At 46.2% G+C, this 143,835-nt stretch overlaps 1 protein-coding gene across 2 annotated transcripts; it reads left to right on the top strand.

Annotated features, from left to right (window-relative positions):
* The first annotated feature begins 28,671 nt into the window (after positions 1-28,671).
* On the top strand, positions 28,672-125,339 carry KLF7 (KLF transcription factor 7). 2 transcript variants are annotated; one of them, XM_014836409.3, is made up of 4 exons: positions 28,672-29,190; positions 69,518-70,148; positions 101,359-101,482; positions 108,347-111,125. In XM_014836409.3, exons 1-4 carry the CDS (start codon positions 29,089-29,091, stop codon positions 108,396-108,398), a joined length of 909 nt encoding a protein of 302 aa, XP_014691895.1. In that variant the 5' UTR covers positions 28,672-29,088; the 3' UTR covers positions 108,399-111,125. The 2 variants fall into 2 exon arrangements, with proteins under 2 accessions (XP_014691895.1, XP_044624262.1); XM_044768327.2 differs by lacking the exon at positions 108,347-111,125 and adding an exon at positions 124,235-125,339 and having other exon boundaries at positions 28,713-29,190.
* Positions 125,340-143,835: the final 18,496 nt, after the last annotated feature.

The raw sequence follows: 143,835 nt of genomic DNA, 5'->3' as shown, positions 1-143,835 counted from the left end.
CCTTTTCTAACTCAATCAGAAGCTCCTCGAGGGCAGAAGCTGATTATTCTCCCACGTCTACATCTACAACTATGAGCACAATTATCAAACATTCGTTGACTGATTGGCCAACTGACCCAAGGGCAGCAGGGCCTCTTTAGCTGTGGACAAGGCAGCTTTCAGACTGGTGAACAGGGCTTGATAAGAAATCAAGCTCAGATCTGACTGTCGGAGCTTAATTACACTTTATAAGCAAAGACGTCTACACCTACGTCATAGCAAATGGGAGGAAATCCTCCATCTGCAGCTATTCTTCATTTTCTCATTGGCTTTGCAGCAGCTCATTAGTGGAATGGAGATGCCTTGAGGCAAGCTTAGATAGCCTTAGAGCACAGGCAGACATCCATGAGCTCAGAAAGCACCTGCACAGGCCCTGAAAGCATGAGGGAAAGCTCAGGAGAAGGCAATTGAGAAACCTCCTGGCGAGACATTGTCTGCGGATCACTGGCCCGATATCACATAAAGGCCCCATCTGAGCCATTACAGCCTATTGTGTCAATGTGTTTTCTGGGAGGCTGTCGTCCATATATCACAGTCGGCAGTGAAGGCACTGCCTCCGTGGGCACCGTTACCGTTTCCCATCAGTGAATTCTATTAGAGGTCCGGGGGTTACTGCCACTGGAGTTCATATTAACTCGGTCAAAGGGGTGGTGATTGATTCTGTGGAATTTCATGAATACACACAAAATACATTTCATACTGTCACCTGGGTTGTGCATTGCGCTTCCATGCTACCTGCCACGTGGTCAATCCAGTGTCATTCACTCAAATTGCTACCAAGAAAAACACAAAATTTCCCACGCCCTTTGAGAGCTGAAATGCCTGTCCGTTTCCTTTCTTCTCTAGTCGCAGAAGATTTAGACCTAACTATAAACCATTCGCTTCTCTTCTGACTTAATAAGTTCATCTAATGGGAAGGGCATTTATGGAATGGCCACTTTGCACCAAGAAATAGTGGGAACTATAGGATGATACCAAAAACTTAGTACAGTAGGTTTGTGCCCCCAGGGAATTTACCACAATTAGACAGAAGCACTCATGAAAAGATTAAAGAATATAATTACAAAACAAATAACAGGAAGTGCCAAATTAATACACACTTGTGTCATGCATAGTGCAATAACTATAGTCTTGGAAAGACAGATGGGTCCTGAAGCTTGTGAAGCGCTGAAAGAAAATAGCTATTTATAGGAGTCCTTTATGGTAAATAGTGATTTCTATTATAGTCTAATTTATTGGTGTTAAAATTTCTAAAGTTTGTGAATCTTTCTGCTCCTTGAAGTACAGTGTATACTTTGGGTGCCTGGGCCAGGAAAAACATCAAGTTTAGGAGTAACCACAGAAAGTTTCCTAGATGAATTGAATTCTGGATGAGATGCTGGAAGTGAAGGACATGAATTGGGAGTGATTTTAGTGAGGACCAACCTTCCTACGTGCTCAGAGCAGAAAAAAATATCATCAGGTCTTCATTTCCTTCCTGAGTGGCTAGTGCTCAACACAGGCAGAGCCAGTGCTGAGACACTCAAGTGATTTGCAGTGGAGTTTTGCCATGTGTGAGCCCTTTAACATGCCTTCCTGAACTGCATTCTGACACGTTCTGCATTTAGCACGTCCACAGTGGGACACCGAGTGTGTACATAGAGACACTCGGTGGCCCTCAAACCCTGCGTCTGGACTACTGGAGGAGAAGCAGGTGCTCTCAGGGCATCCCCATCACTGTGGTCAATGGTACACCGAGAGGGAGGCCCAAGGGTCTCGTTCATTATGGAGATGGCTGTGTTCCCATGACTTCTCTCAGATGGTCTTTAAAAATGGCAAGAATGCTGGGAAGTTCGTTAGATGGAGGTCTCCATTATGCAGATGGAGTGATGAGCTGGATGGACAAAGTTCCTCCTAATTCCTCCCTCAGAACTTTTACAATGTCCCTTGAGTTTGTACCTACCTTTAATTCTCAAACTCCCCTAGTTGTTTGGGTTCTCTGAGATAGATAGATAGGTAGGTGATAGGTAGATAGATAAATAGAAGACAAGTAGGTGACAGGTAGATAGACAAATAGATAGGTAGGTGGTAGGTAGATAGGTTAGGTGATAGATAGATAGATAGATAGATAGATAGATAGATAGATAGATAGGATAGATGGATAGATAGATGGATGGATAGATGGATGGATGGATAGATAGATGGATAGATAGATAGATGGATGGATGGATGGATGGATAGATAGATGGATGGATGGATAGATGGATAGATGGATGGATGGATGGATGGATGGATGGATGGATGGATGGATAGATGGATGGATGGATGGATGGATGGATGGATGGATGGATAGATGATAGTTAACAACAGCCTCTTGGATGGTTATTCTAATTTTCCTCTCTCTTCAGTCTAATCCTTATAAATCCACCAGGTAACGCAATTGTCCTCAAGTATGGAGACATGATGTCACTCCTCAACCGAGAACTCCCTCCTGCTTGCATGGACAGGTCCAAATTCTGCGCTCTAACTCTAAGGCCCCTCACAAACTCCCTCTGACTGCAGCTAGACCCCCTCTCCACCCTCCTTAATCACCAGCATGTCTCCTTCCTCTGTACTCTCTACTCTCTCCTAAGTAAAACCTGTTCTTCCCTCTTCTGTGGTTTTCTGTGAGCTACCCCACTGCTCAAGAGCCCCATTCGCTTCTCCCTTCCAGGCTGCACCCTTCAAAGCATTGGTTTTTTAGATTATGAGTTGAATGTGGTTTAAACAACTAGTTCGGCACATAGACACCTTGTTTCCCTGGACAGTGGTTTCTATGCGTGGCTAGGAGGGCTAATGGAGGACTGGGGATGCTGGTGCAGGCGTCCCAGACTTGGTAGGAGTGGAGCCTAATATCCAACACCCCCTTTGCAGGGAGCCAGTGATGGCCAAAGGCAGACATCCATTCTGTAGAGCTGAGGAGGAATAGGGGATCCTGCCTCAGGCAAGACCGAAAGCCGAGAACCGTGAGCAGAGGAGAAATTCAACGTAGAAAGTTACAGGGAATGCTGAGGTTCCAGCCCCAGGAGGACCAAATCTCAACAAGAAATTCTGAGGTCAGAGGGCAAGGGTCACATAGCTGAGAGTTCAGAGTGAGGCGTGAGTAAGTCAGCAGCAAAGAGCCCTGGGAGCTTGTGGCTTCTTTCTGCAGTGGCAGTGGAGCCAGTGGGCAGGTGATGGAGACAAGACCAAAATACAAAAAGACTGGGGAAACCATGTAAACAATCACTGTTCTGAGACAGACCAGGTGAACGGGACAGTACCATGCCCCCAGGTGACTTGTCGTCTTGAGCTAGGCCGATGGACTTCATATCCAGCTGCCATCACTGGTGACACAACACGGTAATGTGCTGGCAGAGAACTCTGTGAACCGATGTTCTAGTAAGATGGTTCCCTTATTTACCAACCACAGATGAGCTATTTTACCCTCTGGAAGCATGTTTGAAGGCAGCACAGACTAGAGTTACACATTTTGAGTAAAGACGGCCTGGAGAATTATTCCTCTTGAATATCATGAGTTTTACATTGAAGAAGCTTCATGATGGCTCATGGAAGTCTTGTGAGGCCCATGCAGTATTTTAAACAGTTTCCAATAGGTGTGTCCAACACTTAAACATTCAGAGATTTTGTATAAAATTGTGGATTACTGCTCCCTATTCCCACGCGGCAATAATTCGGTGGCCTGGATAGGGGCTGCCTCCATTTAGAGAGTGGCTCCCTTGGTTTATGTTACCTGTATGGCCCTGTAGGTGCTGGCATTGGCAAGACTGGCTGTGCTTTCCTTCTCCAGGGCTCTGCTCACGTGTATGTGAATTCAGAAGGTGGATATTTGTAACTTAGGGAATGCCTGCATTTTATTTATATCCACAGTCCTTTTGTGGACTTCTCATTACCCCAAAATGCATGCTCTTTAATTTAAAAGTGACCCATATCCATACTAAACAGGTCACAGGTAAGTGAGATAAATGAATCCCAGAAATAGAAAAAGAAATAATGAGTTTTATGGGCAAATCAAACCTTACCCTCCTAATTATCACAGTTAGACGCTTACGGAAGATCTGTTGATCACCTTTGAGTGGTGAGTACTTCAGTGCATTCTTTTAAATTTAATTTGATTTGATTGCTGTGGTTCTGTGGAAAGACAAGTGAACATAATGTCAATGCAATTTTATTAGCTGCCTCCCACATCATTGCTTTAAAATAAGCTCATTCTTCATTGCTACACCTTGAGGTTCTGTTATTATTATTATAAACATAAACAGAACATAAAACCTTTAATTTTTGTGTGACAACTCTCTAATTATTCTTTCTACTGTTGTTCTTATTACTGGGGTGAAATCAATACACACTTCCACATTAGGTTTTTATTTTTCACAGAAGATGATGAACACTTCTGTATATTAATCTAGAAAATAAAACTGCTACGAGGCTACAACTCAATATAATTCTTAAGTCTAAAAAGTTTTGCTTTGGGGGCTGGCCCCGTGGCCGAGTGGTTAAGTTCACGCGCTCCACTGCAGGCAGCCCAGTGTTTCCTTGGTTCAAATCCTGGGCACGGACATGGCACCGCTCATCAAACCACGCTGAGGCAGCGTGCCACATGCCACAACTAGAAGGACCCACAACGAAGAATATACAACTATGTACCGGGGGGCTTTGGGGAGAAAAAGGAAAAAAAATAAAATCTTAAAAAAAAAAAGTTTTGCTTTGGAATTTGGCATTTCTGTACATCTGATTGCCATGGTGTGTGATCACCTCTCCGACCCTCAGTAGAATGAATGATGGAGGGTCCTGTTTCTGCGTCTGATCCCAGAAGTGTTCGTACGATGTTTAAGCCTCACTTGAGACAGTTTCTAGTCCTCGACTTGAATTTAATCGATGTATGTTCACTGCATCAAATTCGCCCTGTCCTATTCCAACAACCATTGACAGCCTTGACCTAAGACTGGTAAGTTAAAGGCGGATTGTTCAAAGGAGATGAGCAGTCTATAGAAGGTGTACAATCCACAACCTTAGTTATAGCTTTTCAATAGAGAGATCATAAAAGTATAAAATATTCACATAATAGGTTATTTTCTCCTTATGATTTTACTTGGTTAAGAGATCATCGACACCAGTCATGAGCAGTCACCTGGCATGAGATAATTGAGAGAATTATAACTGAACTTTCACAAGTCATTGTCAACTGAATATCCTACCAGGTCGGGAAGCTCAACTTACTGTTCCTTTGGATCTTACTGCTAATTAGTTGTGTTTTCAGGGTAAGAAATATTCAATACATTTTTTTCCCAATCCTTCGACCACTCAAGTGTTATGTATCAAAATATTTTTATGAATTTTAGTTGTTGATTCTCTAGTCAGTCAAAGGCTTGTGATTTCCACCTCCCTGTCTTTCTGACGTCCCGGTGTGCTTCCATGGAAAGCAAAGTGTTGTCAGAAACAGCAGATCAAGTGCATTTCCCAGGAAAGGCATCTCTCACCTTCTAAGCTCCATCACCCACGCCCACTGCAGCGTTGTCTCCAACTACGTTTACAGTATTTCCACACAGCCTTTATCTCTGAGTTCTGAAGGGTACAAAACTACTTTACACAAATTTCTCTTCCCCCACATAGATGCTTACTTTACATTTTTCAAAGCTCCAAATCGTCATGGTGTCTAACAAACTCTCCTGTTTGGTAATCTTACTCGTGATTATTAAATGTTATTGAATAGAAACTTGAATTGTCTCTATTTTTACCTGAAAAAACATTTAAAACCATCATTTTCAAGGAATTTCCAGTGAGGAAGGAAGTCTGTAAGTGTGCACAGGGTGCCACTCACTCCTGCAAGTCTTCATGGCCCCAGGGACACACAGACACTGTCAGCGACCGTGAAGTAGCCAGCCGTGAGCCAGGCTTCTGACCTTTTTGGAGAAAGCACCAGATCAGTGGCTCAGACAGCTGTCCTGACCTGCACAATATAAACGTTGAGTCCCCCCACAACCACAAATGGTTTGAGACTACTTACAACAACATCGCAATGATAACAAAGCAATCCATGGAAGTAATAAGCCAGGACAGACAAAATGAGAACCAAGAAATGTGCCAAGCCTCGAGTTACAGAGTGGCTGCTGTGGAGCTTGAGGTCAGAAGGACAGGGTGACAGTCCAGGGTCCATCCCTGACATACCGGTGACCTTGAACAAAATGCTGCCTCTCTCTGGGCTGTGACTTCCTCAGCTGGATAGTGCAGGGGTGCATTATTAGATGGTTTCTGAAATATCGTCCAGCTTTAAAATTCGAGTTTCTAAGATTTTGGGCTTTCATGAATCATTCAGCTGAATATAAAGAAAAAAACTGGTTTTAGGGCTGAGGGAGTATCTTGCAATCTAGCCAGTTATCTTGCAGGTGGGGGTACTGTTGATCATGATGTAGACAGTGCAAGAGAATGCAGAGATGTGCAGCCTGTCTCCACTGGCGTGTCGGGGTGGGCCTCCAGCTGACCCTGCCTGCGTTTCCAAGAATGTGCGGGTCATCCCGAGAGAACAGTACCTTCTGCTCTGCTCTCACCCACAGAGTCTCCCTTCAACTGTGGACACAATTTACTTCTCGGATTCGTTTATTCATTCACTTAGACATGAATTCAGACATTTCTTTCAAAGGAACATTACTTTATAGTTTTTTTACAATATATATTTTTATATTACAAAGATATTTTAAGCAATACGGAAGAGTAAAGGCAGAAAGTAGATACGAAACAAAACACATAGCAAAGAAACCCACACCAACGCCCCCCCCCCCCCCCGCAAGAAGTCAGAAGCCTCCACTGCTCAGGGAAGCTGCTTTAAGGGAGGGCAGGTGGATGGCGATGTTTTCATAACACTGGGTCATGTTTTACTTACAGTTTAAACAGTAGGAACTGATTTTAATTTAACTCAATTTTAATAGAAATAAAAATGAACTGAAGTGAAACAAAAGGAATTAGTGAGCTTCAAATCAATGCTTGCTCCTAAACACCTGCGGTGGGAGGAGATGGGGCCCCAGTTTATCCCACACGCTTATGGTCACTTACAAGGAGGAGTAGAGACCAAAGAATTCAGTGCTGAACTCATTCTCATCACAATTATCTGCTTCTACTGTGATGTTTAAGCTCAACATCTGTCCATAGCTCACAGTGCAATTCCAGTGAAACGTGAGTGTTTGGACCCATGGTCCCACGGGTGTTGGCACTGCCTAGCCAAAAGAAAAGAAAAATAGTTCATATGTTTGTGCTTACTGTGCGATCCTTGGGGAGTTTCTGGAGCAATGATATTGTGGCCTGAGTATAAGCAGTGCATGGGATGTGCTCCTTTGCATACAAAAAATTACTTACTTTTTAAAACTGGAGAGAGGCAGGATGATCAAATAGACGTGTTGAGGGAGCCCAGGATCTGCCCTCCGCTCCCACGTCGCACTCAATGATTCGGTGGTTTCCAAAGCAGAGAGAATGCAGATAATCCAAGAGAAGAAAATGAATTTTAAACTCTTCCTTACAAATTCTCTATCTTTGGTGTATGCTTTATAATGTAGGTAATGTATTAGTGCAGTAGTACAAGGACGTCATTTACGAATAAATGAATAAAAAGATAGACTTCGAGGGTGCAGGCTTAGAACTCTCCTAGAGGGAGGAGTGCCCCTTCGAGAAGTAGAGACCCTGCATTCAATTCAATGGTGTGTGCAGCCAGGCTTTCTAGGGCTCTTTGTCTCTCCATTTTTAAGTGGAAGCTCCTCTCCCCCTCCTTCCGCCCGCTCCCTTGCAGAGAAGCTGGGAGGTCCAGAGAGAACACTGTTGCCCGAAAGAGCAAAAATTCCATAAACATTCTGCATTAACTGGGGTAATTTAATTCAGATTAAAAAATTGTTTTCTTGCACTTATTTTAGTTCATATGTTAATGGTCTCCATTTCCTGTGTTTAATTCATATTTGTGGGCATTCTCCCAAATATGTATTCTGAATTAAATTAAGAAGCAAAAAAAACATCTAGGAGCGGCTTTCCACTGTACCTGACAGATTCACATTAAACCCCTGAGTCTTAATACATGACTGAAGGGGAGTAACATAAATGGACTCTGAATTTCTCCCATGTAGCTCATTTACAAGAGTGCCTCAGCTTGCTAAGAATTTGCCTCTTGTTGGCCATTAGACCACTTACTGGAATATTTATTAGTTATTAACACAGACAGTGTGCTTGCGTGTGTGTGCACAGGCTGAAAGAAAGAGCTCTGGCCGACTTATGTTGGGGCTGGTTTAGATCGTCATATGTTATACGTGAATTAAAAAATAACTAAACCCAGGAATGAATTGAAGTGAGACCCCGGAGTAGGGGGCTGATGGGCTGGTGAGGGCACAAGAGGAGAGGACCACCTGCCTAACGTACCTCATGTTTCTGTGACTCAGACGTGCCGTTACCCAGTGGACCCCGGCTGCACAGTTCTCTATGCCTGGTGCTGTGGCTGGATGAGTTTGCTACGGCCGCTGTACAAAGGACCACAGAGCTAGGGGCTTAAACAACAGAAATTAATTTTCTCACACTTCTGGTGCTGGAGGCCTGAGATCAAGGGGTCAGTAGGGTTTCTTTCTTCTGAGGCCTCTCTCCTTGGCTCATACATGGTTACCTTCTCCCTGTGTCTTCACAGAGTCTTCCCTCTGTGTGTGTCTGTCCTACTCTCCTTTTCTTATAAGAACATATTATAGTATAAGGACACACTAGTCATATGGGATTAGGGTCCACCCTAGTGACTTCATTTTAACTCGTTTTACCTATTTAAAGACCCTATCTCCACATGCAGTCATTCTGAGATACTGGGAGTTAGGACTCAACATATGAATTTGGGGAGGGGAGGATGGGACACAATTCAACCCATAAATACTGGAATTCCCCAAGCTGATGGCTGCACAGTCATGCCAACAGAAGACCAGATAAGCTACAGCTAGATTCACACTGGATAGTAGCTTTCTTTGGCCCGGACTACCTTTACACACGATTATGAAATGCTTTGTTGTGTAGCTGTTAATAAAGTTTGTTGCTTTCCATGCTGGAGGTGGCTATATTCCGGAAATGAATGAAATGTTTCCTGTGTCTTTTCTGTAATGAGAGAAGGAGAGAAAACAAAACCGGGGCATTAATACTAATTACTGTTATGAGGTATTTGGGAGTACAAGTTTTAATCCTATTTGTAGGGTTCATTTTCATGGAAAGAATTTGATTTATATATTAGCATAAATTTGGTTTATTTTCCTCCTGATTCAATGCCACTTGAAGGGACTTGAACTTGAGCTGTTCAGAATATAGAGAAGAGGGTCAAAATACAGTTGGTGTGCTAAGCTGTGACACAAGATTCTCCTGCTAACATTTGCAGCATTTTCCTTGGTTGACCAGGCACTTTTCTCCCTGGAAAGTAAGCGGCAAACAGCTATCTACGAAATGGGTCAGAGCAAATATATTTGGTCAGGTGCAGAATAAATCGTTCATAGATTGACTAAAATAGTCCTAAGCAAAATAAAACCAATCTCTAAGCCACACAGATCCAACCCAAAGGGTTTCAAAATCAAACATCTAACGCATTCATGGCTAGTTCGTATTTCTATTGAAGGCGTGTTTCCTAAAGCTTTATTCCCACAACTGTGGACCAAACGCCCTGAGCCTGACACAATTCCTACAAACTGCAATATCCGTGATGTCATAGACCACAGAGGTGGTCCAGAGATTCCGGACCCTCAAAATCAGAGAGAACGTAATGTAATGATTGCCGCCTGAAGAAACTGGAGGAGAATCCAAGAGGTTGACTACCAAGTCTGACATTCCAGACTATGAATGCTCTTTTAATAACCAGGAAAGAGTTTGAGGAAACATATGAACAGAACGTGGAGAAAAAGAAAATACTCAACTTGTAAAGCAAAACGAAGAAAATCCGTCACCTCTAGCACAAATGAAACAAAATAATTCTTTATTTTGTGTTTGCAGAGACAATGAGAGATTAACTAATCCGTTAGACATCAACTTCCAAAGACCTCTGGATATTTCCTGTTCTATTTCAAGTGCATCAGTCCCTCAGCAAACCCCCAGACCATTACAAGTGTCAACTGCTATTGCAGCATTTTAGAGTTCCCAACCTTGAAATTGCCTTGGTTTCAATGACATCACTCTATCTTGGTTTCCTTCCACCTCTCTAGTTGATTTTCTTGGTCTTCTGTGCAGCCCCTGCTTTCTCTGTCCATCCTCAGATATTGGCGGTTCAGTCCCTCACGTTCTTCTCACTCTTTCTGGGTGATCTTATTCACTCCCATGTCTTTAGCAGCCATCTCTGTGCTGATAACTCCCAGGGCACATCTCTTTTTTGAACCACAACCCATAAGTCCAGTTCTCTGCTGTCCATCCCCACCTTGATACTACATAAGTACTTTATACTCAAAGTTGAACATCTCAGATTGATGTTTCCATTGTCCCAACTTTGGTAGCCAGCTCCCAGAGTGAGTCCCTGTGGTCTCTTGTTCTTGGTTTTTATGGCGTTGTGTACCCCTTCCTACATTATATAGGGCTGAGCTGTGTAGCCAAAAGAACACTGTGGAAATGATGAAGCATGCCTTCTGAGGCTTGGTCATAAAAGACATCATGACCTCTTTCTTGTTCTCTCTTGGATCATTTGCTCTAGGGGAAGCCTGTTCTTATGTCATGAGGACACTCAACGGCCATATGGAGAGGACTATGTGGCATGGAAGACACCTCCCATCAACAGCCAGCACTAACTTGCCAGGTATGTGAGTGGGCCAAACTGGAAGCAGATCTCCAGCCCCAGTCAAGCCGTCAGATGACTGCAGCCCCAGCCGACATCTTGGCTGTAGCCTCACAAGAGACCCTGAATCAGAACCATCTAGCTAAGCCACTCTCGAACCTTGCACCACAGAAACTGTGTGAAACGTTTATTGTTGTTTGGGGCCACTAAGTTTGGGGGTCATGCAGCAAATACATGAGCAACATTCCAAGAAAACCTAAAGCCCCTCCAGTGTTTCCTTCCTCAGATGTGTACAACACAATCTAATTTCAATGATTCATGCAAGAAATGGTGAGGACCTTGCTGAAGGGAGTGGCAATAGATGTGGCAAGGAATGCATGGACTAAGTAGACATTAGCAAGCGTTTGACGGAACTTGGTGACAGGAGGTGGGGCTTAGCGAGTGGCAGGAGTTCAGGATGAAGGGCTTGTTCCCTTGGTTTTATGTTTTATGGAGCTCAGTTCCAAAAGGAATGAAAGAAAAATCCAGCCAAATAAAGTTTCACGAGCTAGGTCCTTCATAAATCACAGTTTGCGCAATTTCTTCACAGGAATCAGGTTTTAAATATCGTGATTCAAGAGAGAAAGTATCAAGTTACATTTACAGTAGAATAATGACGACAATTTTTCACATTTCTGTTTATACTCTTGAAATTTCCCTTATACGCATTATTTTATTTGCTGTTCATGACAATACTGTGTATCAGCTCAGCCAGTTTTTACGCAAATTTCAGCAGTGAGAAAAAAAATGAGATAGTGTACCAGTTAGTAAATTTTTTTCATTGAAATTGTGACAGAGGATCCAAGTCAAACTGGTTTAAGCTAAAAAGGAATTTTATTACTAGAAGTGTAGGCGTAGGAAGAGCTTCAGGTCAGCATCATTCAGTTCTGAACAAGGCTGCCGGGATCCATTTCTTGGTTCTGCTTCATTGTGTCCTCTGGGCTGGCTCCCTCTCAGGCTCCATGTGGTGTGGCTCAGCGGCTTTAGGCTCCTAAAATGACAGCACCCAACACTCAGATGGACAGAGCTAGAGCAAGTCTCTTCCGGTGGCTTCCAGGAAAGTCCTGAGATTCACCCCGATTGGCTGCCTAGCCCTGAATCATCCACACCATCCAGGGAAACATGAAACGCTGATGGGCCAGGCTTAGTTCGCGTGCTTCATCCCTGGAGCTGAGAAGGGACCGACTCCATCCTGAAGCTCACGGACCGTGACTGCAGGAGAGGCAGTTATCAGAGAAAACTCCGAGCAATGTTACCAAAGTGTTCAATTCAGGATGCTAGATGACCAGAAATCAATACATGTCAGATAGAAATATTATGTATAAAGCAGGTGCCTGATGCAGAGTCATCCCCAAGAAAAAAGGTGTTAGGACTAAATGTGGAAACTGAGGCAGGGAGAGTGCCTAAGCCAGAGTGAGAACCCAGCTAGCTGAGCATTAGACTGATTCATGCCACTTCTACGCCACTGCCGCAGCGGGAGGTCAGCTGTCTCCCAGGTTGCAGATGGTGCTTGGCTCTGCTCCCGTCTCCACCCCCATCTTCCTTCTCATTTCATGGCTGTGCTGCACCGTCCTGTATTCTAAACGCTGACAGCGGAGGTCATGGTCATGCCCATATGCACTGATGTCTCTGAGCCTCCTGTGAGGCAAAGATCCCTGAGGCTTGCAGAACAGAACAGAGATGCAGGTGGGGAGGGTGTTGGTGGCAGCGTGGGGAGAGGGGCCACCTGTCCCCAAGGCAGTGGGCTAGAACGGAGGTCTGAGCAACAGACGTGTTGTGCATTCTTCCTTAGGGCTGAGACCACGTCTAGCCTGGAGCTCTTCCTTCCCAGCCCACAGCAGGGAGCACTGGGTCAGGTGGGGACGCAGCAGCAGAGCCTCCACCGAGACTCCGAAGCACTGTGAGAAAGTCTGTTTCCAAGCAAGGGCCAAAGACATTCTTCACCAGCAAAGTGCTGGGAAAATGTGAGTAAGAGGTGGGCGAAGCAGGGAAGGCATGATCACTTAGTCATGGTGTTCTAAGAATTCCACTCGGAGTCCTTAAAAGGGTGTGCAGTAAATGCCCTGGCTCAGGTGGGTCAGCTCCAAAACTACCCCAAATACCCGGTCTTCTGTGCTGCCTCTGAAGGCATTCGGAAAGGACGGTTCCTGATCTGGAGACGCGCTCGAATGCCGAAGCTCCCTCTCGACTGAAAACTCTGTCCAAGTGTGACTATGCTCCATTTTCTGTCCTTAAAGAGAGCCAAAGAATTTGGATATAGGAAGTGAGTTGAAAGACCGATTTTTCCTGACTGTTTGATTTCACATTTTGTCATCTTGCTCTTCAGTGCCCTGATTTTTACATCTATAAATCAAAAACAAGAAGGAACCTCCTTTATAGGAACATAACGAAGATGAGAAGACACAATATAAAAAATATTGAGGCAGAAAGACAAAAAGTACAATTTAAACAAATTTATTGTTAGAATCTGCATTATCACTAGTGACAACGATTGTAGTTGTAGTAATTTATTAATGCGCAGAAAGAAAACAATAGAGTAATTTCTAGTTTGGGCAGAGATGTACACACAAATTAAGAAAAAAGTAGTAACACGGTTATCTCCTGATTTTGCATTTTTTATAAGGAAAGGATCAAGAATTTCTGTCTTCTGGAGTGTGTGTGTGTGAACCATACAAAGAGTAAGCAATATTTTTGCATTCGAGGCCCAAACTGAAAATCAGGGTGTCTTCCAGTTTTGTTCATTAATCTTCATACCTTTCTAGCAATAGCCCCCAGATATGTTAAAACCAATCTTTTACTGTCTAATTTGGGGGCATTTCTGGGTGGATGGCCATAAATCTCAAAAGGAATATTGCTCACTTCTTTTAAGAATTGGTGGTGACTCCTAGGTGGGAGCGGGTAGACCCCCAAGAGGAGTAGGTTCTCCTGGAGGAGACAGCCGCTGCTCAGGAGGCCGGCTGCCTGTGGTGGGCAGCACGCTCACGGTCACTGTCTGGAGCAGGATGGGCGCCTCATCAAATCCTTCTTTCCAGTGCACCCTTCTCTTCCTGGAGTTGTAATATTTTCCTAATACAGACAGGGAATATTTTTCTGAGAGTGCACAGTCATGGTAACATAGATACCCTGGAGAAATACTTTCAATTAAAATTCAGAAGGTTTAAAAATCCAGGCTAGAAAGGATTTCCCTGGCCTACAAAACCTAATAAGATTTCTCCCTCCCGTTTTCTCCCTCGTCTCCCGCTCCGCGTGTGCGCAGCTGTCCTGCTTTCTTACCTGGTGGCCCCATTTATCTCTGCCCTCTAGACACTTAAGTCAGAAAACGGCTTTAAAGCATGTTTCGAGAAAACTTGACATACTGATCTACTCTCAAACTCAGTGAATTTTTTTCAGCTGGAAAAGAGAGAGAAACCGCAAAAGCAAAGCAATAAAATCTTTTAGTCAAGTAGGAAAAATCTGAGCAGGAGATGGAGAGGTAGAATTTGTGGTGAATGAGCGAATTAAAATAAGAAAAGTGTAGAAAGCACGGATTTTGAGACCTGAGGAGAGGGCAGGATGCAGGCAGCCAGTGCAGACGTGGAGCAGGTGGACCTCTGCAGGGTGGCCCTGTCTTCTGTGGGCTCGGGGCCAGTCATCGAATCTCTCTTGGTCTCATCTACAAAGTGGGATGTGGACGCCTAGGTTGCAGAATCTCTTAGTGAGTGTTACACAGAGTGTGTGTAAAATACTTCTGCAGTGTGAGTACACAGTACTCACTTCTCTGGCGTTATCACTGTAAAAAGTTAAGTGCCTGGGTATGAGGGAAAGAAAGTTCTCTTTTTCTGTGAATGTGTTCTTATTAGGATTATGGTTAAAAGTATAGCCATTCAATTGAAATTAATAAAACATACAGGTTAGAACCAAGAAGCAGACACGCAGCAACTGAAATGAATTCAAGGGGTTATGGGTGTCCACCAGAGACCACTCTTACTGGAGGTGGAGCTGGGATGAGGGTGAGGCAGGAGAGGGCCAGGGTGGACACTCAGAGGCGCACACCCTGGGGGAGGGGGTCCTGCATGTGGACCCCACACCACAGGGCTGAGAGTGAGCACTTCCCTGATTCCTGCCTCACCGTGGCCCCTGTCCTGTTTGGAGGACATCCTGTCGGGCTCACGGCTGCTGGACCTGGCCCCTCCCCAGCCCTTTCCTTCACGCTCGCGGTATCTGGAGACACAACAGCAGCCTGTCGTCAGACTTCTTTGGCTTCTCAAAGAATTCCAAGAGGGATCGTTCTGGGAGGTGGCATGTGGAAGGGAACAGGGGTGCATTGAAGACTACAAATTTTAACTGCAGAGATGATCTCATGCTCACTCGGCAAAGTACACGGAGAGACTTGCTAAAATCTCCACTGTTGAGGGTAACAAGTCACGACCTCTTTCTCTCACCAATGGTCTTGGTGAAAATGCTAGGGACAGAAGCAGGACGGCCTTCACTGGCTTGTCAAGGACAACGTTGCGGGCTGGAAGACACCAGTCACTTTCAAGAACTAGCAACAAAGGGGAGCTTGATGGCAGCTGGTAGACAGCCTCCAACATACATATTTTTCTTAGACATTGTTTTCTAAATGTCTGTAAGATATAATACTTCCATTATTCAATTCATTCAACCCCCTACTCAATCTAAATCATTTGCAAGCATAGCCTAATACTAACTAACACTTGTACCGTGGATTAATTGGTATAGTTGGATAAAATCACATAAAGCTAGTTTTTTGAGAATGGTGATATATTAGAAATGTGTTTGGCAATAAGTAACAGAAAATCCAACTACAAGGACTTTCAGCATGGTGGTTAATTGTTCTCATGTAACAAGATACGAAGAGTCAGGCAGTCCTAATGTTGGCTCAATGCCCCTGGTTCTCCTGGTCTTTCCCTCATAATCCCCATAAGGCCAGACAGTGCTGCTACTGAGGCAGTATATAGGGCAGGAAGAAGGAGGGACAGTGGAAGGACGGCACTCCATGGCTGTCCCCTTTCATGAGGAAAGCAAAGTCTTCCCCAGAAACCCACATTCTCCCGTGTTATGTGTTGAATTGTGTCTCCCCCCCGCCCTGAAAAAAGATATGTTGGAGTACTAACCCCCAATACCTCAGAAGGTGACCTTATTTGGAGATAGGCTCCTTACAGAGGTAATCAAGTTAGGGGTCACTAGGGTGGGCTCTAACCTAATATCACTGGTGTCTTTATGAAAAGGGGAAATTCGGACACAGAGGCACACGTACAGGGAGAACACCATGTGAACAGGAAGACAGCCGTCTACAAGCCGGAGAGAGAGGCCTGGAACAGATCCTTGCCTCATAGCCCTCGGAAGGAACGAACTCTGCCAACACCTTGATTTCAGACTTTCAGCCTCCAGAGCTCTGAGACATCACATTTTTGTTGTCTAAGCCACCCCAGTCTGTGGTACTTTGTTATAGTGGCCCTTGCAAACTCATACATCCCACTAGACTTCCATTTGCATTCTCTTGGCCAGAACTGGGCCCCTGGTCCCCCCTAACCACAAGGGAGGCTGAGCAAGTATGTACATAGCTGAACATATTCCACCCAAAGAATTAGGACTACGGTAGCAAGTTTAAAAAAGAGACTGGACGTTGGGTGGATTACCAAGAGCATTTTCCACAGGGGAGAAAGTATTTCTTCTGGGTAAGCGGTGCGAGGATTGTAGCTTTCCCTCCAACACTGCTCAGAGATTGGGAATAATACCGTGGAGATAGTGTTGTGCAGCAGAAAGCACATGGGGGTCTGGATAATAGCACTGATGTTGCCGCTGCTTGCTATGTGGTTTTACACAAGTTGCTTTAACCTCTAGGCCTCAGCATTTTTATCTGACTAATGGCAATGATAATCTATGCTCTTAGCACTTTAACGCTAGCTACATCATAGACCTGTTGTGAGGACCAAGTGAAATAGCAGATACGAAAGTACCTTTGAACATATGATGGTCTATTGAGATGTAAAAGGATAATTAAGAGGAGATATTTCAGCTTTTATATTTTGAGAATGAAGGAAAGTTGGAACAAAATAGACTTATTTATCTTCAAAGTTAGAGGAGGTGAAAGGAGATAGCAGCTCCTCTAAATCTAATTCTTAACAACAAGAAGGCACCAGTTGGTGAAGTGGAAGTGATGCCACAGGACGAAAGCCCATTATCTCAAAGTAAATAGGAGTCAGGTAGGTGGGTGTGGCCAGCTGGAATTGGCTCTGGGCTTCGGGAAGCCATTAGTAACAAGCTCAGCAAAAGAGAGGTCTTGAGTTCTTGGCTATTTCAACGCTTCTCAAATATTATGTGCACACAAATCACCTGGGGACTTTACTAAAATGTATATTGCAGTTCAGGAGGTCCGGGGTGTGGCTTGCCATTCTGCATTTCTATCAAGCTCTCAGATGTTGTCGATACTACTGTATATGGTGCAATATAAGGTCTAAATGCATATATGCATGTTCCAGATGTAGCTGAAAATATGTTTCTACAGGCATTAAGTGCCGTATGCTGTATTTGACAATTAGGTAGACATCTTTTTGCTCAAATCTTGTATATCTTTATTGATTTTTATCTACTCTATCAGTTACCAAGAAAAATTAAACTCTATCAGTATGATTGTAGATTTTTCTTTTCTCCTTTAATTCCTCCTTTACATTTTGAGGTAGTATTAATAGGTGCACATGGATGTGGAAGTGTTAGATCTTTCTGTGGACTATTACATAGTAAAATATCCTCTTCATCTCTAGTTCATTTATTAACTGAAAGTCTAATTTGTCTAACATTCTTGGAGCTAAACCAACTTTGTTTTGGCTATATTTGCATGATTTATCTTTTTTCTTCCTTTTACTCTCAACTTTTCTTTTGCCTTGTGTTTAATAAGTAGCTCTTATAAGCAGCACACATTTCAGATTGAAGCATTTAAAATTGTCAACATTAGACCATTTCTGATCGATAAGAGTGGAAATTTCATTATACTTGAGTTTTGTTTTTTATTTAGTTTGAAACTGTCTTTTAATTGGACATTTTAGTCTGTTTGCAATTATTGAAATAATGGATATATTTGGGTTTATATCCACCATATTATTATCTGTTTTCCATATATTTGTGCTACTTATTCTATTTCTTTTTCTCTCCTTTCCTAGATTAGTAATTTATTCCTCCCCTTTATTAGCTTATTATTTAATATTCTTAAACTATTCTTTTAGTGGTTACCTTAGAAATTAAAACATTTGTCTTTGATTTGTTAGTCTAATACACATTAGTACTTTTTCCATGTCCTAGGACAATGCAAGGGCATTAGCATATTTTAAGTTCATGTACTTCCCTACTTTTGTGCTATTTTAATGTGTACTTTAATTCTCCATAATTTAAAACCTATAGACCTTATCATTGCTGTCTTATAGAATCAATATTTACAGTTCCTCCCACTTCCACACCTTCACCTGGTACCATTATCCTTCTGACTAAAGAACTCTCCTCAGGATCACTGTCCAGTGGATCTGCCCCCACCAATTTTTGAAGGAGATTTTCACTGGGTATAGAAATCTAGATTGGCAGTTATTTTCTTTCAGCACTTCGAATATGTCATTCCAATGTCTTCTCTTCCAATGTTTCTGTGAGAATGAAGAATTCAGTCTTTTCAGTCTTATTTTTATATTCTTCAAAGTAAAATCTCTCTTGCCTAAATGCTTTTCAGACTTTCTCTTTGGTAGTTAGCAATTTCTCTGTGAATTGCTTAGAAATAGTTTGCTTGTATTTATTCATCTTAGGGTCTATAGCATGCTATAGTCCATGGCTTTTGATGTCTTTTGTTCAGTTTTGGAACGTTCTCCATCAGTATCTCTTCAAATTGTGCCCTGTCTCTTTCTCTCTCTTCCCTTTCATGGAGTCTTGTGGCATGTGTAAGAGGACACTTCACTTCGTCCCATTCACCTTTTATGCTCTTTTCCCTTTTCCCCATCTTTTGCATCCCTGTGCTTTTGCCTGAATATTTTCTTCTAAACAACTTGCAATGCTCACTTCATCTGTGTCTAATCTATTGTTAAACTCTGTATTAGTCAGGGCTCTCTAGATAAACAGAACCAATGGGATAGATATGATATATATGAAGAGATATATTATAAGGAATTGGCTCATGCAGTTATGGAGGCTAAGGAGTCCCACACTCTGCAGTCTGCAAGCTGGAGACCCAGGAAAGCGAGTGGTGTAACTCAGTCCAAGTCTGAGGGCCTGAGAACGAGGAGCACCGAGGCCAGGAGAAGATGTATGTCCTCGCCCTGCAGTCAGGCAAGAACGACCAATTTCTTCCTTTCTCCCCATTTTTGTTCTGTTCATCTCAAGGGATTGGATGATGCCCGTCCACATTGGGGAGGGCCATCTGCTTTACTGCGTCCACTGGTTCAGCTGCTGGTTTCACCCTGAAACACCCTCACAGACACACTCAGAAACAACGTTTGACCAAATATCTGGGGACCGTGTGATCCAGTCAAGTTGACACATAGAATTAAACATCACAAACCCTTCCATTACATTTTTATTTTCAATTATTGTGATTTTTAGTTCCAGAGTTTTATTTTATTCCTTTTTTATAGTCCTCAGTTCTATGCTGAAATTCTCCACGTTGTCATTTAATTTCTTGATTCTATAAATGCTGATTATTTTAAAGCATACATCTGATAATGACAATATCTGGATTTCTTATGGGTGTGAGTCTATTACTTTTTTTAAATGTTGGTATTGGGGAAGTTTTACGTTTTTCTGCCTGTTCACTTTTAAATGAGTACTGGACATTAAGTATAAAAAATTATAGAGTTCGTTCAAGGTTCTGGATTCTCTTTCTGCAGAGAGGATTTACTCTTCTTCCAAAGACAGCCTGACTAGCAGCCTTACTCCAGCAGGTACTGAGAGATCTCAGAGTCAGGCTTCAGTCCTGGTAGGGGATGGTCTATGTCTGCCCTCCACACCTTCCTCTCTCAACTGCTTGACTGACTCTCAACTCCGATATTTAGACCCCCAGCCTTTTGAATTTGTGGAAAACTTTTCTCATCTTCCTTTTCAGGTATGTTTTCTGATTACCTTCATAGCCTCTCAGTTTTCTCTTAAGTAATTACTGCAGTGGGATAAAACCATTCTGATCTTTGAGCTTACCTCTTTGGGCTTCCTTTCTCTCCAGGATCTAGGTTTGGTGAGTTCTTGCTGCATTGTTACTTCTTGAATACCTTCATCGTGTAATTTTATATTTTGTCTATATTTTCTAGTTGTTTCTTTTTGGAGGGGGTGGTCATTTTCATCCAACATCAGCTGGTCTACCTTTGCTAGAAACACACCTCACTCAGTGGTATTTTTAAGCTCTTTCTAATACACAGCCAGTGCTGGGAATACGGAGTTTAAGAGTGCTTACTGCCAGGAGTGATGCTGAATCTCATTTTCACTTAGATTTTAGACCAATAACTCCTTATTATCTTGTCAGCTCATCAATGCTTATATCCTAGCATTTTGGTTGTTTTCCTACAGAGGGAGTCGGTCCCAATAATCTAGTCTGCTGTACTGCCCACATTACTTTTTATTTAAATCTCTCTTCATTTAACATGTCAGTTCCAGAAGGACAAGAATCATATCTCATTCATCCTTATAGCCCCAGCTCCCAGCCTAGTGCTTGACAGAATAAGTGCTCAGTAATTGTTGAGCAAATGACATTACATGGCTTTAAATGAGACTACCTGGGCACATCTTAGTGGGTCCACCAGAATTGAAAAATATGAAGTTCAGTTTTTCCAGTTTAAAAACAAAATGATTTGCAAAGGTGAGATTCCGTGCTCTAGGGGCATTGGTTCACATGAGGCAAATTTACAAGGAACTAATTTATAAATAGCAACATAGCTTGATCACTGTTTAACGGGAGACACAGCTGGAATGATCATGGATACCTGTTATGTTTCTTCTTCCCTTATCCTTTGGCATTCCTGTCTTTTATTTAGTGTTAATTGTTCTATATTATCATTCTTGTATTTTATTGTCTTGATTCATACTTCTTCCCTGGAAGTTGAAGAAATAATAAACAAGTATGTAAATAAATAAAAATTGATACTATGTGTTTACAAGTGGCAATCTCATTTAAGTAAGTCCACTCAGAAGATGAAACTACAGAACAGAAGTTTGCTACAGTAAAGACATCTCAGAAAGGGGAAATTCAAGGTTGCCAAATACTTACTTTCAAGCTACTAAAGTAGATCTCTTTCCATTCTGTCGAAGTGATATTTAAAGGTCACTTAGCATCAGGGCGTCCTTTACCACAGGACAACGCGAAAAAAGCTCAGATTTAACAAATTCTTGTTCTCCAGGCTTCTTTTTGCTGTTGCTGTTACTAGTTCCCAGAAAAGTCTGTTATTACATCACTTTGTGAAATGTTACAATAGTCAAGATTACAGCTCTCTTAAAATGTAGCAAATGTAACAGTGGCTGTTTCCCATAGACTGAGAAGCATCTTATTTAAAAAAATACATTAACCCTTAATTGCTTTGTAAAGTGGGTTGACAATGAGTCTCATATACTTTATGTAGATTTTGGTCATTTTAGTTAGAATTCTTTGCTAGGAGCCTTAGATCTTCCATTTTCTTTCAACCACATTTGCCGTCATTTGAGGTAACAGCATTTCCTCTTGTTTTGGCCAACCTCACAGAGCCAGCACAAACAATACCGTGTCCAAACAATACTGGAGAAATAGTAATATTATTTTTTAATTTTACTGAAAATATTTTGTGTGATCTTTTTAAAGTTGGTTTAAGAAAAAGTTGACGTGTACCATACATTCTCTGTAGGGTGATCAGACAAATGTTTCCTAGGAATTTATAATCTCAAAAGGGCAATGATGCACAAGAACATGTGGAAAGGACACAAACACTTGGGATGGGTTTAATGCAGACATCTCTCGAAGGTCCAGAATAGATACTGCAGGAAAGCGGAGGATAGGTTCGCGTGTGGCACAGAGAGAGCTGGGCAGAATTTCACACTCGGACAAACTGGGTGGAGGCAGTGCGTCTCTCTGAGTTCTCACCTTTTGACCTTCATCAAATGGGATTTCCCTAGCTTCCCAAATAATGACCAGCACTGAAGCAAAGCAAAAGAGCGTGTCATACGTGGGGCCCAGCTGGGAGAGGCTGAAATGAAATGACCGCGTAAAGCATGACCGCATTTGCTTAGAACAATCTTTGAGCATTGCAAAGCAGCAGGACAGATGAGAGCTGGGAGAAGGCCATGAAGCATGCTGCAGTGGACACTGAAGCCTTTCCCTCACTCAGGCTGCATAAATGGAAGGTTAGGGCATCTGCCTCGCTTACTCCCGAGAAGAGCAGTAACCAGTATCAAAAACTGACTCAAATGACTCTTCTAACCATTCAAATGAGCATCCTTCTGGTAAGGAAAATTCAGTGAAATTCAAATAAGCAACCAGTCAGCAAAAAACTGCTGCTGACATTATTACTCTTCCAAACTACCCAGATCCATCACACACATAAAAACTCATCCCTGGGCACTTGTGGAATAGGTGTTCCTCACTTAGAGGAATGGTCACTGTCAGCAAAGTTTGCAGCACGGACACTTTCGATCGAATCCATCTTATTCTCCCATTGATTTCCATTACAAAATCGGAGATGCTTTCTGCTGTTAAATCCCATTAACTGTGTACCAAACCCTTTGGAAATGGCGTGTTTAAAAGAAAAATGATAATATTCTGATAAAACATTGACAGCAATATTTAATATATTAATAGTAATGCTGCGCTGTATTCAATACGTCACAACAAAGCACGCTCAGGGTGAAACATAGCAGAATCCTATGACCTGCACCTCACACACCGCAAAGGGTAAGGATGTCTAAAACATTAGCAACTTGATTTCTCACCAGTTTCACCACTGTCTCTGCATTTCTATCATTTTACTGTCAGAGGAATTCTTTTTATTATTGAAAAAAACTTTTCTCATTCTCTACTGGCCTCTTTCCCAGAGTCTTTGTCCAGAACCCCCTGAATAGCTTGTGATGCTATCCTCAGAGGGGGAAATTAGCCAACCACTCAGCCATCGCGGTTTATCGCAGTGCCTGCTGGGACTTTCCCATCATTGGAGCAACCGGGTGTCTCCTGGGAGGAACGTTGCAGAGGGAAGCAGCGGATCTGTGAAGGTTGCACTAGACACTTGAAATGCCTTTTCTAACTTTTGGGATATAGTATTAGTAGTTGACATTGGTAATGTGTCTGTGTTTACCATTCTATTTTCAATCTATGCACTTTGCATAATGGATGTTGAATGACCGAATGTTTTGCATAATATATGCTGAATGACTGATTGAATTTAGATGATGATGCTCTTCTTCATTAGAGGATACTGACCATTCTAAGTACAGGTAGCTCAAGCTGGAAAAGTGACCACAGGCAATCTCCACAGAAATCATGCACAACAGGTCATAACACCATTAAATGTCCAACATTCTAAGGTCTGGGAAGGACATTCCTGACAGTGGACTTTTGCTGAATTCTTGAATTCCTCACTTTTATCATTATGGCATACCAATTTTTGTTAAACAATAGACTACCTGAGTGAGAGCAATGTGCCCATCACCAACAATGCACAAGCCCTCCCTGTAACCCTTTCGTACGACCCACTGCAATGCAAAATTCAACATTCAGGTTGGCTTCAAATTTTATTAAAAAATAAATGTTTTCATTAAACTATAACATAAGCACAGAACTCTGAAAAGTCAATGGCAAGACTGGGATGTTTTCTGGAGATTAGCAGGCTACCTGCCAAGAGATTTTGGTTAATTCACCAAGACCAAGATTTTTTTCAGCCCATCATGTCCAGAAACCTCAAAATGTCAGTCTCACAACTGAACACACCCAGGGAGTCAGACCCACGCTAACTAAACTCACAAGGAACACAAGTACAGCTGAAGTCTCCTTGCATTGACAGTAACAATGAGAACTGTCACAGCGACCACCAGGCCCTGTGGTTGCAACGAGCACATTGTTCCCCTGCAGGCAGAGCGGGTGGGAAGCCAAAGTATGGGCAGAAAGTGAGCACAGGGTGCAACAAGAGGAGAGCGGTACTCCTGAGGACACTCTATCCAGGACACAGAGGCCTGACGGAGCCGCCGTGCTTCCTTCCAGTCATGAAACGACTCCCCGGTTGTAAGCACGTATGTATGTCATGGTCTGTGTGGCCACGTACATGTTCTTCCAGATACAGACCACGTCTCTCACAGCCTTGTTTACCAAATTCCACCTCTCTGACGCTCTTGTTTTCTATGAGCTCTTGTTTTCTAAGTTCACACCTTCCTCCACATAGTAACATTGTGAAGGGAAGCAAAAGTGATTAGTATATGAAAGTATTTATTAATGATATGACCACTTATAAATTAGTCCCCCATTCAAATGTCTCTTTGAAACACCAACCCCCCCACCCCCCATGGTGGTAAACATTTACAGTACAATGCAAATACATTCGAATCTATTGCAAAGTGAAATTGTAAATCTTGCAAAAGGTCTAAGGTTTAATGATGTCAGTGAAAGTGAAGTTGGTAAAGCAACTGGCAAATGAGGATCCACAGAGTTAAACAAACGGAGGTAAAATCAACAGGGGTGATGACCACAGATGCTTCAGAAGAGAAGAATACTTTGAGTATCAAAGAATTAATTGAGGCCCTTGGGAAACCTGATGAAACCCTCAAACATTTAAAAAAATGACCCTCTTTCTGAGTATGGTATAAAAGTCAAATAGGAAATAAAGGATTTTGTAAGGTGCTTCACATTTTGTAGAAAAGATTAAGCTAATAATAATCTTCTTGATTTATTATTTATTCATTCTGTAATTAGCACATAATTGCACTTACAACATAAATTTTGTTCAATATAGGAGAGAATAAATGTATTTTAATAACATTGAGTTTTATTTTCAAATAAAGTCCCTAATAAGCCTTTTTTCGTGAATTGCTCTGAAATTTGGTCCCTGTTTTAAGTAGATCGACTTTAAGGAGGCTTTGCCGGTGGTGCTGGCCACACTGTGCTGATCGGACTCCTGTACTAATGAAGCCAAACTTTTCCAGCAGTGACAGACTGATGCCTTGATTGGGTTTATTTACGTATTCCATTTTCACTATTTTGTTCATAAAATATCCTCACTTCTTCGTTCTTGGAGGATAACATTATTTCCACTTAGGAGTTTCCTCTAAGATCACTTCCAAAGGGTGATACTATTAAAAGTAATATGAGTGTCTCCTAAGGCAATGCGCATAGAGGACACAGACTTTGGAGTCAGACCTGTATTTGAATCTGCTTCTGCCACTTAACAGACATACAGTAACGGGAAAATTATGTGCCCTCTCTGAACTTCGTATCTTCATCTGTGAAACCAGAGCAATAATACCTCCCTCACTAGATTGTGGTGAAGATCAGATGCAAACAGGTGTAAATGCCAGGTACAGAGAAGGCACTCAATATGCAATAGTTTGAGCAATGCTGTTTATTTTTGGTTTGACTGAAAACTTCCCTTGTGATCTTAATTTGTTGATTATTTCGTACATTGAGATTCTTTGCATGTGTTTTGCAATGTGAACCTAGGGTCTCTAGGCAATAAAAGTAGGCACATATGACTACTATTGAAAATGAACCTTCAGGAGTGCCTCATGGCATCAATCTCTAGAATGAATGCTAAAACAATGTATAAAGCTTTGAAAAAAGTCATAATGAGGTTTTCAGGGTTTACACTGTAAAATTTTGGTTGAGTTCTTCTGTAAGTTGGATGGCTGATATTTACATGGGGAAAACCTCTCCAGAAGCGGCCCTTCTCCACACACAAGCAATTTTTATAAACAAATCTTGACTTAAAACCAAGAAACCCAGTCTTCACCGCACAGAGAGCCACAAGCAGAGCAGTCTTGAAAGTCAGTCGCTCCTGGGTTTGAATCCCTGCTCGGCTGCTTCCAGTTGTGTGACCTTGACCAACAGAGTATTTCTAAGCCTGGGTATCTTCACCCATAAAGTTGGAGATAATAAAAATACCTACCTCAGGGTTGTCATGAGGATGAAAGGAGACATGGCCTATAAAATGTTTATGTGCCCCTACAGCCCAGCACAGTGAAAGTGCCAAATAAATAGTAGCTATTACTTGTAAAATCTTCAAACTCGCAAGTTAACAGTTATGTCATATTTTGTTCAAAAATGGTAACAGTGTAACACAAAAACAAAAATTGAGTCTCAAACATCCAGTTTTACGCTTTGGTCTTGCCTTGTCTTTGACTCCTCAGTGTCCTCCATCTGAGCCCCTTCCCTTCTTGTTACTCATGGCCTTGTCCTATCCCCACACACAACTGGAATAGCAAGGGCGGGGGTGCACCTTACTCTGTATTGGCGAGGGCTGCTACCTCCCCTCCTTCTCTGAGACTCTGGTGTGTCCACCCACGGGTCTGATTAGTTCAGATATTATTCAGTTGACTTAGCTAAAGCCAGGAGATAACCATGGCTAACATTTAGCATTCACCTAATAGCACCAGATATGCCAGTGGAGTTACATTATTTTGACTCTTCATAACAGCCAGGCAAGGGCGATGCCACTACAGCATTCCTATTTCTGAGATGGGTAGGCAGAGGGTCTGAGCCAGCAATTTGCTCAAAGTCACACGGCACCAATGACCATAAGGATCAAGAAGAGTTGATGCATTAATTGGGATGTGATGGCTTGAAGAGGTTTTCTACTTCTGGGAAAGGCCCACCCAGCCTTTCAAAGAGAGGCAGGGCAGTCTTCCCCTACTGACACGGATACATATGTGTGCTCTCCTGATGTCACCTTTTCCCTGTATTACTTTTAACCTTTTAACACCATGTATCCCCAGTATCACGCATGTATACACGCAATACTAAATGCACCAAGACGTTTGTGCATTCCGTGCACCTATGCTGCATAAATGCACCAATTATCCTCCTACAAGAGACGCTGCAGATTTGACCAACAGAATTTCAGACGTCAAAAAGTAACTAAACTAGACTTTCCTCAATCCCAGCAATTCCTGTTTAATTTCTCCTGGAAATATCGAATTCCAAATTCTGTTCATTCTATGGGGCAGAATCTTTCAAATATCGTGATGTGGAGTCCCACGTAGTCAGAAGGAGGGGCAGCTGAGAAGGGCAATTAAGGTGCCTGTGTTTCTTCCATTATGGTTATAGAATTAAGTTTCTCATCTCTCAATAAGTACTGAATTCTGCAATCATTCCAAAAGTGGAAGTTCAGCTCACAGTGCATTTTCGGGAAGCTTGAACCACACTGACCATTTAAGGTCAAGCAAACAACTGGTCAACCCTAACAATGTACATTGTGCAGGGTTTTTATCTAAGAGATAGCAGGATCTCTATCTATATATCTCTATACGACAGCTCCAGAACACAGTCCGGTTCCGCCTCTCACCACCGCAGCTCGGCAGATACCCTCTCCCGAAGCCCCATGGGGAGCCTCATATTTAAAGCCCCTGGGAAGCTCCGGTGGCGCCCCACGTCTGCCCGGCTCCCTCTATTCTCTTTAATACACACTCAAGCGAAATGCCCCTTTCAATCAACTCTAACTGGGAGTCTGACTCCGTGCCTGGTCTCTTGCTCTCGGTCAGAAGGAGAGGGCGGGCAGGTGGCGGTGTGGCGCGCAGCTGGACGCTTGCAGATCGGGGCGGGGTCTGTGCGCACCTGGGCGCTCGCGGAGCCAGGGACTGGGCCCTATGTACCTGGGCGCTTGCGGGGTCCGACAGAGGGGCCTGTGTGCACCTGGGCGGTTGCGGGGCTGGGGGCGGGACCTTGTGCATCCGAGCGTTCGCGGGGTCCGGGGACGGGTCCTGTGCGCACCTGGGCACTCGCGGGACTGGGGGCGGGGCCTGTGCGCACCTGGGCGCCTGCGGGACTGGGGGCGGGGCCTGTGCGCACCTGGGCGCTTGCGGGGCCCGGGGGCGGGGCCTGTGCGCCTGCGGGCCCGGGGGCGGGGCCTGTGCGCTCGCGGGACTGGGGGCGGGGCCTGTGCGCTCGCGGGACTGGGGGCGGGGCCTGTGCGCACCTGGGCGCCTGCGGGACTGGGGGCGGGGCCTGTGCGCACCTGGGCGCCTGCGGGACCGGGGGCGGGGCCTGTGCGCACCTGGGCGCCTGCGGGACTGGGGGCGGGGCCTGTGCGCACCTGGGCGCCTGCGGGGCGGGCCCGGCCGCTGTCCCCGCGCCGCTCGCCTTTGTTCCGCCCGTCGTGCGGCGCTTCCTCCTGTGGCGCTCCTGACCCGCGGCTGGGCAGGCTGTGGGCACTGGTGAAGGGGCTTTTCTTTTCGGTTTGCTCTTTAGGAAGGGAAGCCCCCTGGGCACTCGCGTCCGGGCGGGGGGCGGGGGCGGCGTCCCTCCCCCCGGAGGCATCTGACCGCGGCCGGACTCCCCTCCCCACCCGCGGCCGCCCTCCGAGGGGCGCCCGGTCTCCGCCGGCAGCGGCGAGGTCGGAGGCGCCGGCCCCGCGTCCCGGGAGCCGCGCCTGTGCGTCCGCGCCCGTGTGGCCGCGGCCGCCGGGCCCCGCGCGCGCGCCGCGCCCTTATATAGGCCTCTAAAAATAGCCGGCCGCGCGCCGCCCCGGGAGACCGCGGCCGGCCAATCGGCGCCCGCCGCCCCGCGCGGCCCCGCCCCCGGCCCCGCCCCGCGCCGCCCATTGGCCCTCAGTGACTTCACGAGCCCCTGTTTACCTTACATGGTCACGCGCGGGGACGGACGCGCCCCCCGGGTCCCCGCGGCGCCGCGAGCGCGCGGAGGGGGCGGGAGCGCGGGGGGGCGCGGGCCGGTGGGGGTGGGGAGCGCAGGGAAGGGGGAGCAGCGATCGCGAGAAAAAAATGCAGCCTCCCAAAATAAAGAGCAAGGACTGCGCGGGGAGCGCGCGGCGCTGCAGACGCGGATGGCAGCCCGGGGTCCGTGAGTTCGCGGCCCCCTCGTGATCGGAGCGCGCGTGGCTCCGCGGACCGGCCCTGCCCGCGGCCGCCGCACGGCCGCATGCCCCGGCCCCGTCCCCGCGCCCCTCCGGCGCTGACCGCCCCTCCTGGTAGTTGACCGCACACCGCACAACAAAGGCACTGGATGTCTGCGCTCCCGGGGGGCGAGCGCGGCAGACGGACACACGGACAGCCCCGGCCGCGCTCGGGGGAGGGCCTCTCCTCCGCTCCTGCCCGGCAGCAGCAGCATGGACGTGTTGGCTAGCTATAGCATATTCCAGGAGCTGCAACTCGTCCACGACACCGGCTACTTCTCGGCCCTGCCGTCCCTGGAGGAGACCTGGCAGCAGGTGAACCATTTAAATTACTCGTGCGAATCGTGCGGTGGCGGCGAGACGCAGGGCTGCGCCGAGCGGGCTTGGGGTTGAATGTTTTGTTTATTCCCCCCCCCCTTGGCTGTTTGTTGTCTAAAATGTTTTCGGAGACAGTCCTCCTCCCCCACCCTCAGCCCTGGGTGCGCCGAGCGAGCGGCGCTCCGGGCGGCCCCTCTAGGTGACCAGCACCCCTCCCGGCGCGCACGCTGCCGGGCTCGCTTCCCCGCGCGGACCTGCCCGACTTCTGGGGCTCGAGGGGCCGCGGGGAGGTGGTCTGGGCTTTCCAGCCCCCGCTGACAGGACGCGGCGCCCCTACCTGCACCAGCTCTACGTTTTGGTACCTCGAGTCAGGTTCATCTCGTTCAACTGGCGCTGACGACCGGCAGATGGGGGGGAGGCAGCGCAAAGCGGAGTGTTTGCCTAGTAATTAGCAAGTGTCCATAAAGAATAGGAACTTGATTTTGAGATCAGAGGGTGGGCGGCAGGGCGAGGAGCCCAGTGACAAAAGACACTCCAGGATTCCCAGGAGGAGGAGGTCGGGAAGACGTGGCTATCTCCCGCTGCCCGCCTGGTGGGCTCCCCAGTGCAATGCCCCCAGAAAGAACCAGCCCCCCCGAGGTGTGTCCTTGTCCCTCTTTTTGGTTTGGGGTCCCTCTCCAGCTAGACAGCACAGCCTCCGACAAAGGGTGGTGCGTGCTCCCGTGCCTCCCACTTTGTCTTGGAGGACTAGTTAGGCGACTCCCAGGATGCTGAAGGGCACCAGTGCCAAGTTGGCTAGGCGTCTCAGTGAGGGCGAAGCGGGGCTGGTGACAAGTTCACTGGGCTTTGTGAAGTGGAATAAAGAAAGTGCTGGTCAGTGGAAAGTGCTAGATCTGCTGCGGAAACGGTGGTTTTCTCAGCAAGGATTAGGAGCTGCTGAGGGGACGTTCTGCAGGAAAGACGGTGGGTGGGGGCGGGGGCACATGGGTATTCTGTAAAAATTCTACAGCGTGCACCACGGAAAGTCCAAGAAGACGGTCTGGATTTGCACACTGGAAGTGTGAACTTGCACAGTCTGTCCTGGAGAAACCGGCTTGCCCTTGGGGAGGGCTGCGAGAGGCTTGGTGTGTGGCTGCTCATGTAACTTCTCTGCTCCATGACAGCAGCTTGTTAAGGCTAATGAACGGCTGGATTTCCTCTGCCAGGGCCCAAAGCGGGATTTGCCAGCTCAAGGCTGGGATGTAACAGTTGCTGCTTTAGCAAGCGGGCTTGGCATTCTATGTGAGGAGCCGTGTGGCAAAGCTAGTCCTCTGACTGTGCACCATTGTTGCTAGTTGCCGGCTGTGCTCCCCTGGTTAGAGGCTGCAAGTTTTCCTCCAGGTATTGGCCTCTGGTGTCTGTGTGTCCACACGTGCACTCCTGTCTAAGAATGCTGGCAGACACGCTTGACTCTGTCTCCCTCTAAACACACACACAGTTTACGTGTTTTTAGCATAAGCCATTTCTTCAGTGCATGCTTTCCCCCATCCTTGATGAGACTGTCTCATGAAGGGTCTCTGTTAGATCTAGATTTTTTTCCTGCTTTTATTTTGCAAGCTAATTAAACCAAAATGTTGCCAGTGTTTCATTTTCTGAGATAGCCTTCATTTCACACTGTCAGCCCACTGGTGTCAGTCGGTTGCGTGTTAACTGTCTAGACAGGTTAGGGAAGGGAATCTGTTGACCTAGCCGGCCTGCCCGAGGCAGCCCTTGTTTGTGACAAACTGTTCAGCAGTGTTGGAGGGAAGAAAGTTGGCTTTATTTGTTACAGCGTTCCCTCCCGATGAATCACACAACTTTGTTTTGGTTCAAGCTTTCACAGTAGTAAAGCCTGCTTTTGGGGAAGGCCTCTCCAGAGGAAACCGGCTTTTCTGGGTCTGGTTAGACCATCCAGGAGAAAGTCTAGATCTGCGAAGCAACATCATTGGTTTGATAAGTGGGGGGTAGATTAGATCTGTTGTTTCCTCAGAAGCCTCCTCCGCTTCTCCTCCCCCCCCCCCCCCCCCCCCCCCGCTGTCTCACCCCCTTCAAGAAGCCTCCCCCTTAGCTTCTATCTGCAGGCAAGGAGATTTTTAACCTCCTGCACCTCCCTCCTTATTTCTTGCCTTAACCCTCTCCAACTGCTAACTACCCTCATTTTAAAACCCTTTGCCCAGCCATTTCAGAGGTGTGCTCGTGGTCCCTTCTGAAACAAACCTGGGGTGGGGGAAGCACTCCTAAATAAGACACCACTCCAAGAAGCTTTCTGCTCTGGACCCTGTAATCACAGCCGCTGTATAGAAGGGTGACTGTGACTTTGAGTTCATACTGGTGACCAAACCTCCCACCTCTGTCTCTTCCTTCCTCCCTCTGCTGTCCCTCCCATCCTCCGTGTGAGGGGGGGATGCTTCTCTGCAACTGTTGGTTCCAAATCAACCATCAGATGGTGAAATTTTGAGACTCCTTTGCTCAAAATGGCCTAAGAAGGTTGCTACAAAGAACCCTGGGAACGAGGGAGTTTCCTGATGCTCTGGGGTCATCAGATCTCAGAGGTCAAATGAGGAGCAGTCCTTAGATGTTCTTCTGAAAGCGAATGGTGTACCTGGCCTTCAAGAAATGAACGAGATACAGAGATTCCAAAAATCTAACTTGGTTTGTAGGGAAGGAGAGACTTGGATGATAAACCCAAGAACAGCTGTGCATTTGAAAATTGAGGATGGACAGTTTGGGGGACTTTGTGTTAAACGTGTTCTGGGATGATTGTCCTGCTTTATAGTCAGTGAGCCTGTGGTGGCCTTCCTGTCACGGGGGTCATCATTTTGACATTGGGTTTTCAGGCAATGATGTCTTAGCGACATACAGCTCCAACTCTGAAAATCATTGCCGGTGTAATGTGAAAATCCAGATGGACATCCTGCATTAACAGCTCTCCATTCCTGGGCTCTGACTGCATACTTAAGCACTTGGCCCAAGTAGCATCATCTCTGCCTGTCACATAACTGTAAATTACACTGTGCTTATGTGGTCTATTATTTTATGGAATTCAGCTGACGCACAACTCTTACGGCTACTAGCCTTAAGCTCTTTGGAAACTTGCGGGAAATTTTCCAAGAGCTGTCTGAGCAAAAGCAGGAAAAGGTCAAAGGTAGGACAGAAGCTGGAGTAGCTTATAGGGTGCCACGTGATGATGGATAAAGGGAGACCCATTCATGAGTTTTATTGCCAATAGAAATCATGATTTTTCTGGACCCACTACTGACTTGGAAAATGAAAAGGATTTGATACAATACTCTTGGGTTTTTTTTGTGGGGGAAGCTACAAAGACTTTTAGAATTCGGTATATTCTTTATACGTACGTAGTCTGCTATTTCATGAGTGCCAGGTCCCGTAATGATGTTCTAAATCTTATTTGCACTTAGCTTTGCCTCATGCCGTTGAGGAGCATGGCATATTTACTTGAAAACTCTTATGGAATTATGCTTGTTGTTAATGCTGATTCATAATTGGCAGATGGGGTCAGTTTCAGGCCTCCCTTTTGCTCAGAGAAAATTTTCCACTGCTACTGGAAACAAATAAATAAATCATAGAACATTCTTGCCTCCTCCCCCGTTCCCCCATTGTCTTAAACTAATGGCATACTTGGCTGCTGTAAGAATAAAGTGTCCCTGTAACGCTGCAATTTCGTCTTGGTTTCAGGCACCTTGAAACACTTTGCGTAAGGGCCTTTGGTATGAGGCATCTTTAGGGGACAACCTACAAAAACCGCTGCCTTCCAAGAACAGCCTCATGGTACGAGGCACGGGATTTGTTCTGTGAGCCACATCGCTTCCTCCTCTCTGTGACGAGCTCGCCTTGCACTGCCTTCTACAGGCCTGAGCAGCCAGGTGCTGTCTCAGCCAGAAAGACAAAGCAACCTGTAGGGTCCCTGCCTCTGCAGTTTGCCTCTCTCCCCAATTTGCAGAAAACCTTGTCATGAATTAGAATTTCTTGGCAACAGCACCACCCAGGGAAATTTGTAGACACAAAGGAGCCTCGCTAACCACACAGAAAGGATAAAAGAGCTGGCTTTTTTGTGTGTGTGATTTGTGTGCTCTTCAGCTACCATCCGTCTGTTTTTTTTTTTATTTGAAACAGTGACTTAGTGGACGAAAAAAATTAGAAGTGCCCTGTTATCCAGATTTTTTTTATAAGGATGCAGTCATTAAATAAATGCAGCTTTACAAATGGGAGCACGTGTGACTGCGATCAATCACGCACTTAGCCTTTCTGTAATAGATTTATTTCCGTGTTCTTTTCGATAGCTACATCTCCGTGTAGATTCAGGGGCTTTCAAACACTATCATTCAGTCTGTCTGTTTGCAGTTTGGTATTTTAAGGTGGGCGGATGTTGCAATGCAGATGTTTTTACTACATCTGTCTTTGGTGGGGGGATAAAGACAGTGATGACTTCTTTGTTCTCCATGAAACTCTCACCCCCACCTCTACCCTGAGGAGAACGTGATGTTGGGTCCAATCCATTTAAAGGGCAGAGCAGAAGATGTGCTGTGACAGCCTCACCCTGAAATGATTTATGGATGGGATGTCAGAGACCTTCAGCATCCAAATGGGGGCTCTTTCTCTCTCCCGGCCCATTCTAAATATAAATGCCAGTGGGGGCTAATTGGCTCTCCACTTAAACGGGAATAGTTTAGAGAGGGTCCGAGTGAGGCTCTTGTTAGCCATTCTCATATACATCTTCAGATTCTTCTCCCTTCAGAGAATTCCTGTATTTTAACTTTTTGACTGCAAGAAGGCTTTGCAGTCTTCTTTAATCTTTCTGAGCCTCGAGGGGGAAAGATGAGCACAGTTTATTCTGGCCAGTCCCAGCCGGCTCATGTTGATGGGATAGCTGACCAGACGGGGTGGTGCCTCTGCAGTTTGTAGCAGCGGGTATGTGGGTTTATCAATAAGCCTTTGCTGGACCCTACAATTGGCAAATGCAGAGAACACCTCTCGGATTCTGCTGCACTCAGTGCATCAGTTAGCATGTACGTTGGAATTAGGATTTGCTGAAAGTTTAGGACAGCTCCCCAATTTAACCTGAGTGGTGCCAGAAGGGTGAGGGGTGGAGATTTAGTTTCTCTACGAATAAATCCTTCTGTTTCCCTGAATCAGTCGAATGCTCGCCTAGCATAAACACGTGGAAACATTTTAACCCAAATTGCCAAATCTTACCAAGTACAGTGATTAAGAAGCTTTACAACTACTAACAGTGTTAAAGTAGGTGGAACAGGTTACAGCATCTAATCGTTAATGTTACGTGTGACATGGATAAGTTAAGAAACTCTCCTCCGCCCAGTTACATTGTGTGTCACCTTAGAATATTGGCGTCGGAAACTCCTTATTCCATTTAGTTTAAGAGTTCCTGAAATAAACAAAGTATTGCTGTTACCAGGACACGCTTCTACCTAAGATTAGTCATGGTCTTGCTCCTCACCCACTTTGCCTTCATTTCTGCTGCTAATTTGGAAAATTATTTCTCCTGCCTTGAATCCTTTTTGTTTTCCTCATGGGGTATTTTGGGGTGGCCCTGAGAACTTGGTCCTGCTCAGTGTATTGTGTCTGTCGCACTCTCCAATAGAACAGTTTCCAGCTGCCCTGTCCGCCGCATGCGCCATGTAGATGTGGTACAGCCTAGTAGCTGCCTTGGTGTCTGGGCCAGCCTCAGCCTGCTTCGATGTGGGGGACTTCTCATTTCACAGTGATACCGTTCCTGATGGAGCCGGGAGCACACCCAGTCATGCCTTCTGGGAATTTCTTTGTTTATATTAAAATATGGAAAGTATTTCACAGTAAACACTTCATTCCTTAATTCCAGTTCTGTGCAGAATAATGTTTGGGTGATGCAAAGTTGAATTGGATCTGGATTCTGCCCTCTCTGAGCTTGACTGCTGTAGGTGAGAGTAAGCATGTTCAATGTCAGGTAATGCAGAATTGGAACACAATTGCCAACAAAGGAGATTTTAAGTCCTGTGAGTTTTTGAACACTGACCTGTGCCTATCCATATCTACCCACTTCGTTACAGCCTTGTTTATACAACAGGCTTGAGATTTACTAAGTTCTGTGTGCTTTTAGCTGATGGCAGGTTGGGGGCTGGTGGCTCTTTGAGGGCAGATGAGTATACAGTATGATACACATGTCCGTAATGGCCAGGAAACAGCATCCTTGTCTGTGTCATTCGGAAATGATTAGAGGTAATTAAAATAATTAATGTAGAGCCATATGTGATATCTATTTCTGAATACGGATTTATTGACATTTCCTGAGTTTCATATTGAAAGTCAGGCCCCAGGCCTTGTACCAAAGCTAGGAGCACAGTCTTAGAGTTTCAAATCTTGAAAGGGTCTTGATTTCCTCAACTCTAAAGCACTAGAGTTGGACCAAGTGATTGTTAAAGCATCAAACTCTCCAGGGCCACACAGCTGTTAACACTGGTGGTGGTTCCTGGGCCCAGGATTCTTTCAGCTGCCCAAGTTCATTTGCTTGTTTTTCATTACACTGTTCTGAATATACTTTGAGTCACTTCTCATTCTTTCCTCCTCTCTCCCCCTCTCTCCCCTCAAAAGGAGGCAAGAAAAATCCCCTTTGTGCCTGGAACAGTACTAGTACATGGAATTTTGGAATTGTCTGAGCCCTAAACCAAGCTATTGACTATCTTGGAGAGGGCTTATGTGTATAATTTCTTCCCTTTTCCACTTTTAATAATGGGTGGTAACCTGGAAAATGAACACCGTCCTGAAAAAACAACAGCCCCCAATTACAATTCTAGTTTTATAAAGAAAAGTACTGTCATGTCAGTAACCACAGCGCAGTGCCCTGAGGTCCCTGAGGTGGGAGCTGGACGGACGTTAGGGCTGGGGCTGTGTAGGAGGCATGGAGGGTGAAAACGCTTTGTGTCTGACACCTTGTCAACAGAGGGCAGCGGGGGACTGAAACAGTAATCATGCGCCAACTCAGGAAGATCTTCTTGGAGGTGTTTTAAGTTCTTGGGAGGGTTGGGTGGGCAGTGAGGTGGTCATGCTCCACAAATTTAAACAAAAAGTACTGCATATTGTGAAAGCAGTTGGGAAAACGCTCAGCCTGTGTGAGGTTTTGAAGAAAGGCCTTTGGGGCTGGAGGTGAAGCCGGCCTCATCATCACAGAGTCCCCGGGGAGCGGGGGGCGTGGGGTGCTCTTCGCTCCTTTGCCCCATGACTCTCTGCCCTTCCTCACCCCTCCCAGTCTCTGGTGGCTGTGAGGTGGAGATTCTCTTTGGAACTCATCTCACAGATCTGTTGACCTCTAAGATCGTAGAAGCTGAAATCTCCTTCCCACATGGAGACTTCTTTACCTCCTCAAAGCTATAATCTACATCTTCAACTCCAGATATTTCCCCGAGTTGCATGTTTTTACAGTGGAAATGTGGGGCTGACAGCCAAGGCTTTGGGTTGTCCCGTGAGCACCTCAGCCGGGTGTGTCCCCAAACTTGAACCCATCTGCTTCTTTCCTCCTTTTCTGGGCTTCCTTATTTCTTTTCTTGACACGTTCTCCCTGTGATCTAGGTTTGAAGCTCCAGTCATCTTTGGCTCCTCCATTTCCCATTGATTTGGCTCCTGGGGCACTTCACCATGGTCCTTGCCATTCTGCCCCTCTGCCATTGCCATAGGGCAGCCCCTTCCCTCCCCTGGATGGGCTTCCTGCCTCCATCACTGTGTCTTCAGACTGCTCCCAATTACGTGCAGGATGAGCCTAACTTCTAAGAGTCAAGGTGTCCCAAGACTGGGTGTAGGTCATAGTCAAAAGTTGCCCCCTTTCAAGTGTGCTAATTGCCACACAAATTGATGACTGCTTTTCCTGCTTTTGCCTCTATGTCGTTTCCTTCAGCCCTTTCCTTCCTCCTCTCTCTTCCCCTCTGATGCTCTTTGTCCAAATTCTGCTCATCCTTATCGTTCAGATGGTTGCCACCTCTTCCAGGAAACTCCCTTTCTTTCTTATGACCAACAGTAATTGCTGCTATTTCTATGCTCTCACGAGGAACTTTTTCCTTCCTCATGATGCTTTTCAGTTTTGTCTTGTAGCATGGCTTTCCTTTTCCTTTTTTTCCTGTGTCTTGTTTTTCCAAGTAGGTTATATGATTTAGAGCAGAGTCAATGCCTTGGTTATAATTTTGATAAACTTTTGATATATAACCCTTCAAGTTCTTAGAGAGCCTTGCACACAGCAGGCATTCAGTAGATTTTTAGGGATCGTGATATGACTGTGACTTAAGATTTGACTATGTCTGTAGCACTGGTTCTCAACCTTGGCTGCAACCCAGACCAGTTAAATCAGTATCCCTTTAGATGGAACCCAAGCATCCATGTTTTTAAAGCTTGCAGGTGATTCCAATATGCAGCCAAAGCTTTGAGCCATTAATCTGTAGAGGGTTAATAGCAAGTATACCAGAGTTGCAGGTTGCCTACTCCCTCCGTGGAAATATTTCACTTCTTGTGTAACTTGGAATCTGAGTGGGACAGAAGTTTATAATGGAGGAGGACAGTGCGGGTGGATGTACTTTGTCCAGCTCATGGGTTAGAAGCGACTGCCTCAGTGTTGTTTCATCCTTCTTGTTCTGCTTTCCCTCACCCCAAAGTGTCAGTATGGGGCCATTTGGCTCACATTTCCTGTGACCCACTAGAGGTTTGCTTAACTTGGTTAAATTCCGTTTCTGGTGCCTTTGTGGTGTTGGGCATTAAACGCCAGCCGTGCTGTGTTTCAAGTAATTTATTCTCGGCAGGCCTTCGACCATGAGTTCCCCCTCACCTCAGCCTGTTCTGTGGTTTTAGAGGGATGGGTGCATGAACATCTGTTGGGTGATGCCACACCGGCATTTAGGTAGAAGCTCTCGATGTTTCTTACTGACCTCACTGTTTGGGAGTAGACTCTGTTTATAAAGAATTTCAAAGGACTCATGTTTCTAGTAAGAGAAGCAAAAATAAACTGTGGAAGAATTGTAGCTGAGGACATTCAGGCAAGGAGGCTGTCTCTCTGTCCGTAGAAGGCTTGGCTCTTGTGGTAATGACCGTGGGCATGTGGTGATCTTCACAAAGAAGTCTTAGAAATGCCTCATTTTCAAACTGTGATGTTTGCAAAAATGTATGTCCTGTAGCTACATCCTTTCATCTATAAACTGTCTTTGATGGGGGTATGGTTGGCAAGAGAGATCATCATGAGAGGAGCTCAGAGCTTAGGGTTGAAGGATGCCTTTTGGAAAGCTCAACCCAGCTGTGAAAACGGCAATTAGCTGTGGAGCTGTTGCTCTGCAAGGGAGGGTCTGCGTGCTCCCCAGCCCGCTCTTACACTGGCCTCCCAAGGCCGCGTTAGCGGGAATTCAGTGGAGTGGTCCTAGTGTTAGCTCTTATTTTTGGAAAGGCGGCACATTTGCTCGGCATACAAAGGGGTGGAAACAGATGCCCTACCCTCCCTTTTGAGCTTTTGGTCACTACAGGCCCTGTTCAGAGAGTACAGTTCCTGTCTTGGTGATGGAAGATGGCTGCTGTGAGGAGGCCTCTGTGTCGAGCCGATTCTCCTGTGAGCTACTTGAGATGCTGCCCAATGTCAAACTGAGTTGTTGGCTTCACTTCTGTGTCTGAGATGGTTCAGCCCCAACCTGTGCATTTGCCTCTCTATATCAGGGTTCTTGCTTTCTTTCATGTGGACCAAGAGATGATTTCCTCCATGATGGAGATTTTCATGTCTGCTTGTGAGAGACTAACACACATCTGTATTGAGCTTTTGTCTCAAGGCATCGAGTGCATTGCTCACAATCTCTTGTCATTGGCACATTCTTTCTGTAACTAAGGAGCAGGCAGATATTACAGAATTTCCCATTCTGAGGTGAGAAAATTGGGGCAGAGGAAGATTAAGCAAGTTCTGTTAATGTGGCTGCAAAGCAAATGACTTGCAAAACCAGTGGTGGGACGCACTTTCCTCTTCCCTCTTTCCACTTGGCTGTTCTTCCTATCATCATAATAAGCATCATAATAATGTCTAATATGAATCGGATGCTTCCTAGAGATGATCTCATTTGAGTACCTTATCTGCATCGTTTCATTTAGTCCTCACAACAACCCTGTGAGATATGTCTTCTGCTTGTCCCCGTTTTACAGATGGAGACATTGAGCTTTCAGTTATTAAATGTCTTGTTTGACATCACACAACTTGGAAGTGGTTGGGCCAGGAGCCAAACCGAGGCAGTCTGCTCAACACTCTGAATTTTTAAATTATACCGACTCCTCATTAGGCAGGAGACACCAGGGTAGAAACCAAGGTAATGGCTTGGCAGCCAATGGACCTGTGTGGATTTAAACAACTCTCTGGTCTGTCTTCTTCTGGGCCTTAGTTTCTCATCTGTAAAAGGACTCGACTGTGCTACGTCTCCTTAAGGTCACAGCGTTTTGTAGTAGTCAGGTTCCAGGAGGCTTTGAAATCGGGCAGAGCTGGAACCTTGAGAAAGTCAGCCAATGTCTGTGAGTTTCTTTTTGTCGTCTGTGGGATGGAGTTCATGCCTACATAAGGGCGGGCATTGGCTCTGTGGCCCAGTGTCTGTTACGTAGCATTCACTCAACGAATGCTCTTTCCTTCTGTGTTTTCCACCATCCTTCCTCCCTCAGGAGCAGTGCAAAGTGCCACGATGCTCTTTTTCTAAACAGCGTCCCTGGTCTAAGATCCCAGCAGCCCTGGAGTGTCTAGGAGAAGCTGAATGCTGGAAGGCAGGGCCAGGGAGAGTGCCAGGCATTAGACCTGGTGCCCCTGCATCCATCCCCAGGGGAAGCTCTCGCCAAGTCACTTGCACTTAGCACTGGGGGAAGACCAGCAGGGCCCACGGCCCCCAGAAGCTGGGCTTGGATGCATCCGGGGGTCTGCTTGGGTGCTGACGCAAAGTCCAGCTCAGTCCCCTTTCCTTCTCTCCAGTCGTACTTGTGACTGACTTCTCTTAAGTTTTGCCGGTATGCAGTTACGTTTTTTTTAAGAGCCAGAATTAGGCACATATAACATAATACAGTGCTGGTTACTACACCTGCCATTTCTGCCTTACCTGATGACGGAGCTTACAGCAGCTTATGAGAGTGAATCAAGTTTTATGAGATCTATAAATATCTTGGATAGGATTTTTATTTCATTTTCCCCCTTCAAATAAGACATAATGGAAGCACTCACATACACAAGGAATATTCTTTCTGTGATAAAGTAGGGCATTTTGAATTGCCCTCTGAAAAGCAATAATTCGACGTGGTTGTTTGTGTTGGGGCTTTTATGGGGGAGGGGGGAGAATCATCCGTATGCTGCTGTAAAGTCCAAAGATTGTTTCCTCATATTGAAGGTTTAGCCCAGGACCTACGGAGAGGTTTAATTCAGAGATGCCAGCCCTGTGTGCAGACTGCTGTCCTGCCTTCCAGGGAGCACGTTTGTGTTTTCCTAGATACACAGAAACCGGGGAGGGAGAGTCCCATTGGCTGGTGGCATGGGGCGGGGGAGGGCTCCTGGAGGAACGTTCCAGTTCTTTGTCTAGGCGGCTTGCAGCTGTCCTGGGAGAGGATGTTCTCATCCTTCTCCCCACTCCATGGATTTCCTGGGAAGATTTCATACAACTTAATATATCTCAATGAGATTTTTTTCCCCTGGAATTTCACTTTTTTAAAAAAACAGATTCTTAAGCTTATCCAATTTTTAAAAAAATATACATTAACCAATACCAGGAATGGAAAGCATTTTTCTTACTTTGTTCTTTGAGGAGTGGCTAGAAGGAACCTTGAATGGGTGACTTTAAAAAATGCATTTTAAAAGCACGCTGCGAGATTCGCAGCACCCCCTCTTCCTTCTGTGGAATGGAAGTCAGGGCCCTTGGCCTCCTCTCTCAGGGCCACTGTGGCAGATGTGATTGTGAATGTAGCAGTTGTTTTTGAAAAATCAAATATCTGACTCCCTGACTACTTAGGTTTTCTTTTCTTTTCTTTTTTTTTTTAGCACGACCTCTCCCTGCGTAATCTTCTCCCAGCTCTTAGTATCTTCGTGTTTCACTCGGTGATAATTTGTTCTCTGAAAGAATAAGCCACGTGAACCTAGAGCACTTGAACCAAAGCCGTGCTGAGGGTTTCTGCCTGAATGTCGTTTAATTGTTTCTATTTAACATCATCTCGGTGTGTGACACAATCCTGGCACTTTGGCTCTGCTACGTACACCTGCTGTTCTGTGCTTGTCATCAAATAATGAGCCTTCTCTGGTCCTTGGATTTCTCCTGCGCATACAGTGGGGTAGAGACACAAGCAGGAGGCTCCTAGGCTGACCTGGCTTGAAGAGGTGTTTTATTTGGCCAGCATACATATTTCAGTTTTCTTTTTAATTTGAAGGCTTTTAGACACATCATGCACTCCTCAATTGACCTTGTCCCCACTGTTTGCACCTCGCTTCATGTCTGGTCTCTGGCTTGGTGAGCATGCATTTGGGTTTGTGACCCCCAGACTGGCAGCTCTCTAAGGCACTTTCCACTCCAAAATGCTTTCATGTGGGGACGACCTTTATTTCTCCATCACAGTCTCAAGCTGGCTTGCTTTCTGCTCTCACCGGAATCCATTTTCATTTCTTTTTAGATTTCTCTGCCTTGTTGAATGTCTTTGTTTGGGATTCTACTTTATAAAGCGGCTTCCAGATTGCATCTCAGTTTCCCCTGGTCCTCCAGGTTCTGTTGGAGGTCATCGAAGTCGGGGCTGGAGAAGACCGTCTGGTTGGCCCCTCTCTCTGCCTGGGCTGCACCGTTCCTCCAGAGCGTGTTCATTCCTTCTTGGTATTTGCAACATTTTCCAGTCTGGAAGCTGACTCTGAGTTTCCTGAGCGTGCAGCCTCTTCTGGCTCGAAGTGGGAGTAAGTGGGACAATGCCAAACATAAAGCTTTATGGGTTAGACAGCCCTCGGTGACAAATGACTGCTATTGTCATGGTTTCTTTTGTCAGTCCTCTGTACCCAACTGGTCGGTGGTGGGGAAAACTCGTTTTGTAGAAGAAAAACATGTAACCAGCTCTGAGGTTTCTTAGTCTGACATAGAAGCGTGTTGTACAGAATCCCATTAACTGCTTTAACTGCTTATTTTTTGTGGTGGATTTGGATTTTATATGACTTGTTTCACTGAGGAAGTGGTACCTTTTCTGTGAAGAACTCCAGGGCATTATAGTAAACTGCTTTCCTGAGAATCAAGTAATTTGCTTTCTTCCTACCCTTGGCGCTCAGACACTGCCAGGAAGACACTTGACCTGCACTTTCCAGTGCTCTCAGGATGCTACTCTACATTAGGGGTGTTTAAAGAAGTTTATTCTTTTATATTGGCTCCCTTATATTACTAAGGACATCATTTAGGTTGACCAGATGGTGATTTTCAGGGTCATTCTTTTCCTGTAAAAAAAGCCCTTCCTTTGAATTCCTTGATGCTGAGTGTTCCTCCTGCTTGTTTCCAAATGCCAATTAGTTTTTCTTTTTAAAAACTTCTGAGTGCTAAGTGAAAGATCAGGGTCGTTATCTTGTTAACATATGTATTAGTTATTTTTTTAAACTAATAACTGTTTATTAGTTCATACAGTAGTAACTTGCTGTATGAATTAGCTACTATTAAAATATTTCTGGAAAAAACATTTCTAGAAAGAAAGAAAGGTAGACATTATGTAGACTTGAAATGTCCCTGCACAGTTTTCCTGTGAAAGAGAAGCAGAAAACAAACAGTTTGTCCTCCTACCCAAGATGGGCTGCCTGCTTTTTTCTCCTGCTTTTGCGTCCAGGATCTCTTCTTTGTGCTCCCTGTTCGCGGAGACGGGGAGTTCACGGGTGTTAGGAGTCGAGGAGCACAGCACATCTCGTTGAGATCTCTTCCCCCTGCCAGTGTGCAGTTAACCTGCCTGAGCTTCAGAGATCATTATTTAAGCCCCAGCCAGTGTTGGGCCTTCAAGAATTGTGAGCCCTTTTCAATATTTCAAATGCGTCCTCGTGTTCACAGCGCGCGTGGTGCAGCGTGGCTCAAAACAGTGCAGCTTGAAGGCTGGGCTGCCCTCCACGGCTTCAGGGGCACAGTCCAAGTGACCCCAGGATCACCCTGGGGGTGAGATCACTCCCTTTTCTGTCTTCTTTCTAATCCTGCTGACTGACTCAAGGAGAAAGAGTCCGCTTTGTGATACCATGTCTGTAGCACCTCTCTCAGGCTCCGTCATTGTCCTTCCTTCCTCCTCCTCCTCCGATTTCTTTTTCTTCTTTTTAAATAAGGAGAGAACAGATCTCAGACCTAGAAATTTTGACAGGCAAACATCCAGCTCAAAGTTAATAATATCATTTTGGTTTTGTCGTTTTTAATTTTATGATTATCTTTTACTGATGGACATTTCAGGAAAGGTATTTAAGATGTGTGCAGCCCTGGTACTGAGTGCCTTTAGTGACGCAGCTGAACAATGGAAGCCACAGGGACATGGCTGTGCTGCCAGAATGCCGATTTGGTAAAAATCCCTGAAGGTGGGATGAAAACGAAGTTTGAGGAATACTGGTATGGTAGGAAGTCCAAGAGATTTGGGGTCAGAAAACCAGGAATTTAGTTCTGACTTTGTAAGTATAAACCAGGGCAAATTGCTGAGCTGCATTCTTCCATCTGCAGAGTGGGGATTATAATCACAGGATTGTTATGATCCAGTGGTGTATGGATGTGAAAGTGCTGTGTAGACTGTCACATGCCGAATACAGTGTAATTGTTTTCCATTTTGTGGGAGGGGAGCCTTTGTCTCAGGCCTTAAACTAGTCCTTCCTGTTGGCTCTCTTCCTGCTTATGATTTCTGTTCAGTTTTCTGACCAGGGACGTCGTAGCTGCTTCTTTGTTCAAATGGGGCCATTACTTGTGCCTTCATTATGGCGCTTTGAAAAATTTTCCTACTGGTTGTCTAAAAGTAGGGACATAAAACTTTCTAATTTCTTCATGTGTTTGTGTGTGTGTTAGCTTTTAAATAAATTCTGAAAAAGCAAATTTACTTTATAGTATATAGTATACTACATAGTATAGTATATAGTATAGTATATCAAAATTTCTGGATAAAGATAATACCTTTGGCTTAATTAATTTCTTTAGATAAATTTTTAAAAATTCAAATATTTTGCCACAGTCATGAAACAATTGTGTGCATGTGTGTGTGCTGGTAGCCAGGGATGAAGGAAGTTTTGGTTTTGTGTAGAAATGAGAATCCTGGGGACAGTTTGCTTCTGAAAGTAGAAGTCTATGTGGGAAATATGACTCATTGGCAATGTCCTGTCACGAGTCGTTAGATGACAAGAAGAGCGGGGCTTACCTGGATAGGAAGTCCTGGACTTCCCGGGGCCCCTCAGCCTGACTTCCAGGGAAACCCACACCGGGATTGGAGTGACAGAGCCGCATGTATGCTCTCTGGGACATGGACTCCATCCCAGCCCGGGACAGCCTGGGTGGGAGGTAAGTGCACATGGGAAGGGCGGCTGATCTCCCTGATTGGGGGACCACGCTGACTATATTGGTCAAGCCCACGACCTCCTTGACTGAGGATGCTCAGATCTCCATGCTGCTTAAGACAGGTGCCATGTTGAGAAGGCTGTGGGAACCCAGGGTGTCAGGTCAAAGGTACTTCTCACACTGCCTCACCTGGGGCGCTGCCTGAAATGAGGGCACGTCTGGGGCTCTGTGCTGGAGAGGTTCCTGGATCTCCTCTGTCGCTGGTAACTGCAGGAAGGCTGTATCCACGGTGCATGGCGCCACCTCTGAGCTGCGTGTGAGCATGAGAGTTGGCCAGGATGATCGTCAGCTATTTCTTGGACCACTGACAGTGACTTTTCCAGTGGAGCAGATGTGGGCAAGCCTGGGGTATGGGCCCACAAGGCCCTTTCCTCTGCTAGTCTGGCCCCCCTGCTGAACCTCAGCAGTGATGAGTGCTAGAAAAACGTACAGCTCATCTGGAAGACAAAGCAGGGGCTCCCGGAGGGACAGCCGTGGGCTCTGAATGAGGGTGTTGCTTTTAACTTATTTTTAATTTTTTCTCCCCAGAAAGTTATTGAAGACCCGTCTCAGAAAGGAAAACACAGCAATTTCTGGCTCGCGACTAAGAAATGAACATAACTGGGTAGCACTGGGGAAAAGACATGTATTTATCAGTCCCTAAATGCTGGAGGGAAACTGCATGCTTCAGCCAGAACAAAGAGTTGGGTGTAAGAGCCGCTCCTTTGTTCTTGTGGTCTCGAACAAAAGGAAGGACATTAGAGGGCCAGGTGGTGACTGGGTGGTTTATATCATATGTTCAGAGCACCAAGAACTTATGGAGGGGGGGTTAGGGGAAAATAGGCGATCCCTCCTCCCAAAGCAGACATTGGCAAAGGAAAGTCAGAGAGCAGAGTCACCAAGATGGCAACTGGGAGCCAGCTGGTAATGTCACTGCGTGAGGGAGGCAGGAAAGTGTAGGACGGTAGAGAGTGGTGGGGACTACAGCAACATGGAGAGCATCGTCTCCAGCCAAACACTGCTCTGAAGATGCAAAACCTGTGGCCAGATCTTCTGGTTTTTCAAGAGAAGCTAGAAATCTGAATTTTTAAAAAAATTGGGCAAAATAAAAGTGTTGTATGTGTTGGCAGATGACTGTGGGCTGCATCTGGCCACTGGGCCCCCAGGGTTTTAGCCCATCTCAATTGGGTTGAGTAGCTAGCTCTGCTTTATACATCCGTTCGAAGCGCAAGTTTGCACCTGTGAGGGCCCCGGGGAGCAGCATTGCGGGGTCGTGATGGGGCCTCTCTTGCTCTGCTGTCTGGGTCCAAGCGCAGCCAGGGCTCTCCCCGATCCAGGCAGAGTGGGGTGGGGTCCCTGACACTCACAGCTTCTGGTTTGTCCCGACTCCAGACTTCCAAGGGGAAGAGGAGGGGGAGCGGGGAGCACTGCCAGCCTCTCGACCCACTTCTGTAGGGATTTGTTGGGATGTACGTTGGGCTCCACTTCCCCAATGAGAAATTTGACTCTGGGGTCAGGAATGTGGCAGGACTCTTGAGAATGCAGCTGGGTTTTCGCCATCAGTGTGATTTGCGGGGAAGTGTGGCCATAAAATGCTGAGATGAGTCGGACAGACTCCCCATCTGGAGAGCCTGCCGTACTCTGCAAATTAAATTTATCTGTCCTTTTAAGGCTGAGTTTTGATTTTGTTGAAGAGGATAGAAACTCACTCAACTATTTAAAAGAAAAACAACATAAAATGCTTCAGATCCAGTGGTAACTTTTCCAAGTTCACAACAAATAGCTTTATTGGGAAACATTGTTTTGTCCTTTAAAGAAAATCAAACCTGTCCCGAAACATTTTGAGAACCATCTGATGCTGCAGTCAGTCCTGGCCAGCAGACCCCGTAGAGGCGGCAGAGGCCAGGGCTGACAGGGGCTGGGAGCACGTCACGTTATCAGAGAGCTTTGTTGTCATCAGCGTATCCTTTTCCTTTCATTTTACGGTTCCCCCGCTGTGGCTTTCCCCATCAAGCGCTGACTGACTTCATTTTAAAAACTCTTTGTTTTGACATAATTATAGACTCATAGTAAGTTGCAAAAATAATGCGGAGTCCCATGCCCCCTCCACCCAGCTTCCCCCAGTGGTGACACCTGGTTGTTCAGCTACTGGTGACTCAGGTCGTTTTGGGGCACTTGCTCCGAGGGTGTTGCGGGGGTGTGCTAGGAGGAACACCTAGAAAGGGGGGTGAAGTCCTTACAGAGCAAAGGGGGCCGTGGGCGGGGGTGAAGGGGGGCGAGAAGAAATGCTGGCCTCCCCGCTCAGCCTCTACACCCAGGCCTCTCCGCTGTTAAAATGAAAAGCCACTTATCTTCTGTGTAAATGAGAGAAAAGAAGGGATAAAAATGTCTGTTATATATGCTGATACACATAACATTTCAAATAAAAGGGTGTGTGAGCACTTGGTGGTGTGGGGGAGAAGGTACTGGGGGTGAGGACATGGGAATTTTTGCTCTTTATACCTTTTCTGTTCCATTTAAATGTTTTGACCTTCATGTATGTTTATTTCTTTTAAATTTTTAAGAGCATTCCAGGTGATAGAATGATGGGCCACTTATGTTTTCCTCGTTATATGGGTTTTTTTTGTCTTATATGTTAGTTTAAAAAATACCAAGCTTCTTGAGAGGATCGACAATTGTCTGTGATTACTGTATGATTGCTGTCTTCCAGTGGGGCCGATAACTGAGCCCCGCTCCTCCCCTCCCTAACGTGCATGAGAAAACAGGTGCAGGAGGCAGAGAGAAGGAGCTCGAACATCAGGTTTGTCATGCTGAAGCTGGATTTGGGCCCAGTTGGGAAGCGCCATCATCCCAGCATTTTCCCTGTCCCTGTCCCCTGCTAGCTTACGGGCTGACCATCTGTGGCGAAGGGTCCACAGAAGAGCAGGTCGCCAGGATTCCCCACGGCCTGACCTGCCTGGCCCCATGTGCTCCCCCCGTGGCAGGGGGCAGGGTGAGGCCCTCCAGGCAGAGGGCAGAGTGGTGAGGGATGAGCAAGCACTCCACTGCTTTCTCGGTCCTTTCTGGTTTTTCTTCCAGTATCACTGATCACTTTCAGGGCCCAGGGTGCAGGAGGAAGATGGTGATGGGGGGACTCGGGGAAGGGCCCAGGGTGCAGGAGGAAGACAGTGATGCGGGGACTCGGGGAAGGGCCCAGGGTGCAGGAGGAAGACAGTGATGGGGGGACTCGGGGAAGGGCCCAGGGTGCAGGAGGAAGACGATGATGGGGGACTCGGGGAAGGGCCCAGGCTGCAGGAAGAAGATGGTGATGGGGGGGTCTCAGGGAAGGGGCCAAGAGTACATTGTCTTGGGCCCTGGTTCTTGAGGAACACTGGCCAGATAGGGCCTGGGAGCCGTCAGGGAGCAGGAGTCACCCAGGGGGTGTCTGGTTCTGGTGGGTCTTGAATTGCCCCAACCACACTCGCAAGTGAAAATGGAAAGAATTTGAGGACTGTAGACAGGTAGCCTTAATGGAAGAGGGTGCAGTGGAGAGATGACCATGGAAGAACCCTGTGCCTCCAAACACTCTGGCTGTGGGGTTGTCTGTTACCTGTCCACCTGTCCACTGGCCTCCTGTTGGCCACTTCACATCACAACAGAATGCACTGCTAGTCCCTGAAGTCAACTGGCCCTTGCTGGTCAGAGTATGTCATCCGTCAATAGGGAGCGAAGACTGGAATAATCACACTTGTCTGGAATGCACCATTGGCTTATTGAAAAGGAAGTAGAGAAGGCTTCATTTTGTAGCTGTGCTTCCTTTCCCTGGCTCACTTTCCTTAGGAATCTCTCAGTGGTGCCTTGTCTTTGAACTGTTAGCTGCTCTCTCAGGAGGGCGAGTGAAGTCAGGACTGACCCATGTCACCGTCTCGGGGACAGCAGTCTCCCGGTTCGTGCTTGAGTTGTTCACCTCCCTTCCCTTCCTCCCTCTCTTCCTTTTCTGAAGGCTTTCAACACGCCAAGCACTGAGCTGGGTGTGGAGGGTGCAGCCACGACCCAGACAGACACTGTCCCTGCCCTCGTGGAGCCTTGAGTCTGGAGGGGACCCAGAAGATAGACACATACCTGTGGAAGTAGGCCTTGTGATTGGGATGTGGGGAAAAGGACGGGGCTGGGAGAGAGTGTTGATGCGGGGACTCTGCCGGTCACTCCTGGAACAGTCCAGGAATTTTCCTGTTCATCTCATACCTCTTTTATCTACTTCCCCAAAGTGTTCTTCTCAAACCTTTTCCCTGGAAGTACAGTTAAACTTGCTCAGAAGGAATCTACAGTGGAACAGACAGGCGTTGGCCTGGTGGCGGAGTGGTTAAGTTCACACACTATGCTTTGGTGGCCTGGGATTCAGCGGTTCGGATCCCAGCTGCAGACCTACACATCGCTCATCAAGCCATGCTGTGGTGGCATCTCATATGCGAAATAGAGGAAGATTGGCACAGATGCTAGCTCAGTGACAATCTTCCTCAAGCAAAAAGAGGAAGACTGGCAACACATGTTAGCTCAGGGCCAATCTTCCTCACCAAAAAAATAAAGTAAAATGAACAGACATTTAGGGTTGAGAACACTTACAACCTTTAGACACTTGCATTTCATTTATTACTAGTCTCCTCTTGGGTTTATAACTTTCCTGCTGTGTATGTAGCCAGAGTTTTAATCTTGCTAAGTGAAGAAATTGTCACACTCCATATTCTATATGTAAGCATTGAAATGTATTATTCTTTAAAGGTTTTGTTTTTAACCTCAACTTTTTTTCTAATAGATTTATGTTATTCTTTCCATAGGAAAAAAAATGAGGGAAGTAAAGAAAAGGAAAAGTGATTGGGTCTTTCCATGTCACGTAGCAAATCATGGCGGTCAATAGATTTTGACTAAGCATGTCAGGGAAGGCCATAATGGTGTGTCACTGCACAGCGCCACCTGACAGAGTCCATACATGTAGAAGCAGGAGGCAGTTTACGGGCATCAGTGGTGGCCATTTAAAAAAGATAGATATGATGAGCCCCAGGACTAATTGGCAAATTGGCATTGTCCCCTGTTGAGTGATGTGAGTGATATCAATAAGTCTATCAGACTCTGTTTGTCTGATTCTGGCTTGGGATGCGGTTAAAGGAAAAACCCTTTCTGGGAAGAGGGATGCTCCTTTAGCAGCAAATGGATTGAATTGATGTGAGTATGATTTGCAGGCTGCTATCTAGAATCTGATGCCAGAATTGGAGAAGCTGAAGACAATGATGACTCCACAAAGATGAGACGTTTGCTGCATCTGCATGACGGGAGGAAGGATTTGGGGTTAAGATGTATCTGAAAACTTACTTTGTTTACCTTTAGCGTCTGCCAGTTTGCAGCCTTGCCATGACAGCTGCTGTCACTGTTGCGTGATGGTGGCAGGATAATAGACCAAGGCGTAGCTTCACCTGAAGGGAAAGAGGGAATGAGCCCCTGTTCGTTGGGGGTACATGAGATTGTTGGTGACACTGGGTGACAGAGGCAGTAGGATTGGGTCATGTGACGTCTGAGGGGGAAGCGGCGACCTAGCTGGCTGGGGGCGTCCTGGCAACTCAGAAGGGACGCAGGGACAGGCTGGTGGGTTCATTTCCATTACCTATAGCAATGCCTCTGTATTTTCTTCTGGTGAAATCATTTGAAAATGTTCATTTTGGTACTTGTAGGTGACCCAGGGAAACAGAGTGAAGAATGAGCCAAGTGGGGTGCTTTAGAATCTCTGCCCGCAGGTGCAAGGGTGACGCTCATGTATGATGAATTTAAGATGTTCGCCTTAAGTTAGCCCCTGGCATGACTTTCTGGACGCCTACAGCAAACATCAGCTCTGCCATCCAGACCTTGCTCTGTCTTGCTGCACTTTCTTCCACCATGACAATTCCTCCACCAAGGGCAAGGCTTTTATGGGAGGCTGTCAACGTGGGGTCCGGCTGCTGAGCTCACGCGGCAGTTGCCTCCCCAGAGTTAAGACTTTAATGAAGCATCCTTTTCCTGAAGCCAGCCTGCCTCTCCCCGTCCTCGCTCTCTTCCCAGGCAGAGAGCGAAGCCCTCTCTTATGAAACTGCAGTTAATAATGCTCCTCTATTGATTTTGTGAGCCTCTCAGTCACGGGGACGTGTGGAGGATGGGCCAGCACTCCCAGTGCGCTTTCTCCACCTCTTTCCAGCCCTGGAGCTTTTGTTTTGAGTTTCCGACCAGGGCTGGATTTCCAAAGGTCAGATTTGCCAGTGCTTTTTGTCCCTAATGTGTTGGCTCTGCCCTGGAGCCCTCAGGAACTCACTGGTGTTCAACCTGAGCGCTAGCAGCAGTAGCTTCATGACCGATCCACCCTGGGGAGAGCCTCAAGGAGCTGCTCAGGGGTACTGGCCAGGAGCGTGTGGTCATAAATGCATGTCTACAGGAATGGGTGAGGTTTCCTCTTTGCTTAGAAAGCCAGAAAAACATCAACAGAGCGAGGCTACAAAGGAGAAAAATATGCCCAGCCCTGAACCTTTGGTCCTCTCACCCACAAAACATTGGATGGTGGTTTTTAATGTAGGAATTTTACCTTTTTTTTAAAAAAAAGGGGAATTTTTTTTTTTTTAAGATTGGCACCTGGGCTAACAACTGTTGCCAATCTTCCTTTTTTTTTGTTTAAATATTGGCACCTGGGCTAACAATTGTTGCCATTCTTTTTTTTTTGCTTTATCTCCCCGAACTCCCCTGTACATAGTTGTATATCTTTGTTGCAGGTCCTTCTAGTTGTGGGATGTGGGACGCCACCTCAACGTGGCCTGACGAGTGGTGCCATGTCCGCGCCCAGGATCCGAACCCTGGGCCGCCACAGCAGACCACGCGAACTTAACTGCTCAGCCACAGAGCCGGCCCCAGAAATATTTTTTTTAATCATCTCGCTTCCTCCCTTTGTTCTTTCTTCTCTTCCATGTTTTCTCGTCCTCCTTCTCCTCCTCTTGCTCTAAATCCCAGGGGCGCAGATCAGCTGCTCTCTAAGGAACTGACGTTTCTTTTATTTGTTGATGAGAATTTCTTAACTCATTGTTGATCTTTTTGCCTCCACTACCAGGAAACTCAGGGCTGAATTTAATCTGTGCTTGATTCAGTAGCTTTCTTTTTAGCTAAGGGTTTTTTTTGTTTTTGTAATATTTATCTCTATCTTCTTTTGTTCTCATTTTGAGGTGTGTTGTATGTGTGCTTTAAATTGGGAGTGTAAATCTGAAAAGGAAAATGCCTCAGATGATTTTTGAAAATATTTAGGTTCAGGAATACTTGGCAGCATTAATGCGACCACTCGGGCTCACTACTATCTTTTGAGCCGTAATCTTGCCCTGAGTTACTTCTGAGCATCTAGAGAAACAGCCATTGCCACTTAGTACATGTGGTGATAAACATGAGGCCAGAGCAAACCAGCAAAAACAAACAAACAAACAAACAAGGCTCTGAGGCCAGATCATCGTCAGCCAAAGCTATCTGGCATTTCCTAGGCCCGGGGGATGCATTTCGTGCTGCCTCATAACACGTAGCCCATGCATCAGAACCCTAGACTGCTCATCCTTCTCCAGATACACAGTGGGGCTTTCGTGCGTGCACGCTGTTGCTCATGTTGGATGCTCTTTCTAGAAGGTCGTTGCTCCCTGTCTCTTCTTGACAAAAGCTCACTCATCTTTCAAGGTCTAGCTCAAGTGAGATTTCTTCATGTGGCCGTTACTGACTTCTCTGGGACGGTGAACGGGCTCCTTCTCTGTGTGGCAAAACCCCTCGTTCACTCCAGCTATTCCTTCCACAGACGCCCTGAGCCCTTCCAGTGTGTTATATTTCCACCCCTCTGTCCCTGTGTACCGTGGCACCTTGTCAGCAGATATGGAGCCCTAGGGTTCGCTGAGGTCTCTAGCAAAGTGTCTGATATAAAGTAGAAGCTCAGTAAGTAATTAAATTCGTTTAAAGGAAGTACAAGATGCAGTATCTGCCCCTGAAAGGCCAGTGGAATTAAACAGGTATAACCTGCTTATCCTAGCACAGTTCTTTCTCCCTGGGCCTTATCCTGTCAGACAAATCCACCTGGTCTGTTCACCCCAGAGAAGAGCAGGTAATGAGAAGTAATACTGGCTCTTAATCAAAATTTTTAAAAAATTCACTTAAGAAATGTTTATCGAGCAGCTACTGATTATGCCAAGCTCTGTGCTTAGCCCAAGGAAGTTTACAACTTGGTGCCAGAGCTGCAGGCTCTTGTGGGCTTGTCATACCTCTTCCTCCTCCTGCTTGACATTTCATGATGCCATCTCTGCAGATAGCCCATTCTTGTGTCAAGATTCTCCTTGAGAGCGAGGATTCAAGCTGAGTGGTGCTGGGCAAGAGTAGCTGAGCAGAAGGCTGATGAACGTGCTGCTCAGTCATGATTTCCCCGAGCTGGGTCTCTCCTTAAACGAGGAATTTCATAGGAAAACTCTGGGAAGTGTTTACCACAGTCCCCGCGAGTCCCTACTGTCACGTTCCTTGATCGTTCCACTAACATCTACTATCCTCCTGGCCCCTGTAGGTATTAGAGTCTGTGAATCCTAACCCAGATTTATCAGGAAGGGCCTTGCTCACTCCTGGAGTAAAGCACGCTCAGCACCAGCACCTGAGTACCCCGCACCCCAAGGACAACCATGTGGCTTTGCATCATAGGACCTCACCTAGGAGACCGGGCAGAAACTGCAGCCCGGAGTCTGAAATTGAGACACCTGGAGACATGGTGCTCCTGTAAGCAGAGGGATCAGAATAGTAAGTCCCGTCTTCCATATGCCTTGCTTCCCTTAGGCAAGCAAGATTTGGTCACCCTCATGACCTCATCTAACCCTGATTACCTCCCAAAGCCCTCACCTCATGAGAAACCAAGGGCCAAAGAGGAGGTGACTTGAGGGAGGCCACAGAGGTAGGAGAGGAGCTGCTGAAAGTGTCCTGACTTCAGTCTGTGTTCTCTGACACCACCTTGCGTATGACTTTGTACACCTGTAAGAAGTCCCAAAGTCGAAGGGTTTTGATATCCAGGATTGATTAGGCACCTCACCCCAGTAAGATGCTAAATCACCTGATTTTTAAGGAAGATGTTCTTCCACCACCACACATTTCTGAATCACGATAATCTTCTTCCCCCGCTGGCCATGATTCTCTTTAGTTTGTTACTACCAGATGGCTATAGACAAAACCACTTTCAATGAGGAGGTTCCGTACAGGGAGCAGCCAAGTGTCAGTTTTGCCTGTGAGCCGATCTGCTGCCCAAGGTCTCTGGGCCCCTTGGTTAGAGGTGTGTTGCTAGGGAGCTGTTGGCATCCGGGATTTTTACGCAGGAATTACAGACTTGCTGTTCGTCTGTTCTCCACTGGTGCTCTTTTCCTCTTCTTGCTGCTCCTGTTCCTTCCGTGTGCTTTTTCAAGCTGCATTTTCTATTTGAGTAGTGAATAAAGGAGAAGAGTGATTGATAACACTGGTGTTGACAATGGGCCAAGTGCCATTATTCGGAAGGGCACTGGGTAGGGGAGAACGTTGAGTCTGGTTTAGTCAAAATTGTATTTTTATGTTTGTTAAAATTAGGAAATGTGTTTTAAAAATGTTGGATAGCAGGTTCAGATCCTCCATTTAGAAAAGTATATCACATCTAGTTTTCATATATTTGGCATTAATCCAATAAACAGATAAAATTAGGTCTTCAGTAAACTGTAATTATAAGTTCCTCAGTTCAGATATTAAAAAATGAGGCTAGTTCCGTTTGTTTCTTCTCAACGATGACACTTGATGTGGACAGGTTGCAGTGACTGAAATCCTATTTTAACAATCCAACCGAGATATGGGACAGCCAGAGAAAACTCAGAAATCTCCTAATAAAGGGGTGTTGTCAAAACCAAGACTTGTTTCAGTCTCACCAGGAGACATTACAGAGATGTGCAGGTGAAAAGCTTATGAAATGAGGTTTGGGATTGTGTGTGGTGGTTCCAATTTGGGGAGATCCTGAAGCTTCTTCTTCAGGAATCCTGTTCCTTCAGGGTTACTGAGGGATGATATGTTGTTGAATTTTTAGAATGTTTAGAGATACTGGTAGAAGATTTAGAGTTAGGCCAGAAAAAGCCTAATTATCAGTAGCCAAGAAACTTTTGGTTCTGTTTCTGGTCTTATTGATAGTAGGGCTACAGAACTGTGGAAAACCCAATTTTCTTTACTAGGTTGGGCTCCCTATGAAGAGGGTGGATATTTTAATCCTTGCTGCCTAGTTGGTCTCACAGGGGACTCTGAGGTGACATGAGTAATATTGATAAGCATTTTCAGAAGCTTTTCACAAAAGAATTCTCTTTAGAAAAGTCTCTGTCATTTCATAGGGATTGGATGGGGAAAGTCCCAGCTTCACCTGGCTGCTGTATTCCTGACTTGGGTCCTGATTCTTTCAGCCTGTTTTCTAGAGAAAGTGGAAGGTTGCTATGGATGTCTGACTCTCTGAATTGTGGGTTGGGAGCTTAGAGCTGCTTTTAAGCACAGCACAGATAACGCATCCCGCCTGAGCAGAAGCCAGCCTTTCCTTCCCAGAGTTGTTTGCATATCCTGATAGCGTGATGTCATTTTCATTTTCTTTTTCTAAAAAGCACATTCAAGAACTCAAGTTATTGAAGATCAAGCCAAATATGACCAAATTTCACGGCAATTGCAGATATAGACACAACATAAAAATATCTCCTTAATTACGGCAGTGGCTCTGCAGGGGCCACATGCCAGGATCCTCAGCAGAGAAAACATGTTTTCTTTACAGGGGAGTTTTATTAGCAGCAATGTTCCGGTATGTGGTTCAGGTTAATTAACGAGGCAGTCACACTGGTGTCTTGTCACGAGCTTTATTCCAGTAAGTAGGGCACCAGGAAATCGAATTGGCATACCCTGTCCTGCCAGAAAGGAATCCTTAATTTGGACCATTAAATGCATCTCAGTGAGGGCTGTTGACAAGGTAGTTTAAGAATTCCTGATGTGGACGCTGCCTTAGACTGGGGATTCATTCACCACACAGTATTCAGCGGCTTGTGCACCAGTTTCAGTGAATATATGCTGTTCTCAAATATTTTCCTGGTCGTGAGGATTGAGACCTCAGAGACCTAGACCACCCACCAGCTCTGGTGGAGTCGACCTTCACTGTATAAGGAGATTTGTACTGAGAACCACCTCTCCCCGTGAGAGTTTTTATTAATTTTAAATCACGGCGGTGTTTTAAAACTTAATTTAGGTTGTGCAAGTGTACCACCCTTCCCGGAGGCTGGACAGCAAAGCGGCCAGATTGGAAATTAGATCTCCCCTTGTGCTGTGCCATGGCTCCTGCTCCACTGGGACTCCCGTTTGCACGGGCTGATGGTTGGTTTGAAACTGGAAATTGGTTCAGACAGGAACAAAGGGGAGAGGGGTGGCGACGATGATTCAAATTAGCGTCTCTTCTTCAGTGAGAGTCGGGTGCGCCTGAGAGGGCCTGCCGTGCGATATCAGCCGGGCCACCTGAGCTTAAGTGAGGTGCCAGAGCCACTGGCACCCACACCCGGGCCTCAGCCTTGATTCTTCCCCGTCAAGTTGGGTGAATTGTTACTCTGAAATCTGCAACATCCTATCGTGGTTCAGAAACAGGCCAAGCGCAATGTTACTTTTCTTAGCCGGTGGAAAACCTTCTCTTCCTTTCTCCCTCATCTTTTTCCAGCCAGCATGTGAGAGAATTCCTGCTGCCTAGCATAACACACAAGACAAGGAGCAGCTCTGCGACTCTGGCAACAAGGACAGGTTTAGAGAAAGGCATCCGAAACACGTTACAAAGAATCTACGTTTCATTGTCTGTGACACACGCAGGCGCACACACACGAACCCTGCACAGCTATGTTAAATATTTTCACCCTTAGCTCTCACCTAGTTCAAACACCAGACCCTCTTAATTGGATTTTGGCTCACTTCCAGGTTCAGTGTTTGAGGCCTCTGTATCTGTGAAATAATGATCCTGAAATAACAGCACCTCTCAGTAAACATATCTTTTTCTGTAAAATTCTTGAAGGGGATGGAGAGAAACGAAATGCTCCTGTGTTTAGGAATTTATGGGAAAGTCACCAGAATGGGGCTAAATAGGAATTTCCAAGGACCTCGCCTATGGAGTGAAGTGTGGGCCTGTTTAGCACGACAGGAAACACACGTCCTTGATGACCGCTACATTCGAATGAACTTTTTCACTTAAGGACTGATGAAAGCAGGGATGCTAGTGTTGGGGACCAAATTGATGTGGCCCTCAAGTACTTTGCGGACCAGTGGCCAGAGTCGCCTTTCCCGGGAAGGTCCTTCTAGGTAATAGCAATGGGAATAAACGGTGTCAAGTGGGTTGGACTCGACCTTTAATCTTTTCCCTCAGGACACCAGTTAATAAGCACCTGGTGCCGAGGCCAGGAGAGGGGTGGGTTTTGTTCATCCGAGTGACACTCAGAGCCCATGACGCAATATGGACCGCTGAGAAGAAATGCTGCCTTTGCATCTGTGTGGACTGGCCAGATATGAGGCCCCGAGGCTGATCTCTGTCTTCAGAAGAGGCTCATTTCACTTCTGTCTGATGACTGAATCAGTGAGTGCCTTCTCTGTGCTAAAGTTGAACTGAGGAGAAATGTCGATGGAGCCTTTTGACCTAATAAGGTGGACATTTTAGGATAGATTTCCTGTTGGCTGAAGTCTTCTCTGGAATTCCAGGATTGATGAATGCCTTTGTTGATTCATTGATTCATTCAGCTGGTACATTTTGGAAGCCTTTTCCAGGCCCTGTGCTGGGTTCTAGAGGTTGATTGGCCCAGACGACTAAGTCCCTCCTCTCCTGAACTTCCATTTTGGTGGGGAAAGATGGACAATAGACATGCAAACAAAGAATTTAGATCTTTCCAGGACTTGGTCAGTACTAAAAAGCAGATAAAACGAGGTCTATGATGGAGACTGAGTGGGGTGTTGGGCTAGTTTATCTAGGCAGATCAAAGAAGGCCGCTCTGAATAGGTGACGATTAAGCGGAAATGTAGTAGATTAAAGGAAGCAGGTATGCACTGACCTGAGGAGTCTACATTCTGGGGTGCGGGACAGTGGGCGCTATGGCCCTGAGAGAGGTGTAAGCTTGGTGTGTTTGTGTGGGTGCCAGAGGGCTGAAAGGTGAGGAGGGCAGGGCGGGTCATGTAGGATCCCACTTGCCGTGGCGAGGAAGTAGGCGTGATGGCAGCCCGTTGGCGGATTGCCGGCAGGAAGTTTGAGCCAGAGGGGGTCTTGGTGAGTGCGGTTCACTCATTTTCAGAGAAGTAAGGAACTCCCTCCTCAGGCCCAGTAGTTTGGTGGGGAGGGGAGAGGCTGTGTGGGGAAGGGGTGTTGAACCTGATTCCCAGGCCAGGCTCTTTTCATCAATAAAACATGAGAGTTGAAAATAGCATCTTGTCCACTTGTCGTTATTGCTTCTCTTCCTGGTGGTTTCTGGAGGTCAGAGGAGGAAAGAGGAAGTGGCCGAAGGGAGGGGGACACTTTCTGGGACGGGGAAATGGCTTTTAGTCCTGCACAGGTACATGGTTTCAGGGCTGCCCTATGGCCCATTGTGAACCCAAATGTGCCTCTCAGTTTGGAATACTGGATGTGTCCAGAGAGTCAGCATTTGAACACTTTTTTTTTTCAAATGAAACACATAGAAGAGACAAGTAAACCTTCCCTATATCTAGATCTTAAAATACTGATGTATCCTACGAGAAATGTTGATAATAAATGCATACACACTGCTTCTCATGTTCTTGCTTCTGAGAAGGAAGAATTGTTGGCTTTCATCATACTCTTGGACTCTTGCGTGCCCAGGATCATGATCACTGTTGACTTTTCGACAGGATTGTTTAGGAGTTGCTCCATCCGTCCATCCATCCATCCATCCATCCATCCATCCATTCATTCATTCATTCATTTAACACACGCTTGAGCCAGGCCATGAGTCAAGGACAGGTCCAAGTGTGTTTGAGGAGCCTGTATTCTAGTTTAGATGCTGATGAGGCTGCCATTCATGGTGAACCAGAGAACTGGTTTCACAGCATCCTCTAAACTTGGATTAGTGAGTGTCTTAGACTGTATGATCGAGGCTGTGAGGTCCCTGTGCAGATGGCTGTCCAAGGACCACCTTCTTCCACTCCTCCCACCTCCTTCCTCTCACCACCCAACTGGGAGCAGAGCCGTGTGTCAGTTCCTTTGAGCCTGTTCTGCATGAGCCATTCTGCAATTTCACGGCATCATAGAACTCCAGACTGGCAGGTGCCTTAGAAGTCTGACCTGTTCTGGTAGCTGAGAAAGCTGAGTCCAGTATGGTAAGTCCCTCAGCCAGGATGCCCTGTTTACTTAACCTTTTATACTCAACAGGTTTATTTTACTTTGGTAATTATTTGGTATTTTTGGTTTTCCCTGTCCATGCGCTTGATATATTTGTTTATATTTATTGTCTTCTTGGAAGTGTACTGAAAATAACACTTGGTTGTGTAATAGCTACAACATACATAGTGTGTGTTTCAGGTCGTTCTATGCACTTGATATGTATCAAGTGGTTGAACTCACACACTCCTGAGGGGTAGACAGATGAGGAAACTGAGGCACAGAGGGATTGAGTGACTTGACCAACAGAGATGCAAGCTTGTAAGTAGTGTAACCTGCCCCAGGAGTCCGGCCTCAGGGCCAATACTCTGGCCGCCCTGTCCTCTGCCCTCCATGTACACGGCGGTCTGTTTCTTTACCTGGGGTGAGTTGCACAGTGGCACCCCCGTGCGGCCACCCCATATATTTTGGGAAGCTGATTCCAGGTACCTCAAATTAAGTAAATATACAACCATCCATGTCAGGACAAGCGGCTTAGGGCTTGGTTTCATTTCGTTGTGCTTTGGCTGCCATTTTCCACAGCCTGAGCTGCAGAGCAAACATTCTTCTTATCGCCCCCACATTGTGTTTCACATTCCACGTGGAAGCTCCTGAAAACTCTCTCAGTTTTGAAAATATCCTCTGTGATCACCAGTCACTAGGTTGCATCTGTCGCCGAGGGCCCCAGTGGGATTTGAGCCTGTTGTTCTTGGGAAATTCAAGCTTTGAGAGTGTGTGCGCGCACGCGTGCGTATACTTGGGTGCATGTCGGTATGTTGTACACGTGTGCAACTGTGCTTAGGGGTAAAAGAAGCAATCATTTATGTATTTTTATGGGGGGTTACGGGGGTGTATTTAATTAATCCAACTGAGAAGGACATAACAGTGTTCCAGAAGGGGGTCAATGAAATGAGTTTGCTTTAAAAAAAAATCCCGGTAGCCTGAGTCAGCCTGTGCAAGTGATTTGGAGATGATGTAATGGGTTCAGTATGTTCCCATCTTGGCTGCTCAGTGCAAAGGGGCCCGGGGAGTTTGGGGAGGGTGTGTGCGGGTGTGCAAAGTTAACGGAGCGGGTGGGGGCTGAGGAAGAGCGGCTTGTAAAGCAGGAGTAATAACCCCTTGTCAGACCTTCCCTGTTAACTGTGTTTTTCAGTCATTTTGCTTTGAATGAAGGCTCTCTGGCCAATTAATGTGTATGTGTTTCCTTTGGCGAGACCCGCTGGGGGGAGGGGTGAGACAACATTTTTGTTTTTGTTTTTGCGTTTCGGAAGAAGAGGCCAGTAGTGTGAGTCTGGGTTCTCAGTGAAGGCTCTCCGTCTCTCCTCCCCCTTAAGAGGCAGGAGGCAAGACATGGCCAGCTGGTGCTTGGAACTGACACAGGTGCAGAGGCTGTGGGGGGTGGGGGCCAAGAATAATTACAGGGTTCTGGAGCATCAGGCCCTGCCTGACACAAGCGCTTGTCGCTAAAACTGCTCTTCATGGAAAATTAATGGTGAAGCTGGAAAACTGCCGCAGCCGTTGTCCCTGGGAAGCCACCACTTGCCAGAAGAGAGGCCTCCTCCGTGTCCCTGGGCTCCCACGAGCTGCTGGGATGGGGTGTCCTCCCTCCCGAGTGACCATGGGATGGGCTCTTCCATTGGGAGTGTCTCTTCCACATGCTTTTCCTTCTTAAACCTCCCTTCCCGCCCAGATCTAGGTCCTTGCTCTCCTGTAGGGTGATCTTTGATTGACTGTTAAAGCACACGTTTCGTTTGGTCCATGAGTGTGTAATGACTGAAGCGGGGACATCTAATGAAACTTATTTTCAAGCTATAAAGTCACAAACGGGGCTTCCTCCAGTGTGGGTCCGACTCAGCAGAGGCTGGTTTCATAGCAGACCCAAGCATCTTACCTGGTCCAGCTGTGCGTGAGCAGTAGTGTCTCCTGACCACTCAGAAGTATGAATTTGGTTATAGTCCAGCAGCCAAATCATTTGAGTGACCCTTCTGAAGTGGTGATGGAGGGTAGGCGCAGCAATTGTGGGCACAGGCCGGAGCGATAGACTTCGAATTGGTATGTTCTGACAAGTAACATCTGGAAAAACCACCCAGAACCACAACAGGAAGGCCCCCTGGTGCATGGTCCACCTCATCCCTAGTGGACACTGTGGATTTTGAGGATTGCAGACACTATGAAGGCGGAAAATGCTTTTCCAAGTTGTTGGAGGTGTGGGGGACCCCAGTGCCTTCATTCAAGAGCATAGGACTTGGGTCCCAGCTGACTTTAAAACTCTCCTTCACATTTAATTTGGATTCAAGTTGTTCTGGGGTTTCTTTTCTGCCCTGCAGCTGAGGAATCCCTGGCAGATGAAAGGGGTGACTGAGGCTGCTTCTTTTGAAGACCTCACCCTCTCCCCAGGCCTTGAATCTTGCGTCCTTCCTCCCCCACCTCCCAAAGGAAAAATACACAGACAAATATTTTCTTCATTTGTTGAAAATAGTTTGGGGAGGAGAAACACTGGAGAGGTTTCCATAGAAATTTCCGAACTTTCACATTTGTTTAGAATTCAATTAATTTTCACAGCATTGTCTCTCAGAATTTACAGATTACTAGAGGGAAATATTTAATTTGTTTTCAGCTCCAGCAGCCAGTTGACATAAGAAACAGTGGGCAGGAACGTGACCTTCCGCTGGTTGGGTATGGCGCTGTGGTGACTCTGTGGGGCCCCGCAGTTCTGGTGGGGGCGTGTAATACTGTGGTACCTCTGGGTGTGCCATTGATGTGGTTTTCTTTCTTTCTTTTTTTTTTTTAATCTAATAGCTAAGAAATACAGTAAGAGATTTTTGCTTACACCATACACTTGCCTGCTTGCATTTTCTAGACAAAATTCATTCTCTCTTTAACCTTCTACCCTAATGTTATCTGGCCAGGAGAGTCGAGCAAAAGTGAATGTTTGTTTAAAATCTTCATAGGAATCACTTTCTAGGTGTTAAAGCTTGGTTCTCGTTGCTGTTGTGTACATCCTCTCTGCCATGAATTAGGGTCAAGGTCAGAGTCTCCTCCTCACACCGGCTTTGAAGGGTTGGAACCCAGGAAGGTCGGCACAGACTTCCCATGCGTGGTGATGAGGTTCTCCCTTGGGCATACCGAGTTTATTAATCGTGGTGCTCCTTTCCCCTCCTCCAGCCCCTGAGATAAATGGTACCATGATTCCCACATCCTTCTCTTCTTTCAACTCTGACCCAATTTTGAAAGACTAGAAATGTGTCAGAACCATTACATCATATCATCCTTTGAAGGGAAAAAAAATCACAAAGTTCCCATAAATATCAATCTTTGCAGTCCTATAGAGTCTTTCAGATTGGTTTCACGAGTCAGAAGAATAAAGATTTTGCTAAAAAGTGTGAAGTAGGAGCATATGTAATGATAAGTTAGAAAGGAATGAGTATTTTAGAAGATCTCTTTAAAAAAGAAGCTCAAATTATACAACTATCAGTAGTTTGTTTTGTGTCACTTTGAATTTCCATTCTGGGGTGTGTGTGAAGATTTCAAAGCACAAAAACGTAATTAAGCTGTGGACATTCCCAGGAGAAAGGTAAGAGACTTGTCTCCCTGTTTCTGTACTGTAGACCCTGTGGGGACTGTGGCACCATGGTTAATAGCACGTGACAAAACCACACATAATAAATGTCAGAAAGGGGCTCCCAAGGGCAGCCCAGTGCAGTTCACCTGCGTGTGCGTTACCTGGGGATCATTCTTTCTGGGAATGAGGGTTCCCCTCCTCCTCACTGGGAGCATCCTCATCATCCTCATCCCCATCACCATCATCAGGTCAAGGTCTCATCTCAGGGGAAGCGTGACTTTGCAGGTTTCCGAAAAGTGCAAAGCTGTATCGCCCTGTGTTCTTCATCTTTGTTCTCTCCTCAGTTTGTTTTATCTCTTTGTACTTTTGACTCTTGGATCTTTTAGGTGAGTGCAATAGGTGGAATACTGGGATTAAGGGCACTTTACTAAAGGGACCACAAATGACTGATAATTGACTACAGACACAGGTAGCAGTAGGTGGCATTTTATTTCAATGACTCTATATTATTCCAGAAAAAAATCGTTACCAAAATGCAATTTCTTTTATTTATATATTTTTTGACTCACCAATTCAATTATACGCAGATCCAAAGACTCCAAATAATTTCTCATAGTGACACAGTTATTGAGTGGTGGCAAAAATATTGGACCAATGGCTTTGTCTTACGTTCAAATTAAAAAACGCAGGAATAAACACTAGAACTTTTTATGTTCTAAACACTTGGTTTTACGTGGATGCCATTGAGGAGCCTGGAATAGTGTCTGCCCCAGCTGAACATGGATGGAGTCATGGTGGTGGTGATGGATGGAGGTCGTGAGGTGATTCCAGCTCATTTTTCAGAAAGTTCTACCTTTTACAACTCTACTTCAAGCACTCAGACATCTCTGCCCTCTGAGAGAACAGAGGGAGAAGTTTAGCTCTAAGTGGGTATCGTTTGAGAATCCATGTGGTATGAACAATCTTGTCATTGCTGGTAAGGAAATAATAATCTTAATAAACCAGACATACCGCCAGTCTGTGGACTGGTAGACTCCTTGTGGAGTTAACTGTTTAATTATCCAGGACTGAGGAGGCGTGCCTTTCACCACTTGGCAGTCAGCATGTCTTCTGAACTCCATTTTTTCTAGACCAGGCTTCCTGAAAGAGATAGACTTTATGTTGAACTTTGAGAGAATGATTAGTGGGAAAGAAGATGGAAGACTCTGTCAAACATATGGGCATAAGGGAAAGTAAAGAGAGGAAAAATGGTGAAGGAAGCCCTTTGCACAGTGGGGGTTGTAGGGGAAATGTCAAAGTGCCTACAGATGTTTGCAATCCTGACTGGCAAGTTTCATGTAATTTGTAATGAGATAAGGACAGGTTGAACAAAAGCCATTTAGTAATCTTGGCATCATCATGCCCATATATGACCAAATTTCTCTTATATTTCTTGATGCCATAAAATTTGGTGAACTTCATTTGTGCTACAAGACTTGGGTTATCCTGTTCTCTGTCAGCTTCTGCCTTTGGAAGCTATCCTGGAAGGTAGTAGGCATGGCAGTAATAGGTTTGAACTTTTTTCTTTTTTTCAACTAGGTCTTGCTTGGATTATCACTTTGTTTTCTAATTTTTTTGGTGAGGAAGATTGGCCCTGAGCTAACATCTGTGCCAGTCTTCCTCTGTTTTTTGTATATGGGACACCACCACAGCATGGCTTGATAAGTGGTGTGTAGGTCTGCACCCGGGATCTGAACCCACAAACCCTGGGCCGCCAAAGCAGAGCACGCAAACTTAACCACTACACCACTGGGCCAGCCCCTGGATCATCACTTTTAATAAGCATGTTTCAGCAAGTAATAAGACTATGAACAGAATGGAGAGAATATTGCAAAAGATTTTGGGTCATCACTTCAAAACCAGTTTCAGGTGATGTTTGTTAGAAAACTAGGAGAAGCAGCCGCCATGCATTTCAAAGTTGCGATATCAGAGTGCTTCACAACACTCATCTGAGACTCATAAATAATAAGAAAACACTTTGCACTTGGGTGCATTTCCTTCCTGTGGGTGACTGCAGTGGCGTTTTGAGGGGCTAGAGCTTCATCCAATGCCTCAAGCCCAGTTGCATCATTGGGTCAGGCTGAGTGAAGCCTCGTTTCTCCAAGGCAAGGCCCCAGATGTCATTAAGCTGACCAGTGCTGGCTGGATTTGCCGTTTGCCAGCTAGAGTGTCACTGGGACACAGTATGTCTGTGGTTCCGGGGGACAGACCAATGTTTGAACTCTTCATCCAATTTTACAATCTTGGGACACTGCTAGTGCCGATGGGTGTTTCTTTTTTCTCTCTCTTTCTCTTTTTTATTGAAATTATTTTGATTTACAGAAAAGTTGTAAAAATAGTCCATAGAGGTCCCGTACACACTTTGCTCAGCTTCCCCTGATGTTACATAACCACAGCACAATGATAAGAGCCAGGAAGTTAACACTGATAGAATACCGTTAACTAATCTATACGCTTTATTTGAATTGCATTATTTTTCCCACCGATGTCCTTTTTCTCCTCCAGGATCCAGTGCACTTCGTTGTCGTATATCCTTGGTCTCGTCCAATCTGTGACAGCTTCTCACTCTTCTTTTGTTCTTTGTGACCTTGGTACCTTTAAAGAATCCTGACCAAGTAGCTAACTAGACTGTTGGGGGTGATCACTTCATAGTGTATACAGAATGATAATGTTGGACACCTGAAACATTGAATTATAATGTTGTATACCTGAAACTTATGTGTAAAAAAGCTACTAGGGCTTCATACTTCATAAAAAGAAAAAAAAAAACAGTGGCCAGTTGTTTTGTAGACTTGCCCTCGCTTGGATTGGTCTGATGTTTTCTCATTAGACTGAGGTTATGTAGTTTTGGCAGGAATGGCACAGAATGATGCTGTGCCCTTTCTACCTGTCATATCAGGGGTTCATGATACCAGTAAGTACTGGTGTTGCTGACTTTGATTGTGTGGTTAAGGTTTCTCCACTGTAAAATTATTATTTTTGTCTTTGTAATTAATAAGTATCTTGTTGGGATATTTTGAGACTAGGCGAATATCTTGTTTCTCATTATACTTTCATCTACTAATTTTAACATCTATTGCTGATTATTGCCTATAGTCATTATTAGTTTGTTGTTTGCCTGAAGATGATTTTCTCTTTCCATCATTGCTTTTATGTTTAGTAATTGTAATTTTACTGTAAGGAGGAGCTGGCTCTTCTTCTCTGTTTGTTTATTTGACCATTTATTTATATCACTAAGAATTCATAGATATTAATTTTATTCCATGGGTTAGAATCCATTATTATCATTATTCATTTTTGTTGCTCGCATTGTCCAGATTTGGCCATTGAGAGCCCCTTCACGTTTAAATACCTCTGTCACTTTATGAGCACTTCATGGGCACTTCCTTACCTTCTGGTACCACAAGATAGTCTAGGCTCCTCTTTTATTTTCTTTGCTCCAGCCTTTGAATCAACTATTACTCCAAGGAGCCCTGGTTGTCTTTATTGGATAATGATCTTTAGAAACCAAGGTCTCTGTGCCTGGTGTGCTCGCTGCCACTGGGAAGTCTTTGCCTGCAGACTCTTCCCGTAGACAGATTAGGAAATGTATGTGTATATACTCATATATGCATATACACATTTATTTCTATAGATACCTCTGTGTATGCGTACGTATTAAAATCTACGAGTAAATACAGGTACCTCAAATTCTGACTAGATATTATAAGCATTTCTTAGGGGAGTTCTCGTAATCACTTAAAAAAAACATTGGAGATAAACTTTCTCTGTGGCTTGGAAATAATCTAACATTAAAGTCCTCCTCATCCTTAACATTTTAATCTCCAACACTCCTGGTGAGTTTCTGATTGACAAAGTCTCTTCTGTCTAAGCTTCAACTCTAGCAGATATCATAAGAAGTAGATTTCTCAAGACAAAAAAATCACTCCCTAATGATTCCATAGGGCCATCCAGCACGTCCTGTTGGGGACTCTTCTTGTTTAATTCTCAGACGGAGTGAGAATGCCCTGTACTAGGGTTGCAAGTGATAGCCTCTCTTAAGTGGTCCAGATTTTCCCACATGTTAGTGATGGTAAGTATCTCCATCCTTAGATTGTTACTGTGACCCATGTGCTCCTGGGAATCAAACTAGGGCATACTGGGCTGGTTATTTTTTAATCTTCCCAGAAGAGTGTATAATTGTGTTTAGAATATCTCAGTTCCTCAGAACATGAAGAGATCTGAGCTCCCTAACAATTTCTTAATAACTTTCAACTCTTTGAGCTAGAATGTGTATACAAGGATGTGGCATACAAGGACTCTGTCCACAGAGAGAGTGACCAGGTCTGTGAGGTAGTCCTCTCATGTGGGGCGGGAACTGCCGCCAGGACTTCTTATAATCCGTGATTCCACTGAGTTTTACCTGGAACATATCTGCGTCTCAAAGGTCTGGTCCTGCTCGTTGGGCAACGCTAAAGAAGCGTTACAGTCGTGTTCCAGAAGACAGATATTAGTGGTCATTTCCAAGATTGCTGGCCTCAGCACGGTCCAAGATAAGGTGTCATCAGATGGCTTTTGTAGAGTGGAGTCGAGTTGAATGATCAAAGTAATGGTGTACGGTTGATGTTATCTTTGTTTGACAGACATTCTGTATCTGTGGGGTGCCAGGCCAGACCCTGTGTTCTGTAGGTGAACCTAAAGAGGGAAGGGGAGGTTTAAGGGAGGTTTCAGGAGCAGAATCTTATAATTTAACAGTGGATTGACTGGAGCTGAGACTGAGGGTTTCAATATTGGAGAGAAGTAGATGATAATTTCTAATAATGAGATGGACAAGGAAAGGAAATTTTTGAGATATGGAATTCAGAAAAGGGGCAAGTGAGGAGAATGCAAATTTCTAGACCTGAGAAGGCGGTTTCAAATATAAAATGGTGGGAAGCTGCTCAGCAAGAGCTGTAATCAAGAAGTAAATAGAATCAAAAAGTTACGTTTCAATAGCCTTTCCTTGATTAATACCTCCATATTATAGAATATAGCATTCATTGTCCACTCATCCTCTGAGTTACCAGCATACTTTATTATTGTGGTATTTGGTATCGCTTTGCTTTGTAAATTCATGTCATTTTTCGCTTATAATTGTTTATCCTGCATCTACATCATATGAATCCATTACTCTGTCTTCTCTTTCTAACACATAGAAAGCCTTGTACCTTGCTGTGAACACAGCAGTTGAATGAACACTGTGACATGAGAGTTGAATGAGGATTGGAACCATTCATTAGTTTATATTATGAAAATTCAACAGTGAGACCCAAAGGTGATTCATAGTTAAAAATCTGGTTTTCTTATTCAGTAATGCAGAGTTTTACCAGGAGGCTGATTAAAAACCAATCTTTTGAAATGTCACCAAAATAAAACCCTTGACAGATACAACACAACTAGGTGTATCATTAAAATATATTCTTAACAGAATAAAAGCCTAGAATCAGAGCATTGGTTGAAAACATAGAAGGTCTATGGAGGCAGTAAATTAGGAGCTAGTCCCATTTTAAATTTGCCATCAGTGTTTCTTTGTTGAAGCCTAGAAGTTAGAGCAAGTTGAGCTGATGGTGTAAGTTAGCACCATGATTTTATTATTTATTTATTTTTATTGCAGTAACATTGGTTTATAACATTATATAAATTTCAGGTGTATATTGTTATCTATTTCAATTTCTGTGTAGATTACGTGTTTACCACCCAAAGACTAGTTACGATCCATTACCACACAAGTAGCACCATGATTTTATGCAAGATTCTGGAAGAGTAGGATTTTTTGGTGAGGAGAGCTTTTAGACTACAAAATTAAATATCCACTTTTGCCATAAAAACTATTCCACCATCTTACAAAGACTTATGAGCACCGTGGATGAAGATTTGTTTATACTCCGAACTTTTTGCTTCTTTTTCTCTCATTCTTTACCAGGTGAACACTTTTGTTGAAATAGATTGGGTCCTATCTTTAACAAGTCAGTTAGCTTTGTTTGAACTGATTTTTATCACGTAGTCAGAGCTGTTAAATGATTATAATGGGACTCATGCTCCTTGCCGCAAAATATGTAGCAATTGTATTTTGAATAATTTTCTGTAAACAATGGGGGTTTTGTCGTGCATCAGAGGTTTTATAAGAGGCTTTCTTTAGAACAATATCCATTCCTGCTGGTGAGGGAATCCATGCCCAAGACCGGGCTTGCTGTAGCTTGATTGTGGCTGAGGTCATCTCTGAGTTTGGGTGGGCATGGTTTGTTCTTCAGAGCAAGTTGGAAAATTGACTTATTTTTGTAACTTGCTCAAGTCTATTTGAAAAATGAAGCTGGACCATGGGGAGTCTTGTCTTGGTGTGAAAACCTTGTCTGATTCCATTTGCCTACTTGGGAACTCCTAGGGGTGCCCCAAACATCTCACCTGCCGAATTGGATTGTGGGGCAAAAGATCATTTTAACATTGAATGTTCTCTGGGATCTTGATGGTGTGAGAGAACCCTTTTGGGCTTCTAGTTCCCCGTCAACTGTAGTCGTTGAACTCTTGTGATGTGACCCTTATGAATGCTTTGCCAGTATCCAGGGAATAAATAACAAGGTCAGAACTTTCAACAAGGGAATTTCAGATTCTGGCCACGAACCTGTTCTCTGTGTCTTGCTGTGTCTTCCTCCTCTGCCTGTCAACCTGTGGCCTCCTGGTGTTCTTTGCCTCTGATGGCTGTTTCTCTCCCTCCTTCCTTCCCCTCTGCAGACATGCCTTGAATTGGAACGCTACCTACAGACAGAGCCCAGGAGGATCTCCGAGACCTTCGGCGAGGACTTGGACTGTTTCCTCCACGCCTCTCCTCCCCCGTGCATCGAGGAAAGCTTCCGGCGCCTGGACCCCCTGCTGCTCCCCGTGGAAGCCACCATCTGCGAGAAGAGCTCAGCAGTGGACATTTTGCTCTCTCGGGACAAGTTGCTCTCTGAGACCTGCCTCAGCCTCCAGCCAACCAGCTCTTCTCTAGACAGCTACACAGCTGTCAACCAGGCCCAGCTCAACGCAGTGACCTCATTAACGCCCCCATCGTCCCCTGAGCTCAGCCGCCATCTGGTCAAAACCTCACAGACTCTCTCAGCCGTGGATGGCACGGTGACGTTGAAACTGGTGGCCAAGAAGGCTGCCCTCAGCTCGGTAAAGGTGGGAGGGGTGGCAACGGCGGCAGCAGCCGTGGCGGCAGCTGGGACAGTTAAGAGTGGACAGAGCGACAGTGAACAAGGAGGGGGAGGCGCTGAGACGTGCCCTGAAAACAAGAAGAGAGTCCACCGCTGTCAGTTTAACGGGTGCCGGAAGGTCTATACAAAGAGCTCCCACCTAAAGGCCCACCAGAGGACTCACACAGGTAGCGGGGCGAGTTGGCCGCACGTGGCTTCTCCTCCTTTTCCTCCCATAGCCTCGTGGTGGGAAGGGCTTCTCTCTGTCCTGAGAAGTGGCATCGACTCTGACTAGGAGGTGACAGAGAGGCAGGAGGGTCTGGGTGGGGACGCAGAGTGACTCACTTGTTGTTTTAAGATCTCCAGGTGTCCCGAGCACAGGACATGGGTTTGTCACTCACTGACTGTGAGATACCTTCAGAGCCAATGCCAACCCAGCGTAGATCAGACGGTTGTGAGGATGCCTGGATGGGCTCTGGTCGTGTGGCTCATGGCCGCACGGCTCACGGCCGCACGTGACGCAGGCACTGTCACTTTCCTGACGCTTTGCCTTGTTTTGTGAGCGTAGTTCTGCAGCGTTGGTCCGTGCTGGAGCCTGAGGAGGTGCATTTGAAAGAATTCACAGTTAACAGGTAGCCAGGGTGTCCCGCTCCACTCTTCCCAGCATCCCTGATTTTTCATCAAAGTCACCAACAGCAGGAGGGTTTCAGAGTTCATTAGATGTGATCATTCTATAATTAATTGGCATTGTTCTCTGGCACGTGCTTTATGGAGAGATGGCAGAATTGCTTTTTAATGAGCTTGTTACTGAGAAGTTGCTAAAGTGATTACATTGCTGTGTGTGTGGTAAGGGCGGATGGGGACCAACGGGGACTGTGTATTTTGCTCAGGACTTCTGCAGTGACTCCCAGGATCACGTTGATCTTTGGGGCAATGGGATGATTTGGAAGAGTGTAGTTCACAGAGAACAGAGTGAGATTGGCATTTTCCTTGAAACTGGTCTTTGTTCTCTGCCTGGAGGTAGAAGCTTCAGGCTGGAGTCTTTTCTTGGGGCTAGCATCCTAGGAGCAGTCGCTGCCAGTGGTGGTTGTTAAATGAGCCTCAGGTTACCTGCCTGGCTTTGCACACTGCTTGCACTATGCAAGCCCAGTGGGGACAGCTCCAAAGGTGTAAGCGGCAGAATGAGTGTTGTCGGAGAGAAATGGGTAATGAATCTGAGCAAGGAGAGTGGAGAGAGTAATTTTTGGGATCGCTGCTTGTCTTCCTGGTGCTCTGTGGTAGTTTGTGGACTGTGCCCCCAAGGAAATATGCCGTGCAAAGTTCACTGGCTGGAAAATGACAGGAGCCTGGGTCCCACCTCTAACTCTGCCACTAACTAGCTCTGTGACCTCGAGGGCGACCCTCTCCATCCCTGGGCCTCATTTTCCACATCTGTCAAACAGGCTGGCTCTTAAGGCCCCTTTCAGCTCTAATGTTCTGGGGGCCCATGAAATGCCTTTGTTCAGTACGGAAGAACTTTCCTAAAGCAGGATGTGTAATAAGTGACTGGAAGAACTCACCGTTGGAACCTCAGAGTTATTCTGGGGGGAGGTGGGGCCTGACCCTGCTCCAGCAGCATGGGACATAATCACATCGCCTTCCAGTTCTGAACTTCATGGCCCACTTGGCTCTTGCTTGCTTCGTGGGAAGGGCTCCTAATGTATACTTGAACCCTGGGCTCATGTGCAGAGTTCTGCTAGTGGTTTCCCATCAGAGTTTGGGTTCGAGTTCTCCACTCCACGTACATTAAGGTGAATGCTTCCTGCTGTTGTCGGCTCTTGCTCTCTCTGACATTGTCCTGAAGGTCATTTTTATTTCTATTTCTTTCTTTCTGAGGTCAGTGAGTAGAGTAATGACAAGACCTTGCTGTGTTCCCAGGCTTCAGTCGTGACTCATTGCCTGCCCTGCAGGAAGCCAGAGAAAGCAGGACGAGGCAGGAGCGTGGAGCTTTGTCGGTGTGGAATTATGACTGTGGACACATTTCTAAATTACTGACGCTGAGACCTGCCACGTCCTGCGTGGAGTCTGGACCACGCCGGGGGAGCGGAGGTTCTTTCTTGGGAGGGGCGTCCAGGGCCTTTCCTTCTTCTCCTTTCCCTCTTCCCAACGGATGTGTCAGGATAACTCTCAGGACTGGTGCCTTGTGTGGTGCTCTGCTTTTGGGGCATTGTCTACTCAGAATGACTCTCAAGGTGGAGCTCATTCTCTTCCCCAGCTCCTGCAGCTGCCAGCCTTGTGGTGGACTGAGGGGGAGGACCACTCCCCGAGGGGACGTACTCAAGGAGGCCCCGGGCGCTCTTGGAGAGGCAGTCCTGCTGGCGTCCGAGCGGGGCTCTGCAGCCAGGCGGTCTTGGGCTTGTCTGACTCCCCGATGTGTGACCTGGATGCTTACTTATCTTCCCCAGTCTCAGTTTCCTTGTTTGTAAAATATGGATGATGGTGTTTACCTCCTAGATTGTTTTGAAGATTAAATGAGTAAATGTGTGTGAAATACCTGGCAGATCATAAGCGCTCGTTAAAGGCAGTGGAGTTGGTTGTAGTTTCACTATCAGTGTTGATGTTGGTTAGTGATGGTGGCATAAAGAGCAGCTTTATGTAAATTAGGAATATGGCAGTTAGCCGAAGTTGAATCCCCCCAAAGCGAGAAGCTTTCCTTTCCTGACTCCACGCTTTCAGTTGACGATGCTGTGGACACCAGTTGGGGAGGGTGAAACTGGACACGCAGGCGTTGCCCGTTGAGGTCGGCAGCCCTGTAGGGCACGGCTTTCCTCGGACAGCACAGGGAGCAGCTGCCTGGCATCCTTCAGAAGCATTTTGCCTGTAAAACCTCCTCGGAGACAAGCACGGAGGGAAAGCAGGTCTGTAAGAACGAGAAACAGCTAAGAGGGGAGGTAGAGGTGGAGATGGAGGATGGGAGAGGGAATATGAATTAATTTGGATTAAATGGATGAGAACCAGAAGTATTTATTTGGAATTGGTGCAAATGGGGCACATGGGGAACTGAAGACAAAAGTGGTAATTTATGTGGCGTGGATGAGCTAAGAATAAGGAAAAAGACATGAAGGATGGAATCGCGTTAAGTGCAGCACATAAAGGAAATGGACTAGTGAATGCGGGAGGTAGATGGCACTGGGGACCTGTCTGGAGGGTCTGCTGGGGTGAGTGGTTGCAGGGGAGCTGAGGACCGAGTGTGGACAGGAAGGTTAACAAAGCGTGCTCTGGTGGGATTCGGGCAGCGATTTTAACATAGGGCTCACTCTAATTTGGTGAAAGCATTTCCTTATCTTTCAGCTGGGGGAGCATTTTGGGACGGAAAAAAAAAAAAGAGAAAGCTATCTACAGAAAGAGGGAAAATATTGGCATTTTGTTCTCTAGAGTTATGTGTATGCTGTATTTCTTCTATACGGTAGTCCGTTGAAAAGGAGACACAGTTGCAAAAGTGAAATAGCTTAAAATGTGTGGGTCTCCGTCTATACATAAGAAAGACAGCACGTTGTTGGTAACGTGGATTTGCTTGCATTGAAGAATGTTTAAAGTGTTCTTCATTTGATCTTTATATAGATGGAATTTACCGAGCTAGAAAAGATATACTCCCCTCCCCGCCCCCTCTTGTGCCTGTTTTTTGAGAATGCTGAGTCCTTCAAACTTTTCTCCCTGGAGGATGTTAGGCAATGAGATGGGTTTTTTTTTTTTTCCAGGTAGCAGATGTTCAAGTTGGTAGCTAGGGCTCAAATACTGGTTGCCCAAGGAAGTGAAGTCAAGGATGGGGGAACCAGGCTAGGGGTGGAGAAGATGCAGCAGGGACTGCAACAAAGGAAATATTGTGGAGGAGCAGGATCTTAGTGAAAGGAAGCAGATAAAAATGGACATATGGTTTATTCACTGGGGAGAGCACTTACTGCTGGCACGAGCGAGTGACTGTCCCTTAGCAGCCAAGCCATGACAGACCTTTCTCTCCCACTCTGTTTTCTTGTCTTTGTATAATATGTTTTTCTGTCTCAATAATTCAACCCTTATGATCATAGTTTTATTCATCTTCTTGGCTTCTTGGAGTCAGCTAAATAATCTTTATATTTTGATGCAGGGGAAACCACTTTCAAGTTTTTTAAAAAATCACTTTAATATGCTAATTTTCAACAAAAATCGGCTTGTTAAAATGTTAGTCATTTCTATGCAAAAAGAGAAAGAATTATTTTCCACATTTCTTCTCCATCCTACTTCTGAGAAGAAAAAGAAGCCTGTGATTGAAAGGGTCCTTTGTGTTAAGTGAGCAGACTTTTCTCACGTGGAAATTCACATAAAAGCACGTCCACATTTAACTGTTGCCAGTGAGCCGTGTTGGTGAAGAGGTCAAAGGCCAGCAAGGACATCTTCGGTTGTTGGTCCCAGAGGAGGCAGATGGCTCTGCGCTTGCTCACGAGCTTCCTGGATGCTTCTCTCCACAGATGGGTCTGCTTTAGCCTGATCCGTGGGTGGTGATAGAACATTCTAGATTTTGCACAAAGGACCTGAAGGGATGCTTTTCAGGTGGAAAGGCAATACAAGTATGCAAGTTACTTAGCATTTTCTGTCTGCTCTGGGGCCAGTCTTATTGACTGAAGACATGGCACACTCTCTAAGTTTAATTAGGATTTAGGAAAACGGTTTGTTTTCAAATGAAAAGGTGGCTAAAAATATTATAAACCAAAAGATAACTGCCTTGTTTAAGAGGCAAGCAAAAGTGCTTATTTTATACATATATTGAAAGTTCTCTGAAGTTTGAAATGTAGTTTGTTTTACTTATTCAACAAATACCTCTAAAGCCCTTGCTGTGTGCCAGGCATTGTTCGAAGTGTTATACAAATATTAACCCTGTTAATCCTCGTATTAATCTAATGACATAGGTGCTAGTCTTATTTCACAGATGAGGAAAATGAGCCCCAGAGAGGTCAAGTAACTTGCCTCATCACACAGCTCCTCAGTGGCTGGGCCAGGATCTGAACCAAACTGTATTGCTCCAGTCCAAGCTCTTAACTTCTATGCTGAGTAATGAGGGGAAAAGAAGTCAAATAGATATTTTTCTTAATAACCCATTGTTAAGAGGAAGTGAGAAACTTATGGTTTAAGTACAACTGACAATGGAAACTATTTGTGTCTTCTAAATAGATAAGAATTGGGAGGATCCTTTAACATATTGCCTCTTCAAGTGACCAAGAACCAGAACAAGGAAATGACGAGAGAATAGCCTTCTGTTTCCAGGCCCATTATTTTTACTGCTGTAGTTACTATTATTATGGTCATTACTATTAAACCAGTTTTTCACCTTAGGATTAAAGAGAAACTTTCTTATAAGAGTCCCACTTCACTCATTAAAATGACACATGTTACTGCTCTGTCCCTGGGAAATAAGAAAGGAGGCAGTATCACATGCAGGGAAACTGAGGACCAGAAGCGTGACAACGCTCAGCCTGGGTCACACAACCCTTCACTGGCCGAACTCCATCCTATTTGATAGATTGTCTTGCTTCTTCTTTACTTTGTTTGTTCATTTAGTCATTCCACAAACAGGTGTTAAGTGGCGCTAGATGTCAGGCGCTGTGCCTGAGTGAGCAGCCATTGGGAGAGGAAGGGCCATTGCGAGGATGGAGGTGCCGAAGGGGGGCAGAGCCTTGACTGAGAGGGGCGTCTGTGCGGTGCTCGGAGGAGCACAGGTGATCCAGAGAGGAAGAGTGTTTATTGATGCCGTTCATCTTTTAAAATGATGCCAATGTGATAATACACTAATTCGTATAAATAGAAGTCCTGATGCAAGGTCAGGCACATCAGCAGGATAAGATTGAATGTCTCAGTGTGGAACTGTAGGGGGCGCATCGACCACCTTCAACCTCCTGTGCACCATGGGTAAGAATTCTTTGAATTTATACAATAGCAACTGAAATAGGGCAATTTTATAATATTAACGGGCCTTTAATATGCTGAGACACATGGCTGCTAATGAAGTTCATCCATGTGATGAGGCAGGAGCTCATTAAACCCCAGTTATGGGATGGGAAGTAGAACAGGGGTTAACTGGTCAGTTCACAAGGTGGGTTTGCTCATCTGGATTTAGCACATTCAAGGGCTTAAGAGAAAGTTAGATGGGGCTGGCCCCGTGGCCGAGTGGTTAAGTTCGCGCGCTCCGCTGCAGGTGGCCCAGTGTTTCGTTGGTTCGAATCCTGGGCGCGGACATGGCACTGCTCATCAGACCACGCTGAGGCAGTGTCCCACATGCCACAACTAGAGGAACCCACAACGAAGAATACACAACTATGTACTGGGGGGGCTTTGGGGAGAAAAAGGAAAAAATAAAATCTTTAAAAAAAAAAAAAGAGAAAGAAAAGAAGGAGTGGGAACGAGGTGCTGGGACACAGTTGACGGGAGAATTCTATGATCCAGGAGCGCCTTGGAGCTTCACCACATGATAATTTAAAGTGTGCTTGATCTTCACTCTATGAAGGTAAATTTGGGAAACATATTGGGTAGAATGGCTTACACTCAGCATATACACAGCAAGCACATTAATTTTATCATTATAATATGGTAATAAATGCCTGCTTTATGGGATGCCTGTTCCAGGTGTCCTCTTAGTGGATAAGTGGTAGTCACAGTGTAAATAAACATGTTAAAATAGGAATGGAGGAGAAAGAAAAAACATGGAATTATTACGTATTTCATCATCAACAATATTTACTGAACACCCAGCATACTTGATGCTATTCTGTCTCCCATCTCTGAGGACCTCACTTTTGATGCAAAAGCCTGAGATACAGTTTCATAAAGTCATTTTATTTGGAAGCTGATCTCAAAAGAGAATAGAACATGGGTTGGGGGTAGGAAGGAGGGGAGAGAAAAAAGGAACCTTATTTCAGAAAAGGCAGTGGAAGTAATAGAATTTTATAAATTCTAAGATTTGAAGGTTAGGCCAGCTCTGTTTGCTGGAGAGGAGAGAAGGAGGGTGATGAGAGCCTGTGCGGAGGAGGGAAGCACCTGGGAAGGCCGAGTGTGAACTTGAACCAGAACTCTCCCCGTTAATAAACAGATGTGTACAGAAGCTGTTCCTATTATAATAATAATGTGGTGACTGTTGATCACGTTTTCCTGCACATATATTGAGAAGTTGCAGGAAGGGTAAAGGGAGCTTTGTAACAAGTGCAGGCTAAGACAGTATTAGAAGAATTAATTGGTGGTGAGCAATACTTTTCTTATGTCCCTTGAAGTTAAAACAGTAATGGAGTGATTCTGTTTGAATTAGGGGGAAAAAGGAGCTTAAGAAAGTCATGTGTGATAATAAAAAAAAGATGCCTTCATTTTTAAACTTTGGCATAATCCTTTAAAAATGTTAGTTAAGCTATAAGGCAGATAAAAAAAAATTTGTAAAATGGTGCATCTTTCTTTGAAACACAACCAGTTTGAATTTAGTAGAAATTATAGTTGAAACCTTAAAAATGGATCATGAGGAAATAACATTTTCATACAAAGAACTTCATTCTGACAAGCAAATGGAAGCATGGGCGTGTGTGTAATGGGACCTGGAAGACGGTTAATGGACTTTCAGGACCCTTCAGGCAGGTAGGGAGACGAGACGGGGCACGAGGGAAGCTGGGGCAGGTTCCACACCCCCGCCTCCTAGCCTTTCCCTCTCCCCTGCTGCCGGGCTTTCTGCATTTTCTAAAAATAACTTCTTTTCGACTATTTTTTAAAGTAGTATATTGACATGGCAGTTACTAAGTTAAACGTTAGTAGAAGCAAGACCATCTGTAGTAATAAAGTTAGTGACTTTTTCATGGGCTGTTATTTGGCCAACCAACCGTGGAGTTGTTCCCTGTTCCTACAATGTCCTCTTGTTGGGTCGCCAATGTTAAGACCTGACTAGCTTATATAATGGAGGTTAAAACACTTAAATTATTTAAGAGTGTCTGCAGTGAGCATAACCTCTGCAGTATGGTCTGTCCCACGTTTCTGTTTGCCTTGCCTTCTTCTTCATTGTCTGTGCTTATTGAGTTGGGGACTGACCCAGGATTAGACTCTGTAAGCTTTTAGGGATGGAAGCCAGGGAGCCTGGGGCCCAGCTCTGTCCCAAGTCAAGCCTATTTGTCAGATTCCCTTCCTTTTTGGACCCTGCATCTTTTCCTTTCTTCCCTTAAAAAATTACCTGCCTTCAGGTTAGACCTCTTTCATTTGTTTGCAAAATAAAATGCATTTATAATTTAAAACTCATTTTATATTATAAACCACTCATCTGGTATCATAAAATATACACTTAGGGTTCTTTGTTGTTTCTACCTTCAGAATATATTCTCTTTCCATTACTATAATTGATGGTTAATTTGTGGAATTCAGTGAAATAAAGCTGTATTACGCATATTCAGGCAAACGATGTAAAGTTTTAAAAATGCCAAGTTTGTTGGGATAGAATAGTTTCAACCATTTCACTGGGTGAACTAAAATTGATAAAAGCAATCAACCCTTTTGTTGCGGGCAGGGAGCCAGAAACCATCCTCAGTTGGGAAAGCCCTTTTCCTTCGGGGTAGACTATTGCCCGGTTAGGTGTGCCATGGTATCCAGTGTCTTCCTCTGGAGCCCTTGTTGTTTCATATCAGGGAAATTTTGTAAAAAGGACTATAGATTGTTCCAATATTGAAGCCAGTGTTAAGTGGGAGAGATTCTAGGAGTCTCATGGATGCCCTAAAAAATGTAGAATTATATTCTCTGTGCCCTGATGAATAGAACCCAAGCAAAAGGTTGACTCTGGCACATAGTCTAGAATACAAGGGCGGCAAGATGCCGGAGGCAGTGTTGTAGAGTAGCTGTGCAGTGGTCGCGTTGAAAAGTTTTCTGTCTTCATTTTGTGTGTTCGTGTGGTTTAATGTCACCTGCCTGGAATTTACTGCTGTGATTATGAACTTAGAACATGGTGTTTGAATCCCCTGACTATGGGATACGTACACTCTCCACCTGCACTCAGCTTCTATTATAGAAAGGAAATAATGGTTCTTCACATTGAATTCTCAGTTGGTCATGAGCTTGTTGAAAGTAGTATTGGTATTTTAGAAAGAGCAACAAAAGATACATCTCCCTCCTCTGATATAGGTAATAAGACATTTTACGTTCCTAGTGTTCAGGAGAGAATGTCAGAAAATCAATATGGATAAATTCAAGTACACAGAGGATTCACCCTATTTGAAAACATAGTGTATGGCAAAATGACAGTATGCGTTGTTAAATATTTTTTGCTTCACCCACGTGTAGAAAAGGTGCTGGAGGTTGCTTAGAAATTTAGGCAGAAGGCGATTTGCTGGCTTTTTTTTTTTTCATTCTTTGTTGTTGTTGTTTAGTGTCTCAAGACTTACAGCTAATCTGAATTTGAAACTAAATACTGTCATTACAGAAGATTTTTTTCTGAGTTCTTCCAATTTCTCTGGGGACAAAATAATGGCCGCTTGAAGCAGTGGAGAAACAGTAATTAGGGCAAATAGTAATACTGTGTGTGCGTGATTGAGGAAAATGTGAGGAAGGGAGGGAGAAAATGCAACAGACAGACTTGTACAGCCTGTTACTAGGAAACCACATCAGCATTAAATACAGTGTGCTAATTGGCTATCCTGTTTCTGCCTGGGTACCAGCCTGGGCCTGCTACACAGCTGTTTCTGCTCTTTCTGGTTGCTAGGTAACTGCATCATTTTTTTTTTCCCCCCCTCTTTGTATTCTGGAGGCTAATTGGCTACTTCTGCTCCTGGTGTTGCTGCTGGGTACCAGTCTGGGCCTGCTGCTCTGCTGTTTTCCAGAGGGATTTAATTGGGGGGAGGGGAGAAAAAAGGGAAAGAAGATGTGCTGGCAATTAATGGAGCATAAGTGCAAATTCCACACAATGTCTGGCACCTGCGTCCCCTCCTCCTGCTTTCTCAACTAAACCCTTTAGCTATGAAAACACAGCAGAATCTTGAAGTCTGTCTTTTCTCCGCATACCTTTTGAATATAGTTTAAAAGAAACAAGACATTTGAAGATGTTATTTAAATGACAGATGTGGTCTTCTTAAGAAAGAACTGACAAATTATTACACATCCATATTTGATATGGGCACTAATAGAATTTGCACAAACATTAAAATCACTAACTTGGTAACAAAGCAGCATCTTTAACATCTTAGGATAGTGCCAGTCTCTCTCTTAAATGGGCTGAATTCTTCTGTAGCCATTCTTCTTGGTATCATACAAAGTATAAAGTAAGAAATAAAATGGACTAAAACTGACTATGGGATTTTCCCAACTATTTATTCACTAAGAAGGAGTGAAAGGTAGCTTCTAGTCCCATGACTTTCCATTTTGAATTTCATTCCTCTGATGTGCACAGTACACATCTCAAGTACTTTTTGGTGAGACATTGCATTTACACGGAAATCATGTGTGTTTTGCCCATCTTATTTTCTTTCCTTATAGTGAATGACCAAGTGTGATACAAAATAAACCTAAAATCCGTTTTGTGATTTAAAAAGAAGTCTAATTACTTTCCGTATAGTGGTATTGCCTTTTTAAGGAGAGGTTTCTGTTTCGTCGTTGTCGAGATGCTTACTGGAAGTGTGGGAGGAAGGTTCCTCAGAAGTGAAGTGATGCTTCAACGAGGTTTCACTTTAAGTGGTTGAGAAAGTGTACGTAAATCGTGGCCCCTCGAAGAGGCAACTTCATCCCCCTGGGAAGGAGCTGTTTTATTGAGAAAACTCGGAGCATGTGTGTGACTGTGTGCGGGAGTAGTTAGCAAAGGCAGCTCTTATTAGACGCTAATGGCTGCTGGTGGTTTCCCATACTAATGAGATCTGCCATCCCCTGTCGAAAGTGAACAGGGGAGCCCTCCTCGGGGCAGCAAGCCCTGCTCTACACGATCGGATCGGCTCTGTGACATCATTTCTGCTTAAAGTGTCCTTGAAAAGGTGGAAGACTTCAAACTAGGCTAGGATGCTGGGGAGAATACTGCAGCGGTCCATGGATCTTAAGGAAACCAGCTAGCCATTAGTAGCGTTCACACTGAGAAAGAAAAGCTTATTGTCAGAGGATAACTAGAGAGCAGGTGTGGCACTGTTTCTGCTGTCTCTATCAAAAGGGCCTGTTGTTAATCAGCCAGAAGTATTTGTCCATTACAGGACTTAGCCATTTGATTATGAGAAGTCACCAGAAGTCGGAACATTCCTCCATCGCTTGGCAAGTTTCATATTCTGCCTTTGCGCAGGGGTGGTTTTGAGGGTTTGTTTACTCTTTGTGGATGAACAACTGTCCATGTCTAGGATGGATTGTCCCTGGTCGGCTGAAGCAGGATATGGGGCAAAAAGCCCAAAGAAGTCCTGAGTGTTTGGCCTGTGCACGCCCCTCTCCCGCCCACAGGCTATGTCGTGAGTCTCTGGTAAGACCCGGGAAGCCCAGGCAGGGTCTTTAGGGGCTGGAGCCGTCACGGTCAGCCCCGGAGGCAGCAAACGCCAGCAACACGTCCGAGCCTCCTCTCCTCCTGCCCTTCTGGGAGGGCGCAGGTTTGTTCTTTCCAGTCTCCATGTTTATAGCAACAGTGGGCGTGCAGGCGAGCGGTGGGGCCCGAGGAAAGAGAAATTCCCCGTGGCTGCTCCGACCTTTTCATTCTCCTCAGTCGTGGAAACCTGATTTGCTAAATCTCACCTCCACACAGTGCTTCTGCCTCTTATATGAGGGGAATCAGTTGACAACCCTGGAAAAGAGGAAGCTGATGGCTGCCGGCCGCCCAGCAGAGCTGCTGCGAGCCCATAGTAAGCCTTTGTGTGAAGCAGACAAAGGTGCCCCTTCGCTGGGGCAGAGGCAGCCCTGGCTTGAGGAGCAGAGCTGGCTTCAGCCGCTCAGCCCTTCGGCCGGCCGCTGGCTCACAGCCTCGCAGGGCCGCCTGCTTGCCGTGGGGACTGGCCCGCTCTGCCGGACTGCCTGGCCCTTCAGGAGCTTGTGAGGCTAATGAGGTTCAGGCAGGAACATGACAGTCGCACCACCGTTGGAGGGGTGTTGGGCCTTCTCTCAGTGGCTGGAGCAGCTGTTGTATGGACCACAAACCTTTCCGCCCCCCCCTTCTCCCCACGTGTGAGGTCATTAGTTCCCTAATGCGGCAATTCTCAGCTTGGGCCGATCTTGTCCCTTGGGGGACGTTTGGCGATGTCTGGAGATGTTTTTCGTTGTCATCTCTAGGAGAGGGGTTTGCTACTGGCACCTGGTAAGTGGAGGGCACGGAATTGCCCAGGACAGCCCCCCAGCAAGAGCCATCGGGCCCCAAACGTCACCTTGCCGAGGTTGAGAAACCCAGGCCTGGTGCCACCAGCTGCCCTTCGCTGCTTCTTAGCTTCCTCTGCAAGACTTGTGAAATGCGGCCTCGTCCTTATGAGACTAGCGGCCAGGTCTTGCCTTCCCTTTTGTGAGAAAATTGTCTAAATATACATCTGGCGTAATTTGCTACTCCTGTTTCCCCCTTGTGTTGGGAGAGAGATCTCCACATCTCTGTGAGACGCTGGCTTTCTAGATTTCACGTTCGTGAAGGCGGCTCTTGGCAAGCCGCTGCCCTCCCCTCTTGCTGTAAGCTCCTGACCTGTAAGAGTGTGAGATCTTGCTGAGGCAGGGGTTTGGATCCCAGGAGCTCTGGCTGGTGTGTGGGAGGGAGGCTTTTGGGGAGGAAATGGGCCTCACTGACCGGGCACTGACGACTGTCTCCTATCTGGCCCGTCACGTACAGCAGCCTCATCAAATCATGACAGTTGTTTCCTTGTTTTCAAGGAGAAGGTTGACTGTCAGTGTGGAAGTAAGACTGAGAATAAGTGTTTTCAGTTGGAAAATAGAACTTTTACTGGGCAACCGTGCTGCACTGTCTGTGCTCCTTGTGTGCACTTCTGGTCACCCGCTGTCTGGTTCCCACCGGCACCGGAAGGAAAGCTCTGGGAAGCATTTTGCGTTCTCAGGGAGAGAGGCGCCGTCTCAGGTAACGGTGTGTACATGGCATCATCGACTGGACACACGCCTCATGCTGGCATTTGTCGGGGGACGTGCATGGCGCACTGGCCCTCCCAGCTGCATTCACATGCAGAGAAATAACGTTGTCAGACGTGTCATCCCAGATACAATGAACAGTGTGCTGTCATAATTGCGTGGCATTGTCCTTGCTGTTGGAGATAATACTGCTGACATTATTCTTCTCATACATGTGAATGTGGCTGCAGGGAGTACGTGACATCTGTGTCTTTCACACAGATTAGCTTATCCCTTGCCACTCGGAGGGATTGCGATCAGTGAGCTGGCCTCCTGGGGTCGTGTAAGTGCCGTGGTTTGGAGCCCAGTTGTTATCAGACCTTAGTTTTAGGCCCAGTAGGGAATTAGTAATATTTATCTTGATGACCTGAAGATGCGATGGTTATTTAGTCAGCTCCCTGAGCAGATGGGCTACAGAAAGGGTAGGCTGAGGCCTCCCTGCTCAGATCGGCCCTGGGAATGGGAAGCGACTGGGTACCATGCCCAGGGACGGCTGCCTCCAGTTCACTGCTTCATCCAAGTGAGAAAGCAGAGAGAAGGTCCCCTGTATTGATCGTTACAGCTTACATGTGCCCTCGAGGACTCATTTCCTTTAACCTCACTCACCTGGTGGGTAAATATTCTCTTTATTCCCATTTGATAGATGAGGAAACTGAGGCTCAGAGAATGATTTTTCAGAGGTTTCTCTGCTGAACTGTAGAGCCTACCCCGTTCTGTTTTTCCTTTAGAAATCAGTTCTTTCCTTGGGGGCCTAACTTAAAACAGAATATAAGTGAATTTAGCTGTGTTTATGGTTCAGCAAAATGAATGGCTTGATATTTGCCATCCTACTTGTCACATTTTACATGCTTATCATGTTTCATGTAAGTAACATGAGTTATTATCTTACGTGTCTAATATGAAAACAAATTCAGAATAGCTAAGAAAACTGAACAATTGCTTGGATATTCCTATATTCTGTTTTGATTAAATTTAGGAATCTTTGATCTTAGTTTTTTTTAATATATTTTAGGACTATTTTTGAAGATGCAAACAAATGCAGGTCATTGATTCTCTAAATGCTATCTCAGTACTAGTTCACTGACAAGTTTGTGGAGAGAAATCGTAAATAGAAACTTCTCCATGAGCCCTTACGAGAATGCCCCTGAGCTGTCCTCTTTCCTTACTAAGCTGGAAAGTCTGAGTGGAGGTGCCTTAGAGAAGATGTTGGGGTAGCTGTGGGTGGATGGATCTTGGTGTGCAGGTGGATCGTTGTTGTCCTAGGCAAACCAGAGCTTTGCATGGGGAGTTTGAACAAATAATTTGTGCTTTTACTTTTATTTGTATAATAAATGTGGAGTTACAAGTTAACTCTGTTTTATCTCTTTTTTTGCCCCACTTTTTGGAGGATATTTATGGATATGTTAAATGTCTTAAGGAGAAAAATGCTTCATCGATACAGGAATTATAAATCCCCTAATGGGCAAAGATCCCAAACTCGGGCTGGGGTTCTGCTGCCGTGTGTAGCCGCCTCTCCTCTGTACCCACAAAAGCACGTGCTTTCCAGCATCGCCCAGAAGGGTCTACAGGAGCCTCTGAGCAATGGCTCTCACATTGTCTTCCAGAGATCTGAAGAAAGAAAAAATTTTAACCCCAAAACAGATCCCTGAAGGGGAGAGGGAGCAGCCTGTGAGCCCTGAGGGCTCCACTTCTTGAGGATTCTTTGCCTCTAGGTTTTTCTGTGTCCAAGCCTGTGTTCCCGTGCATCTTTGTATTTTCAAATTTACTTTCCCCTTGGATTTGTTCTCCCTACCAAAGAGATGACTTCACAATCGTCACAATTGGCAGGGCCCCATCCCCACTTGATATTCGCCTTTTGCTTCCTTACAGTTTGCTGAGAACGTTTAGAACGCTTCCTAACTCACCTGTGTGTCTTTCCCCCTCACCCCCCACAGTCAGATCTTCAGTTTTCCTTGGTGTCCATTTTCTCCACAAAGAATGTTTATTACGCAAAGGCAGGGACTGGAAGCAATCCTTTTGGCTAAGGAAATCCCTTCCTGCGTCCTTCCCACTGCTGGTGTCACATGAGCTAGGACAGAGGCTCAGGGCTTGCCGGCCGGTTACCATGAGCTCACTCCGAACATTTTTTTTTTAATCCGTTATGAGAAGAATAAAGCAATAATTAAAATTAACTGAACAGCTTTTGCTCTATTGAGGCGTTAAATCTTTGTGTAAACACAGTCACGTTGTGCAAACATAGGTCTTTTCAGCTGGCTGATTTAGACAGTGAAACCACGGAAGTTTTGAGGTCTCTGGGTCAAGGGCCCGTTCTGACACCATTTGAAAGGTCACCTGCTCATCTGTATCTCTGCCACGCTGCGCACAGGCCAGAGTGGGTAGGAGTCCTTGCTCGCCGCGGTGCAGAGGGGAGTCACTGGTGTTGGGCAGGTGGGGTCTGAGCCGGGGCAGAGGAAGTGCCCATGAAGCAAGATCGCAACACAGGGGCGGCTACTAGCGATGCCCGGGCGCCCGGGCACGGAGATGCTCCAAGGTGGAGCAAATGGCTGTGATAAAATATAAATGTGTTTATTATTACACTGGGCCCATGCTGTATAATTTTACACACACTCATATTTGTGATTTATGGCCAGAGCTCCATACGGAGGAGAAGCTTGCTAATTTACCCAAATTGATAGGGAGGCCTCTGAAGATGATCCAATTGGAAGGAGCCGTAACTGAGAAGAAATGGTCTCCTAAAACAACCGGAAAAAAAAGAAAGTGGCTGCTGTGTCAGAGGCATCCTTTGTTCACTTATTGCGATAGAAGCGGAGCCTCTCTTTAGTGTCCCAGTGAGGCTCGCCAGGAGGAGCCTGCCTCCTTTCCCAGCAGCCCGGCCCCCGGCTCTGGTTCTGTGTCAATGCCCAGCAGCCTGCCCTTCCTGAGCTCTGCTGCGCTTGGAGGGTGGGACAGCTGGCGGCTGGGAGGCTGGTGCACACCTGCTGCCCCTTTCTGGGGGCAGAGCTGAGGGGCTGCAGGGAAGCAGAAAGCTGAGAAAGCCGAGGTCCCGGCCAGGGTTTTGGGCATTCCCTTCACGAATCAGGCAGTGCTGGTGCTGTATCCATGTCGTTGCCCTCAATCCTCTCAAGGCAGGTGGTGATTTTCTCATCTTAGGAGAAAACAGAAGCCTAGAGGAGCCCAGGGATACCAGCTAGTAAGGAACCGAGCTCACTTCTCAGTCCGGGGTCTGACTCCAGAGCCCGTTCCCCTGCAGTATTCTGCTGGGATTTCCTGGGAAAGAAGCCAAGAAGGGGCACGGGAACCAAGACCCTCGCTTCCACCACAGCCCACCCACTTGCTGCACTTTCAGCCCACTTCCTGGTCATGGCAGCTGCTACCAGCATCGTTTCCTGCGTGTCTGTTGTCTCGGGACAGTGTCAGTGTTGAGTCTCTTGTTCGGGAGCTCTTCACGGGGAAAGCGCTCAGGAACCACATGTGCTAGTCCAGAGTGCCCAGGGCATCCGTGGCTCATGCCCTGTGTGGGGAAACTTCACACAGACAGGCCACTGCAGCCTCAGGGCAGCTTGACAGACGTTCTACCTGGATGCATAATTACAAGAGGTGGATGCTGAATGGCCATCTGCTCTTCATGGCAGAAATGAGGGAGGCACCCCTGATGCACACCCTACCTTTCACCCTATGCAGTCAATTTCCCTGTCTTGTTGGCACTACTTTCTGCCTGTGTGTTGCATTTGTCCACTTCTCTCTGTCTCTGCTGCTAGGAGCAATGCCATCATGTACCAGCCACTGGCTTGTCTCTCCAGACTGTTGCAGAACCTCCTAGAGGGTCTGCCTACCTCAGCTCATTTGCCTCTGCAGCCCTTTCTCTGTGTTGTAGCCAGAGTGATATTTGCAAAATTCAAATCTGATCATGGTACACCTCTGCTTAAAAAGTGGCAGTGGCTGCTGTGGTTCTCAGGATAAAGTCCAGATTCTCAAATGTGGTCTGGAAGAGCACTGTCCAGTGGACATAGACAATGCGAGCCTCGTGTGTATTTATATATACTTTTTCTGGCAGCTTTATTTAAAAAGTAACTAGTTGTACCAATTAATTAATTTTAAACACTAGACTTTATTTAACTGAATATATCCAAACTTATCATCTCAACATGTAATCAATATAAACAGTTATTACTGAGCTGTTTTACATTCTTTTATTCCATCCTAAGTCTTTGAAATTTGTTGTGTATTTTCCACTTAGAGCACGTCTCCATTCAGACTGCCCACCTTTCCAGTGCTCAGGAGCCAGGGTGGCTGGGCTACCAGACTGGACTGAGCGGGTCCCTACGGCCCTGAGTCTGACCCTGCCTGATCCTCCAGCCCCACTGTGTCTCTCCCTGTAGGACACACACACTGGATCCTCCTGACTGAGCTTCTGGGCTGAGTGTGGAGAGGATGTGGCAGAGGGTGGGGAAACGCGCCCTGCTGAGGAGCTTGAGGAAGGAGCCCAGCGCAGAGCCGTCTTCATCTCGCCTTCTCCCCTGCGGGGCTCCAAGCAGCTAGGTTGGGTTAAGATGAAGCCCTTGCTTAGCTGTCAGCCTTGGGGGTTTCCATTTTTGGTTTATCTTGGGCTGTGTCAGGCTAAACAGATGATTTTTAGGAAAGTGAAGGGAATAAAATGGAGAAACGCTGGTGCAGTTGATCTGCAATATGATTCTCTTCTGAGGAAAGTTGACAGCCCACCCCATGCTGAGGTCCTCAGTGAGCAGTGCTGCTACCTGAGCTGAAGATGAGGCCCCGGCACCTGCGAGACGGTCAGTGAGAGGTAGCTCACACTCCTGGCTTCTCGTCTCAGTAGATGACATTCCTTCACTTCCTTGTCTTTTAAAAGTTACAACACCTATTATATGGGTGCCTCTAAATATTTCTGACATTCATTCCAGCTGAAATATTAGTTTTATCATAAAATATTTCTGCAGGGAATGTAAACATTTATTCTGTTTTACTTGTTGGCATTTAAAGAAGAGAATGAGTTAGAGGTTAAGCATGTGGACTCTGCAGGTGAAACTGCCTGGGTTTAAATCTTGGCTACACCACTTATAAGCTGGCAAATTTGGTGAGTGGCTTACTTTCTCTGCCCCTCAGTTTCCTCATCTGTAAAATGGGGAAGGATGGTAGCATGTGTGTTAAGGGCTATTGAGAGGATGAGAAGAGAGAAAGTACATAAAACCCTTGGCCTCCTGGAGTGCCCAGCACATCACGAGTGCTCAGTAAATGCTAATCAATAGCCGGTTTCCCTGGGATTTGTAAACCACCGTCACTGGTTCAGGGTGGGTGGAATTGGGCTGCAAGTCCTGGCTCAGGATGATCGTCAGGGTGTTTTCTCTGCAAAGATACATTTACTGTCTAGTTTGTGTTTCACGTTTTGCGTCTTTCTCCCACACTTAGTTTTCTACTGTGTGTGTATCTTTGTAAGGAAGGAAAATACAGACATCTCATCAGGATTTGATTCTTCCGTCCACATATCCAGTAGAAAATGCCAAGTGTATTTCGGTGGATGACAGATGAGGCGTGGTGAGACAGACACCATATTTTCATGGTGCACGAGCTTTGGGCTATTTTTCTCTGTGTGGTGTTGGGTTTGTGCTGTCTCATCTAAACCCTTTGGCTTTCTGATCAATGACACATTGCCAGTTGAGGCACTGAGACTGGGGGTATTTCGTTAAATGAAAGTCCAACCCAGGAGGTGGTCTGCTCCTGACACCCTAACCCTGGTCTCTAACCACCTTAGTGACACACAGGGGATTACAGCACTCTGTTCACTGGGAAGACACGTCAGGCACTGGGTGTGCCTATGAGCCTCCTTGCATAAAGAAGGAGTTTTGTTTGGAGTATTTTCATAATCACCTTGCCTATCTAGTGCTTCCAGTATGCAAAGCACCTGCACAGACGTCGTCTCTCTTCATACTTCTCAGTAGTTCTGGGAGGCCAGCATCAAAGAAGGGGCCAGCCTCATTTTGCAGAGGAGGAAAGTGAGACTGAAGAGTATGTGCTTTCCTCAGCCCACAGTGGGTAGTAAGTGCTCGGACTGGAGCCCGGGCCTCCTAGTTGTGAGTCGCGTGTGGTGTGTTTTCTACTAAACCGTACTTGCGCACAAGGATCCATTTACAGACGCTCTGGCAACTTTTCTGAATAGAAGTGAGATTGAGATGTGAAATAATGTTTATACTGGAAGTTTTGGCCATTTGGGGATGTATTATTTTCATCCATCAGTTCTGTTACCCTTTGAATTAATAAGAATATAAATGAATCTCTTTGTGACAGAGACCCAAGCTAACAGAGGCTAAAAGAAGATGTAAGTTTTTTTCTCTTTCACATAAAAATCCAGACTCTCAGGCAGCTGTGCTCTGGGAAGTTGTCAAAAGCCCAGACTCCTTCCGTCTGTTGGTCCCCATCCCTGGGTCTGTATCCTTAAGGACTTGCTCATGTCCATGCAATTCAAGATGGTGACCCCCAGGCCTGCTGTCCAGGAACCTGGTTTTCATGCAGCTATTTTGAACGTGAGGGGGGAGAGGATGTCCCAACCTTTCAAAGTACAGCTTGAAATTGCACTTGTCATTTCCACTCCCATCCCATCAGCCAGAACTTAGTCATATGTCAACATGCAACTGCAAAGAGCTGGGAAATCGTCTTTATTCTGGCTGGCAATGAGCCCAAATAAGATCGGGGATTCTCTTACTATAGAAAAGGGGAGAATGAATATAGGACATGGGCAGTTGCACTTGGCTCTTAGTCTTACAAAGGGTTTCTTTTTGGCCTGTAATGCAGACATTGTAACGTGAAACACTTGAGCTCTGGAATTCTAGATGGGCAACATGGTCAGGGAAAAATCCTGGTACACTCTAGCACACTCACGTTGCAAAATCAAAATAACTGCATGAAAACCAGTTTCCTATGGAAGACCAGAAGTTCTGAAAGGAGACTTAATTTGCGTTTTGCATTTTTTGAGAATAGTGCATTATTGGAATAATAGGAAGTGCCTGGCAAGTTAATAACGTGAGAGCACAAGCCTATAGGGTCATGTTAACCACATCTTCATATTTCTTGCACTTTTTCCCCCCTCGAAAGTGTAAAGTCACATTGCATTGACATTTTTTTTGTCCCAGAATGAAAATTCAGTACAAGAATGAAGGGAAAGTATTTTGTAGCTGTGGGGTTAGCACAGATAAAGTTAAGGCTGTTTGAGGTTAGAGGGATACAGGCTGACAGATTGTGTGGGGGTGCCTCTATATATGCGGGTGTCAATATGTTTGTGTTAAATTGTTTGCAGATTTGGGGGGAGAGGAAAGTCGTGTGTGTTAATGTGGATTCCATGGGTGGCTTCAATTATTAGGTTTTCTTCCTAATTATTCCTATTACAGAGCAGCAGAAAGAGGATGTAGGAGGATCTAGGTTAAGGTGCTGAAAGGACTAGTAATATCTGTGCAAGTTCCTCACATCAGCTTAGTCGAGGGTCTTTGGCTTGTCTCCGGTGTTCTGAGTCTTGGAAGTGCTCAGGCGAATAAACCTGGCCTCTGCCCTTGAAGGGACTGTTTGGTTTTGTGAGGCTACAACATGTAAATCAATTCCTCGAGCAAGATGATAAGACTCTCCTAAAGGACGCTATATGGGAACAGAGAGGGCGGAGCGCCCAGCCCTACCAGGACTGGCCTAGGACCAGCTCCCTGGGTAAATGCTTTCTGAGGCAGAGCGCCATGCATTCAGCTGGGCTCCGAGGGCACAGATAAGCAGAGACGTGGGCTCTGACCTCAAGGCAGTCGGTCTCCGGAGGGGACAGCTTGTCATAAAGGCCCCTCAGGGTCGGCTCTTACCTCCTCTCCAGCCCATTCCTGAATCCCTCCTCATATACTCTCCCTCACCTCAGCTATGACAAACTGCTGTCTCGTCTCTGTTGCCTCTCCCTGAAATGCCCGCTGCCCTTGGCGCTGCATCCTTAGAGTTTCAATGAGGTTTATCTCCTCTGAGATGCCCGCCCTAAGGGTCTGCGGGTCTTAGGGATCCCCTCCTCTGCAGTCCATGCCCACGCATGTGTGGGACACGTGGGGCTTGTGCTATTTGTAGGCATGCATAGGGGCTCCCGGGGCCCCTTCACGCGGACACCCTTTCCTGTAGCTTTCATCTCCAGCAGTGTCATCGCTCGGCACCTCTTGGAACTAATGATTCCTGTGGGTTGAATCCAATTTGTCACGCAGAAGAAGCTACATTTTCACCGTCAGTGAATGAGACCAGAGATCTGAGTGTTTGGCCGCCTGCTCACTGGTGGGCAGAGACGAGGTGATTCCGAAATCATGCATGCTGGCATTTGTGAGTCTGGAGGGCGCGCTGGTAACAAAGATTTTTCTGCTGTTGATTTTTGATTCATCACTGATCTATTAATTAGCAAGCAGCATATTGGGTACATATAAGGTGCCTGAGCCTGTGCTCGATACCGTGGGTGATGACAAGGGGCAAGTGAGAAAGCATCCAGCCCAGGGCTGGACACACTGCACCCTTAATTGGTACTGAGTGAAGTGGAGGTATAAGACGTCCCAGTTTTAGGTGCACTTTCCATGTAATGTAGGTGGGAGAAGCAGTACAAGAGATCAGGGCACAAAAGGGTAAGTTTCTGCAGGAAAACCCAGACATGGCTCTAGTTTCCTGAGCAGGAGAAACGCTTCAGGCTGGGGTGACACATGGGAGACAGACACATCGTGAGTAGAGCACGTCCAGGAAGCAGGAGAAGCTGAGTAAGGGGTCTATATGATGAGAGTGGGTCGTTAGGGAAGGAAAACAAGTGTGATGGTCTTGTGGACATCTTTTCCTGAGTGCGTAGTCAGTGGGATGTGAAGAGCATCGTCTTAGTTTAGCATTTGTCAAAATAAGAAACTGAAATTTTCCTTTTGGGTTATTCTGTCCTTAGACTTCAGACTTGGGTAAGGTATATCTTTAGGTTGCTTTGGCTAATGGGGAAATTCAGTCTCAGAAAAAAAAGGATTTGATCATCTTGGAAGAGAGTTATGTAGACAGATAGAGGTTTTAAATCTTGACCAATTTAATATTTGTCTTCAAAAGTTGCTAGGGGGTTGGATCCATCTCTATTCAACTTGCATGGCAGCTGGCCCAGGGGAGGGTCCCTTTCTACATAATCTGATGTTAATTGTCCAATTTGGGCTTCTCAAGGATTCATAAAGTTACCTTTTTGCTGTTTAATTTTGGGGCAAATTCCCTTGTGAAATATTGATATACTTGAACCACTTCTTTTCCACCATTTGCATTTGATTCTACATGGAATAACAATTAGCATTAGCTTAATCAGAACAAATTCAGGATGCTGAAGCCAATCATTTCTAATAGCCTCCAAAAACAGCTCTGAGGTGGTTTTTGTATTTTCCACTCCTAGGGGTTTTCTATACCATTGGTCCATCTCTTTTCATATATATCACATATGTAGCAAAAATTAATTTTGCATCCTAATAGTAAATGATTCAGGCTTATATTTGCCAATTTTTAGTTAGTGAAAAAAAAATTCAGTGTACCTAGGACAGTAAATCAAGCATCATCAACTAATGTGATATGTGCCATGGGGAAACTACCATGGGTCCAGATCTCCAGAGGTTTGGCCTTCCCTCCCCCCGCCCTCTGCACTGGACCTCCAAGCCCCTCCCTTCCCCATGATGCCGGGTACCCAGTCCTCTCACAGTGACCTCAGCTCCCCAGGAGCTGTCAGGTACGTCTACCCACCCTCAGAGCTGTGTGCTCCACAATTACCCTTTTTCTTACTATCACCCTCCATGTGAGAAGAGCGAATCTCTTGCTATAGTCACCTGAAGTTGCACACCTGAGCTGCCGGCCTCGGCTGCCGGTCGGGTCTTTGGGGGAAGGGTCCCTGTTCTGTGTTGGTTGCTCCTCCATTGGAGACCATCCTTTCAGAGTGGCTTGCTGATCGTTTTGATACTAACTGAGCTTGGAACATGTTGTGTGGAACTAAAGTAACATTTCTTCCTCTTTATTCTTAAAATTAAATTTTAAAAAGTGGTTCAAAGATGAATAATTTGGTTGTTGTGGTGGTAATAGACTGCTCGTGCCTGTGTCCTCTGCACTATGGCTGTCTTCCCATCTGGATGCAGAAACCAAACATCGGCCGTGAATTTAAAATTTTTAATTTTTAGTAATCAAATGCCTACCTAATTACATCAAATTGAGTTGTGGAAACTTGGCTTACAGAGAATACCTTTCCTGCTAAATCAAAGATGTGTCCTACAAATTAGTTTCCAGTAAATTCACGTGGGGTGGTTGTCATCTTGACAGGAAAAAGAATGTTTTAGCAACTTTTTTCTTCAAATTTAATTTATATCCAGCTTTGAACTTTATCATAACTTTGGTAACCACCAAAATATACTTAAATTTCCAAATTGACATTAAATTTTCTTTGGATTTATTTTTTAAAAGCTGATAAAAATAATTTTAAAAATTAATCTTGAACAACAACAACAAAAACAAAAAAGAATAAAAACCAAACAAGAGAAAAAATGGAAAAAAGCCAAAATTAACTAAAAGCATTTAGTTTCCCCGAATGGTCGTGCTTACCTATTTCACAGCTTGAGAACGTATGGCTTCAGGTATGAGGGTTGAGGTCTAAATTTTTCAGGAGGTTCTAATCTTTTGAGAATTACAATAATACCTATCTTAAGAGTTGTGGGATTCTGGGCTTTTTTGGGTGGGGAGAGGGGGTTAGTTATACCTCCCTTAGCCCACTGAAAAATATTAGAATACTGTATCCATTTTTAGTTAAATAAGAAATCAGTTTGATTTTGAGAATATTCTGATACCCTTGGCTTATGGGGAGCATGCTGCGGTGTCTAAACCACACGTGTTGGAGTCACAGGTTGCACACTGCACAACTCTAATTGCCAACAGCTGTAGTTATTCCAACATCTGGGATGGTTGCCATTTTTCATGACCAGCCCAGTCTTCCTCCAACGTTTCAAACAAATTCACCAAAAATCTAACACTTCACTTCCAAAGGAATGTTTTGGTAAAAGTTGACAGTCCTTAGAAATGGAATATGGCCACAAAGATTTGTTTAATCCTGTTTGTTTCCTGGTTTTGCTTCACAAGGCAAGGTGGGCCTGAGAGAGGGGGTCCAGGGCGAAGCTTGGGCCCCTCTACATCTTGTGGGAAGCCCTGTGCCTTGCCCTGTGCACAGAGGTGATGGAGGCCTCTGCTCCCATAGCCTTGTCTGGCCTCCTGTGTGTCTGCAAACCCACCGTCACTGTAATAACAGCTCTCATCCATCTGGGACTTCGTAATTGACCAGTCACTTGTACGTACCAGATTCCACTGAGTCTTTGTAGGCGTTGGGGAAGCAGCACAGGTTGGTTTTATTCCTTCCCCACACAGTTAAGGACAATAAGCCCTGAAGAAGAAGTTAACTGACTCTGCAAGGCCACATTGCTATTATGTGACAAAGTCAGAACTGGAAGAATCTGTTTTGGGGTGACTAGACCACTTTTTGGTGGCTAGTCATTTTTTCTCCACCAGAGCAGTAATTCAGGTTGCATAGAGGCATCAAGGGACGCCCTAACGGTCTGCGGGTCTTAGGGGTCCCCCCCTCCGCAGGCCCAAGCGCACGCGTGTGTGGGACTTGTGGGGCCCGTGCTGTTTGTAGGTGTGCACGGGGCTTCCCCGCCTGAGGCGCCTTCACACGGACACCCTTTCCTGTAGCTTTCACCTCCAGCGGTGTCATCACTCAGCACCTCTTGGAACCAATGATTTGTGTGGGTTGAATCCAATTTGTCACACAGAAGAGGCTGAATGAGACCATCGGTGAATGAGACCGGAGGTCGGGGTGTTTGGTGGCCCGCTCACCCTTGGGCAGAGACGAGGTGATTCCGAGATCACGCACGTTGGGGTTTGTGACTCTGGAGGGCGTGCTGGTAACAGAGCTTTGTGGCGGTGGTCCAGGCTATGAGGAGTTAACCTGACCTGGGCCAGTAATTGTTTTTTCATTGTTTTAAAAATTAAAAAAATAGAGTCAACATTTGAATGTTCTGCAGAAAGACTGGTGCTTTGTGTCAATGCAATAACTCAGGTCCTAGTATCCAGTAGGCCATTGAGTGAGCAAGCAACGGATGAATGAAGAAATCAAGATGGAACATAAATAAAGGAGTACATGTTTTATATTATGTTATAGTCATAAATGCTTTTGAGATTCTGGAAAATAAAGCCATGGTCTGGTTTTCCATCCATCACCTCATCTAAAAACCTTGAAAAAAGAAAACATTTACGATTCAGCTGGAATCTAAGAGGAACTCTGAGCCAGTGTTCCGAAGCAGAGTTAACAACTTGGAGTATTTTTCAGTTGCAGCCCATGCACCCTGAGAAGAGATTGCCAAGCGATGGAGTGATGTGCACGGCTCACCCTTTCCCAGCATGAGGACAGCCTGGTGACCTTTTCTGTCTGGGTGTCTGTTCCCTGGGGACTTGCAGTGTCCATGCTGCTTGCTGCATGTGACATGAGAGCAGTCGGCCCACTGCGCTGGTTTCCTCTCGGAGTACTGGTGGCAATATAAACCCATTACAAAGGATCTTTCTCTTTCCATTTCCTGGTCTGTGAAATGTCCAGTTCCTAATGCACCTCCTGAAGAGACCAGGACTTTGACATGCCAAGATCACAGAGATCTAGTAGCCACATTTTTAAAAAAAAATTTTAAGAAAAATAGATAAAATTACTTTTAGCACAAATCTGGGCATGTCAAAGTCCTCGTCTCCTTAGGAATTGGATTCGGAACTTGAAATTTTGCAGATCAGGAGGTGAATGCAGAAAATCTGCGTTAGTATTATTTTCCGGGGCGTTTTAAACCTGGAATGCAGGATTCGGGCACACGTTCACATTTCCTGCTACAATCTATATGTTAAAGGCAAATTTATAGTGCGATGCGTCTGACGCATCACTTACGCTCTCCCAAACACACGCTCAGCAGGAGTCTTCACTGTGAGTTCCACCAAGTGACGCACCCGGTGTCCCAGAGGGGACGTCGCTCGGAGATGTGGTCCCCGGCCTGAGATGAAGGTCACAGGAAGATTGTCGGATACTCCTCTTGTCGGCTGGGCGGATGAGGAAGAAGTGGAAGTGACCTTCGATGGTGGAGGATCGCCTAGTCCACTGTAGAGTTCCACATTTTCCGCCCTGTCACTGAGAATTGGCCAGCTTTAAACGAGGCAGTAAGCGTTTTCTACCTCATGCCAGTTCAGCGCAGAGAGAGGGACTGAGGCCACAGGTGTGACCGGCCCCACTGTGCATCCATGGGTGTTGGTGGCAGGTTGGGGTGCTCTGTCCATCCAACGCCTTCCACATCGGGTGTTCCACAGGATCAAGCCGGGCCCTGCGGTAGTGCTGCTGGGATCACAGTGACCAATGGATGCCTGCATGAAGCTTGTGCTCTAGAGGGGGCAGAGACGGTGGTACCTGCACACCATGCACAGTCTAAGGTCAAAGTGACTAAGTGGTATGGAGAATCTGCCGTTTCAGAGAGGATGGTGAGGGTGGGTCTCTCTGAGGGGGAGATGTGTGAGCAGTGGCCTGATTGAAGTGAGGGAGCTAGAGTGTTCCAGGCAGTGAGGGTAGCAGGTGCAAAGGCCCTGAGGTGGAAGCATGGAGGTGGGGCATGATGATGGGGTGGGGCGGGGTAGGGGTGAGCATAGAAAGGCGGCCAGGGGCCGGGTCCTTAGACTCTGTACTAGAGGACGTGTAGGCCTGTGGCTTTCGTTCTGAGTGACGGGAAGCCACCCAAGCACTTACACCTTAATTTCTTCCCAACTTTTTTTGGGTCATGAACTTCTTTGGCAGTCTGGTGAAGCCTGTGGAGCCTTTGCAGAATAATGCTTTTAAATGCATAAAATGAAATCCAGGCCATGTCAAAGAAACCAATTACATGGAAATATAAAGATTAAGGTCCCCTGTAAGGGACACACAGGCTCCGATTTCCATTTTCGAAGGATCGCTAGGACTGCTGTAGGGAGAATCCACCGTGGGGCTGGAAGGGAAGCACGGAGACGGGAGCTCGGAGCCACGCTGCCTCCCTCGTCCTGCGGGCGGTGGTCTCCACAGCAGGCCTGTGCAGCACAGGCATTTTGAGTGTAGGAAGAAAAACATGTAACTTCTATTTATATTTAATTGTTTCTCATTCTTTTAAATTTCTGTATTGAATGCATGTTTTGTAATATCCTAATATAGTAGAACATTAGTACATTTATATAATTCACAAATACATATATTGGAGGTGCATACTCAAAAAGTATTTATGCCATGTTTTTTGATCAAGCAAACTTGATGGTCACGATGTTGGGAGTTACTCTGTAAGGAACTAAAAAAACAGCCACACTGGTTCAGACCACATTCCATTTCTGAGGCCATTTTGTGGGAGACTGTGAATTCTTGCCAGGATTCAACCTTGCTAAATGTCAGTCCTGTTTCTCAAGCATCCTTCACTCTCCTTAAGCCCTTGTGTGGCTATACATCTGTTCACACCTGATTAGACCGCCTGCCGCTCTGAGGTGTGAGCTCCCCCAGGGAGCAGGTTTCCTGGGTAAATTTCCAGAGAGGAAAAGTAGTTCTTGCCTTCCCCCTAAAATCCAGGGGGTTCTGAAGAGCGGCTTTCCAGCACTGAACTGCGTGCGAGTTACGCCCCGTCATCCCTCCGCTCTGCCGCGTGCTGCCCTCGCTTGCGCGCTCCTGGACAGGGGTCCCAGTGGGTGCAGCCTCCCTCCCACCCACCTGCCCGCGTGGACCTCTCGTGAACATCTGTCCGCTCTCCACGTGCAGTGAGCTGAATGGTGGGCATTGCTCCGGTGCCTACATCCAGTGCTCTGTGACCACTTCTGTTTTATACCCAGAAGTAGTATCTGGAGTGGAGCGAGGAGGGAGGGGAGGGTGACGGAGGTGAGGCAGGGAGCTCATTTTGCATGAAATCTGCTGTGGCTACAGCTCAGCTGCCTTCTCCTTTTTCTCCTTCCTTCCTCCTTCTTTCCCTCCCTCTCTCCTTTCTTTCTTCCTTCTTTTATAAAGAAAGCAAGCCTTTATAAAATGAGCAGAAATCCTCAGCCAGGCTGTTGGGGTGGAAACTGATGGGTTGTGGACATAGGTGGTCCCTCCCCCAAGATCAAGCAGTGGGTGCCGGTGCCCGGGGAGGTGTCGTCCTGGCCAAGTTGTGACAGAGAAGTTCGCTGAGCTGCCTTGTGAGTAGACAGTGTCTATGGAAGCAGGCGTAGTATGCAGAAATGAGGCCAGCCTTACCCTGCTGTTCTTGAGCCCTAAATAGGAAGTCTTATTCCCAATTCTTTACATGTTTTCTACCTCTCCGACTTCTGAACTCTCTTATTTCAGGCACTGCTCCTTCATTTGGCTGAGTTCTTTCTTGGTTAAGTTTCTTATCAGTAAATATTTGCCGAAATGGCAACTTGTAGGTAAATTAATCAGACACTGGAAAATAGCTTGATGCATCACTATGATATAACTTGCTAAACGCTCAGGGCTTGTTCTACATAGCACCTGGATGAAGCAGGAAACAATGTAAGTGCAATTCAGAGCCAAGTCAAGCCGTCTGCGTCTCGGTCTATACCATGACAAAGGGGACACTGAAGTAGCCGCTGGATAGGACTGCTCCAGAATTAACTAAGAGTCTACATTATTTTCTGGGAAGTAACTAAATCTTTTATGTTATTTGTCAAAATAGAACAAAACTGGCTAAAAACATTCAGCAAAGGGAAAAGCAAACAGCTCGAAATAAAAAAAATACCCCAAGACCTCCACTTGGCTCTCCATTTCTCCCCGTCCTTCCAGTGTCCTTCAGAACGTGGTGGCCTGTGGCGGGCGGGCCAGTTTGACTGTGGGATTGATTCCAGGACTGGATGTCTCTGCTGGTTGCTGTAGAATGCCATGGGGTGTTCAGAGCGCCTGCTGCGTCTGGGGCTTGTTTGGTCCCTTAGGTTCCAGTTTTACCTGCATTTGAGGGCTTTTAAGGCAGAGGGCATTATGAATTTCTAAGTCTTTGGTGCCTGACTCTCTCTTTTTGTTGTTTGCGATTTCCTTGAAGTAACAGAGCCTTGTGTGTCATCAATAACATTAGGTAAATGATGCCGACGCACCCCTCTGAGAGGGCACCTCTCTCTCCACCTGGGGTCTCTTTGTTTCCTCTTCAGCGTCCCAGTCATCCAGAGCAGATCTAAAGAGCGCTCCGTTTTTCCGATCCCTCTCCATCAAGGTACTGAGAAAACGTTTAAGCTTAAAAAGACTCTGTTTCCCAATATTTAGGTTGCCCAGTGTGAGTCAGACTCAGCTGCCTGGAGCCTGAGCTCAGAAGGTCTTTATTGACAGCCGGTTAGACCCGTCTCCTCGGCAGCCTCCGAGAGCGGGGCTGGCGCCGAGGACGGGAATTCAGACAACTTGAATATTTTCCTTGTGCTTTGGGTCAAGCCACGTGTCTTATGCGTGACCACTTGTTTAAACCTCACAGTGAGCATGGGAAGCTCACCCCATTTGACAGATGAGGACACTGAGGCCGAGAGTCGGTCATGAACTCAAAAGGATCCCAGGTGTGCTGACTCCAAAGGTGATTTGACACCTCCACGCTGCTCCCTGTTCTTCAGCAGGTGCAATTTTCTAAAATTTGACTTTAAGGATCCAGAAGGTGAACTTTTAACCCTGCTCAGTGATCCTTTTTTTCTTCTGCTTTCCAGAACTGAATGGGCTTCCCCCTGTGCCTCCAGCCCTCCTTCATGTCCTCTTGGTTCTCTTTAAAAGAAATGCCTGTGTTTCTCATTCCCCTTTACGGGTCTTAAAGAGCAGTGGCTCACTAGGGCACCGATTTAATGAAATAAAATTTTCGGTCGTGTTTGGTTCGATTCTAGGTGATACAAATAAAGAGTTGTGAACGCTTTGTAGTCAAGTTTAAAGGGAAGGAAAAAGGTGGAAAGAAGAAAGTGGATCAAGGACAGGACCTGGACCGGGCCTTCTCTGCTGCCTAGTGAAGTTGGTGCTCTTAAAATGGAGAGGTAGTGGGACAGCTGTGGCACTGTGGATCGTAAATTCAGGGTTTGCTGTTTATAAGTTAGCAGTTGTGTGAATCTTGATTGTTTCAGACACTGCTCTAATTAATATGCAATGTATAAGTGTATTAATTTATCCTCTCCACACCCTTTGAGGTGCATACTGTTATTTTCTCTAGGAAAACAGAGGCCTGGGAGGTTAGACAGAACGTTAGACGGAACTGAGGGCTGAGCCCTGGAAGCTGTCTTCAGAGCTCCTGACCGCTGTGCTAACCTGCCTCTCCGTGCAGGGCTCAGTAGCTCATCATTTCATGGTGTTTTAAAGATTATTTTTCTTCTTAATTAAAACCAGCGCACCGCACAGTTGGAGGGGGAAATATTTGTCGTGTTTGGTGACAGACGTTGATGAATTAAAAAAAAAAGGCCTAAGGAAAAGTCATGTACTTTCTCGTACATGTTCCTCCATCTGTATTTACTGTGCGAAAAGGTCACTTGAGCACAAGAGCTCGAATTTCATGCTTAGAAGCAGCTTCACTGTGGCTAAAACCTTGCTCTACAAATTGGCTTTAAAAATATTTTGTAATGTGTCTCTCTCTCTAATATGAACACTCAGGAATCATTAGGTTGTGGGCTTCTTAAATAGGACTTTTGTGAGTGTCTTTTACCTAAATGCCAGGAATCGCCAAGTGATTTTTGCTTTACTCTCCAGTTGAAGCCCTTAGTCGTGACCGTCCATCCACTCACTTTCTGGAAGGAGCAGTGGTTCTGGGAGACCTGAGCTGCTCGCCTTGTCAGTCAGCTGCATGGCTGCAGTTTGTGGTAGGAGGGGTGGGGTGGGAGAAGATGGAAAAGGCTGAAATGGTAAATTACTGGAGGTTCTAGAGAAAAATAGAATTAGAAGCATTTGTGGTTCAGATGAAAATAGCACATTTCCTTTCTGCTTGGACTGTGGGTGTCAAAGTGCTCCAGGGAATAGAAAATAAGTAAAAATTGATCCCTTACCTGTCAAAGGAGATGCTCTGACTCTGGGAACTGAAATGACAGCTTCAGATTTGAGGATCTTGGGAAACCACTTTTGAAGGTTGAAAAAAAGAAAACACCAGGAGACTAAAGAAAATGTGATGTACCGCATTAGGAAATGTAGCCTTTCCAGAATGATTTATACGGCCCTTTCCCAAGACCGACCAACAGGTAGCAGAACCCGATCAGGTGTGTGGCTGTCTTGCCCCTGTGCTGACCACGGTCGTTCCTCTCTCCCTGCAGGTGAGAAGCCTTACAAGTGCTCGTGGGAAGGGTGCGAGTGGCGTTTTGCACGAAGCGATGAGCTCACGAGGCACTACAGGAAACACACAGGTGCAAAGCCCTTTAAATGCAACCACTGCGACAGGTAAAGGGGCCGGGAGCTGTGGGGCGGGGCCGCTGATGGGGCGTGGGAGGGCGGGCTGTCTGGTGCCCTGGGATTTGTCCCAAGCCCCTCTCTCAGGGACTCAGGCCTGGGAATGCCTTTTACTTCTCCACTGAGAAAACCGATAAGGGTGCCTTCTTGCGTGTAATCCAGAGATGTTGTGAGTTTTTGATTCAGTTACATGGGTGTTTAATGAACCCCAGCTTTGGACCTGGAGCCGTGTTAGTCACTGGTATCAATAAGACATAGTTTCTACCCTCAAAGAGATGATGTGACAGGTAATTTTAGCATAACATGAAAAGTATAGGATGGAGAGTGGTCGCCTGTAGCTGCTTCTTCCGATCTCTTTATTAACATCAATGCCATTTCCCTCATCCTTAATAACATGAAAGAGCAGAAAGCCTGCTGAACGGAAGGAAGGTTGGTCGTAAGGCTTTCCTCTGAAGCCCTATTAGAAATGAATTTACTGAAGAGAGTTCCCCTTCTTTAGGGGCCTGGGCCATCTTTCTCCTTTGAAAATAGGTACAAAGGTCTAAAAGATGGTGAGGCTTTGAGAATTCATCCTCTAATTCCATTTCAGACCTTCAGCATTTGATGGTGGAAGAAAGAGCACGTAGCAACAGATAGTACACGAGTAATAGTATCTGACAGCCCTGGCATTATCAGCCAATAAACCCCAAAATGGAGACTCTGCAGGCCAAGGTGAAGGCGGGATTAGGTTTAGACATAATCAAATAATGAGCTTGCATCTGAGCGTGTTATCCTTCTAATCCTATTTCTGTGTTTAAAAGGAAGCTTAAGAAAATTAACCATCTTTTTAATGTAATACTAAAGGTCTCGGTTATGATGAGAAAAATGCTTCTAATACGATAAAAGCCCTGAAAGCCTCGGGCCGGCTTGGCCAGCAGCTGGAGGGACGGCGGGAGGCTGTGCAGGATGTCCGCGGAGGCCTGGCTCCGGGAGGAAGTGTGATGGCCTTTGCATCCTGCGCCCGCCCTGTGCCGGCGCCTCGCCCGGCCTTCGTCCGCAGCGCGTGTGTTTGCAGGGCAGGCAGCAGAGGCCAGGGCCCCGGTGGCCAGTTGGCTTGGTGCTCCTTTAAGATGCATTCGTGTTTTTCCTCCTTTTTTCCCCTTCTTCCTGAAGAGGCTATTTTCCTCTTATCTTCATTCTTTGAGGACTAAATAAAGCCCAGTGCCTCCTGGAGCCCAGAGATAACCTCCCGCCCCAGGGCCAGGAAGCTGTTCCCTGGGAGCTCTCTTCTGAGGGAGCACAACCTGTTTTTTAATTTCCACCCCATTGCCTAGAAGTCCCCCTGAGTCAACAGCTGTTGACTACTGATGATACTCCAGTGACGGGTCTCCGTGCTTGACGTCTCCCCCAATGCCCTTCTCAGGTTTCCCCGCTTCCTTCCTCTGTAGCCCTGGCTTCTAGTGAGGAGGCTGTGTAGATGTGACTCTGTCCACAGTCCTTGAGGAGGAGCGGTCCATCAGCTGGGCTGAAGACGAATGCTTTGTGAGTCCTCAAAGCCCGTCAGCAGGTGCACACAGTCGGCCGCCCTGGAGGGAGGGGGGGACACTGCTTGGAGGTGGTGTTATGGATTGCCATAGTCCTTGGGAGTGGACAGACAGTTCTTACAGGGAATTGCCAGAGTTAGTATTTCTTTCTTCAAATCAACTCACTTCTTGAGGAATTTACACCTGTCCAGCAGTTGACATATTAGGATTAGCTCTCACCATTTGTGTGGTTTATGTGGAGAAGTATTTCAAGCCGACTGGATATTTCAGTGAAGGAGATGCCAGAGATGGGTAATTTGGTTAGTCTTTTGCTTTATTTTCTTTGTCAAAATATGCTATGGTTTCTGGAGCTAGAAGTTTGCCGAGCAGATGGCACAAATTCTGTGACATGGTGTTTGGGGAGGTTGCGAGCAGCCTGGAGTCCTGTGGCATTGGCCAGTGGTCAGTGCTTTTGCTGCACTGTCAGAGCCCAGGGGCCAGATTCTCACTCGCGTGTTATGACAGGAAGCACCTTGCATTTCGATTGCGGAGACTGTGCTAAGAATGGAGCCGGTCTGGGAGGTGGCGCAGGGGCCACGGGCATGGTCCCACAGCAGACGAAAGGGAAGCGTGGAGTGGCCAGGGAGCTGGCCACCGAGTCCTGTCGGTACCACGGTGGGGATGAGCATAAGGAACCTGCCTCGTGCCTCTTATAATTCAAGCTATCACACTGCCCGATTTGGAGGCCGAACTAGGATTGGGGTTTCCTTTCTGTAAAACGTGTACGAGTCTAACTTACACTTGGATTTTGCCTCTAGGGTAGATTAAAAATATAGATGAGTTTTTGTTTTGCTAACATTTAAAATTGCTCTATGCCACAAAAATCACTGTATTTCTGGTTTTGTCTGCAAAAATCTGAAGATCTGGCAACAGTGGGCTTGTGTTCCCACAGGGCGTAACTTTCTGGAGCTGATGGTGGTCACCGGCTGTTCGCGATGGCCGTGTGATCGCTCATTTCCCCGCTCCCACCACACCCTGCGGTCTCCCCAGTGCCAGGCGGACCGCCAGTTACCATAGACCATTGTGCTTGCGCTGTCGTCCCCTCTTGCAGAAGGGCCGTGTTCCTTCCTATCCACATCTTATCAAAAGTGACTCAGAGAGCCCAAAAGTGCTGTGTGTTTCTCACACGTGACTCGTTGCACTCGTTTACTTTACCCACCTGGGCCTTGAAGACTTGGGGTTTTGTGGCCTCCGGCTTCAGGTTGGGGCTGGGGAGAAAAAGCGAGGTGGCTCTGCCATTTCCTTGCCTTCAGACTGAACAGTGCGCCCACTGAGTGGCCCACTGCTGGAGGCCTGAGGCTGGCCTCTCAGCCCACAGCGCAGGAGGCTCCTGTGGTGGTAATCGGGCTTGGTCTCCCTTGGTGCTGTGCAGGCCCTTGTTGTACCCACTCGGCAGGTTACAATCTGGGAGGCTGCTCCCAGGCAGTTCCTCCAAGATCTTGGGGTGGAGGAGGCATTTTGCTCTTTGATCTCTGAGTCAGCCTGCTTAAGAGGGGAAGAAATACCAGCCAGATCTACCCTTTGGTGCCCTGGAGGGTTGCTGTTGGCTGGAAGGCCACGTGCCTCTCGTGTGCCTTTTCATAAGCAGGAGAAACGACAATAGGGGTTTGATTAGTCTCTGTAGTCAACAAATTTCACTCATGAAGGACCTTCTTGTTTAAGGTCATCTGACTGCTGTATAGTCATAAATACCCCCTGGGGGTATATTACCGTTAGAATTATTTGATTCTGCATTTCTAGATGCTGAGTTTATCTATTACTTTTTACTTTACTATTCCTATGTGGAGCTCAGTGCGTATAAATTAATAAATATAAGTTAATCATGACTAAGTGTCTTGCTGATGTATTGAATTTAAATAAAAACCTCAATGGTGAGGGACCTAGTCTAATTCTAGGCATCATGTACTTCCTAGAATTTGAACGAATAGTGATGCCAGTTTTGTTCAGGAGGGGTGCAGTTACATTTCATACCATGAAGATATGGTTTGTTTTCTTCACTTTTTTCCTCCTGAAAGAACATGAAGGGTAAAGATGGATGCTTAGATGTACGTTGCCGGAGATCCAGCCCAGAACAGGCAGGTGGTGAAGGCAGAGAAGTCTGGCACGTGGACTTACTGAGCGTTTATTTCAGATGAAGTTCTGTGTCGAGAGTACTCTTGCCCTGTAAGTTCCCTGGACATAGAAAGGGAAGGAAGAGGTGTGGCCGCTGCCAAGACCTCCCCTCACCTCTCGTGTCTCGGAGCCCGGGCCCCACTTTGGGATGGGCAGATTCCGCTGGCTTTGTTGCTTTCTCACAGGCCCTGACCGCACGGGCCTGACCAGGTAACTTCCAGATTAGTTTTCTAGAGACTGCCGTTACCCATTGCCACGAACTTAGCATCACCTTCATTTATCTGTAGAAGCTTATCATCTCACACTTCTGTGTGTCAGTGTTCCAACTCGGGTCTTGCTGGGCTAAGGGCAGGGCAGGGCTGCGTTCTTTTCTGAGGCTCTGCGGGGAACCCATTTCCTTGTCTTTTCCAGCTTCCAGCTTTGCCCACATGTCTTGGCTCCTGACCCCATTCCTCTATATCAGAGCTGTTGAGCCCTTGTCATGCTGCCATCTCTCTGGTCTTCTCTTTCAGTTCCCTCTTCCTTTTTATTTTTTTTGAGGAAGATTACCCCTGAGCTAACATCTGCCACCAATCCTCTTTTTGCTGAAGAAGATTGGCCCTGAGCTGACATCTGTGCCCATCTTCCTCTATTTTACACGTGGGACACCACCACAGCATGGTTTGATAAGTGGTGCATACGTCCACGCCCAGGATCCAAACTGGTGGACGCCAGGCCCCTGAAGCAGAGCGTGCGAGCTTAACCGCTACACCACCAGGCCGGCCCCTCCCTCTTCCATTTTTAAAGACCCTTTTGATGACATTGGGCCTACCCACACAATCCAGGATGGTCTCCCTATGTTAAGATCAGCCATGTAGCAAATTAATTCAGTCCACAACCTCAGTTCTCCTTTGCTTTGTAACTCAGCACGTTCACAGGTTCTGGCAATTAGCTGTAGACCTTTTGGGGGTCCACCCCTTATTCTGCCTGCTGCAGACTCCTTAAACTGGCTGCCCAGCTCCCCCTCTTCTCAGCCTGAGAGCAGGTGTGGCTGAGCCCTGGGCTCTGACTCGGGCTGGGTTCAGACCCTGGCCTGGCCTCTTTGACGAATGTCTCATCTGGTGGTGGGAACAAGGATGGCACCTCTGTGTAGAGTTCTCGTCGGCTGTTAACTTTAGAAAGGAAGTACCTACAAAAAGAACTTCCCAACGCAGGTCTCCTTTCTCTAGGCTGTTGGGTTGGAGGAAGGAAGGAAGGAGGGGCAGAGGCAGGGCGGAGGGCAGGGCAGGGCCGGGCCATGCAAGTCAAGTGCTGACTCCTTGCCGCTGGACCGCTTTCTCTGCTGCCAGTGACATCAAGGAGTTGCTTTTAAAGAAAATGTGTCACTGTTTCCTGGTAAATCCAATCCCCTTTAGATGGAACTCAACAGGATTATGCAAGTGTCTTGCTCATACCAAACCAGGGCCTGAGAGAAGTGGGTGTAATCAGGATTATTGCTGTTCGCTCTGATCGGATGAGGTGTCTCCCGTGCTTCTCTCATTCTTACTGTTCTTCATTTTACTTTTGTTCTGTTTGCTTGATTTCCTTGGGGATCGATCCTGTGCGTGTACCTATTTACGAAGTGAACACAAAGTGGTGGCGACTGTTGGGGTCGGGGGTAGGGTGGGCTTTTTTGTTTGTTTGTGTGAAGAATGGACAAACACGGGGAAATCCTGCGCTGAGCAGGAAGCCTGGCCACCCTGAACGGGGCTGCTTGCTCACATCCTGACAAGAGTTTTGGATTGTGCAGGTGTCTCAGGCCACAGGGGAGCCTGGGAACATTCTCACAGTGGGAGAGTGGCCGGTTTTAACAGAAGGATCCAGAGGGACAGCAGACACCCAGAGCTAAGAGAGACAGCCGTCTTAGATTGTAGGCTGCCGGGACACGGAAATGGTCACTCTCGGTTATGAGATACGGAGCCTGACTCAGACTAGTGTCAGCTTCAAAGGAGGTTTATCAGCCCAGGTAACTAAGAACAGAATTAGAGTTGTCTTTAGACTTGGCTGGATCCAGGTTCTCAGATGCTATCACCAGGACTCTTTCTCTCTTTCTGCCTCCTTTTTCTCTGTTGACTTCATTCTCAAGCAGACTTTCCCGCGTGGACACCCACAGCTGCCGGCTTCAATCTCTGTAACGTAGCAGCCCCAGTGGAAAGTGAGCATTTCTCTTCCAGTAGTTTCAGCGAATATCCCGGGGCTGGCTCTCAGTGACTTTTGTGGGTCATGTGACTGTCACTTAGAAGATCACTGTGGCCGTGGCATCAGCCTTAGGGGGAGGGTCAGCCCCATACATCTGAGAATGCGGAAGAGTTGCCACCCAAGGGAGAGTCAGGTGGGGTGTCAGAAGAAAGGGGGGAGTGAACACAACCACTACATTCACTCGGAGGCTGCGGACCTTAGCCACCAGGAAACAACTGGAAAGAGTGGGCTCTCAGGGCTGCCTGCATTAGCTGTGCGCCCTGGCCTGGCTTTCTTACCACACACAAAAGGGGTGTGAAGACTCGCCGTGGAAGGTTGCTGAGGGCGTTCCTGGGTGACACTGGGGAAACACTTGGCCTGTGCCTGCATAGGTACCATACTGGATAGATGTGGGCTCCTCCTCCATCCTTTCTTGTGACTTGAGTGCCCGTGTAGACCTGTGGGTGTCACAGGTGCATTTCTGAGATCTCATGGTAAAGCTCCAGACTGAAATCTGGGTGTTCACACGTTCAAGTTCCACCCTCTGATGACACAGGATAATGGATCTTCGCTACACTTAGGGAACACAGTGCGATGTACGTTGTTTCCACAGCACTTTGACGTTCGTTTCTTCCTTAATAGTGACACTTCTGATAGCAATAGTTAATACCCATTGAGGTCTCACTGGGCGCCAAGCAGTGGTCTAAGCACTCGACGTAGATCATCCCATTTAATCCTCACAACCAGCCTTTGAGGTCAGAGCTGTCATGATCCCCATTTTACTGACGCACACCTCAGGCACAGAGAGGTTAACATGCCCAGGGCCACACAGCTGTCGGAAGAGCTGGCATTTGTACCCAAGCAGTCTGACCCTGAAGTCGCCTTCCCAGCATACTGCCTTGTTTCTTGCACAAATGTATGGGTGATGCATGTGGGGTTCTCTGCTGGACCTCTCTAACATCCGTGTTGTTGCTTATATCCCCAGGTGTTTTTCCAGGTCTGACCATCTTGCGCTCCACATGAAGAGACATATCTAAAACCCTCGAGGCCAGAGTCGCCATGGCGTCAGCCGTTGTCTGAGGGAAACGCCGTGAGGCAGGGGCTGGACTTCAGGCGGGGACCGTTGCCTCGCAGAAGAAAGTTCTCACTTATCCACCTCTGTGTGCACACGCAGACACACGCAGACACACACGCACCCACGCATCGACCCACACGCGCACACACTGTCATGCACTCAGCTATATTTAAAATATATACGTCTGTTCTTTATGCCTTGCCCTCGCCAGATGGTAGAAGACCAGGAGGCAGGAAACCGGGTGAACTCAGCGAGGCAGACTGGCTGCTTGCTTTAGCACCATTGGAATTTCTTCCCGCCGTTGCCGATGGAAATCGGAGAAAGCGGATGCGAGGGCTCTGCAGGTGGACGGCAGTAAGAGGGGCTGATTCCCCTTCTCAGTGCAACTTGATAGGAGAATACAACGTCTTACAGTTGCATATGTGTAGCACTAATGTTTCCTTTAAGTAGTTGGGGGAAAAATGACCTAGAAAACCAAATTGCAGTTTGGTAGCCAAAATTAACTCTTGGTTCATTTGTCCTTTGTGTGTGAAAAGTCCTGCTATTCCGTGCGTCCGACTTCCTCACAGAACTGTCGATGGGTTTTGGTCCTTCTTAGTACTGTTGAGATCTTTCCAGGCGATACCAACGGCCTTAGCGGCGGCAGACTCTGGAAAAACACCTTACACCTTTCTGGCCTGCATTTCTCTAGACTTCACTCTCAAGGAGGAGTTTTCTTTTCTTACTTTTTGACTCTTGCACACCATATGCACTAGGGATTCCGGAAACTTCTAGCATGACTGCAAAGTGGCCAAGAGAATAAAGTCCTTGATGATAAATCACAGTATATCCCTTGAGCCTCACCTTATTGCCAGTGCTAGATTTTTTCTTTTTAATCTCTCTGTTTTTGCTAACGAAACTTGAAAAGCTTATTTCGAAGCTTAAATGTTTTATCTTTTCTCCATGGACTAAACCTCTCCAGGACTCTCTCAGCACCTGGATGGCCAGCTCTCAAAGCAGCCAATCAGATGGGACATCACAGTTCTCTCATCCCCCCTGAGGCATCCTGACCTCAGCTGGTAGTGATCAACCCCGTGCTGTCTGTCGTTGCTACCCTATAACCAGTTTCAGCATAGATGTTGCTAGTCTCAAAGGGCAGCTGCATATTTAACCTAACTCTGGGTTATGACCTGACAAAAAGCCAAAAATATCACTCTTTCCAGGAGTGGAGAAAACTGAGCATGCCTCCCAGGTCTAGTGGCTTCAAAAGACATCATCCTATCTTCCTCTCTCATACCCACTGAGCTCATATTACCCTACTTGTTAAAACACACGGTTCAAAATGCCATTGTGGGAGCGAAGGGTGGACATTTAAGGAAAGGGTTGAGATGTTTCTCTTACTGTCTGTCTAAACGGAGAGACATATTTCTAATTTTTTTTGGCTAGGCCCACCATGACCTGTGACCCAGGGACCCAGGACCCACAGAGGCTCCCGTTTGCTCTGCAGGCTGGCTCCGGGGGGGTGTGCAGTCCGCTCTTCCCATCCCACATACACGTCCGACATCGGTCTCTGTGTACCACATTTTAGCTAGCTGGCACTGGCCTCAACTCCAAAGACTGCCTTTAGGACCATTAAATGGCCTATGCAAGCAAGCGGGGTGGTTATTAGGACAGATTGTATATTTTGTATATTCTGGGACCATCCCTTCAAGACACGTCTAAAAAACAAAAATGGCGCTTGGTCCACACACGTTGCTGCTCCTTCACACCAGCTGGCTCCCCTCCTGCCTCCTGTGGCTGTTTGACTCCTTGACTGTTAAAATGCCACCCCACACCTATTGGGATGCAAAACTGAAGTCTTTAAAAGGAAGTAATAATATAAGAAACACAAATACATTTATGACAGCAACCTTCAAGATCCTTGGCATTTGGTTTCTCAGCTTTCCGCAACCTTTGCTTTCACTGAGATGTTGAAACTGCTCGTCTGAGGGTGAAGGAGCCTCCTTATCACAATGCTGTAGCTGCCAGTTGGACTCCTGGGGCATTCTGAGGTCTGGCCCTCAAAGTTTTCTTTCTATTTTTCCTTTTTCAATTTAGACCAAAAAAAAAAAAACCATCAAAAAGAGAAAAACCACCCTAAAAACACACACACACACACACAAAATCTGCCTATTTGCCAGAGGCAATTATGTATATGTTAGTTGGAGGGTATTTTAAAAAAATCAGTTTTATTCCAAAGATTTAAAACTAGACATGACTTAGAAACAATTCCTGGAGCACTGCTTGCTGACAATCTCTAGTCCTCTACTGCATTTGAGTGCATTTTGTGGCCAGTCCATCAGCGCGCACCATGGGGTCATATTTGAATGTGTGGTGCATCCTTTCTGGATGAAGGATGTGTGAGGGACCTTGAACCTCAGCTGTATTAAACTGTAGCGCCTCCGTCAGTGCACTAGATGAAACTTGAGACGCCCCAGATTTTGTTGGTCGTTGACTTCCCTTTCTGGGGCAGCCTCCAGCACGAATGCGCGCACACCCGTGATGGCGTTAGCCGTGGCTGCCATGATTCACAAACGTGCTCTCCCTAGCTGGAGCCGCTCTTGCCTCTCGAAATGCTATTATTAAGGGTTTATAATACTTAATTTAATTTTTGAACTGACCAATGCAAGGCTCTATTAAAAAGAAAGTTTTTAAAAAAAAAAAAAAAGAATGCAAAAGAGTAATCGTTTCTTGTTTGCTCCCTGTTGCCATCTGTGGTCTTGAAAAGATCTCATTTGAATGTGGCGAAACAAAGGCCCTTTGGTCCTGATCAGTGTCTGAAATGCTCAGTAGTTCCTCTCTCTTTTGTCCCAGTGAGGTCCTTTGTAATCTGCCCCTGGCCTTTCTCAGAGCAGGGTGCGCTGAACCGCAGTTGGGGGGCTTGCTTGCTTCAGAGTCACTTGTCAACTGTGAGAATTGGCCTGAGAATTTGGTGGGTGCTAAGTGTATGGCTTTGAAACTATTCTTTTCCAGCTTGATGACACCTGTGAACGATGAGCAGTCCTATCCACGGGAGTCGGGGGAGCCCCAGTCATTTTGGAAACAGATTTGTGATAAAATATCCATCATCTCTCAAGTGGCAGAGATGGCTGGGAAGAGCCTGCTGCAGGAAACAGGCTTCCTAAGAAATAACCTGAAGGTATTTTGCTCCCAAGAGGACAGGTTATTTAAAACAGTGCTTTAATGGACATTTGAAGCACATTAAACTGCTTTCTCGTTTAAATTGTTACCTCCTAACATTCCAGGGGATCCCAAATTTGAGAGGAGACACCTGGCCTGGTGTTTCTTGTGCTTGTCCCCCAAGCACACCTAATGCGGGGCTCAGAGCTGTTGTAGAAAAAGAGTGTTTCTAAGCCATTGACAGTTTTCTTTATTTCAAGTTCTGCTTCTTCCCCCTGCCACATGGCTGTAAGTCAAAGATGTGGAAACCTGAAATTATAATGCTGCTCCCAGCAACTGGCCTCCTGCCCCACTCTTGGTTAATTGGCCCAGCTTAATGCCTGGTGGTGATGAGTGTTATATCCAGAAAAAGAGATGTTTGGATTCCGTGACGAAGCTGCATTTTATGAGAGTGTTGGAGACCCCAAGATCAACGTGATGCTGACCATTTCCTTCTCCTCTCTGTGTACTGTCCCTTGCAAAGCCCTTCAAAACCCCTCTCGTCGCTCCTGCACCTCTTGTGCCCTTCTTACATCTTTGATTGCCTGATTATAACAGGGTAAAAAGACAGCCAACCTCATGCACGATTACCAGACCTGATTCCTATTTTTAAAAAATCTTCTTTGAATCCAGAAGCCAGAGAAGATTTTTTAAAGGACTTTAGTTTGGGATAAGCTTCCAGATTAGCCATGTCTATTTGCATCAAAGGGGAAATAAATGGGACTTTCAGGGCAGCTTATCCAGAACATTCTGCCTTTTGCCCCTACTCCTGAATTCTATGGCAAATTCAAAGAAATGAAGTCAAATGGCAAGAACAACAAAACCTCCTGATTAGTTCTATTGGTTCAAAATGGTTTCCTCTGTGGAAGTCGTTTCATAAAATATAAACTACAGAGCGAAGTCTTTTGTCTTCTCTTTCACATGAGTTGGTTTTAGGAGAAGGAAGAAGGTAGGGAAAGTCAGAGAGATGCAACACACTTAACTACAAAAATCAGGTTCATTGTTTCTTCGTTTTAAATCTTACGAGGGCCAGCATTTCTGGTGGCAATTTTGCACCCAGATCTTTGCCAAAGTGAAAATTCATTGAGTAGAACCTGGTTGAAATGTGCTTGTGGAGGCTTTCCCCAGCATCTTCCAGAAGTGGCCACCTGCCAGGTGTGGGGTAGGGGCAAGAGGCAAGAGTTTGCATTCTGGGTCTGGGTTAAATTTCGGTAAACATGGTGATATCTCAGTTTGAAAACTGGAGGGGTCGGCCTGAGTACACATCAATGCCTCTTTGATGGCCTCCTTTCCTCCATGAGGATCTTTGGGAATACTTGAGTTGGAACAACAAAAATGTGTCAAAGGCAGCAAACAGTGCTTGTAGACGTGAGATCCCAGGACCAACTGCCTGAGGCTTCAGGTTCTCTCCTGCTCTTAACACTCTCTTCAGTCTCTTCTGTTGGTTCCTAATAGATCCCAGAAAAGGGAACAATAAAGCTGCAATTAACCTTCTTCTGTGCACCCTTCCAGTATAGTACTGTATCCCTCAGGAGTTCTGCATTTATGTATAAGTCCTCGAGAAAACAGGTTTCAGAAATGGAGAGAGAAATCCTAGGCTGTCACTTCACAAATATCCCGAACAAGAGACTTTTCAAACAGGGCTCCCTCTCGGTGGTCCTGAGGGAAGGCTGACGCATTCTTTGTTGGGGACTGTTTATACAATTTTTTTCAACTGTGAGCTTTGGAATCGTAAATTGCTTTGACTCCAGCTTCTGTCTACTGCCATAAAATGGACCCCACATCAGAATAATGAGGGTGGTATGTGTGCCCACACCTGGAGGGTGTGCATATGTACCTATGGTACCTTCGCAGAAGGAAAACAGGCTACTGACGTTTAAGAGGAGTAGCCACCAGTGCCTAATATCTTTTCGGGGGATGGATGCTTATAATGCCAGTATACTGAAACCACACTGGGAGTTCCACACAGAGGGGAGGGGCTGCGGGTGGGAGAGGGGACCTTTTAATCCTAGGCCTTTGGACCGGAGGCAGAATGCTTTCTGCCAGTCTCGGTCCAGAAAGGCTTTTGGGCTCATTGGCTGGTTCTCAACCTGTTTGGGTTTTTTTCCCAGCATGCATTTTCTACCTAAGCTCAGACTTAGTTTAATTTCCTTATCTTTCACTTCTGCTTCATTCCAGGGAGGAAAAGTACACCTGTTATGGCCAAGATCTCCTTGCTAACACAGAGGCAAAAATAAATGTTTCATGTTTTTGAAGCCTCCCCTTCCTTTTCACAAACCCTCCCAGAGCCCTCCCCTCTCGCCACCCCTCCCCACTCCCGCCACACGACTCCCCGGCCCCCACCACCTTTCTTCCAGATCTCTCTTCTCCTCTGAACAGTTGCTTGAGAAGTTTGTTTTGCACTGTCGTTTTCTTTTTGCCGGATGTGTCTGACAAGCGTGTTTGGAGAGACCGACTCGCAGCCCCGCCCCGGTCACATTCTCTCAGGCCTTCTCTGGTATTTATAATATATCACAGAAGTACCCAGTCTTAGAGCCCTCGGTTATGCCTTTTTTTGACATTTTATTTTTTTTAAGCTTTTTATATATATATATAAATATATTACTTTGTCAAGTTTTTTTGCTGTACAAAAGTCTTAAGATTTAAAACTATTATTTGTATTATATGATGGTGGTATGTTAATGTTACAAAATTATTAATGAAGAAAAAATTTATTTTTGTTACTGGTCTGTTTCATAATTCTTTTTTAAATTGGTATATTGTAAGATATCTATGCAAAAAATGTTATGTGACGCATTTTTATTTAAGAATGTAATATGTGTAATAAACAGTAGAATGTGTTTGGCCTTGGAATGCTTTACTGTATTTCTCGTTAGCTTTTTTCATCAGGAAAAAGAAAGCCTAAAAGAGACACAAATGGGTCCTTATAGACCTCACGAGAGTTTTCTTTCTCAGAGAAAAGGAAAGCGAAAGACTGTGTTAGATCATTTTTCTTTGTTTGGAGGGCAGGGGTGTGTGTGTGTGTGCGTGTGTGCTTTATGGTTTCACTGAGGCAGCTCAGTGCCCACATTGGAAGGAGCACTGAAGACAGTTTATTTCTTCGAGGGGAGGCAGGGAGCAAATGGTTGGAGGTTATGAAAACAATATTTTAGAACAAGGTGGATTGTGGGATGTTATTTGTTTGGGGGTTAGGAGAGGCTTATTGAAAGCAGTTTATTTGGTGAGAGCAGGGGAAAGTTGGTTCTGGGGTGGTGTTAAATAGGAGGGCATTTGGATGACTTGAAGCCTGTGGGGGAGGGCGGAAGGGCAAAGGTCAGAAGGCATCATTTAAGTGAGGGTGGGAGGTTGGTAACAAAGTGAGGAAGAGACAGCTAACCAGAGGCAGAGAAATTTGAGCGGCTACACGTGGTACACAGCACAAGAAGGAAGATGCACATGGGAAGAGTGAGATGACAGGCCTGGGGACGTGCTCAGAACTGAAGAGAACACTGACTCAGATCTTCTCTTCCACACGTGACTCCAGGAAAGAGCATCACAGTGAGGAGGAAGGGAGAGTCTCCACTGCGTCATGAGCCCCCAGAAAGTGGCATCGTTAGCTGGAAACCATAAACACGTTCGTCATTACACGGACACAATACTGGTCAAGCTTGCTTTTCATGCTTTGGACTTACAGTGACACATGACAGTGGTGAATCGCTTCTATCCCTCATCAAATGAATCTGACAAGAAACTTCTCGTTAAAGACGGTGGCTACAGGGACTGGACTTGCTGGATGGCGCAGTCCTGAGCAGGAAAGCAGGTGTGAGAGCGATTGGGTCCCCCCCTAGTAAGACTTAAGGTAAAGAGAACACTAGATGCTACAGGCCAGGGAGGTGTTTTCGAAAATTGTGAATGCCAGCTGCCACATCTCCCGAGCAGGCAAGGCTGGCTGACGAGAAACTACAGGATCCAGTGGGAAAAGCACTGGCCCAGAGTCCGCACACCTGCCTCCCAGCCCCTCGTCGCTCAGTGACTAGACGAGTAGTTTAATTCTTAGAACCAAGGTCGTTTGCCCAGAAATTTCTTTGCATGAGGAAGGATAAGATAACTTTGCAGTATTATTATTCTGTAATAATAAACCTGACTTGCAAAAGAATATCAATTTGGACGTTTTAGGTGGAGGACAGCTTGCACTGTGCTGAAGTGTTACGAGGAGAGGGTTAAGTCTCATCTATTTGGCATAAGGAAACGAGATGGTTTACATAAGTGAATATTCTAGACGACTGAAGCTTCCATATTTAGAGGCATAAACTTTCTTAGAATATGTCTAAAAATACATTACCCACTTCACAACCTTTTCGAGCATCCATTTTTGCAACATGATATAAATTCAGGGATGACTCCAGACTGTGGGGTTGCTTGGCTGTACACTGAATGACTCCACACTTCATCCTGGCTGACCCGACTTTGTCTGCTGTGCTAACCCTATTTGGAAGTTACAAGTTCTTTGAGTCGTCCTCTAGCAATATTCATCTCCTTGTTAACCAGAAGATCAGAGGAGCAAGCTTGATAACCTAGAAAGTGCAAAAATGACTACAATTTGAATTCAACAGGCAGTGGTGGGACAGTGTGCCCTGGGTGTCCCAGGGGAGTCCAGTTCATGAGCCCTGTGATAGCTGTGGTCTGAGGATTCATATCCATTTGGGAATTCTGGGCTCCCGGAAAGGAACTGCAGAAAAAGCAGAGCTCAGTGGAATTGATAAATAATTTAGTATTATCTAGCTAATCTCCCACTTATGGTTATAGGTTTAGAAGAGGAGATGGTTAAAGCTTTTAACTGAAACAAGATTTCGAGGCGACTGGTAGGCAATGGTTTTCTGGGTTATCCATGATGAGCAAATTCACGATTCTTTCTCCAACATTAAATATTTTATCTTAGCTATTAAAAATTATTGATATTGACTGGCTTGAACATAACCTATTACTTTTTCAAAAATTCTGCCTGATTCTAATATAGTTATACATACCACCGTACTACCTTAAAATGTTGAAATGACAGCAAAGACATTACAAGAGAATGGGAGGATGTGATTTACGTTTGTATGGAATTTTCTGCTTCTCATATACTGCATTTGAGCTGTTCCACAAGACTGCATAGTAATGGAGTAGGTATCGTTCTCCACCATGACTCTTTGCCCTGCCAGATGGAGAAACGGGTTCAAAGAGGACACGTGACTTTGGCAAGGCCCAGGGACACAGTAAGTGGCAAAGCTGCACATAGGTCCCCAGACACTCAATCCGGAAATGACTTTCCTCTATAGCTCACTGCTTCTGGGTAACCAAGAGTTAAATGGATGCTTATGTGTGTCTGGCCTTGACATCACCATTGGCAACACTGACTTAATTTCCCCATTTTCTCCCCATTAGTCACAGAAGGTGACCTATAATGTAGATAAGTCATTGCATGCTAGAACTAGAAGGTATCTTGCAGATCTCCTTCAACGCCACCATGGCATGTAAGTAAACTGAGGCTCACTGAGGTTGTAACTTGCCCAAGGTGACAGAGCACATCCTTTGCAGGACAGGAGTCAGCCCAGGGTTCTTGATATGCATAACGCTCTACTGGTCTTTGTGGTGTTTCTTAAACTTTCGTCAGGTGAGTTCAACCTTCAAGATTATTCCAGTATCCTTGCACTATTACTTCCTTAATATTTTTCTTTAAATTGACCCACTTCTTAAAAGTTTAAATACCTGTTTTAGTTTTATCCTAAGCAAACATATTCTGGAAACCACTGATTTGACTGTTTTCCCTTTAAATACAAATGGAAATAAATATATAACTCAAAATAGAAATGCTCGTCTTTGTGTTGCATTAAGAGACTGGGTTACCACTGAAGGTGCTGGAGAGGCCAGTTCTGTGCTGTTCTGTGAAAGCTGTTCTGTACCGTTTCTCTTTAGCTAATTATTTAGTGCATATGATGCTCCTTGGAGCACATTTCAAATTGAATCTAAAGCTAAGTGCATGTGAAAATTTAATAAAGACTGATTTGATGACTGGGAAGTTACTTAAGGACCCAGAGGTCCCCCAGGAGGAAGAAGGCCATGTGGCCGTGAATGAAGCAGTGCATTGTCCACCCTGCCTTCGCATCCTTGGAACAGTGTCTTGCAGGATCTTCCCTCAGGGAGAGGCACTCTCAGCAGATGGGCTCGTGGCCAGGTCATGCCATTATTCTGGGAATGGAGCTTGGGCCTTAGGCATTGACTGCTTCAAGGAAGTCACTCTTTCCTTGTGCCCCCCCCCACCCCCAGTCAACAGTCAATGTCTAGAAACAAATGCATGCTATGAAATACATGCATGCTTCAAAAACTGTGCTCACCTTCATGGCACATCTCCTGGCATCCCTAGGCCACTGCCTATGCAGGCACACAGACACGCAGCTCAGCTCCCCAAATTTTTTGGGGGACCAGCTTCCAGGCTCCTGATAGTCTACTACTAAATGTTAATTTTTTGTCTAAAAGCTTCTCTATTTTTTTTTTTGAGGAAGATTAGCCCTGAGCTAACATCTGCTGCCAATCCTCCTCTTTTTTTTTTTTTTTTTTTTTTTTACCAAGGAAGACTGGCCCAGAGCTAACATCCATGCCCATCTTCCTCTACTTTATATGTGGGATGCCTACTGCAGCAGGGCTAGCCAAGCAGTGCCATGTCTGCACCCAGGATCTTAACCAGTGAACCCTGGGCCACCTAAGCAGAACGTACACACTTAACCGCTGTGCCACCAGGCCGGCCCCAAAGCTTCCCTATTTTTGAAGTACAACTAACCAGGAAGAGGTAACTCTTTATGTTTTATCCACCGTGTGTTCCTTAATGTGAGTGAGTTTATCCCATCCTTTCACAAGAAAAGGCTTTAAGTGATGAGAGATATGGGGATTATGGATAGGAAAAAATATAGAAGCAGGTGGCCAACATTGGGACACAGGAGGTGAGGAGAGGTAAGCCGTCAGGCAGGCATGTCGCCGAGGAGCCCCAGGATGGTCAGTGACGTCATAAAGGGACTGACGCAATATCTTGTTGCAGTTTCCTACGTGATCAAAAAGAGAATCTACAGGAGTCTGGGTCTGCAGGCTTATCACAGGGACCAGCCACCAACGAATGGGTGGGCTCCAGTTAGATAATCGTGGCCATGACAGGTCCCTGGTTGCTGGGCTTGATTCTGTTCCTTGAAGCAAGAGCTTCCAGGGTCCTGGTCTTGTGAGCAGAAAGTTAAGGTTCCTGAAGATGGGAATGTGCTTGAGTCACTTGGGGAATATTTAAAGGGTCATAGCTGGTGAACTCCAAAGAACATCAGAGCCTAAGCAGTGACGACATACTTCCTGCAGCTACACAACACACTATGTTCTTGGGGTTAAGTTTGCAGACTGTTCTGACAAGTACAGGAGGTGGGATTATGGGGTTGCTAGGCAAGGAACCCAGGCTGTAAGGAATAAAGCCCCTGATCTTACTTACGTGCAGCGGCGAACTCATGGGACCAAGACTGAAAGGTTTGCACTTGAAACCTTAAATGGATTGACTCAAGCTTGTTACAAAATCGTTTTCCATCCCTGCTTAGAAATATTGAATTACACTCTAATGCACATGGTACATGATGACAACGTTAATGAATGGCCAAAATGTGAACCTTGTCTTTGGTTCTGGGAACTTTTAACACCTGTCTGTTCCCAATCTTGACTTCTTTTTCATTTTTCTTCCCATTTGTTCTCTTTTCCTCTTTCTTCTCTGCCTCCTGGTATCTGCAAAAACCATGTGAGGAAGGGGCTCTGAAGCCCATGTTGGGCCCCCTCCGGGGCTGTCCCAGTGACCTGGCCTGTCTTTCCAGGCACTCCTTTCTCCTCCCCCACCTCCTCTGCCCCTTTACAGCTTCACGATTGCCCAGTTGGAGGCGTCCATTTGCAGCATAATTTAAAATGGTGCCACTAAGAGAACGGTTTTGCTTGTCTTCCTGGTTTCCTTAGGTACAGTGAGCAAGAGAGAGCTGCAGGCTGGCATGGAGGAACAACGCAGCCTCCTTCCTTGAACACCGTGCCAGGCCGCGCGTCACTCACCTGGGACACGCGCGTTTATAAGATGTGTCAGCCATATACATATCCATTGAATGTTTCTTAAAGAGACATGTCAGCAATAATAAAATAATAACTAGCTATTTGGTGAGTCCTGGTCAGCATTGTAAAATATCGAATGTAGATCTCTTTCCTTAGCTCGCAGTGCTATACATTATGATACAGGTGGGCTCTGATTTATGCAACGTAATTATTCCCCAGATGGAAACTGACGTCTGTTTACATGCATGCAGCAGCCTACTGTGTGAGCGTTTCTCAGGATGCCAGGCCAGGGGGTTCCCAGGCCGATGACCACTCGAAGCAGAATCATCGCGAGTTCTTTTTAAAAATGCAATTTTCTGAGTCTCCTCCCAGACCGGAATCAAGATTTTTAGGGGTAGGTCCTGGTCATCTGCATTTTAACAGGTTCTCTCAGGGTCATTTTCAGAACACCTCAGAGTCTGAAAAACACTCGCATAGAAACCAAAGCAACATTTTAAAATAACAAGTGTTCTCTAGTTTCTATTCTGTGAAAATATGAGTTTTCACAGGCACCTGCGATTTGCTCAGCGTGTGCTAGTCTCCTCGGCGGACTGCACTGGTTTGAGAGCTGCCACCCTGAGGGCTGCCCTGCACACTCACCACGGGGCGGCTTCCAGGGAGCTAGCTGGTCAGGTAAAGTCCAGGAACTGTCTCTTGACAGCTTGCTAACTCGGGCCTTCCCTCGGCCTTTGCTTAGAAACGACCCCTGGTGCTGACTTTGGGGACGTGAGTTTTGTTCTGTTGGTTTTATTCAATCCTCTTCTCTGGCCTTGGCGGCTCATGCCCTGGCTGAGATGATGTCTGGCAGAGGCCCTCCTGGAGCACAGGGACGTCAGCCCATTCCCGGGCCAGGAGGACGCATCTGCTCTAGGTAAGACCACAGTCAGCACCCTGCCCTCGGCTTCTAAGAGGCCAACGACCCCCTCTCTGTGTCAAGTCCTATTTGTTTTTAAGCCTTGGCCTCTTTCGTCACTGCCACCTGTACGCCTTTAAGTCCATCTTCTTGGCAGAAGCCACCTGGGACTGAGAACCTCGAGGACCCCAGTCTCTGCTGTCTGTCAGCAAAGCCCTGTGAACTAAGCCCCCAGTGCACATGCAGATCTGATCAACTAACCAGGGGAAGGAATCCACGTCACAGCTGGAGAATATGGGCTTTTCTGTATTCTGAGACAGTTATTCTAAAAATAGGCCTGTGGAAGATCTAGCAGGGAAAAATAGGAGCAAAAGAGGAATTTTCAAAATGACTCTGAGAGCTCTTCAGGGAAAATGTCAGATACGGTCTCCTGCCATCTCCTTCCTCTGACCCGCAGCCCCCTGGGGAAGAGGGGCTGGCTCAGCGGACAGGAAGGGAATTGTAAATCTGCGCTAATTTGGGAAGGGAGGGATGGAGCAGACCCTTGGCAATCAGCAGAGCGGCATCTTGCTTTCTGTCAACGTTGCCGGCTCTGCTGCTGAATGTGATCCTGCTGCCCCGGAGCCGAAGCGAGGTCACTGGGGCCTCCGGCGTGATCCCTGGTGTGCACCACTCCCCACCCTCGGGAGTCAAGTCCCCTGCTTCCAGCTGGAGGAAAGGTTGTCCGTGAATCTCTACATCCTCTTGACTCGTTATTATTACTTCGTGATCCCCAAGAAAGAGAGAAGAGTGACCGATTTCTCTTTCCTTAGCCCATGTTTGCAGGATGGGAGGTACAAAGGCCACTTAAGGTCTCGTCCACTCCTGAAAGTGCTGGTGGGGGAGGAAACGGGGAGATGCCACCACAGCGGGAACATGGACTGGACTGTCCTGCACTGACTAAGCTCCAGGAGGAAGGCCTGGCTCAGCCGCGCCGGGAAAAGGATGCAGAGTGTGTGTTTCCTCGTCCTGGAAAGGAGAGGGTAGAGAAAACGCTTTGGCTGAAAAGTGAGAGCACTAATTGATTGCTAATGACTACGCAGCCCCAAATGTCTGGAATTTGGTTTAGATTCAATGTAATTTCACATTTGCCAACCACTATTAAATCCCTTTGATGTGCTCCCCGTGCAGTGGCCATGAGCCGCTGATTGGCTCCGGGGTGGAAAACGAGTCTGGCTGGCACGGCGTCCATGGGGGTCTGGCAGGCGGCCACTGTCACCCGACTACCCTCAGCTCTGCTGGGCTCGCTCGGCCTGGCGCTCCCAACACCGGTCTTCTCTGGCCTCTTTTCTGCTCTGCAGGCTCCTGCTCTTGTTTCTCCTCCTTCTCAAGGTTGTAGTCCCTTTCCAGGACCAGTTCCCCTCCTCCTTTCAAAGCAAAACAGAGCCTTTGCTCTTTCTGGCTTCTCTAACTCGGAAGTCAACATCTCTTTACAAAGAACAAAAATTTACTACAATTCTATCAAAATAAAAAGATTAAGACAAAGATGCAGGGAGAGTTCATGGAAACCCTTTTGTGGGAAAATAGTCCCTGGGGAACGGGAGAGTGGCTGGGCTTCCCCCCTTGCCGCCCCCTCTCTTTCGTATTCCATTTCTGTTTGTTTTTGGCTGTTGCTCTGCCCTTCCTTCCACAAACAAGCTCCTTTGCTCCCTCAGGCGTTGTGTATGGTCCAGCATCCCTTCCCCCGGGCTGCACCCAAATCACTCCCTTAGTTCCAGCCTCTACAGGACCTGTCACCGCTGCCCACAGGAACTGACTTGAGTAGTCCCAAGGCCCCATTCTAATTCCCCAGGAGGAAGAATATAATTGGCCAGGCTCAGGTCTAGGCTCTTCCCCAGCTGAATCAGCTGGGGGGCGGGGCAGGGACAAGGTGCAGAGTGTGCATCCTTCCAGGGCGGAGAGTGGGCCGTGGGCAAGAGGAGGAGGTGGGCAGCCCGGTGTGCTCCCTCAGGGCACTGTCCAGGAGCCCACCTCTTCCGCTTGGGCCCAGCGTCTCAGAGCGTCCAGCATAGCCTTGCAAGAAGTTCTGTTGCTCATGTTCATAATTTGTCACATACGCCAACACTTGCGCTGACCGCTCGCTTCCCCAGAACCACCAGCTCCTCCTCATCCACATCTGTTACTTCTCCTTTCAAAAGATTTAGGAGGGAAAAAAAATCAGAAAACCTTTCAAGTCGGTTCCATGAGAACCAAGAGAAAAGCTGCGGCAATGGGAGAAAAAACACCTAATTCCACGACATTGGGGACAAATATGGGCTTCCTTCTTAACTCAAGTGTGAAGCAGCAGGGGGTATGGGCAGGAACGACAGCAGACGAGGAGTTAGGACTTGTTTCCTGGCTCTGACTGTGCCTCTGGTGAGCTGTGTGACCTGAGGTCAATCACTTAGCCTTTCTGGGCCTGACTTTTTTTTCCTGAAAAATAGAGAATAGATTAGTTGAATCATTGAGTCGTTTCTTATTCTTAAATTCTGTGATAATATAATTTCGAGAAATATTTGATACAAAAATTATAAAACAGCAAAAGAATTTGAATGATCTAAGAGAATTGTTCATCTCCCCATTCATTCTTTTTGTCCATTAAACAGAAATTTATTGAGAGTGTTTAACGTGCTGGCTAATCTCTGTTCTAGACTCTGGATGTGCAAAGGGCAGCAGAGAGCCGATCCCCCCACTCACAAATGCCACAATTTAGCTCATAAGGGAAAATCTCTGTCATCTATGTTGCAGTGTTTCTGAGGTAAACTTCCTTTTCGCTTAGTGCTGCCTTCTCCCCTAGAACTCTGCACACACTGAGGCCATGGGGCTTCCTTCTCTCTGCCTAACTGGGACTGCGGCCTCTGCTCTCTGGGTAAAAACACTCTGAAACCCTAACACTTAACTGCTCTGGGAGGACATGGACGTGGCTGGACAGAGAAATCGACCCGCTTTCCCATCTCCTTCTGTCAGGTGCTTTTAACAGGAGTTCCTCTGTAGGCTGGGAATAAGTTCCAGAAACATTGGATGCCTTTATGTTCAAAGGTAGATGCAACAGCATCGTGAAACACAACCAGACACTGATTATGAGCCATCGCCATGTTGAGTGGCTGACCTCTGCCAACTGCTTGAGGCCCATTTCAGGAATTACACGAGTTAAGACCCAGGAATGACGGGCACTGGGCCGGGCACATCTACGTGCTCAGTGAGTGCTGGCGTCGTGATCGTTACTCCTCCAAACCCTCGACATCCCCCGGAGGGCTTCCTGGATCCCAGTATAACACAGTCCTGGAGGAAATGCACAGGCTGCCCACACTCGCCCCATGTCTTGCATTGGTGGCCTGCGCGGGGGGATCAGGGAAGGAAGGACAAAGGAGGGGAGCTCCCTTTGTGCCACGCAGCACCTTTCCCTTCCTCTTCTGTGGCCCCCCACATGTCGTGACCCCCACTCCCTGCCCAGCTCAGATTCTCTTTGACTGTGGAATCGCCAGAGAGGCTGGGGGCCAGTATTTCCCAGGTTCGGTCTGGCTCCCTCTCCAGAGACCTCACCCCGAAAAGCCGATCAGCGTGTTCTCAGAAAACACAAGCCCGGTGGAGATGGTTGCCATTTTCTTTACTAAGTGTTATTTTTTCCGTATTAGAGATCTGATTTCCTGCGATTCTTGGAGAGTTCCGGGAGGAAGAAGTCAGGAAGCGAGCACAGGGAGCAGTGACCTACCGCCCGCTCGTGTCCAGCCTTCTCCTTCACGACTGCAGGACGGGGGTCCAGGTTTCCCACATCGGAGACGTTTGCACAGAGAGAACAGTGTCTTTGTGAACGCATCCTGAGGCTGTGAGCAGAAGCTTCAGCATTTCCCCCTGGGTCTGTCCCTCCCCAGCAGCGCGGTTTTCCGGGAGAGTCGGCTCCCTGGGCCTCTCCTTACGAGGAGACAGTACTTGCTTGTTAGATGATTTGGAGTTCCTTCAGAATAAAATATCAGGCAAGGCTAACTGACTGTTATTGTTGTAAAAGGCTTCTGTCTTGGGAAATAGCACTCAGTGAGAGGTGAGGAAAGCAGAAGGAAACCTTGAAAAAAGGAAGGCTCCGAAGAGTGCTCCAGAAGGATCTTCTGAGATCTCCCCTCCCCCACCCTGTCTTCGAGGAACTGGAGAGGTTTTCAACGGCCACTCAGAGGTCGCAGGTCTCCTGATAGTAAAGCTGTTACGGGGGGTAGGATTCGATTGATTTGATTAGATTTTTAACAAGAGCTCTCTGTAGGTACAAGACGAAAAGGAAACTATTTATCCAAGTCTTCACTAGCGAGCCAATGGGATAACAGCGAGTTATCCCCTCCCAGTTACCGTTTTAATAGCTCATCAAAGGTTTAATATACTATCTTGTTTAGTATTCATAATAACTAGAGAGGTCAGGACAGACCCTGTCTAAGACCAGCTCCCTGCTCCTCTTCGTCTTTTGAAGGAGGAACCGAGGCCCAGGGAGGCTGGGTGACATGCCCAAGGTCACAGCCGTGCTGAGCAATGACGCTGAGGCGAAAACATCACCCTGCTGTTCATTCTCCCCCACGTCCGGGTGCCGAGCAGTGCTGCACAAGGCGATCCCGCCCCGCTGTGACGAGATCCCAAAGATGTGGTTCACTCCATAGATGTTTATGTCTACAGTTGAGTTATTATAGTATTCTGGGAGTTCACTCAAAAGATGAGTGTTATTGTATTTTTATTAAAGTAATTAGTCCATGTTTGAAGGTTAAAAACACAACCTCGTTATTGTATTTGGTTATTTATAAGATCAGGCATTTTTGGTTAGTATTGTGAAAACTCTGTGACCCGGGAGTTGAGATAAGGGTTAATTAATTTACTGACTAATAAGTACAATGAACCAAAGACTGTTCAGCCTTGGGGATTAGAGGCGCACGAGGCCAGTGGTCTTGGTGATGGGTCTGTGGCCCCCGCCTGCCCGTCCTCTGAGGAGCAAAGGAGGCCCCGACGTGGTCCACCGCGTCGGAAAGCACATGCCCAGGGCATTTCACCCAGTCTCTTTCACTTGATTGCCGTGGTTTTGCCAGGACGTAGGCAGGACTCGCATTTCTTTCCATTTGATTGATGAAGAAAGAAATCTGTAAAGGGCTGTGCCTTGGCTCCCGTCAGTGGGGGCAGAACCAGGATCGGAATTCAGGTTCTCCGTTCCTGACTCAGTGTTCTTTCTCCGTCCTTGGGCTTTCCTCCAGCTCCAACGTGAGGGTCACGTCTGCATCACTAATAATTTAGTCTATTGCAACAAAACACTTGGATGGTCCCAAACAAGTTATATATACTTTATTTGGGTCAGTTATTAAAATATCCTTTGAAATGCCTATTCCAAAAAATCATTTGAAAGAAGAGATTCTTGTCACCTGGAATGGGAGGGGAGGTGGATGAAGAAATGTCTTCTCAGGAACTTGTTTATTCCTGTAATTCTTTTGTTATAACCAGTACATGCAGACTTCAGCAAATCACGTAAATATGTAAAATGATCATTTTTCACCTTACAAAAGAATTGCTTGTTAGATTTCAGACTACATGAATACAGGGACCGTATCACATTTTTGAAGAGCCAGAATTTGCCCAGTGTGGCCTGTTGCGCCTGGCAATTATGTTTGATGAATGAATGAATGAACAAATGAACACAGAGAATTTTTAAAAATAAGGATGCAACATAGGTGTATGATTAAGATCGGGCCTCAGTGTCAGACGTGTTTGAGATCCACTTTGGGCTGTGCCACCTGCTAAATGTGAAACAATCTTCAAGTTAGGATCTAAGGCTCCATCTCGTCAGGTGTAAAGTGAAAACAATAATGGGCTCGCTCCCATCATTGTTGGTTTATTAATAAAAATGTATCAGGTGCCTACTGTATGCCAGGCACTGTTCAAGGCTCAGGAAGACATCTCAGAAAACACGGGTGGCAGGGACCCTAGACAACAAGCAAGGAGGTGCGTAAGTAAGGAGTTGGTTACAATCGTGATGCAAGCTAGAAAGGAAGTGAGGTAATGCAGGCCAGCTGTGGACTTGCGGCTGCATCAGGTAGAATGGTAAGAAAAGGCTTCTCGAAGGAGGTGACATTGGAACTAAGACCTGGGGAGAAAAGAGTGGGCATCCCTGGGTAGAACAAAGGAAGAGCTTCCTGGAAAGGAAGCAAGAGCAAAGCCCAGGGAGGGGCCGGGGTTGCAGAGCTGGTGGGGCAGAATGGAGGCCCCTGGGCTGGAGTATGGGGAACAAAAGGGTACATGGTGGGAGAGAGGCTGAAGGTCGGCCGGGTCACGGAGCGCCTTGCAGGGTAAGGTCGGCGATGGGGGCTTTGCTGTGACAGCACTGGGGATCCACCGTGAGTCTGAAGAGGGGGCATCCTTATCCGATTGACATTTTTAAACAGTCCTCTGCTCGGTAAAGAGCATCAACACCCACCTAATTGCTTCTATGAAAAACCTGAGTCCTTCTTGGCTCCTCAGTTTCCCCTCTCCCTCTCCATCAACAAATTCAGGGAACTTGCCTCTGAAATACACCCCGAGCATCTCAGTTTCTCCCCACCTCCACAAAGACCGCCTTCTTCCAAGCGACTGTCTCCTGTCCAGGCTATGGCAAGGCAACCTTAGACACTATACAGTTTCAGAGCTCATCAGACTTTCAAAGGGAGAGGTCAAATAGGCAGTTGGACACTTAAGACTAAAGCTCAGGCTGGGGGTTATGTGAGATAACATGCATAGACAGTTGGCACAGGACCTGGCTTCTAGAATGTTCTGAACACTTGATCGTTTAAAAAAATCATACCCATCCTCCTGGTGCTTTTCAACGTGCTGAAAAGATGAAGGGATTTGGAGCAGGAGATGTAGGTTTATGTGCTAGTTTAAGAGAAGTGTGGCTCTGGACACGTCCTGATTCCTGGAGCCCTATTGCGTCCCCTGTGAAATGAGGATGTGGACACCTGTCCTTTCCATTGTGCAAGGCTGCTGTGAGCTGCAGATATGTGATGGAGGTGAAACTGCTTCGTAAGCTGAAAAACATCTTTTCATGAACAATCAACTACGTGAAATTATATTTAATTCAGTTACCTTGTATACAGGACCTCTCAGGTTCCTATACTGTAGGACGACAATACAAACTAAATTTTATTATCGAGCACTGGGGTCTTCAGCTTACAAGAAGACTGAGTTGCGGGGCTGGCCCCGTGGCCGAGTGGTTAAGTTCGCGCGCTCCGCTGCAGGCGGCCCAGTGTTTCGTCGGTTCGAATCCTGGGCGCGGACATGGCACTGCTCGTCAGACCTCGCTGAGGCAGCGTCCCACATGCCACAACTAGAGGAACCCACAACGAAGAATACACAACTATGTACCGGGGGGCTTTGGGGAGAAAAAGGAAAAAATAAAATCTTTAAAAAAAAAAAAAAAGTTGGAAAAAAAAAAAAAAAAGAAGACTGAGTCGCAAGCTCTTGAACTTCAGCCTTGAGTGGTCCACCAGTGCTGTCCGTAGACCTCTCTGGGGAAATGGTGCCGCCCAATGTGGTAGCCACTAGCCATCGTGGCTATTGAGCACTCGAAACGTGGCTAGTGTGATGAAGGAACGCACCTTTTATTTTTTTAATTTTAATTAATTTAAAATTAAATAGCCACGTGTGGCTAGTGGCTACTGTATTGGGCAGTACAAGTCCAAAAGCTCGACTTTCTCAGGACTCATCCACACCATGAGGACCCACGAAGGTCTTTTCTAGTTCTATACACGCGCTGCATGCACAGTTCAGAAATAGACGAGCCAATCTGGATAAAATAAGGGGTGAATCCTGAGTCGCTTTTCTTATCCCCAAGTCAAAGCTAATCCTAGATAGCTTTTTTTAAAGTTCGTAACTGGCTTATCAATCAGCAACAGGAAAGACTTCAAAACAACAACACAGTTTCAAGTAAAAGGCAATCCTGGAAGATGAACCACTTGAGAAACACATTCTCCTGGGAGTTATATTTTGATATCAAGTAGACTACTTGTTCCAAAGTTAATATTCTCCGTTTCTCATTAAGAAAAATCGCTAGGGAAAAAATATTTGGAATTGCATAAATAAACGAAAGGCTGCAGGGGGAATTGTTTATATGATGTTGACAGTTGCAAGGTTGTAAGGGGTTTCCATGATGAGGCTGGCACCAATTTTGTCTCTTTGTGTTCCTATTACTGGGTGTTTAGAACATAAGGTGAAATATAGAGAGAAACAGACAGGAGAGGAAGGTAACACGATTGAATTGTTTAGGGTAAAAGAAACCCAAGGATTGTTTGGGGTAAAAGAAACAATGGAAAGGACTGAAGATGCAAGAAATGAGACAACTTCTGAAGGGGAGCGATGAATAGGGACTGAAATCAAGAAGACAGAGAGAAAACAGATTGGGGTAGGTGGGTGGGGATCAGGGAAGAAATTCCAGATCCACTTGTGAACTATGCCAGGAGCTAAGCCTGTCTGTGGAGGGTGGTGGAAAATAAGGAAGACCAGAAGAAAAATTACTTTGGAAAGAAAGAGAGTGACAAGGTAGTGAGGACAAGGGGGGACAGCTGTCATCTCATTTAATTAAGAAATTATTAATGGAACAGACGGGGCAGCCACAATGAGCCTTTACTGATGAGATGCTACTGAAATTCCAGACAATAGCAGCGGAAAACTTATTGAGAGCCAAAGTGGTAAGAAGGCTAATTTAACTGATAATAACATTATACTTAGCACAATGCTCAGGAATTTAAAAATCACACATTAAATAAATTTAAATGACTCCAGTTATCATCTAATTATGGTTGTTTAAATAATGTAATACAATTAAATGTTAAAAAAATAAAAAGCCCTAATAATTTTAAGTGATGGCTCTCGTGTTCTGAATTCTCCCTTGGAGCAGTTACCATTCAATCCTGCATTCCTTGTGGACGCATAGCGCCTGAATGGCCACACCCTCACAGAACGGAGGTAGTTGTTAGGTAGAAGAGGACAGACGGCAAATTTAGCTTCTAAATGCCTTACTTTTTTCTCCCCTGTCCCTGATTTCCATGGTAAAAAGAGCTAGTTTCTCTCCTCACATAACCACTTCATCTCTTTCTCCTTCCTCCCCTTACCAAGCAGGGTGCCCTGACAGCAGCTCCCTGCCTTCGTCATGAGAAACATGGCGTCAATCTTGTTAGTCTAAATGTCATGTGGGTCATCTGGGACCCCAGCCATGCAAGTTACCTTCAAAAAAAGCTATCTGATTGGAGCCAAGAACCATAGACTTATGGCCGTGACCACGTTGCTGATTGTGATGGGGGGAGAGAAAGGCAACATTTTGCTCACCTGACTCCTTTGTGGGCAGTCAGTCCTGAAATTCTTCTCACTCAGAGTAATTGCCTCATAGTGGGTAGAAAGAAACAGACAAAGCAACTGATCAATTTGAAAATATCTTTATTCTTCCTAATAACACTTGAATGTTGCAAATTATTCCAAAAATATGCAGAGAAAGGTAAAGATCTTATCACCCTACCCAGACAATTACTATCAAGAATTTGATGTGTGTTTCCAGAAATCAACATACATATTAAGATAAATACGTATTATATGTATATATGTACATTAACAAAAATATGTCCTTTTAAACTTAATGTATGATGGCCATTTTCCATGTCAACATGCCATACCTCATTGAATGAAAGACACTCATGATTGTAAGATTATGTACCTATAAGAGGGAAAAAATACTGCAGATTATAATTAGCAGGCTCTGTAGACTACAAGACACATCCTAATTTCAGAGATGTTAAAATATTAAAAAGATGTCTTATAAATGATGAATACAGTATTAAAAATTTCCTTAACCTTTTGGACAGCTGCATAATTCTGCATTGTACGGCCGTATCATAAATTACTCAACAAATCTCCTATTAGTAGACATTTGTATTGTTTCCAATATTTTCAAATTTTCATGAACTTCCTTAATGTACATCTTTGCACACTTGGCGTATTACTTCCTCAGGTTGAATTCCTAGAAGTAGAATTGTTGGAGTAGATAAGTGTGATAATTCTGTCTACACCAGGTGATACTGATTTACCCTCTGACCAGCTGTGTTTCTGGGCGTCTACCTCCTTCAGCCCCAGCAATTCGTATGCCATCTATGTAAACCTGGCCTGGACCTCAAATAAGAAAAATCCAAAGCCATACACCTCATTTGCCATCTACTCTCATTCTTATCTTTCTTCTTAGTGTTCCCAATATTCAAGAGGCCTCAGGAACTTGAAATGGGGATGTCCATAGACAATTCCCCAATAATGGGCAAAGCCCAGATCTGTTTATTTGCAGAGAGCCGCCCTTAACAACAGGGCTGAATTCAACCACCTGCTTTACTGCTCTTCATCTTTCTGCCGCTTGGGACAAGGCCTAGGGACCACAGCTGTGGATGTGACTTAATATTGGTGGCACCAATACCTAGTGGGGCATCTTTCCCGAAATCTTTTGTTTACTGGATCTGAAATCTGTGAGCCCGCACTGTGCCCTAGGCTGTGGGGACACACAGATGAGTTGCTTACAGTTCCTGTCTGAGGAATCTCCGATCTAAGGGGAGATGAGATACGCTCATATGAAGTTAGAGAACAGAAGACAAAATCATCGATTTCAGGAGACAGGATGCGATTTAGTGTCGAAAGAGAGGACATTAAGTCCAGAATTTGAATGAATCAGCCCTGCTGAGAGGCACCAAGACCAATGCTAATGTGCGTGACCTTCTGGAAGCACAAAGTAACACATGGCGGTGCTCCTCCGGCACCTGCGTCCCACACCGTCCCTGCAGAGTTGAAGCACATAGACACAAGCTCAGTGTTTTCCGGGAGCGCCAGAGGCCAGCTGTCCCAGCGTCCCGGGGTCCTGGAGGAGAGCAGCAGGCCACTTGACTTCAGCCTCTTCGGGAGCAGCGCCCTGAGGGCAAGACGCACAGCTCCCAGATCCTGAGCACAGGACTCAGGGCTGCGATGCGAAGGCAGTGGGAATTCACCCGTGACCTGTCCGTGCCCAGTGGCACGGAAACGATAGTCCTGTTCACAAAACAAGCTTGCTAGTTCGTCTGTAATTCAAGTTTGGGGACATACACCTCCCAAACCAAAGTTCATGAGAGAGAGAGAGCGAGCGAGATTTCTTTATTTTGTTCTTTCTGAAGTCAGATGCACATGCTTTCAGGAGGTGTGTCCTGCTTCGGGGCTCCAATTTGATAGTGGTGGCCAGAAACAAATGACTCGCTTGCTGATATGGAGGGAGTGCAAACGCACCTGCCTGGCCCCAGGTCACGGCGTGTGTGTAAACGATGGGGGGGAGGGGCCTGACGACTGGACCCATCAGTGGATCTTAATCAGAACTGTGGGTTGGAATCCTGGGGAGTGTTCCAGAATAGACGCAGGTTTGGACAACCTGGACCCCCTGAATCAGACTCTTGGGGTGGGTGGGGCACAGTTTTTCAAGAAATTCCACCGGTGCCTCAGATGTGCTCCTCTGGTTAAAAATCACTAAACTGGGGGCGCCCCCAGTGGCAGAACGTTAAGTTCGTGGGCCGGATCCTGGGTGTGGACCTACGTACTGCTCATCAAGCTACAAAAAGAAAAAAAGAAAAAATCACTAAACTGAGTAATCTCTAGCCAGGAATTCTCAGACTCAATGTTTTGGGGCTACTGTGTAATAAAAAATAGTGAAGAAAAATCAAAATGAGGCTTAAAATAATTTTAAATAGCACATTTTGAATCCCATAACTTGTGTTTACATTTAACCCCATAACACTTAATGTAAGATTGCAAAGCAATTTAATCTTGCAAGATAGTGAAAGGTTAATGAAAAAGATTCATTCTCGGATCCATAGGCAGTCTGGTCTGAAAATGGAACACACGGGTAAGGTTGTATGATGAATGGCTCCTTCAGTCCTGTTAGGGTGACTCTGAGACTGAAGACACCACCTCGTTTGGTGAAATGGTTACGGTATGAATTTGATCCTCTTCATTGTGGGAAGCCCGGGCCCGTGGTTGTCCTGCCTCCTCCTCCCACCTGCCTCTCCCCAGAGAAAATCCTGCCACGAAAGTCTGGGCTTCACCTGTGATGAACAACCTCCCCTTTGTCTAATGTTGGCTGTAACGTTTCTGGGCTGACCAGTTTCCCCCCAAGGGGAGTGTTGTTAATGATGACGTTAATAAGAGCAGCCAGCATCTGCTGAACTCGTACTGTGTTTTAGGTTCTGTGCTAGGGGCAGGAGACACCTCTTCCTTTCTAGCCGGGGATCCAGGTTCCCAGGAGTTTACAGTTCAGGAGAGGCGGTCTGTTTTCCAGGTTCCATATTAATCGTATTACAATCACAAGTGTGAATATGGTTCTTTTCCACTCTTTCCGCCGGTGTATTGGCTTTCACATAATTATCATCTCTTTTTAGGACACTCAAGCACCTTGACATTGGACACAACCTTAGCATTTGGTGACCAAGAAATTCTTCGAGCTGGTGAGGCAAGACGGGATAGGTGAAGGGAGCCTCCAAGTGAGACGAGAACAGGAGGATGATGGGAGAGCTGGCAACTGTGCAGCCCGAGGAGGGAGCTGGTCCTCGTGGCTCAGTGTCTGCCACCTGCTCCTAGGGTGGCGCCTCTCCCCGTCCCATGCCCCCTGCCCCCTTAAGAGTCAAGGCAGAGTTCCATTCTCCTTTGCTGAGGTCTCGTGTGGAGAGTCCCTCTGCTGACAGTGTTGTATCTCTAACCCATGTGCTCCATACCATTGCCTCCCAAACTGCCCCCCCCCCAAGACATCTTGATGTTCTTCAGTCCTTCTCTGTCTCACAGCTTCCCTAGGTCCTCCTCTCTGCTTCCACATACCCTCAAGACTTCTCTTTCTTCTGCGGCTCTCTCTAGCCCCTAACATAGGTGTCAGCTTTTCACTGCAACAGTTTTTGGAGGCGAAAAAAAGGATTCTGCAGTTACTGACTCCACATACTTGTCATGCCACCAGTGTGCAGTCTGGTTTCTCCTCCCACCATGCTCCTACACACCACGTGCCTCAGCCCTGGCAGATCCCCCGACCTGCCAGAGTCCTTCCTCCTGGGCCTCTCCACGGGATTCGAGACACTTAGTTCCTGGGTGCTCAGTGCCTTTCAGAGTCTCTTCTCTTTCCTAATCTCTAAAATTAGTGATTTCAAAAGATTCCGCCCATTTGTTCTCTCTCTATCCCCTCTCTTATCAACTCTATCTACTCCCACAACTTTACCCACTAGTCGTAACCCATGTCCACACATCACATCCCCAACCTGGTCCTAAACTCTGGGCTAGCTTCCCAGCTTCCTCTGAGACATCTTCAACTGAAAACTTCTCTGAAACTTCACACTCCTCTTTCTAAAATCAAATTTATGTCTTCCCCACACCCAACTCTACACCATCTTTTCCTCCCACCTTTCCTATTTCTGCTCATTTCTTGATCCAGAAACATTTCTTGATCTAGCAACAGCCCAAGGTAGAGACATCCTCCCGCCCCCGACAGGCAGAGATGGAGGAAGGCTGGGCTCTGTTCCATCAGGGGCCAGGCAGAGAGCCGTTCCACCATTGCCAATGCACGGCTTCCAGTGAGGCCTCAGGCACTGACATCCAGATGGCGGGAGGAGAAGGGTCGTGGGAGGTTTCTATGGGCTGGGTCCAGAAGTGGCACACACCATTTTGCTCATGTTCCATCGGCTAGAACTTGGCCACATGGCCTAACTGCAAAGGAGGCTGGGTGATGTTATCTAGCTGTGTGTTTGTGTCAGAAGGAGACAGGTTTCAGTGGGTAGTTCGCTGTCTCCTGTTCTCCCTCTCACCTGCGTTCAAAGCCTTGAAGATGGTATCCCTCACTCCTTCTGATCTCCTTCCCTTTTCCAGTTGGTGACCAGGTCCTGTGATATTTCCTCTGCAAACTACTCATCATACCCAGCCTCTCCATGCTATCCCCACTGTGCTTGTGAGCTCTAACTGGGTGACTATGTTGATCTTCTAACTCAAGTCTTTCCTCTTCTAATCTCTCATTTGTTCAACAAACATTCATTGAGCTCTATATTCTAGGGACCACGTTAAGCACCTCAGGGGAAATGAGGACGTGGATAGACCTTGCTCCTGCTTTGACAGTCTCGTGGGGAATATAGAGGAATAAATGGCTCTTACCACTTGGATTGTTACTACCTCTGACAGGGACGTGCAGAGTGTAGGGGAAGCATGTGGAAGGGGCCTCAACTCCCCTGGCCACTCCACTCACAGAGGACACAATGGTACCCTACTCACCAACCCCTCACTGCCCTCATTGGTCCCTGGCCCATTGTCCTGTTTTATTTTCATCACAGTCCTTAACACCATCAGAGATGATCATGTATAGTTATGTGTTTATTTGCTGGTTTTGTGCCTTCTCCCACTAGAATGGGAGCTACACCAAGAGCAGGCACCATGACTAATTTGTCAGCAGCATACCCACAGGGTCCATAAAAGCATTGACAGGGAGTAGGAAGGGACCTAGTCGGGGGGTTAGTTTAGGTTTCTGGCAGCAATGATCTTTAGGTTGAGGTCTGAAGGATGCATAGGACCTAACCAGGTTTTCTGGTGGTAGAGGGAGAGGCGGCGAGGGAGGAGTTACTGCTGTCAGCTGGGAGGGGAGAGCGCACGGCTGAAATTCTAGGCTGAGGAAGGGGAGTTTGGGGGATGGAGGTGGGAGTGTGGCCCAGTGAACCACACATGTGGGTTTGGATATTCTCCTAAAACCAGTGAGGAGGCATGAAGAGTTTTAGCTAGTGGAGCTGCATTAGGATCCAATTAGAGCTCTAGAGCCTCTGCTGCTCTTTGTGGAATAGATGGAGGAGGGCAGGACGACCAGCGAGAACCCAGGGAAGAGGTCCTGGTAGCAGGAGCCAGAAGAGGATCAGTGATTCAGATCAATTCTTCAGAAGTATTAGCTCAGCTGGTATCACTCCCTCAAAGGAAAGTCTCCAAACGGTGAACGTTGCCAGAAGCTGGGCGATTACTGCATCTTTCCACTTCTGCCCCATCTTCCCTCCCAACCCCAGTCCCACCTCCCCCTGAAGCTGTCCATGATTCACCCTGCTCAGAACTGCTGTGAAAGTCCACGGTCATCCATCCATCTCCACTAATCCTCCATTCACCGTGGAGGCACCATCCTGCGTTGTCTGTAACCCTTACGTTCCTCCCCAGCCTTCCGCGGTAGAATGCTGACATCTTCAAAAAGTGACCCTCATGTGTTATTTCACAAAAATGTGTCTATAGAAATGTAATTTGAACAAACTAACTCACACTAGAGTGTCACTGGTTATGACAGCTTCTTCTATGATGTTAGAATCTTCAAAGAGGATAAAAAGTTCCTTGGGGAAGGAGAGATGTCGAGCCCAGGAGCCCAGTCTTTCTGAAATCGTATCTCCTTAGGATGCTCCAGATTGCAACTGTGACCACTGCTTTGCTCCAACTCTACAAGCCATCTTCATGGAACTGCGACTGCCCCGGGGAGAGATGTTAGGAGAAGGCGCCCTACAGGCAGTGCCTCCATGGGGGCCCCGAGGCCAGTGCACCGGCACCTTCCCGGAGACCACAGATCTTTCTGGCCTTTGCACATTTGGGCTCTGACCATCAGGCTCCCCAGCAGGTCTGAAGTGGCCGAGGTAGCACGTGGCCCTTTGTCTGGGTCTTTTGTTGACGAGCTCACAGAGTTGGGGACTATGTTTTAACTTCAGGAGATGCTGGAGAGCCACCAACTCTAAAAGGGAGATTCCTCTTAAAGGCAGCCTTCTTCCTCCTATCTCCGTCCTCCAAACTCTAGGTCCTTCAAGGCCAGACTTGCAGTTCAGAGAAAGAAGGGCACCTGAGCTCTCAGGGAGGTTTATATTTTGTGTTTGTTCTGTGAGGGGTCGAAGCAGGTAGGGAAGAGGGTTTGGAGGAGGCAGAGCAATTGTCACCTGGGAAGCCAGTTATTCACCAACTCTAGGGAGTAAAAACGAAAACATCCCGTGTCCCCTCGTCAGGGGGCATCTGCAGGGACAACTGCTGCTGAGGCCAGCGTCTCAAGCTGGGGATGCCACCTCGTCCCCTTTCCTTTGTCTTTCAATCCACACATACATTTCTTCAGCTTTCTCCATCTGCTGTTTTTTCTTTTTATTAATAATTAGAATAGCAGGCACTTATCTCTTGTAGGATTTATCTTTGGATTTGTTTTACTTTTTTCATTTTATACCATCCATGTATTTATATTAAAGTGCCCCCTTTTCATAAAAACTGCATTTGCAACAGCTCTTAGGATCGCAGTGTTAAATCACCGTGGCATTGGTGGGCTCCGGGTGTAAAAAGACGTGGTGCGGGTGTGGCTGCTAAAGCACTAACACATGCACTGTTCACTACTTTGTGAAAGAAGGAAACAAGAACATCTCTTTTTCCCTTCACACAGTCGGTTGAAAATATGGTGTCCATTAGGCACAGAGATGTAAACTGGAATTTATTGGAAGGGTCACCAAATCTCCTGATTCTTTGAAATTCAGAAACACCTTTTTGTGCACTCAGAAAAAAAAAAAACATAGAAAGAAAGAAAAGTTCGGCTAAAGGGGCAGCCCCAGTGTTTCAGAGAAGCAGCCGCAGCCGTTGACCAGTTGGCTGTGTCCTCGGTCCTTCCCACTGCCGCCTCTGTGCAAGGGGCCGGAAAGGTGAACAGCTGGTGGAAGAAAACAGGAGAGTCAGAGATTGTCCAACCACAAACTAGGGAACAGGACGCTGGCCGTTCTTAGTTCTCGACACAGCCTTGGGCTGAAGGACGAAAGCCATCTGTCCCATCAGAGGTGGGCTTGGGGGTCTCGGTGATGCCGCCTCCCGGCCGCAGGGCACACTCGCACACTGCTGACCATTTTGGATTTCCTACTTGGCAGACTGTCACTGCTTTTGCTCAAAACCAGACCTTGAGAGGAACGTGAACTTGACCCCCGCAATAAATCTCCTTCTAACACAGGGTGGGAGTCTTGGCCGCTCTCCTCCCGGCCCCCCGCCCGCAGCTGGCGCTCCTTCACATGCTTCCAATGCTGCTGAAATGATTCAGAGCTGAAAATGGGCTGTTATTTTTATCACTCAGTCCCAAAGGTAAAATGTTTGGCTGATTCGGTTCTTATTCCCGACCCCCCCATATTTAGACATGGAAGGCGAAAGTCAGAAAGGAATGCTTGGGCAAATCAGTCTGAAAACAAAGCTCAGAAAAGAGTGGAAAGAGAAGGGGGAGAAAAGCCAGCAGAGAGGATGCAGCAGAGTCTAGAGGAGCCCCTTTGTTTCCAGAAGCCTCCCCTCCTCCTCTTATGGAGGTTTCCTCCTTCACTCTTACTAATTTTTCTCTGCTGCTTCTCTCTTAGCCCTTAGGAAAGGAAGGTCTGAGCCGAGGCTGGCTCCGGAGGCGACCCTCCCTCTGCAGGCAGCCAGGCCGGACCGCTGGGAGCTCAGAGAAGGCACTGTGCTCCCCTCAGACACCCAGCAGGCATCCGGCAGGCGCCCAACTGCCCTCCTTGAGTGGAAGACGCTTTCTGGTCCCTCAAAAGCACCCCGAGGGAGATTAACAGTCATCCTCAACTCTGGGCGTTTGTTCTTTCCCCGGGTCCTTGACACAGAAAATATCCATTGCAATGCCTCTAAACAGAAGGAATAACCACAAAAGGTTAAGGCAGAGAGTGGCAGCGTTACTCAAAGACTCTCTGCCTGGAACCCTTGACCATCACACTCTGGAGCTGCCGTGCCTTCACAACGGGGTGTCGGTCGTCGTCAAAATTCGCAGAGGGGTTAGACACCAGGGCTCGAAATGAGCATACTTTCAAATCAATGTTTTGATGCTTGTTACCTGCATGACCCTGATCAACTTAAACTCTCTCAGCCTCAGTCTCATCATCTAGAAAATGGGGATGATGATAATAATTCCTACCTCAATGCTTCGAGGGAATCAGACACACTAATGTGAGTAATGTGCTTAGTGTAGTACTGGCCACAGGTAAGGAAGCCACAGACACTGGCTGAGTAGTGAGAGATGCTATTATTATTATTGTCCTGATCGTATTATTAATTTTAATTATTGGTGAGACGACCTGAACTCTGAATAGAGGTATAATCTGTATCTGTATCCAATGAAGAGTCTCAGAGAAAAACAGAATGGGCTGTGATCCCAGGGTCCAGTTAGGAAAACAGAAGCCATTCTAAGTATTTTAAATGGGGGGAATTTAACATAAGAACTGATGACACAGGCAGTGGAAGAGACTAGAAGCCAAAACAGGAGATGGGCAGAAACCCAGAGATTAACAATATCAGGAAGCTGCTACCACCCTTAGGACTGAAGAAATGCAGGGAAAAGGTGATGCTACAGAGGCCAGAAGCCAGGGGCTACCTGGTCAGGACCTCAGAGGCAGGGCTGTTGGTACAGCAGCTTGAACACAGGGAGGCCGCTCTGCTCTAAACTGTCACCTGAGCAGAGAGAACTACCGTGGGACACGCTTCCTCCTGCCGGGCCATCCTGCCTACTGACTGAACCCAGCAGGAAGCCCGGGGCAGGGCAGTCTGGGAAGTGTAGTCCGCAGAGTCATCAACGGCTTACAGACGCAACCGAGATGGATTCCAGCCCCGGAGGAGAATGAACTCTCATACCTACGCGGTTCAATGAGGAACCGCTTGATACACTGAAAAGAAGCCGTTTAGAGTCTGGGTTTCAGCTTTTAGCTGGAATGCCATAAGATCCAGAAGTTTGAGGCCGGGTGATTATTTTGTTATAAATATGCCTGAGGTGTAAGATGTGGAAACATGGAAAACGAGGAGAGCTGACAGTCCCACCCTTTCCAGAGGCTTCTTTTTATTCCTTTCCTTTCTTTTCTTATCTAGAGAGCTGTTGTCCACAATCATTTCAATAACATTCACCAGAAGAGTTCTATTATTATTTATCGAAGCTGGCTGTGTAAGTTATTGATCAAACCACTATTGACTACGGTGAGAACACGGCTTTGCTGTCATGAAGGCCAACAGCGATGCTTTGGCACATTAAAGGGTGCAAAGGGGAAAGAAAACTGTTAGTGTCTTTGCTTTCTGCAGAGTTGCTTTCAAGCTATGATGTCTCTGTGAAAATGTGTCAGTCTTGAGGATGAGAGAGGGCGCTGGGTAGACTCCATCTGTGATATATGCTGTAAAGTTCAACCAGCCACCTGGCCCCACCTCTCTGTCCTGGGCCATAACGCCTGCTTCGTAGAAAGTGCTGGGCTCTGGCTGTCTTCCCAGCACAGGATGGGCTCCCTAGCCATTTCATTACCAGAAATTACAGTGATCATCTGCCTGACTGGGAATAGCATTATCTGAAACGCAATTATAAGTAAACTGAAAGTCTAGGTGGCCCGGTAATGACTAATGAGAAATATTATGGCTGGCAAATCACACCAGCTCATGTCTCAGGACCATCATGGGTTGTTTTCATTTTCAGAAGCACCTCAGTTGCCATTAATGTGGTTGGTAGGAATTAAGCATTATTAGTTTCTTCATCTGAAGTCTTGAGGAATGGAAGCACACAAAGGTCCAGGGACCTCAGGATCAAAGGCCCTGGTCAAACGTTTTCTAAACTCCCACGTGCGTAATAATGATTTGGTCTGGTATGATTTCAAGTCTGGGATTCTCACCCAGAGGGAGTAGGAAAGAAGTAACCCTGAGAAATGGGACTGCTCAGGGCTAGTGGCACATGCTAATTTAGTGAGGTAGCTGGACATATGCTCCAGGAGAAGCAACAACAGGAGTTTCCCCAGAAAGAAAGCACTGGAGTGTGGCTCTATTTGCATCTGGAAATAAATGTCAGGAAAAAAACACCTCCATATGAGTTATAGGGACCTAGTCTCAAGGTCACTGACTCTGCCAAGGCCACATCTCTCTTGTCTAAGGCAAAACAAACAAACCAAAAAAGGGACCACATGTTTGTTTGCCATGTTGGAAGAGAATGTTCCAAAGAATGTTGTCTGTGTTTAGCCTTCAATAATGCAGACGCATGACAGCAGAATGATTCCTTGTTGTGTTTCAAGTCTGAGCTTTCGGCCAAAGCTTTGTTCAGGTTAACCCAAGAGAATTAAGAGGTCAGACAGGAGAGTCAGCTGCCATATCTCATGCTGTCCAGAAGAGAAGGATCGAGAACCTTGACTGTCAGCGGCCCAAGCCACTCTAGAGTCTCTTTCTATCAACTGCAGGCTCAGCAGAAGGGCTGGAAACAGCCCTGGGTGGCAGTTGCCAACAGCAGCATCCAATGGGAACATGTCTGGAGCTGCCTAAGGACAAGCCACAGTGGCTGCTCAGTCAAGCCATCCCTGGGAGCAAAGCAAGGGTAAAGAACGCTAAAATGAAGAGTTGATTTGTATAGGCACTCCCCGTGCATTAAATAGAAGAGAAGTGTCCCAAATGAATCTCAGTCTTTTTGAAAATGATGCTCTGGAAAAAAGAGCAAATATTGACACTTCAGTTATGTTTGCCCAGCAATCAGCGAGCTGTATACAGCACTCAGGGTATCTATGTTACTGGAATCAATTAGGAAAACGGAGAATTGATATCCTCCAATGAGAACTGGATGGCACCTGCCCACATGAGAGATAATGTTGGCTCTGCTAACCATCTCTGAAGTCACAGGCCTACGGGACACTGTCCTCCACGTCTGGAGAATCTGTCTGAGAACCCGGCTCTTACTTCAGTTATGCTGCCACTGCTCTTACCAGACACCATCCCCCTCACTGTGCAATTTCCATCCCTTGTAATTAATTCTTCCCATTCATTCATTTATTCAACCAATTTGTTGAAAACCGACCTTGTGCTGGCACTGTTTCAGGATAGATAGAGTCTCTGGCTCCAGTGGGGGGGATAGAACAATGGAAAAGTACAAAGTAAGATATTTTCATATAAAAATGAAAATGGATGAGTCACGTGATGTTCTGAGTAAAGAGCATTCCACCAAGGAGGTCAGCAAGTGCAAAGGCCCTGGGGGACACTCAATTGCCTTCTCTCTACTCGCCTGCTCTGTTCAGTTGTTCTATGGTCTCTGGTTGCTTCTCAGACAGGTCACTCCTTCTTTCTTTCTTTCCTCTGTCCCCACCTTCTTCCTTCCTTCTTTTCTTTTATTTCATGACTTATCTATTATTTATACTGTCAGAGGTCTTTTGAGGAAGTCATATGGCCATGAAGACATTACACCATGAAGATTTCTCTCCCAAACGGATTTTTGTTGTCGTTGTCGTTCAGATGCCTTTCTGTCTCTTCCCAAATAGATTTTAAGTTCCTTGAAATAAGGACACACTCAAGCGTCTTAGACTTTTGTGGACTTCCCAAAGTGTGCAATACAATGAGGAGCATATGGGAGAGGCTTGGGATCACGCTTATAGCTGGAGAAGGCTGTCGAGGTAAACGTGCACACCCGAGACGTTTCTCGACTATATATTCCTGATCTTTCTCCCTCTGGTTGTTACATGTATTCAGTTTATCTCTAGAGAACTGAAAATTTGTAAAGTACTCTGGGAAGAGGCCCCCAGATGTTGCTGACAGTTTTTGTGTAGCTGCATGTGGGGTCTCAGTTCTCACCCTGTGCAGTCACTGATCGAGTCCTTATTGATAAGCAGTCAGGTAACGTGGCTTCTATGCAAGGGATGCGTGTGTGCAGTGTCCTCAGTCTGGAGGGCGTGGAAGGAACATTCAGTAGCTCCCTGCACAGGAGATGATTCCACGACCTGCACGGCGTTTGGGAAAGCCCCCATCCTTAGCTTTTGGAGCCAGTGAAAATGTCGTTCCCACTGCTCCTCTTTTGACAGAGGAAAGGTGTTGTGCCCCGGGTGAGATGGAAGGAGTGAGCGTGACTTCTCAGTCTGAGGCTTTCGGGACCCCAGTGACAGCCACGTAACTGAGACTAGTGCAGAGGAAATGGGTCCACAGCAGCAGGCCGGCGCCCAGTGACACGGTGGTTGCTAAGGGTGTCATTATCACCTGGACTGTGGAATCGTGAGTTAATTGGCATGACCTCATTCAGGTCCTCTGGGCCTACCTGTTCACAAATCACAAAGGAGAGAAAAAGATGGTCTTTTTTTAGCGTCTGAGGCAGCACGTGTGCAGTTAACAGTGTTTGAAACAAGGTGCAACGCGCACGACTTATCCACCTGTTGTCTTTTCTCCCGCTGTGTCCTCCTTCCCTCTCTTTACTGCACAGAATTGAGACATGCCCTTCTTAAATTTTTTCTCATTGCACTATTTTTCTGGTTCCCTCTAGAGCAAGGGGAAATTTGTGTGTGTGTATGTGTGTGTGTGTCTGAAAATCAGCCATTAAACTGAAGAAGCCTCAAGGAAATGAACTGAAATGTCTCATAGGAAGAAAAATAGCGCCGCAGAGATGAAAGAGGGCCCTGGATAATGGAGATTGATCGCGCCATCTCTCTGTGGCCTCAAATAAAACTGATCGGATTTAACACGTTAGGTTGCAGTTGAAAAGTTAGTCGTTTAGGGCAGGGTAATACAGTTTCAGATTTTCGTAGGGAGCCATTTATTTATTTTTGCATTTGTGAGTCATTTAGTCATTCCCCTGTGAGTGCGAGCACGTTCACCTCCAGCTCCCTGCTGTTGGGCTTTCTATTAATAACCCGCTGGTTGAACCGAGCGGAGCAGCCGCCGCCGTTTGGTGGGGAAGTCGTTTCTCAGGTTTTTGATGCTGCTGTTTTGGTAGGCTGGCTTCCCAGCCCTCCAGGGTTTCAACGGCGCCCTCACTTCTCACCCTTCCCCTCTCTGGCTTCATGTTTGATCCATGCCATTGCCTCAATATTGACAACTTCAACACACCCTAAGCCTTATAACCCAAGAAATGCATACCAAGAGCCCGTGTATGGTAAAATAATCCTGATCAAGTGACAGCAGTGTCAAAAATTATGACAAAGTGACAGTTTTCTTAGACACAAGTTTTCTCTCCACCTGTTTGTATTCTACCCCAAAGGAAAATCCAACCTCACAAAGGATAATTGGTGAGACACGTTCTAAGGAAGTGGCAAGGCAGGGGTGGGTCGTGTTTCCTGGGATTCTAAAAGGGAATTTTCTTTTTTCTGGTGAGGAAGATTGTCCCTGAACTAACATCTGTGTCAGTCTTCCTCTATTTTGTATGTGGCATGCTGCCACAGCATGGCTTGATGAGCATGTGTAGGTCCACGCAAGGGATCCGAACCTGTGAACCTCGGGTCCCCAAACT

The sequence above is a fragment of the Equus asinus genome, chromosome 4 (genome assembly GCF_041296235.1).
Source record: "Equus asinus isolate D_3611 breed Donkey chromosome 4, EquAss-T2T_v2, whole genome shotgun sequence".
NCBI lineage: Eukaryota > Metazoa > Chordata > Mammalia > Perissodactyla > Equidae > Equus > Equus asinus.
Note: the sequence above shows the minus strand (reverse complement) of the source record. Positions and strands in the feature narration are given on the sequence as shown.

Bases quoted from the DNA above. Each gene is read 5' to 3' on its own strand.
- KLF7 (XM_044768327.2), top strand. From the start codon at position 29,089: ATGGACGTGTTGGCTAGCTATAGCATATTCCAGGAGCTGCAACTCGTC. The intron at 29,191-69,517 runs GTGAACCATTTA...TCCCCTCTGCAG, and splicing joins TGGAGGAGACCTGGCAGCAG to ACATGCCTTGAATTGGAACG. The intron at 70,149-101,358 runs GTAGCGGGGCGA...CTCTCCCTGCAG, and splicing joins CCACCAGAGGACTCACACAG to GTGAGAAGCCTTACAAGTGC.